Genomic DNA, 144,179 nt, shown 5'->3' with positions numbered 1-144,179 from the left:
ACCCTTCAGAAGAGGGAGATTCACACCACCCACTCGCCCCCAAATAGACTTGACCTCCGCCTCCTGTCTCACAGCCTATGAAATTTCCCGAGCTGTAGCAGAACATCCCACATCCTCCATATGCCTGCCTGCCTGAGACCTGTCCATGCTCCCATCCTTGCAGGCCTGACCCACAGCAGCAGCAATGTGGATGGATGCACCGAGATGCTGGGATATCCGACCGTAAAGAAGTCCCACTCGCACCCTGATTCACTTGCTGAGGTGATTGTTTTTCATATGGAAATGCCTTAAAGATTTACCACTGTATCATCTCTGGATCTGCTCCTGCTTAACAGATGTGGACAGCATCATGAATGGCCAGGACTTCGGGCCAGCGTCACCTTCAGCCACAGCGTGCCTGGACGCAAAGCCCGTTTCCCTTCCCTGGGAAAAGAGGCTGACCTCCAACACGCACAGAGTATCTACTTCCCTTCGCGAACCATTCCTGTTTCTAAAGGACTTGTGAAGCCAGGAACTGATAAATCTTCATTTCCCTTTTCAGAAAAGTCTTGACAAAGTGGGATGAGGAAACCGCTGGGGTTATTTTGCAGTCGGCTTCTTTCGGTGGTTCCTTCCTTCCAAGCAGTGTCCAAGGAGGTCTTCCAAGATGAGGTGCTCTGGGAAGCCCGTTCCTAAAAATAGCTGTGTTGAGGGGCAGGAGAAAAGAGGAAAGAGCTGCAACCATGCACTGCACAATAACAGAGAAGAGCACGTCAGTCAGTGTGCAGCAGCAGTGTGGTATAAGTAGCACTGAACACATTTTTCACAAACATTAAGGAGTAAAGAATGTGTAGCCCCACCTGTATCTCAGCATCCTGTGAATGAATGCCAATTTCACCAAATGTTCTGCTTAATTTAATAAAAAGTTGAATAATTCAAAATTGCCATTTTTTTCCTTTTTTTTTCCAAAGGGAATATTTTGTTTTGTTTTAGTTAGAAAAAATACATTGTTTAAAACTTTTGTGTGATTAAAATAATATAGAGAACTTCCAAGCTGAAACAGAGTACTCAGTAGACTCAGAAAACAAGCCTTTATTTCATTTTTTCTTAGTCTTTGGAAACTTTAGATGTTTCTTTTGTCACTCATCCAAAACAATTTTTCTCCCAAGCTTTCAAGACTGTGATACGACATAATTTCCTCTCCCCCTCTTCTCTTGACTCATGTGAACTGGGCATACCTCTCTGACCTGGGGCGTGCTGCGTCATCCGTGAAAAGTCAACCCCAAAATTTGCATCCAATAGTAGTCTATACAATAGCTATTAAACACCTCGGGCTTGTTTAGGGGCAAGTTTTCAGGCAGCCTTGCAATCGGTGGCCTTCAGTCAGGTCATCTCTGCTGCCTCTTGCAGTCACAAGCACTCACCCACCTCACCCACGTAGATCCCGTTTCCTGTATCCACTGACTGTATCTTTTGGCTGCTCCGCATACATCAAACATTAGGAGAAAGCTGAGCTCACAAGAGGAGATATTTTCCAAAATAGATCCTGAGGGCTTTTTTTTTATGGTGAAACTCTTGAGGTGGTAAAGCAATCACGAGCGTGCAGCTTCTCACAGGTTAATGGGTGCTGATTCGGGCACCTCATGACAAGTGTCCTGGTGTGGAAGATTTTTACCCGTCACTTACACCATGTCTCCACGCTGATTCAACTAAAGGCATGAAGCCAGTGCACATGACCCAGGGAGTGTTAGGTATTTCCCATGCAGATGCTCTCATTTAGCAGCAAAGCTGAATGAAAGGAGCTCAGTGTGTCCTCTTCCTGCGGGCAAGTCCCCTGCATTGCAGGCAAGTTTGTCATGGAACACCACCATACAAGGCTTCTTAGCATCACCTTAAGAAAAAAAAAATTACAGCTTCACTAACTTTACATCTGGACCCTTGGCTGCTGTCAGCAGAAACTGCATATTCCTCGTGACCACAGTACAAAGAAAAATGGGTATAGCTTTATTAACCATTTTGCTTAATGTCATATGAAATATCACCTTCATTGCCAATCCCCGAGCACCTGAGGTCTATCTCTGAGGACAGCTAAAACTAGCAAGGAAACCCTTTGGGAGCAGCCTCCCCGCAGGCAGAGATGACCCTGGCCCAGTGCGGATGCGAAGAATGATGCAGCACTGCTGGGATCCATCAGAAAAGGGACTTTCAAGGGTGAACTAAAAAGCAAGCACGCCCTAACGATAGGGCAGACTTTTCCATCACGTTTCCTCAGCACTCAGCCGAAGCGCAGTGCTGTGATGCATGCAGAGCACTTGCTGTTTGGTCCTGGTGGCTGCTTGCTCCATGGCGTGGCGGGCCATGACGTGGTGCTCCCCACTTCATGCCCGTGGTGGGAGCAGGAGGCCGCCCCGTTCCCGCAGCACGCCATGTGCCCCGAGCCCTGTCCCTTGAGTTGTGGGGGACATGCTTCAGGAAACCACGGAAGGAAATCAAAGATGAGATAGGTGAGATGGGTGAAGTGTGCAGAGCACGGTCCCGCTCAGCCCAATTGCTCCATCACCAGCATGTGCGAATCCAGAGCTCGGGGGCAGAACTCACCAAAAGCAGATATATAAACAGGCATGACAATCAGAAGAAAGAGAGCTTCAAAATGAGGGCAAGTACTGCACAAGGAGAGAGGCGCCATGCGCCCACAAGCCCCACTGAAGCGAGTGGGAGCTCAGCGCCTCTTGCACCGAGCCTTCGGGAGCTCTTCAGACAGGAAAGTGCGAGCTGGCTCCAAGTGAGGTTGCTGCTTTGCATGGGATTTCACTTTACCTCGTTTTACAAAGCAGTGGTAAGAAAAAGAGGCAGTGATGGTAAATGCAAATATCTGCAGCACATCAAGGCCTCAGCACGGAAAACATTTTGAAGCTGCTCAGCTCTGCAGTACCTGAGCGTACAGATAAAGGAGCTGCATGGCTGCGGCGTGATTGACATGGGCCTTGACTGCTCTTCTGGCTGGGGAGGGTGCTGAAAAGTCCCTTTATCCTGTCAACATTAATAGGGATTTTTTTGGCTCCTACTCAAACATGATCGAAATAGGTACCGAAGATCTGCTCTTAAAAGTGAGAGCTTGACACGCACAGCTGCCTTTGGCATTACAAGAAATGAAGAAGAAAGAGGAAATGATTTGAGCTGCATGCACACAGCATGAGCTGCATCAAACAGCAGATAGGAAGATTCTTCCAAGACGCAGTGCTGCAGCTACATTGGCACCTTCTCCCTCTTACTGCTGGCAGCTAATTATTTCTTGCATAGCTGTAGTCCTGCACCTAATGCACTTGCTCCTGCACAAATCCAGAGCATCTCCCCATTGCTAACTGGCAACCTGTTCAGCTCTGTGTGCCTGCACAGCACTGCAGAGATCTCAAGTGCAATACCAGATGTGCTGCTGGCACGGTGTTGAAGTCCCCAGGAGGGGCCCCCTGCTCCCACCGCCCTCCGCGAGCTGTGTGCTCCCAGCATCTGCCAACTGGGGCTGCAGATGTCCCGCGAGAAAACCCCTCTGCAAGCAGCCAGCACGGAGCAGACTGATTAATACCAAAGGAATGAGGGAGAGGGAAAGAAATGTTTTTGCTAGCAAACAGCCAGCAATTTAAATTAAGAATTGCAGTAATACCAGCGAGCCCGACTGAGTGTGGTATTAGCTTCTCAAAATACTTGCAGCGCGACCAATACTACAGGTCTGAAGCGGGGAAAACTGAGGCACGGGTAGTTGATGGTTTATCTTACCCCTTCTGCAGCACAAGAGGGCTCAGCCTGCTCCCTGATGGCACCTAGGGCAGGGGGAAAGTGAAACATCACTCCTTCAAAGCACCTTTCAGTAGTGGCACAGGCTGGCAAGTGCTCAGAGAGCAAAGCCCCTGCCACCTGCGTGGCTCTGCTGCTCCTCGCCTGGGCAGGCTGCGCGCCCCTCGGGGCAGCCAGCGCCAGCCGGGCACGAACTCCTGCTGCAGGGAATGAAGTCAGAGCCCGCAGCGGGCCCATGGCCTGCAGGATCACTGTCCCAGCTTCAGGCTGCAAGCTCCCCAGGGCACAGTCTGCTTTTAAATACATGTTTGTGGAGGTTCCTGGAGACTGTGTGCTACCAGTCCACTCCGGTGCAAAGCCACAAGGATACAAACTGGTAAAACCAGCACCAACAGAGTTAAATCCATTGGTGCTTTCAGCTGCACGCACTTCGATGTCTGCTGTGACAGCCAAGATTCAGGCTGTCTCCTCTGCACAGGGCCTCCCTCAGGTGCTTTAGGCACAACCAAATGAGCAGATTTCCATCGGAGATGTGCAATAAGGTGAAGTAAAAGGCTGTGGACTCCAGGGACAGGCGCAAGGTGGAAATTCAGCAGGATTTCTGGCTGGGCTGGGACCATGCGTTCCAGCAGGTTTCACCTTTGCTCAGCCTGCCTTGCAGAGGCAGTCTTTGCAAATGCAGTTCTTGAAGCTTTAACACGCATAACTTTCAAAAGTTTCACGCGATTCAGAAAAAAATGTATAGGATCAGATTTTCCTATGGCCCCTCAAGTCATTTTATTAATCACTGGGACCATTCTCAAACGTCTTTCAACATTGAGAAATTCCACTTAATCACAACCTGCCCTGCTACCACCCTTCTCAGCATCAGATGGAGAAAGAAATGATGCAGCGAGGACCTTAGTCACACTAACAGTGCTTCAAGGCTGAGCTGGGGAATGGGACGTGAATCATCTTTGCCTTTTGTTTCTTTTAAGGGAAATAGAGAAGACTGCTGCTGTGAGAATAAAGTGCATAAAGCAGTGACGGGGGCTTCCTGCTTCCTTCCCAGCTTGGGTCCCTGCTCCTTCCCTGCACTCAGCTGTGTGGACTGAAATACCCAGCACTACTTAAAGCTATTCCCTGGGGATTTGTTCCCCACATCTCAGCGAGAGCAGCGCCGTGCAGAGCTGTTTTCCAGGACTGGCTGGTGGAGTGAACCAAGGGATAGTATCCAAACAAGCCCATTCCTCTTACCTGCTTCAGTTTCACTCAGCCCGGAGACTTTTCTGTGCATACGGAGGTACAAGGCCAGTAGGATGTGGTGTAAGGAGAAAACAGACCAGCCTGTCAGAGAGGTGTGAGCATGGCAATGACAGGCACTAAAGCCGCTCACTTATAAAAGCTTGCTGAAATCCACTGGGCACTTTTGGAGCCCGGGATACAGAGCAAGGCGCTGCCTGAGCAAGCAAAGGGAAATGCCAAGGCCAGAGCTGCCCCTTCAGCCTCACACTGACCAACACGGAGGGGAGCAGAGGGCAATCATGATCGCCCTTGGTGCAGCCCTGCAGCAAAGAAAAATCCAGCAGTTGTTTTCTAGACGTGCTTTCAGCAAGGACTCTGCTAAAGAGCTGCGAGCTCAGCTCTGCTACTGCTCCCTCCTCCTCTTCGACCTGCTCCTGCCCTACTACTACACGTGAAGATCTTTCAGGGCACTGAGGCCACGGTGTCTGCAGTGGCTTCCTGCCAAAGCAACAGGAAGCTGCAGACATCGCATCTGCACCCAGCAGCTGGGCACACCACAGCGCCTGCCTCTGCGAGCTACCCGAAAGAGCGAGGGCCAGGCAGTAAGCCCGGGCTTCTCTGTGGCAGGGCAAAGCCATGCGACTTGCTGCAAGCAAGCTGGGACACTGCTTGCTGCAAGCAAACAGCTCGTTGCATCTCTTCCCTAGGGAGAAACCCCAGCGGGCTGCCTGGGCAGGCAGGGGTTGCCGTGTTTCTGTTTGGGATTTCCTGGCCCAAAATACACGTGCCCACGCTGCGGAGCCGTGCACGCAGTGAGCTTGACAGGTTGTGCGCGCGTCGGGTTTCCTGCACGCCGGGAGGCCGTCTGCGCAGCGCGGCCAGATTTCGGCAGCCCTTGCGCAACTGGGAGCCCAGGATTTCCAAACACTCGGCTGCCGACGAGTCACAGCTGCAGCTTTGTCGGGACTGCCTGGAGTCAGACAGCCCAAGTCCTTGGCTTCGGCACCAACAAAATTTCCAAGGGTGGAAATTGCTTGGCCAGGAAGGGCCCGGGCACGTGGTACCTGCCGTGTGCCCTCCTCCAGGGCCCAGGCCAGGGGATCCAGCCCCTGCTGGTCCCTTCCACATGCCGGCAAGCTGCTGGCCTTCCTGGCTGACCCGAGCACTGTTTTAGACAGAAAGGTGCCATTAGTTTAACAGCCAGGTCTGCACACAGAGTAGCTTGTTATTAATTTAGGTATGGCTCGCTTTTTTGTTGTCTCGAGTTTGCAGCCAGCCGGACTCAAATGACATGAGGCTGGGGATCTCCCCACGCCCCAACCTCTCTATCACTGAACAAAGCCACCTCCCTAAACTGCAGGCCTTCAACCTAATTACAGAGCCCGGCAGCACGCCTGTACGGACACACTCCTGCCATCACACACTCCAGGGATCACAGATCCAGGCTGCAGACCTGTCTGCAGGAGACAGCTTCAAGGGTTTTCTTATTTTGACCCCAATACTCAGTCTCTGTCTCCCAGCCACTCATCCCACCACCACTGCGGAGCTATCTGGCAGCCGTGCCCTGGTCACAGAGCAGGCTTAGGAGCTCACTTAGCTCTCTTAACTTAAATCTCTTGTTTTGAGATTTATCAGCCTAAAAGGGATAAACAAGTCAGTTCCTAGAAGCTTTGCTGCCGGAGCTGGCAACCTCCACTGGCCATCAGAGACAACTATGCAGGAAGGTGGTGCCAGAGGTTACACGAACAGGGAAGCCCCCAGCAGGCAATTTTGCAACAACATCCTGAGCATCCAGGACGGGGATGGCGGCTTCCAAGGTCGCTCCTCTCCATCAGCCTGAGCACGTCTCCCTGGCAGGCTCCTCAGAAGCTGCACGCTCTTGCCAAGTGTTTGTGCAATGCTGGAATCAAAGCTGTGCTTAAGGCAATCTGAGCTCATGTTTGCTGATACTTATACGGGGGCCTCGTCCTCGGAGTTGAGCAAACCCATAATTTATGCTGGAGATGATTGGCTTTGGGAGCACGCTGAGCCACGGGGGGAGCCGGTCACGTTGCTCACTGCTCTGCAATTTATTTGCTACCCAGACTATTTCAGGCTGTGTCAGGGTTACGTGAAGAAAACAGCTCGTTGAGCAACAGGCTGAGTTTAACACTTAATAAGGATACTGCAGTCACCGTCCCAGAGGTCCTTCCAACCTGGTGCTGTCTTCAGCCATGACCAATGCTGGAAACATCAGGGTATAACCTCACCGTCACTTGGGCTCCTGGCCAAGTAATAGCACAGACCTATGCAAGGAGATGTTTCTGCCCACACGGGAGACGATCTGAGCCACTCTGCAGCAGCAGGACTATTAACAGCCCTGTAACGAGATCCCGGCTGGAGCCGTGCTTCTGAAAGGCCACAGAAATACAGGAGCTATTCAGTCCCGGCCTCAGGAAAGACCGCTTGTTCTCCAGTAGCACAGCGGAAGTCAGCACTTGGGCACAGATCCCAGAAGAGATTTCAAATCCTAAATCAGGATGCTGGTAGGCTGTAAAAGCCTATATCCAAGCCTGGAAAGCTGGCACTCAGCAACTCCCTACATCCTGCAGCATGTCATATGCACTAGCTGGCTTCTCAGCTCAGCTGACAAGTGGCTCCTCTTGGCACAGGGCTGGTTGGCTGTTTTCTGGACCTTTTGGAGGAGGACAGGTCTTGCTGCACACCCAGCTTTGCTGGTGGAAGAGGCAAGGGCCCCAGTCTGACTGGCCAATGTGGTACCCACCTTTCAGCCCCCTGAGGGCTGGCAGAGAGCACTGCACAAGCTTTCCCCTGATTCAGCTCAGACAGAACCAGCCTGGGTTGCTTAGGTGAGTCGAACTGCGCAGCGTAACCTGTATAATTTTGCCTGAAACTCACACTGGGAACTGCACTCTAATCACTCCACCAGCCACCTGGGGGAAGCAGTCTCTGGTGGGAAGGATGGGTGAGAGTCGGGAAGCTGGAAACCTCCTCCAGCACCAGAGCTAGGACCAGAGGAAGGAAGGTCCCCATGGCCCAATGCACACAGGAAACCCCTCCCGAGGACCCACCAAACCACCAGGGTGGGCAGCAACATCCCTTCCCAGAAGGGACGGAGGGGTGAAGTTTCTGCAGGTTCTTTAGTAAAAGACGGAGAGGGCCCTAAAGGTTTATCAGGAGACTGAGCAGGAAAAGCCAGTAGGACTGTCTGTGAGTGTGTGGGAGCACAGAGCAGATCGCAGGTAGGAGGGGGCCCATCCATGGAGCAGCCAAGGCTGGGAGGGCATCCAGGGGAATGAAAAGCTGGGAGGCTGAAGAGAAACCAGCAGGCCCCACAGCTTGCCAGGCAAAATGTGTATGGCCGAGCATGTGCTGTATTGAAATAGAGGAGATTTGCAAAGGGAGAGGAGTCCCAGGGTTCTCAGTGTAGCACCACGCCAGCCAGCAGAGTCAGCCTCCGGCCCCCACAGCCTCCCAGGCCACCACGCTTCAGGGAGGGGAGGAGAAGAGCAGCACCCGTGTCCTGCACAAAGGCACTTGTTCCCTCTGCTCACGTAGGATGTCTCACCTTGAAGACCAGCCTGGCACCAGGTGAAGAGGCGGTGAGCCCAACCAACACCAGCCAGGCAGGCGGACGCCTTTCCCAGCCCGGCACGAGGCTGGCTAGGCCGAGGCGGGACCACGGAGAGGCAGCCAACTGCTCGATGGCAGCACAATCGGCTAAGCCATTGCTCTCACACTGGGAAATTCCAGGTTTCTTCCAGAAACAAAATGTTCCTTTTGCAGCCTAGTTTTGGTGGGGCTCCTGTCAACGCCCAGTCTGTATAAACAACACCAGGGCTGGAAGTAAAGGTATCAGCTCAGTGGTATGCACAGGGCTCCTGAGGGAATGTTTGCAGAGCTTCTCGTGTTAATTGTGGTGTGACAGACATCCTCCGTTGCCCCAGTGATGTTCTCAGGTAAACCTGATGCACATCTGTGATGTGAGCAGCACGTGCCATCGCATGTGCTGGTCCTCTGCGGGACGGCATTGCCCAAAGCACCTGTTGACAGATAGGTGTCCTGGTGACTCGGCTCTCATGACGTGCTGCCACTCATCGAGGAGGGCGTTGCTACTTCCAGCCTAACTAGCAAGGCCAGCAGTGCGTGTACTTGAGGTGACCTTCCTTCTCTGCTTCATCGATGCACTGTGTTGGCAATGCCCTCCCTTCTTCCCTTGCCTTAGGAGGCAGATAGCTACTGAGCGCGTCCACCTTGAAGCAAGACTTGCTGTAGTGGATGAAGTGCTGCACCGAGCACTTCCACCGCAGAAGGGAATCAGGAGAGGAAAGGTTCAAAGTCTGAAGTGGGAGAAGATGTGCCTATGGAGGAGCAAAAAGCAGATGCCAGCACAGAATGGGCTTGGGGCAGACAGACAAACCCCAGTTTGGTGAGTTTGGTGAGAACCCAGGGAAACTTCTTAGCGAGGGACAGGCTGGGGGCAGGACTGGAGAAGCTCACAGAAGCCTTTGGCAACATGCAATGGCAGCTGGAACAGATCTGGGCAGAGATATACAGATGAAAACATTGCCTTCAATTGCTATTCTCAAAACAAAATTACCCCTGGATCAAACCGATGTAATTTCTAGCTGGATGTGCTGGATTTCAGAGCAAATGGGCGTGTCATGCAGATGCTCTCCTTTTGGTGTTTTAGCTCAGAAACCAGAGGGTTTCCTGTGGTAACTTGCTGAGACAAACTCCTCAGCTTTGGAAAGAAGACATTTTTCCATGCCCCCCAGGGCAGCTTCCTGATGGGACACGCTGGGAAGAAGGAAGGGCTTCCTGGGGGGCTCTGGAGCGGTGGGGGTTGGCTTCCTGTCCTTATCCTTTTTTCTTTCACCGTCTGGCTGCTGCCGAGGTGGAGGAGAGGCTGCTGCAGCGGTTCCCATGGAAGGCTGTGGCTGGTGGAGCTGTGCCAGTGCCGGCGACTAGCCACCGATTTGGCCTTGACTGCGGTTTTCTGGGGAATCACCCCAATGAAAGCAAACAAAGCACACACCTGACGACTCCTATTAAATATATCTCACTTCCTGAAGGTAGCAGGCAGCCAGCGTCCTCCGCTGCTCTGGAGTTGGCTGCTCGGTGCAGCCAGATCTAGGAGCAAGTGCCCCAGCTGCAGCAGGGCTGCTTTGTGCCTGCAAAGGACTGCTGAGGCCGGAGAGCTTCGGGGGGGTTTTGCAGTGCTGGTTCATGCATATGCTGATCATGTAATGCTGCTTTCTGTCTCACCAGGCCAACCTCCTTTACTGTCACACTAATCAGCTGATTGCATTTCACTATTAATAGTTACTTTAAAAAAAAAAAAAGTTCCTTGTCCCATCTTCTGGTTAATACCCATCTCCCTAGGATTCTTCTCCTACTTTCATAGTGATTCAGGTGGAAAACACTGCTATGGCACGATTTCCACTGAATATGCAGATTCACAGGGTCACACGCTGATCAGAAGTTCGGTGGCAATCAGTTTGTACTTTCTGTCATTTTAACAGTGAGAAGAAAAGCTGGTCCCTCCAGCTGGAGCACTGCCAGGCCCAGCTGGTGGGCCAGGAAAAGACTGTTGCATGCAAGCAGCCTCAGCACCAAGTGTTGTAGATGCAACACACTGGCAAAAAGTGTTGGCACTACAGTGACTTGCTGTACTGACCGCTCACTTACATTCAGGGCAACAGAGCATTCTCTTTTCTCAGAAATGTATTCCCCATTGCAGCCCTGTTTATGCTCCCCTGAAGCCCCCTTGCAGCACTCTCTGCTGCCCCAAAGCACTGCAGAAGCAGGATTTTGGGTCCTCAAGTTGAGATGATGTCCCCCAAGCCACCTGTGTCACTTTGGGTCTCCCACACTCCTGCTGATCATTGGACCTGAGGAGGAAAATTCTTGAGGATGTTTCCAGCAAGCCTGCAGAACTGGGGTGGAAAACAAACTCATCTAAAAGTCAATTTTTTTAGATGGAAAAAATAAAAAGGATGGAAACCAAGCCTAGAGTAACTGCGGGATGGACATGCCATAATGCTTACATGAAAAACAAGGCACATCTCTCCCATTTTTCAGCCAGTTTTGCCCTGCAGCTAAACACAGCAAGAGACCTACACAGGGACAGAACGTCTTCCCAGGACTTCTTTTTCCTCTCTCTCTTTTTTTTTTTTTTTTTTCCTCCCATGCCTTTTTGTTTGTCCTCTTTTTAATCTTTTTTCCCCCTCCCCTCTGTTTGGTCTTACACGACAACATCTGCTTTTGCAAGGAACACATTGCTCCGGCCTCAGCACTGCCTGTTTCAGCTTACTCAGCTTCTCCTCTGGGGGATTTCTAGCGGAAGGCCACTGGCACCGCAGCTAACGCAGCTCCTTCAGCAGCCAGTAAATAATCCCTGCCCTCCAGAAGAGGAGCACATGCACCTCACCAGCGCGAGCTATTTCGCACCATCTGCATTCCAACCTTGTCCTCTCGTCCCACTGATGGCACTGGGAGGGGAACCGCGACTTGTGGTTGGACCTGTTCATAGCCCCTAATCCTCCAGGCCCTAGAGGTGACTAATCGGGCTTTTAGGATTTGAAGGGATTTTTGCAAGATTACTCTTTGTGAAAAACATATTGCTATCAAGATTAAAAAGTCCATTAGTGCCAGCTCTACAGTGCCTGCTCTTCTCCGTTTGCACACTTATGTGAGTCTGTTTCCCCTTGCTCCTTATCTGCTTAAAACCAGGAACATATTGGCCAAAAATAAATTTTTAAAAAAATAAAGAAAAAGAAAAGAAGTTTGTGGTTTATAAGAACTATCTACTCCTGGAGGTGCTGTCAATTCTCTTGACAGGATGGCTGAGGGAAAAAAGGAGGATCCCTCGCTCCTTGCCATACCAAAAATGTCTCCCATGCATGTGAGTCTGCAGAAATTGTCATGAATGGAGCAGCAGCCACCACGCGGTCTCACGGGGATCCTGGCATGGTCTCAGTTTTTTTGAGACAGACGCAGAGGACACTGGTTGTGTAATGACAAAACCGCTGCATTTTAGGAAGAAGAAAAGAAGAAGGAAACCGTGCAAGACAGGAATTTCCCAGACTGCTACGCTATCTTCATACAAGGTACTTTTGAATGGAGGAGAAGTCTGGGAACCGGGAAACCAGGAGGGGATTTTGGTACCTTCACTTCTTGTCGAGCCCATAACTCAGATTCCAGCTGAGGCCATGACAGAGTTTCCCCACCTCAGGCCGTGCACCGCAAGAACCTGGCAGGCTCATGCAAAAGGTGCCAGATACTGGAAGCTGAGAGAGGTGCACACAGTGCATGGATGCCTGCCTGCCTCATTTGCCTGGGGACCTGCTGGCACCAGAAAATGCTGCTGGCAGGCCCAGAGGTTTCCCCAGCAGCAAGCATCACCTTCAGCCGTCCTTTGCAGCACCTCCCTGCCCTCTGCTCTGCGGGGCAGCTGGGGCTGGATCCAGCCACTGCAGCAGGGGGAGCACCCCACTACCTCTTGTTTGTTTGTTTTAAACAAAGCTTTTTGAAGAGTCAGCAGTTGGACTTAACGACCTTAGGGGTCTTTTCCAACCTAAATGATTCTATGAATCCATGACCACCCCCCCAGTTTACGCACTCATCTTGGATGCAGCACGTAAGTCAGCAGGGGATTTTGCTGTGAAGCTGGTATCTGCCCTGCAGCGTTTGAAACACAATTTGGTGTGACCCGCAGCTTCCAGGTGGGAAGATGTCACTGCCCATCTGGCCAGGAGGGATAAAAGCAGAGACCAACCACCCCAGTCTTATCAGAGGAAAACCATTATTTGCTGCTTGCCAAAACCAGAAACAAAGCAAACACCACGCTCCCCTAGCTGCCACGGTCACGATAACCCTCTGCATCGAGCAGATACAGCTTGGCTTCCCTGGGGGAGCTTCAAAGGTGCTGGCGTAGAAAATCCTCTTGGGGGGGGGGGGTACTCAGGAAAGGCTGTGCACATTCACATATCTCCTTCCTTTACAGGATCTGCAGCCAAGTTCCCTGCTGTGCTGGTTTCATGTTGGCCGTGGTGTTTGCTGTGGTGCTGCCGCGCAGTCACCGCGCGTGGGAATTCCCTGCGGGGTGCGGCCCTGCCGGCGGGTGTGGTGCGGGCACCGCTGAGCCCAGGGGTTGCTGCTGCTGCTGTCGGGGTGGGCCTGTAGGGCCTTTCAGGGTGGGGAGCTGCCTCGGAAATTTTCTGCTGTTTATGGTTTAGCAGAGGAGCAATTAGCTGCTGAGCGTGTCGAATGTGGAGGGGACGGGACTGGGACAAGCACTGAGTTGACAAGTTTCTAACAGCCTCTATCCCAGTGTTTTGTAACTTACTTTCTGCAGAGCTTCTTGCCATTTTTGCATCAAAAAGAGCGAACACTGATCTGTTCTCCCAGACTGAAAAACCTGCCCATGACCTGAGCATAAGGTTCCAAAGACACCTGAAAACAAGACCAGCTTATAGAAGTCTGTCCATTTGCAAGGCAGCTCTCTGTTCTAAAAAATGGTTGGAATAATCCAAATTACAGCCAACAACAGGAGGGCAAGAGGAAGTGTGATGCTGTTCCTTGCAGCTCAGGGCTCCTGCAAGGCTGCTGGCGGCACGGTGCCACTGCGGGCCACGAGCCAGCCCCAGTGCCCGGCTGAGCCGCCTGCGGCAGGGCAGTGACAGCCCGCCATGCCTGCTGCCATCGCCACCGAAACCGCACTGGCAGGAACCACGCCAGGATATTTTTTGATCAACGTTTCTAAAGCACAGGCCCAGCTGAAACGAGCCAGGCAGGTTCTCCTGCAGCTATATTTAATCTGTTCCAAATCCTGCACAAGGCTCGCGAGAGCAGCGGCAGCGCTCAGCTGGCTTCCTTTCAGCCCAGTATCCCCACATGACCTCGGTTACTGCGGGCAGCACGCTCTTCTTTCCCACCTCTAAAATCAACGGATGTGCAAAACTGACTGCCAAGCCTTGTTCGTAGATACTGCGAATGCTCAGTTGTGGTAAACGCGTATCTTTTCACATAGATGCATTTAAAACAACAACAAACCAGACCTTCACTCAGCAAATCTGAGGCAGAACAGGATGGGGGAGCAGGCAAGAACACAGCAGCCAGCACGGCCAACCTGTCCCAGCAGCTCCTCAGTATTTGCTAAGAGCTCAGGGAGGGAGCTCGAGCCTTCCAGCAGCTGGAAAGAACCTGGGGAGTAACCGCAGATCCTAAATCCAGCCCTCACAACCGTCTGTTTCGGGGAAAACAGAAACAAGCACGTGCATCGGGAGTTTCACACGCTGTGCTGATTCAGCCCGCTTTGCAGGTACCTCACCTCAGTCACAGCAACGCGGGCTGGAGGGCTGTGCTTTTACTCCTGGAGTGTGCCACGAGCTAGTGACGTGGGTGAAGTTGGCAGAGAGCAATCGTTTATTATTCTCCTAGGGAACTAAAAAAAAAAATACCCACACAGCATAACCATGGCAACCCGCAGCATGCTGCGTGCCCGTCTAACAAGAGACACGTGGGCTTTTCACTCTGACAGGGTGACGGCACAGCAGCCTGTGCTACATGGGGTCCCACCTGCCCTGCTTCCACAAGACCTTGCACAAGACGAGGGATGGTGTGGGACCTGCAGCGACCAAATGCTGGCATTTCTGACTTGGATGTGGTAAAGATGCTGTAAACCCGCAACTTCGCCTGCTCGTGCTGAGAGCTGAACCTAGACAGATTCTTTTTTTTTTTATTGTGAGCCTAGAAGCTGAAACAAACCCTTTGCCCACCCTGCTCTTACAGCACTCTTCTCACTTAGGCACTGCTAGCCCTCCCCACTCACAGAATCACAGAATCGTCTAGGTTGGAAGAGACCTCCAAGATCACCTAGTCCAACCTCTGACCTAACACTAACAAGTCCTTCACTCCCCGCAGATCTGGGTTACAGCACGTATCAAAACCATACGCAGCAATTCTGGTCACAAAGCACAAGTGTTCATGCATTGTGACTTTGTGTTTTGAATTGCTACCAGAGCGGGACAGCAGCATATACTCATTATTACCTACATCTGCAATAAGGACTGTAGTTTGGTTCTGAAAATGTGCTTCATCAACAGTGGGAGTTTCTCAGTCCTTCTGCTAAGTGTATTGCACATGTTTTTATTTATCAATAGGCGTAGCATCAAAAAACATAAAAATTCACTTTACTCTCTTTTCCTCTACTGGTAACTAAATCCCCCTCTTACAGCTGAAGGGCAGAGACATCTTTGCTACTTCTTTCTTGTATAATAGACTGCTTGTACCACTACTTTTATTTTTTTGTTTAAATCTTTGTTTTCTGGACCACCTTACGCTCTTTATCATATCAGCAAACTGGATGCCACGACATTCACAGCATCTGTGGACTGTTTTTGTTGTTGTTGTTTTTCTTTTTTTTTTTTTTTCCTACAGCCAGGCTTATTTTGTAGTCCATCTCTACTCTTGCCTTTGAATTTATGGACCATTGCTCCACATCAAGCAGCTGTCCCCCACTCAACTACCTACACAGGTGCACAGGTCTGTTTCCTGTGCCAGAGAGAGAAAGGTGTAGGTGTCCATGGAAAGTGCTCAAGGAGAAAAAAGTTTAAGAAACTTAAGTATTTCCTGATAAGCGCTACTGTCGCCCAAAGGATACAACTATTATTGTACATACAGAGCTAATTTTATATTTTTTTATACTGTATTTACCTGGTTTGTTACTAGGTAAGAGAGATAGGTAATGGAAACTTCTGGAGATAAGAACAGGGACTATTGTCACAATAGTCTAACGAGTATTTAACAAACATTTTGCGTGGCAGACACCCAGGCAGGGCAGAGCAACCTGGAACCACAGACTGAAAAATCCACCAGAAGAGGTTCAGGCACACTGCCCGCTACCTCGCTGCAAACCTCCCTGGCTGTCACTGAAAATGCTTCTTTTCCTCCTGTACCTTCTGCTGACAGCCTTGAAACTGACCCTCCAGCTTTCTCACAGGCACATCCTGTCACCTTCAGATACCAGAGGCTACGCTGAAGGCAGCAGGCAACTAAGCTACCCTGGTAGCCTATTTTCAAGGTTCACCACATCCTTAGGGTGAGACATGTTTTTCTCTCAGCCAGGCATTTCCAAATACTGCTAGCTGAAACTAGGCTAGCATTAACCGTAACTAAATTCCTTCACAATGCCCAAAAGGTATGCACAGGCACAGGACACAGTTGGGAACGTGAACAACAGAAACGTCGTCTGTTAAACTTGTGCTAAAAAACACTCCAGGGCAGCTGTTCCCTTGGCATCCAACTTGCTGTAGGTTTTCTCAGCACCTCGTTGGAAGCCCTACCTGCCTCGAGGCCCTAAGGCTGCGCTGACCTGAGAGGCCCTCTTCTTGGCTGGCCATGCCAGGCTTCTCTTGGATCCCAGAAAGGAGGCCTCAACAGATCCAGAGAATCGATAGCCCTCCCCTTCCCAAGGAAAATATTTGCTGATGAGGATTTCGACTACCCCCCCTACCAGATGCACCACTAGTTTAACCGGGCCCTGCTCGTGGTTCCTGTCCTGCACTGCCCCCTACGCTGGTATTACTGCTGCGGGCCCAGGATCAAAGCTAAGCTGGGAGCCACACATCTCGGAATGGATTTTTTAATTAATTTATTTTTAAACATAAACCTGCCTCTGAATCACGTTCCCTGGTAGCCCTGGAAGTTGCTGGGCCACACTACAGGTGTAGGAGCAGAGGAACTGGGGAGAAGGTACTGAACAGCACCATCCCCAGAGAAGCCTCCTTCAGCCTGGTACCTGCCTACTGAGGGGGCAGTCCTGATGCTGCTCGAGGTAAGACTTGTGTCACCTGCTCACAGATGCACGTTCTACTCCAGTGGACCAAGTGCCATTATATAGGTTTAAGCCAAAGAGCAGTTGGGGGCACGATGGGCTACAGATTCTCCTGTTCCTTCCCTCTGGTGGTGTAGGTTGTCCTTTCCGCGGGGGCTTAAATCAGAGGCTGTGATCCCATTTCCCTCTCCCTTCCTTTACTCCAGCTTTCCTGCTACTTTGAAGCATACACTTCATTGTCGACTACTCAATTCTGCCAAATTTGGTTAGCTGGATTTTGACTTAGTGATATTGCTGAGTTTTTATTTACCGGGTTAACAGTCATACACTACAGTTCCCATATTTAGCATTGCAGCACAGAATTTTCATAGATTGTGGTGACACAGGAAAGAATAATACTAAAGAAAAAGTTCCTATGCTAAGTATGCTAAGAAAAACTTGAACAGCAGCTGTCAACAAAGATTTCAGTCAATTAAAAAATGCAAGTATACCTGTACAGATATTGAGCAGGAGAAAATGATTTATTTTTTAAAACGTGATAATCGTAAGAAACAAAATCCAGACACCAGTTTCTTTAGGCAGCGATGCATAAGCATGTGACTATCCTTGTTTTACTTTGGGCATGAGAGACTTAAGCTTACTGTTCCAACTGATCCTGAACTACAGGATGTCTCACATTGTTTCCAAATAGTTTGGGTTACAGCAAAACAAGAGGGCAGAACAACTCGTTACCAGCAAGAACTGGCTGGAACACGCTATGACAATTATGAACTTCCCATATGAAAAAAAAAACAACCTGATTACAAAATGAAAAACAGCATGCCTTACCATTATCACCCCCAGTAGTGTAAGGCTTTTCTTAAAAGAAAACAAGAGTATTCTCATGGATACACTTCAAAAACTTGATCACATGAGCCAACAAGTTTTGAAGAATTCAAAATAGCAGGCTTTGCTTTGTGTCAAGTCAAAAATTGAAGGCTTTTTTTTTTTCTTCAGCTCAGCAAGCTATAGATCTAGTTCTTTCATGTTACTTCCAACAACATACACTGAACCAAATTATTTCTTCTTTGGTACTTTTGGTCAAGTTTAATGAGGAACAGGACAGAAAAGGTAGAAGAGAATACAGTGTATTATTTCACATTGCCAAAATTACTGTTTATGTATCCACATGTATGCACACCACATGAATTCCCAAACTATCTCAAGCCCAGTATCTATTGCGATATGCTCTACTGAAGCCAGAATTGTTAGGATCATACCACGCATACCCAAGTTTCTCTCCAAGTGCCAGGCCTGGACCAGCAGGTGACACCAGGTACAGTTCAACACCGCTCATGGCTGATGCACTTTGGCTGCAGATGCTATCTGCTCCAGGGTGTGAGGAATGTGATACACTCGTATCTGTAACACACGGGGTTTTCCCCATTAGGTCAGGTATCTATCTACCTTTTGTGTAGCCTTCTTACCTTAAGCAATAAAAAGCTTTGACTGAAAAAGGAAAATCCCCATCATTATATAAGTGAGAATTGTGAATTTTCATTACAGGACAAGACACCAGGAAAAACAGTATTTCACTTGCTGTAATTTTAACTTTGCTTATAAAAAGAGGATGGAACATTCCCAGTGAATATACTGTAGACAGCCTACTTCGTCATCTCTGGAAACAAGGTGTGATGTTCTGCATGCAAAAGCATAAGGTATGAGCAAACACTGCTATCAGAAAAAACATGCAAGTTACACAATCACATATAAGCCCCCAAAAATTTAGAATTAAAGGCATTGTAGGGAGCTTTAATACTCTATGCAAATATGCTCTATCTAGTCATATGGTTCTCTGATTGTCATATTCCTTTTAATCAGCTTTGTTTGTGAAGTCATTAGTGAAGTTTTTATACATAAGCAAAGCCAATTAAGTACACAGTGTGAGTGGAATATATTTTATGGCACAGTAAATGATGATTTCAGTATACTCAACATTCCAGGTTGTTTTACAAGTGTATTATTAGGAGGAAAGATTCAGGGAAGTTTTGTTCAGGGAAGTTTCTGAAACTCATCCGTCACTCGGAAAGATACAAACCTTTCCAAATATGCCACTAGCCTACGTTTAGCCAACCATTACACATAATGCACAATTCTCAGATAACCAACACCCTCCCCCCCCCCCCCCCCCCCCCCCCAAAAAAAAAAAAAAAAGCAAGGATGGCTTCTGACATGATGGAAGCTGAAATTTAGAGATGCCCTTGGAAATTCTGGAAACATTGAAAAGTCAGCAATTCACACTACTTTGGAGGCATAAGAAAAACATGTGAGTATCAGAACTTCCTCAACTCAGTTATACAGTTAGCATTATCTTTTATTAAAACCAAACACTGAATTGTATCTCCTTTACTACATTGAACTTGAAAAATTCACATTTAAGGGGCTTAAAGTGTAAAGTAAAGCAAAAAATATTAAGCAATCCCAGTTCCTGATAACTTACTAGGCCTTCCCCAAAGGTCCTGGAAACTGAAGAGAATTTTGGAGTAATGAAAGCCAGCATACAAATAGCATGACAGAAGAATTGAAGAGCTAAGTCATATTAGCTTGGCATTCTTCCAGGAAGACTCTCACGTCTACCCAACAGCTAAAAGTATCTGGTAGTCTTCACTTTCTCCTCAGTATCTCCTTCCTTGCAACTTTATCACCTCCCTTTTTGCTGTGGAGACTGAAACCTCTTAAATTCCAGCAAAACAAAAAAGCAGTTTCCTTTACCTTGACTCAAGTTTTTGCAGTCTTATCTTTCCTCCTAACTTGGAACCTTTAAATGCACAAGTGGAATTGCTTCCCAGAGACATTCTTGCTGATGGACTTTGTCTGTTGGCTCCATCATTGATTGCTTTTGGCACTGCCCAAAGCCTCAGACCAGGTAGGTGACAACTCCCAACATAGACTGCATATAGAATCTGCTACCCTAAGTGTTAGCTTCAGAGCTGTTTGATTGTAGCTGACATCTGTTAAGCTTAACATTCCTCCCCATTCCCCAGATAAATCTGTTGAATGCACTGGGAATCACAGCTCAGTTTTTTTTTTTCTTCAGCTTTTGTCCTACTTCCTCATAGAAACCGGAGCAAATCCTGAGGTTTGAAATCAACTTCTTAATTTTCCCATGGGTAAAACAGTACTGTTATAAGCCTTTAAATATTTGGGCAAGAGAATACATGGAAATGTAAGATTTATCTCAAGAGACACACACCACAACCTGATATGAAACTTTACAATAGGAGTCATATAGCTCAGATGAAAAATACAGAACCAAGTATAAAATTGCTCATAAAATACAATATAATAATCACAGAAACATTCAAAGTCATCCAGCATTTTGATGAGAACTTCATTGAACTGAAAGTTAAGAAAAATACTTTAGAAGACAACAAGTATTTCAAAAACCTCTGTTTTATTTGTACAGAGTAAAATACATCATACAGTGAACATTGTTTTAATTCCATAATCTAAATCCGTTAATAAGTGTTTTCTTTTCACCAAATATCCTGGTGAGAAGCACAGACAACAGAACTGGGAAAGCTAATTAGTCTCTCTCTGCCAGAGCTACAAGGTGCACATCAATCTCTGCTTCTGTAAGGATCCTGAAAGAACAAAAAGAAATCCTAAATAGCTTCAATGATTCTTCCCCTTAAACTCCAACCTAGTATCTACACAAATCAGTATTACACATTGCATCTTTCAAACTTTAATGCCCTGCTACCTGGGCCACAAAACAACATTTAAAATATTCTTAGAAAATAAAGGAGGAATCAAAGGCACAGAGAGCAAAGAGGTAGCAAATGGCAGAAAAAGAACAGGTAATTCTTCGTGAGTAATATATTATTAGCAAGCTGGCACCTTGTTTAAAAGAATGGGTATGGTAATTAGTACCACTAATTACTCCGAGGAAGACACAGGCTTCTATAGCCTTCTAGTTCTGCATGTCACCTGTCCTTTTTGAAAAGGACATAAGACAGGTACATGAAGTTTGGCAGAAGGCTAGCACTAGATCCTTGAGCAGCAAAAGAAAAGGGTTAATGTAGCTCTTGTATGCTTTTTCAAAAACACTGTGCTATTCTGTTGTCCTGAACATCCACTACCAAATGCAAAATCACCCAACATCACCATGTCAACTTAATACACATTAGGAAGCATTCGAAAGTCTGCACTTGTAGGACCCAAAAGTTTGAAGTCTCTCTCCAACCCCCACCTACTAAGTAGTTAGACTAAAGCAGCAGAGGACTTCTTCCTTTGTTTATTTTAATAAAAAAGAAAACCAAAACACAATGAAAAACTAAGGCAGAATTAACTGAACTCCTCTGCAACAAGTCTGACTCAGCCAAATTTTACGTAACATATACCTAGAAGGTCCTGCTGCATTAACTAAAAGACCCCAAAAGTTTTTTTTCCCCATTCTTTCATGTCTAATTCCACAGCTGTACACTGTGTTGTGGGAAGGCTGTTCAGCACATTGTATCTGATGTGAGATATAGCCCGCAGCAGGAAGATTTCCAGGTATTGTCTGTGTAACCATGCTGCACACAACAGGCTGCACTCAGATTCAGACAATAGTAGAGGCAGAGGGGAGGGGAGGAAATGGCAGGTCTCGCTTTCGCAGTAGGCTGGAACACAGTGTACTTGGAAAGTAAAAGTTCAGCGAGTTCTGAATCAGCACAGTGGTTTTAAACCCAGAATCTTTTAATCTTGTCAAATTTAAATAGATTATTTCAGATCATGCAAATGCATAACCTATTAACTACATACTAGAGCTCCTAAACACTATGATGAGATGAGCAAGAGTCATTTCCCATTTAGAAAAGGATAAAAAAAATTCAAGGACTTTCAGAATGAACCCTAATATAAAATAGACTTTACTGAGTTAGCTGTCACGACTGCGATTTGAAAGTGAACTCCAGATACTAGTATAAACAAAACTGCTTCATCTTTTAAGCATGAAAGAAACATCTAGAACACACGAACACGTTTTAACCATGTTAAAAAACACACTTTTACAAACACAACACTTTTCTCCACTGGATCCCCTAAGCAGGTAAAAAATTTACAACCATGTTAAGATTAATTTCAATTTCTGACATTTCTCTTTCTGAATTTATTATTACACAGCAAGTTAAAACTAATCACACATAACCAGAGAAATGCACCATGTTTTATCAACACTGATCACTTACCTGAATTTAGGATTTTCCACTGTGACTACACCAACTTCTATCTCTGAAGGTTTGAAATCAATGGATAGTACAGTAGACAGGCATGTTATTGCCGTCTGAAAGATGACCCAAAAAAATGTCATTAAACAGAAAGCACTTAAGCGTTGTTTAGTAGACCTAGCATTAACAACTATCCTCTCTTCTAGTTTTATTTCCTTCCACCTCAAAACCTTAGCTGTAAAGCTTCAAATAGTTTTCCTTTGTTACAAAATATATTTCCTCTCACCTTCTCTCTCTAGTAAACTCAATCTACAAAAATCAAATTTTCTTAGCAGAAAAAAAAAGACAAAACCAAAACCTTTTATCAGGTGAAGACTAAAACCCCAGGTCCCAAGGACAGAACGTGTTTCCTAAGTGGCAAACAAGACAGACATCATCATTACAATCCAGGATTACTCAAAGCATGTCACTTAGGTAGCTTCCATTTCGGCTTTTCTTCTGCTAACTAAAATTACACTGGCTGTTTTTAGAAATTGCGTTTAATTACAACTTAACTTGCTTTTTTTTTTTGTCTTAATCATCACCTGTTTTAAAAGGTGTTCTTTGCATCCTCACTCATACTTTGTAGTCAAGTCATAATAATGCTGAAGATGTATTCCTAAAATGATGATTGAGCACAAAAACGAGTTCTGTAAAAGAGCTATTTAGCCAGATGCTTACCAAATCAATTATTCTGACATCCTGGCATTTAATTCTTATCAGTATTGCTTTAGGAAGCATAGAACACCAGACAAGACTTTCCTAAAGTTTATTTCCAGTATGCTGACAATACACCGATTCTGCAGTAATTGTACGAGACTATGTAGACATCTTATCGGAAGACTGCATGGAAGCCAAGTTGTTAAAAAAAACAAACAACAAAACAACACCACAACTTATCCATGGAGAATTACCTTTAAAGCGTTGCAAGCTTTTTAAGAAAAAGTTGTGTGAACTTTCTGATGATGAAGAACATCTCAACAGTATAATCAAGCAGTATCAGAAAAATACATTTAATTTGAAGATTATTTAACCAGGGTAAAATAGGGTCTCTGACAGAATTTCAAATACATTCAACTTCAGTCTGCTGCAAGTATGTATCCTCTCAGGATCTTTTATTTAAAAAAAAAACATATTAAGAAATCAGTATATTACACCTTTTGGACAGACATTTTAAACTGGTGCGTTTATACTGAAGAACTTTCCATTTAAATGGTCCTTTCACAGTAATGTAGACTTCAGAAGCTGGAGCTCTGAATTTGCATAGCATTCGCATATATGTTAATACAATAGTCTGTTTCATCTTACAGTGGGGTCAATTGCTTAGGTTATTATACTTCATTTCCACTGATCTTGTGATGCAAGAAACCTAACGTTATGGGAGATGAACAAGACCAGGCAGGAAAAACAGGTGCGCCATGGAAGAGGTCTGTTTAGACAGGTCTCTACAGTGTAAGTGAAAGAGTAAGGGTTATTATACGGTTCATTAATCTGTTGTATAAATAGGGTATGTTTTTATAATGGGCCTTGAACAACAGTTTTCACAACAGGCACAGCAATTGTTGTTGTATTTACTGAACTGACAGATAGGTACTAGCCCCCATCTTGTTTGAAATGCTGTTTAACATGACGATTGTTTTAACAGCCACTTAAAAAAAAAAATACACTGATATGCCCAGAATCCTACGGATTCCACTGCAGCTAATACAATGCAGAAAAGGCAGACTAGATGACTCTAAACACTTGCCAAATACCTTCAAAAGATTTTCTGGTTGGAATAGCTATAATTGCTCTGGCAGCAATACAGAGCTGTAACAAAACAGGAAACGTGTAACTGCACTCCCCTGTATCACAAACCTGCATAGACGATAATCATTAAAAATACTTTGATAAATCTTTATTACCCTCCACCAGCCTACCTCTACTGTTTGTTCGTATGTCCAATCAAATTTCTTCTTTACTTTCTTTTCAAGAAAACTGGTCGACTCTGTCTGCTTAACTCCTGCAGCCGTGGCCTTGAATCCACAATAGTAACCTGCTGGATCACACTTGTACACCTGAGGGCCATGTTCTTCATCAATACCAATCAAAATCATACCTTGAAGGGAAAATTTGTTAATAATTATTTTTTTCTGATTTTCTCAGTTCCATTGAACTGAAGACCACTAAAGATACTCTTCTCCTAAGAGACGTGCATGCTGCAGTTCATTTTTAGAAACCAGTCCAATACCTAGACCTGTGACTCTTTTATTGCTAATTCACCATTTCTTACCAGTGTCTCATACCAGGCACGCAGCTCATTTTAGAGCAGACTAGATTTCTGTCACCCCCAAGAAAGCTGCTTGTTAAACAAAGCAATGTTCTGGCCAGACTCGATAGTAAAGAACCACAAAGTCAGGAAATACAAGTTTAATCCTGACACAAGGCTCACCCAGCCACAATTCACATCCTGTGTATTATGTGACAGTGGCACTTCGAAAGCATAAACAGACATTCGGTTAAGATGTCTTTTTACCAGAAAGCATCTTTACAATATGCTGAAGTGAAATATTAAAATAGCAAATTTGAGTTCTTGACTATAATCTTGACAATCACTGCATTACATCTAGACATAAACTGGTCAAATCCCTGAAGTGCAGCTATATTCAGCTACACTTTTACATTTACAGTTCTATAGTCTCAGTATGCATATTAAAAATAACTGAAAAATAACAATTGCAAAAAAAAAGCATCTTATTACTTTTAGCTTTATACTTGTGCAACTTTTAAATAGCAGTTATAGCTATCAGCTTCTGAACAGCTACTGCTGCAACAAAAAAGTTTCATCTTTTTAAAAAACAAAGTTAGGAAAAACACATTTTTCTTCTTGCATTGAAAAAAGTTCACTTTCCAGCAGTATCAGGGCATGGAAAATGCCAAGCAACGAAAGAAATGGTCGTTCCCGAACATTACAAGCATACAAACCTACAAAAATTGCCCCATCATGGAAACTGTGGTGCAACCCTGAATGTTAATTCTTTTGTAAGAAGTGCTAGTGCCTAGTACGATTACCAGAAGTGATTCATCACTTCTGAAAATATTTTCATTAAAAAAGAAAACCAACGACACAAAAAGAAATCTAGGCAGAACGTCTAACGAACGAGCAATTGAGGAAACATTAAGTCTGTTACCCCAGTTCCCAGGCAGTCTAATGATACGGTTATACATTACTCATGGCCAAGTATAAGGAAAAAAAAAAGAAGTCAGAACCAAACTCAGAATACAAGGACAACCAAGTATATGCAGAAAAATTTACACACTTTTTTTTTTTTAATTATGCTGGGTTTGCTATTATATAGCCAGATTGGTGCAGAAATCTTTGCAAGTGAAATATTAAGTGCGTCTTCCCTACATTACACAGGTAATGGTAAAGTTAAAAGCACCAATTTAGCTTACTTTTAGACAATATACAAAAGTTAGATTAAAAAAAAAAGTCGAACATCTTCACAATCTGCATTCTTCATGTGTCTGTGATATTTACCCAGACGCAGACACTGGTAAAAAGAGCATCTTCCATTCACAGCCATCACCGTGAAAACAGATTAGGCTCATAAAACTAAGGTGAAAAAGCAACATGATTTAAAGCAGTTAAATCATTTAATTAAATCCAAATGCTAAGTCAATGGTAAAATCATGGCTCCAGTTCAAGACTTCCAACACTATTCTCTCACCTGCCTCTTCACCCCTCTTACTCCTTTGGTTACATTCATATCATTTTGCACAATTTAAAAATGGGTAATTGCTTATACTTGAAGTTGCAAGCTTAGACATGAAACAGAGAAGATTTCATACACTATACTTACAGCAACCGAGAGGTCTCATTTCAGCATTTTGCGTATAGACCTGAGAAATATCTGCAATCCGCTTACACAGCATGTCCACAGGGATGTCATAGCCATACTTGTACTTCCAGTTAGCAGCCTCATAGCGGGCTCTCTGCACCTGGGATCTGCTGTCAGCTAGAGGGAAAGAGCTAATTATTAATTTCACTGAATGCATACCACATTTAATCCTAGTGTTGGTTGAGAATGCAAATTCCATGTCCAAGTCTAAATTTTAAAAAATAACATCAGATCTAGACAAGTTCTCTAAGACCAGATTGAGTGTAACAAGTTTCCTAGAGCACAGGTTCAGTTTTATGCAATACACAGTTGGCCAACCAAATAAAAAAAAACACAGGCATTTCAGATACTTAAAAAGATACTGAATTAAATACCTGTCATTCCTGTCATCACACAGCCAATATTTTCAGTAATGCTGAATAAATGAGTCACTGTGTTGGAATCCAGTAACTTGTCCTAAAGAGGAAGAAGAAATAATCTGCTATCATAGATATGATATGCTATCACAGACTGGTTTGGGTTGGAAGGCACCTTAAAGACCATCCAGTTCCACCACCCACCTGCCATGGGCAGGGCACCTCCCACCAGGCCAGGCTGCTCAAAGCCCCATCCAGCCTGGCCTCGAACGCCTCCAGGGATGGGGCATCCACAGCTCCTCTGGGCAACCTGCTCCAGTGCCTCACCACCCTCATAGCTAAGAATTTCTTCCTTATATCTAATCTAAATCTAGTCCCTTTTAGTTTAAGGCTGTTACCCTTGTCCTGTTGCTACACACCCCGGTAAAGCGCCTCTCCCCATCTTTTTATAGGCCCCTTTTAAGTATTGGAAGGCTGCAGTAAGGCCTTCGAGTACAATAAAGATAGACTGGTAGCTACAGAAGAGCCCAGAAGAATCAACAGCTAAAACTTGTCTTTTGGGTTCTCCGCTACTTACTGCTGTACACACGCAAAGGAACAAATAGGATAATGAGGAAGATAAAAACTGCAGTATCTGGAAAATGCTGACAGCTAAAGCATGACCAACACAAAGGCCTCCTCCCTCTGAAGAAACTTTGAGGGCAAGATATATAAACACTGGAGTTCCTCTTGCATGCTGCCCTTCAAATGCAAGCGTTCCTCCCCTTCGTCAACAGTACATCACCACTGTGCTGAAACACTCATGTGAAAGCTGCTGTTGTGCTACTGGCATTATGTTTTCTTAGTGGGAATTAAGGAAGAGAAATCAGAAAACTGACTTTGGACAGCCCAACCCTTACGAGCCAGAACACTGCAGATATACCAAAGTACACCAGAGCCTAGCCTGTAGTTTAGCTTTATCCCTTCGACAGCTGCAGAGAAAATCACAGTACGTGGGGATGAAATGTACAACTGAGCACTGAACAGAGCTAAAACTCACAGTAAGCAGAGTGACAAGAAATTCAGTTCAAACATCTATTTGTGTCAATGCTAATACGTGTAACATTAATGTTATATTTAATGTTATATTTATATAAAGAGCAGACTTACAGGTACTTTCTTCTGTGTTACGATTACTGCAGAATCTTTCCCACGGACAGCTACGGATGTAAGTCCGCCCTGGTTTATGGCCTTAAAAGCATATTCTAGAAAAATATGTAAGAGTTATTTAAAAACACTATTAGATATATTAGTACAAGCAACTCCGAGACCCTCCCCCCACAGAAATCTCATCAAGTTCTGGCCTTTTTAATTCCAGGCACTTCTGCACCACTTTGTCTTTAAGCTCTTTAGCACAAAGCGCAAGACTTTCTGATGCAAGTTACGCCGGTCTTTCTTCACAGAACTGCTATTATTGCTTCCTTCAAATATTACTAATAATTGGCCTTTTTGTTCAATTAGAGCACTTAACAGAATTTGTTCTACACTTGGCCAACACAGGCCAACATTAACCTACAGTAACTGTAATCCTTACATAAAATTTTTACCATGGAAGAATCTAGTATTTCAAGTATTATTACCATTGTAAGGTCGTAATTTTCTTTTAGAGACTTTAATGAATACAGGTGAGAATTGAAATAACAGGCAAGGCAGAGAAGCTGAGTTTCCAGCTCATCGTCGCATTTTGTGTCTTGATGCTCAAATGCTTCAATGCTTTTATTTGCTTTTTAAAACAAAATCCATCCACGTGCTTACCAAAGCGCATTAATCAGACAACGATGAAGATTTACTGGATATGTTCCAAGAAATAAACTTCCCTTCATTAATGATTTCAAAAGCCTCAAGAGCCCTTAAAAACCCTTATCTGGCAATACGTGATAAACATTCAGAACTTTCTAATATCTGGTCAGGAAAAGCAAGTTTCAGGCACTAGTTAGATGCAGACCAATTTTTTTGTTAGCTACGTGAATGAGGCTGGAACCCAGAACACATTGCTACCGCTATTGTCAAAAAACTACAGTAGGGGCAGGAAATAAAGTTGTTTCAAAAGCTGTGTTCAAATTTGTGGGAGAAACTGCACGACAGGAGAGGAATCACCTGAAAATGAAAAAACGTATCTTGCAAAAAGCCGACGTTTGATACCCTGAGTCGGCATCGTGGAAGGGGTAACTGTCACGTACTGAGAGTGCTGTATTTACTGCTCTCAGACTTCCCAGCATCTACTGGTTACCTAAACATACCGTAAGGAACATTGCCCTTCTCCCTCCACCAGATGCACCATCTTGCTCACCCCTTCCACCTGCCTTCCCAAGGCATACCCGTGCTAGCCTGCAGCGAAGCACGGAGCCCTGAGACACAGCTTGCACCACCCTAGCACTGCCCGCAGAGTGCCCATGTTTGAAGCCCCAGGCCAGGGGCGTGCGGCGCTTGCTTATTTGTGTGTCTAAATACCTGAAGGGAGGGAGCAAAGAGGACAGAGCCAGGCTCTTTTCAGTGGTGCCCAGTGCCAGGACAAGAGGCAACGGACACAAACTGGAACACCAGAGGTCCCATCTAAACATGAGGCAGCACTTCTGGACGTGGTCCTGGGCACCCTGCCCTAGGTGGCCCTGCCTGAGCTGTCCCCCCTTGTCTGTTCCTATTGCTACCTGCGACGCTGTGCTCAAAGAGACAAGCCAAAACGTGAAGTGGCTGTTCCAGTGTAGCAAGTCCAAATAAATATTGCTGCTGGCAATGAAGCCTGTTTTCTGCTATTTGAGTATATCATCAGAAATTCCACCATTTCCTTCACCTCCCAGAAGTCCCCTAGGAAGAAACATCAGTTCTGATAACTGGAACTAACAGATGGCAAGACAACACTGACTCTCTGAAGGCTTTTAATCACAGCAACAAGAAATTCATATGAAGTAACTGCTATTTTTTATTTGAGAACACTTTGAAGGCACATAAGCTTTTTGTGCTTCAGAAGACAGATGTAAGGCAAAGTGCTGGCATTTCAGGCCAGTATCACTACACTGGAAATCTCTGTTCAGGTAAAAACTTCTGGGGAGGAAAAAACAAAACAAATTTTGAGACAGCCTTAAAGCACGAGATGTGTCCATACTCAATAGCACTTAAATAGTCTGTATCTAGCACACAGACAAGGATGTATAGAATTCATAAAGAAAGAAAGATTCACACATTTGACCGCAAGCAAACGTGTTTTCTGCCCATGCTGTGGCTAGGTGCTAGCCAACAGAGCCTCATGTGGCACCATGCCCAAGTTATCAGCCTGGCTGCAGGCAGAGCGAGCTCACGCTTACCTGAAGGCAAGTACGCACACCTAAGTACTTTCCTCCTTACATTCCCCTAACAGATGGGTACTCAAAACACCTTCAGACTGTGTGCAGATGGTCTCAAATAGGCATGTAGAAACTTGCTTCTCAGACATGGGCAAAAGATATGGAAGTGCTGCACTCTTCTCATATATTATCTTAATGGTGAATAACAGTCGATGCATATATCCAGGAGGCAGAAAATGTAGGCTCAATTCCCTCGTTGCTACAAGACGCTAGTAGCACTGCAACAGAGAAGGAGCCAGAACGGCGACGCAGGCCGACCAGCATGTTTTAATGGCAACAGAAGGCCGTACTCCATGCCTCTTCCATCATGCCCCCACTGACATCCTGTGCAAGGAAGCGTTCTTACTACCTGCATGTATAAGGCTTACCAGCATGCTGTATCCAAGCCTTACGGAAACTACGGGTACCAAGAAGGCACCTGTATGTAGGCAGCTAGTGACTTTCTGCTGATGCATAGCCACCCAAACATGGACATGCTTGTAGGCGTGCCTTGCTGTAAGGGCCGTCCAAGACTGCGCTGCCTGCCCAGAAGCCTGCTCCATGCTTCCTTCTTGCTGAGCAGACACAGAGCAGACACAGGGCAGTCTTAAGGGCAGACACAGAAGAAAGCGCTGGCTGCTGCTGACAATCCGTGCAGCCTGGTCCCAGCAGCCTCCTTTCCTGGGGAGCAGATGGCCGTCCCGACACCGCACACAGACGGTGAGGCCCCTGCAGCCGGGGCAGAGCCCCCAAGCCCCGGGGGATGATGGCAGCAGGATGATGCGGCCAAAACACTTCGTGGGGCCCAGCTGCGGGGCTCCCTGGGCCGCACTGCGGATGAACTCTGCCAGGCGGCCGCGTTGCTACCGAGGGCCCTGCAGAAGCGCACCACGAGGCCCCCCGCACCCCCCGGCGCCCCGCACCACCCCCGGCCGAACCCCTCCGCCCCGCGCCCCCCTCACGACCACCGCGGCCGCCCCCCCCCCAGGCGGTGGCGGCGGGGCCTGCCCCGGCCGGGCCCGTGACGGGGCAGTTCCGGGGACGGGCGGGCCGCGGGCACGCACCGACTTGGTAGAGGCGGCCCTCGGGCGAGAAGATGGTGATGTGCCGGTCGAAGCCGGCGCTGGAGCCGCGGGACATGGCGGCCGGGGGGCGCGGGGGCGCGCAGCGTGCAGGGCCCCGCCGCTACCGGACGGGCGGCCGACGGAGCGCTTCCGGGTTACGCGCTCGGCGCACGCGCGCCCCGCCGCAGCCCCGGCTCCACGCCCCGCCGCGCTCCACGCGTGCCCGTCCGCCGCCGCGCGTGCCCGCGCCGCTCGGCCGCGCGCCTCCGGCGAGCATGCGCAGCGCGGCGGGAGCCTCACGGGGCCGGCCCGGCGGGAAACCCCCGCCTGTGGGTGAGGCGCGCGGGCGCCGCGCCCTCAGCGCCTCGGAGTTCCCCGGCTCTGTGTGGGAAGGGCTGTTTTTATTTTATTATTTTCCCTCAGAGTTCAATAAAAAAGCTGGGAAAGCTGTGTTTTGATGTCCAAGCCTCCATTTGAAAGTATAATTGCACGAACTTTCCTGTTGAAATAGCAGCTTGCAGGTGCACGTCGTGTGTGCCACGCGCTGAAAGTCTGCTTTAATTATTTCCAGATGGTTTTCCTTGCTTGTTAATACAATGCGAGAGTAAAACGCCTCACCACATGTTACAAGAGACAGATTTTGTCTCCCTCATTAGGGAGAGGTTCCGTGGGTGGACACGAGATGTTTAAAGCTCTGATGCAAAAGTCCCCAGCCCGGTGCCCTGTCTCCAGCTGTGGCCAAAAGCAGCCCAAGGAGAAGCTATGAAGGCTGCAGAGAGCCTTTCATGATGCATTCCGTGAATGCTCTCCCGGTCTCCAGCCGTCTGGAGGGACTTCCCAGGGCAGAGATAGCGTCTAGTTATTTAATAACCCCTGCTGGATTTCTCTTTCATGAACTTGCTGGTCTCCTCTTGAACTCATGTGAACCTCTCGCATCCACAACATGCCATAGCAAAGGGTTGCTCAGCATAGTGACGCGCTGTGTGGTTTCATCTGAAACTTCACCTTTTGTATGAACCTTCTATTCGCCAGCACCATTTGATGCCACTTTTGTACTGGGAGAGACAGCAAGCACTCCATCCCCGTGCACTCCCTCCGCAACACTCACGATTCTTACAACCTGCTTCCCTTAAGACCTCTCCTTCCCCATGCTAAGGATGCCTAGCTTCCCATTCCTACCACACATGAAGCTATTCCATACTATAACACTAGAATTTAATGTCACGTTCTTTGTTTTTATTCTCAATGAGAAAAAAGGGATGGAGAAATGGAAAGAATTCAGCCCAATTGCCAGAAAAGTAACCAAGTGAGAAAATCCATTACTTTTAAGTGTTTGGAATCAGAGACTCAATATTTGAGTTAGACCCAAGACTAAGATTAAACAGTTACTCAACACCATGGACATGACAGGGTGGAAGTCATACTACTCTCAGGATACAGTTTCTAGAAGCTTTCTCCATCTATATAACAATTGCATCAGCTTCCAAATGATGGTTTTGTTTCAGAAGAGTAATCAAATATTTTTGGTGTAATATTCATCATTTCTTACCCACCATATTAAAGTCTGTGATGCAAGATTCTGAGAAAGACTTCTCACATCTTTTTAACATAATAAACAGTAAATGGGCAATCCTGGAGATGAAACTATTCACAAAACAACTACAGCAAAGGCTGAATCAGTCCACTCTTCCTCAAGTCTGTCTTCCCAGCGTGTCTCCGTCCCCATGGCACGTGGCAGGCCAAGTTAAGTGTTATTCTGTCTGACTCTTCTCACTCAGCGTGCTTGCAAAGGGCACCAGAGCCACTTGCCATGGTTACGGTGGCACTGACTCCTGTGACATTTGGAGGACTTACCTGAACTTGCCTTCCTGGCTTTCAATGTGGACCCATCAATCTGATAAACTAATGCAAGGAAGACATTAAAAATCCTTGGTTTTTCACTGTACAACAGTACTAATAAGTACTAGATGTCAAGTAAATCTGGTAGATGTCAGTAGATTTGCTGGCAGAGTACTTTGGTTTGTCTCTCAGGTTGCCAATAAAACACCTCAGAATTCTTTATATATATCCAGAAACTGGGGGCATGAAATTGAAAATGCCTGTAGTTAGGTCACTTGTCCTCATTCATCCCAGAGAGGAGGCTGTTCATCCCTTATAAGGAGCTACAACAAAGTGCATTAGCAGCAAACATAATTAAAAATGAAATCATAAGAATTCTCACACTAATCCTGCGACAGCTTCCTTTTGCAAATTTCCAGATTGTGTTCCCTCTGGCTGGTTTGTTCAGTATCTGCTCTGAGATAACTTACTGCTTTAATGGTTGCTGGCATCAGTACTGTATTATTGTACTATTTCAGCTAATTCTAATACTCACATATTGGGAAAAAAAATAAATAAAGGTTTGAGGTTTTCAACCAATTTCTTACATTCTCTCAAAATTTTTCATATGCAATAACTAAACCCAATTACTGATTATGGCACTTCATTTACATGGGATAACTGTAAGCCTCCCTGCCTTTTGACACGTTAGGCAGCATACTAAATTACACAACTAGTAGGATACTCTTCTGGTTGACTGGTTTTAAATAACTGGCACATTCCCCAAGGTGAACATGGTCCCAGTCAAAACGATCTGCCCAGCTCTACAACTGCAATGGCACCGTGGGCTTCAGGATAAATTCCCTGCATGGGGGAATTCATTTGTATGGGGAATAACCGCAGTGACACCCCACCTGATAATGTTTCACAGGCTCTCAAAAGCTGTCAAATGATTCAATCAACTCCTACACCAAAACAGGTTCTGAAGCATGCAACTCCATGCTCCCTTTCATCCTGCCAGTGATTAACAAACTCTTTCCATCCCCTGCAGTACAAATAAAAAGGAAGAAAAGAGCACTGAAAAAGTAACTGAAAAAGCTTCGTAGCTTGACCATGAATTAAAATTGTTGCAGAACCTCCACATGATAGACAGCAACACGAAAAGCACACATACTAGCATTCAGTATTAACTACTCACACTAAGACTGTGTATTCAGGAAGTGTTATTATTTAGAAAGTATTACACTATCTCTCTAAGAACAGTTTTTGAGATGAAACCTGGGCGATTAAGGACATGTCTGGTTTCAGTCAAAAGGAAGCGCAGGATGCAGTTATTCTGGTTAGATGTTGGTATTATGCGTGTCTGTTAATGACCAGGGTGAGATAAAATACAAACCCCAGTGAATGTGTCTCACAACATTTATAGCGTTTGCATTCAGCTGACTTAGCTCTGAATTGCTTAGGACTGCAAGACAACCAAAGCTAGCACCAAACTGGGACCGTAACAACACTCACTCAGATCAGCTTCTGCTGTCGTGGAACTACATCAGAGGGTAACCCTCACACAGAGCAATGGTAACTAATGAAGCAGTCCTGTGCAGGAGCAAACACTTGCTTTAACAATGCAGTATTTGCATTTTCAAGGAGATGTGGCAGTTGCTAGACTTGGAGAATTGTAAGGACAATCTTTTGACAAATTAGAAGTAAATCAGTTTGAGGAGCAAGAGAAGACCCAATCTCTCTGCATTCCCGGAGGACTCCAGAAAGCAGATGACCTACCAGAGCTGGCACATTCTGCCAGAACAGGGGGTTGTAGTGAATGCTACCAGCAACATGATGAATTTAAAACCAAGGTTCTAGGTTAGCTTGAGAGGTACCCATCTCCTCTACATTTTCTGCACATTACTTGAAGGACATGAGTACGTGCAAAACAAACCTGCTGCTTTACAAACGGACAGCAGGAGCAGAACAAGTGTCAGGACAGCTCCCTGTTGTGAAAAAAATAGCAGGGAACATGCTTGAATGCTAAGAGTCATGAGGGAGCTTGTCACTAAACATAGCAAAAACTCAGAACTGCAAGTAATGTGCAAAGAGATCTGCATGATTCAGCTCAGTTTCAAGCAGAGGACTTCTTAGTGTGCGAGATAAATGTGACAAAATGTGATCCTTTAGCTGAGATTAATGTGTTTCCATGTTTTTGGGGGAGAGAGGTGTGCATAAAAGTGGTAAATGGAATAAACACATTTACTACAGAAACACAAATAACAACTTAGAACACAATCACTGTAATAGATACTACTTTTCTTGCTTTGGGAGAGGTTTCATTAAAATCTCTGTACAAAATTTAATTGTTGTATTATTGAATGGCTAGTTTTTGCCAATTTTTGTTTAGAAAAAACAAGTATTTCCATAAGCAAATTATTCCAGTGATATAAAATCCTGTCAGAAGCAGCAAATTTAAGACTGAAAGAACCAGACAATATTCCACTGGTTATTTTTTCATTCTTACAGACAAAAACTTAATATATGTTGCTACAACAAATCTTTCACATTCTATATAATCAAATTAATTCTAATTAATGTGAGGAAGTATTAAAGAGCTATGAGTGCCTGATGAATAGTAAACATGCCATTTGGCCCATTTACCTCTATTTATTGGACAGTGTGCAATACTGTTGCGTGGTCAGCATGCCAATTTTGAAGGCGCTCTGGAAGTCTTGCTGATTTTTTTAAAGTTCATGAATTTCAGTGTAGATGAAAAGCTTGAGCAAAAACAGGTAAATAAAAAACCAAAAACACACAACCTGAAATTCCAGGAGGGAAAAACAAGTTTTAATTCAAAATCACATTGAGGCTACAGAAATTGCCAGTAAAGATGGAAATCGTGGACCTAATTTATCCCTGCTGGACCCCCACTGACATTAACAGATTTACTTCAAGAATGATTTTGACAAAATGCAGTTAATGTATTTTCTTTAGTTACATGCCTCACACATTAATCCCGTAATTGTACTGCTGGTCTAGGTGTATTCTGTTCTCTTAGTTGGCAGCAGGGATTTAAAAAAAAAAAAAAAAGAACTTTCAGCTTGTGCAATTACACTCTTCTGTACTTCCGATGAAGGCAGAGCCATTTTCTTGGCACTTGATATGAATATTTTTCCTCATAAGCGTCTTTATAGGGGATATGCCATGTATCCCCTGTAGTCTGTACCACACAGTCATAACTGAAAGCAGGCTGTAGGATAAAAAAGAATAAAAACTTTTTTTTAGACTTTACATGATATGCTACTAAAATACCGCTTATAGCTAGTTATAAGTTCCAACATTTTCCTTAGAAATCTCCATGGATTCATCTCTTTAACAACTCTCCTTTATTTCCCCACAACAAACAAATTATAAATTTTAGCATTGAAGGAAAAACTAAAACATCTTTTAGTATTTTGTGGTCCAGGGGTCATTATAAATGGTTCAAAAAATCTGTCTTTGATCTCCACCAGATAATAATGACTTGAACATAATGCACTGAATTTGCAGAAAAGGCAAAGTTTTTCTGTTCAGTTAAATGAAATCATATGGAAATTAGCTTAGGGTGTGGAGTTTACCAGCTTGAACTGATAAGAGTACATTAATGACATCCTGTGTTTGTTCTCCCACATTTCTTTGCAGAAATGATTTGCTCTGTGCCGAGGAGGATATAAGAAAAGGGGTTCTCGATAGCACTTTCGAGAGCAGCCAGTCAGACAAATATAAACTATTCTTCTGGTTTACCGTGTTACAGATATACTAACTCAGCACATGTAACCCAAATAGAGAAGATTACTGGTTTGCAATTATGGCTCTCAGAACACATTATAACTGTGTATGTATAGTCTTGGAAGTCTACAACTGCGAACGTGCGATACACAAAACCTGCATGTGAATTAAGATGTGAAAATTGTAGATGTGAAAGATGTGAAAATGTAGCCCTGCTACAACAAAAGAAAGAAACAAAATGCAGCTAAAGCTGTGTTACTCAGGTAACCCTGCATCCAGTTTTTTTGCTTCCACAGAAAGAAATGTATATGGCAGCACTGAATGAAAGGCTGTCAGTCTTACATGCTTATAAGCCCGTATCTCTGCAGTCTGATTGAAGTGATGAACATTAATTTACAGTTTTAACTTGAGCAGCAAGGAAATGAATCTGCGTATGTGCAGTATTCTTTTTAGCCAGCGATAACAACAAAGAGAGATCAGACAGCAAGAAACTGCAGGATATGGAATGGCACGTGATGAATTTTTCCCTAGAAAAATCTTAGAACAGCTGCACTCTTGTTAATATACTTTTCATGTCTCATGAGGACTTTTGTCTCCTAAACAAAAGCAGTACAGCATTCTGCTATATGATGATATTATGCTTGGTATGCTGTGATTTCAGTAGCTAAATATCAACTACAAACATGACTATTCTGGGCTCTCTTTCATGAAACTTTACAGATATGTTAGGATAATATTACAGTGAATACTGAAATGCCTGTATTTTCCAAGGGCTGCTTCTTTAACATTAACAAGTCTGTGCCATGCCTTATGAATATAGTGAATTTTCAGTAAAAATGGAAGTTTTGAGCCGAATTCACCTCTTATATTCCAACAAAAATCTTTTTGCCTACTGGGTTTGAAATTATATATATTTAACAAACATGCTTTGTGTGCTTTCTGAACGTAGAAGAAAACTTACCAAAAATTTCATAGAATTTCCTCCTACAGAAGGAAAAAGGACTATTTGGTGTCCACGCTGCCACTTACGGAACAGATGACGCGTCAGACTGTCGGAAAGACAGGCTTTGTGATCCCGGAGGAAGTCTCTCGTAACGAACTTGCAGTGTTTGCCGGATCGAAGAGTGGCATATAACAAGAAGGCATCATCTTCAGAACTTCACAAAACAAATGGAAAAGAGAGACATCATTCACAAGGCAGTAATTGTCTGCAGGAAATGAATCAAATGCTGATCTGAGATTTATTCATCAGCATCACTGAAAATTCCCACCACTACTCAAGGTCCATGATAAAATAAGTAACTTCTGCTTGCCACGAGGCATCAGAAGTCAGAGAATACAATAAAAATTGCATGCTACACAAAACACTCTTCCCTCTCATCACTGTCTGGTAATATAATGATATCATCTTTTGCTATAAAACTTAACAGTACAGTGATATTGTGGAACAGAACTACTAAAACTGGTAAGGGTAGCCCCAAAACTTTGTTGGAATACAAACAATGATCACCCATCAACAGCACAAATCTGTGAGTCTTTGTCACATGGGTGAATGAACTTCCAAAAAGGCCTGATGATTATTTGCAAAAATTTATTCAATATTAGCTGCTATTAAACTGAAATAGTTTTAGGGAAAAACCTCTAAAAATACATTTATAATGGGCAGGAGTTACCCCATGACTTAAGAAGGTTCTGAAGCAGAACTTTGCTTGAAACCAGTTTAGTGATGCTATCAGGTATGCTGTAAGTTCAGGCCACTGTGATCTTTGGCAGTGCTTTGAACAATTATAAATCATAGCAAACCATACTGATGTCAGCAGAGTTCTAAGTGATGAAATTTTACATAATGCATCTTTTAATATGTATAGTTTTTTTGAAGCGAGTACAGCAAGGGATATGCTTTTTTTTTTTACATATAAAACTGGAGATACTAGTAACAGTACTAAAACCTATAGCTATTAATACTGATTTAAAAGGCACATAAATCAGCTGTTGATCTCTGTTAAGTATAGCCTCTTTCTTCAACTTACATATTTTCAGCAAAAAAGAAGTCTGCCTTATTCTGCATCTCCTTCATAATCTCTCTTTTCCAGTTTGAAGAGTTGACCAGCATGTGTTTGCGGCCCAGCACAAGCAAGCGGGCATTGTTTTTTGCCAGGCAGTTGACAGCCTCAAATAGCTGCAGAAAACAAAAGCAAAACCAACAATTTCCTTAGCTGTAGAACAAGAATGGCAGGAAACACTTTCATATCCGCATGTCAGGTAGAGGGACTTCTCGCATACCCTCGTTTCCTACAGTTCTTACCTGCAACACAAGTTAGGTAGATAAGTAACTTGAGTCCATAATAACAAAGGAAAAAAAAAAAAAGATTGTAGGAAGCTGTTCTCAAAACACAGAAAATGCATTGCTATTTTCAGCCTTTCCAACTCTTGCAGTTTAGCAAGTCTTGCAGTTTGATATGCCTGAATTCAGTAAGAGATTTCAGAAACCCAGAGCTAGCTGAGGGACCTGAATCACTCTGGGATTCAAGTAATATTTTGCCCTGGGAATGATTCAGCAGAGAAGCCTTTGTTGGTATTGGAGAGGAGGACTGAGCCCTAACCATGCAGCCGTTCCAGCCCCACCTGTTGTCGAAATTGTAGAACTACATTTGATCTGGGCTGTCCTGTGGGGAAGCAGCGAGCTACAGTAAAAGGAAATTCATGACCTCAGGAATAAGAGCTTGTGAAAGCCACATCCAGGCCAGCCTCCCACTTACGAACCAACATCCTGAGGTGACAAATTCACTGCGATGCTGGCATCTCTTCAGAGGGACTTTTCGCCTGCCTCTGAGCTGTGCCAGTTCAGCAATACGTGCTGCTCTAGACGGGCATCGGGGCCACGACTGCTGCCTTGGCTTTCCCTCCCTGCTTCACCCAGAGGTGAAGGCACAGACTCTGATGTTCAGCCTGCAGATCGGTACCGCGGGTTGGTCACAAAGCAATGCCGTTTGAATACTGCCCAGAAAGAGGAAAACTCTTTCTTGAGACTGAAGCATCGTGTTTGAAGGCCAAGGACTGTATGCTCAGCCTCCAGGGAAAGGTGTTTCCTAAGTGCAACTCTGTTTGCTGCCACTATTTGTAGTGTAGTTTGTATTTGTACAATCTCCTGATTTTACTCTAATCCCTCTTCGTAGCTTTTCTAGTTACTTCCCTCTTCCCTGTTATCTCTTCTCCCTGCTATACCCCCAACTATCTTTCTCTTTCTCTTGTTCTTTCCTCTCCTTTTATGATCATTACAATTATTTGTTATCATCAGCCTTTGTTCCAGGATATAGAAAGATTTTTTTCTTGTAACCCTAGAGTACAACTTTACAATGCATTTGGTTTGACCTACCTGGAAGTAGCAGTGGAAGGGGTGCTCCCACTCATTTCTGTCTCAAGCTGCACATTCCCACCACTTCAGTGGCACGGGATCTAACAATGTCCCAGCTACCTGTGAGCTCACCGATGCAACAAGAGATTTTTTTATTTTTTGCAGGGCTGAGCTTGCAGCCACACAACTGAAAGACCTGATGCAAGGAGAAATGATGGGAAGACATCACTGGAGGTAGTGAGGCCAGCAAGTGTGTGAGTGCCCCTTTTGGCAGAGGACCTGCAGTCAGCTCAAACTAAGTGTGCCATGTATCTGGCAGTCAGATGGACTTTCGTCTCCTACATTTTATTAGGATATGTGGTTCTCTAGTATGAAGGGCTTCTGGGAAAAAAATGCGGTGTGGGTATAAATTAGCTACAGTTTTGCAATGGACAAACTCAAAACAGGCTTAAATCTTAATAAAGTTAACTGGACTTGCCTTAAAAAAATAGAATGTCCTGCCTGTATAACAGCATGTTGTCCCTCCTCTAGTTGCCACAAAGATTAAACTTTACTTACACAAATAAAACATAGAAGATAGAAATTGTTTTTGATTTCACAAGATACAAATAATTTTGTTCTGCACACCCCCTTGCCTGATACAACTTTACGAAGCAGCATTTTATCTCATTTTAGGCTTGGGCACTTAACAAGGGTGGTCTACAGAGAGTCACAGAACTTATGTGGGGGGTTTCCCTGAGTGTGTCTACTCCCACGCCTGGCTGCTTCTCAAGAAAGGAAAACATGAGACACACAATAATAACACTTGCTTTAGTCATAGAGGAAAATCAACATAGTACTGTTAACAAAGAAGCAGAAGTAGTGATATCTCCCTTAAAGAGTATTTTATTAATCTCGTATTTCCAAAAGTTAAAGTTATTGTTTTCTGCCACTACATAATGCATATTTGCTATAGGCAACAGCTGATATGTTGAGCTCTATGAGCAACAGCTCTGTGCTGAGGCACTCTTTGAAAGTTCCCACACTAGTTAGGCAGCAAACCTCAGATGTTCAGCTGGATAATCTGTTCAAAAGGCAGTGTGTGGAAAACATTTAAAAATGTGCAGCACACACATTCCCCACGTTATTCATTTTCTCAAGAATGAGGATTACAAAATTAGTGAAAGAATGACCTTTATAAATATCTATCTATAACAGATATTATAATAGCATATATAATAGTAATACCTATTATTATTACTATTTACAATTATCTTTCAAATTTGGTCAGCAGAGCATATAAAAAACTCATTTTTCTCTGAAAACTAGAATTGTAAACTGCCATTTTGCAGGGAAGAGAAAATAAGCATGGTTAGGCTGACTCCTTCAATTCACATGGCTAGATGCGGCTGAGCCAGAGAAGCACCAAGAAGCTGTGAACTGCTGCTGTGCTGCACACATCACTGCCACGCCAACAAGGTACTGGAAGTACTGCTGGATTATACAAATAGCTATCACTGCACTGAGTCTTACTTTCTTTTCCTCTGACAGGGCACATCAGGGTCCATGCTTCTTTCTGAACCAGATACATTTTAATCAACTGTTTGTGGAGATCACTAGATCCTTCCCCATGAAATTCATGCTCATTAGAACCTGCAGAATAGGATCTGTTTGCTATTCCTTTCAATTATCAGCTACATTTAAATAATCACTGTGCTGTCCCAGTCTTCATTTAATGAGATCTATCTCAAGCTTCTCCTAAACATCTCACCGACAACGTAAACAATTTTGTGTTCAGAGCAGGTTAGTAAACTGGACTCGGATGGACCCAGGGTGCAGCCACAAGGAAGTATGAAACTGCACACAGATCAGTGCAAGAGTGCAGACCACTGCTCACGCATGTATGTTATCTCCCAATGTGGATCTTTGAAGCATTTTGCTATTAATTAATTTTTAAAGGAGAAGCATAAAATGGATGCATGTGTACAGTGTGCATGCTCTGATTCTTATTTCTGCACCCTAAGCTGTGGATCAGTGGAAGAACAGCACGCTCGTACAGCACCCTGGCTGAGTGCATACATTTATCTTTCCTTGGGACAGTCCCAGAGATAAAGGCATGCAGCTATTTCCCCACAAGTAAATGAATATTTGTTTTGTATCTGCAGCAATGTAATTTCATGGAATTTCCCCTTCACCACCACACTCCTGCCCTCATAGCGCAATGCACCTTTTTTTTTTTTTAATTTTCAGTTGTGCTGATACCATCTATTCGTGGGGCCATGCTGTGCTCACACTCAAGGGCAGGAACTTCTGGATCAGAGGAACCAGAGAGCACAGACCCCACAGCAACCTGCTGGGGTTCAGCCACGTTATACGATCCCACATTACAAAAGCCTAAGCTTTGCCAACGTGAAATAGAGCAACTGAAAATGATGTAGCTGGTAATTTTATATTTTAAAAATCAGCAAGTTATACCTTGAAAGAATCACTTTTCAGGTGAAGATTAACTATTAACAGATTCTCATCGGAAGGGAATGCTTCAATACTAATTCCTGGGAATAGTTCTGCAGCAACCCACATGCACAATTCTGCACAACTGAACAAGGATAAAACAAGGGAGTTAAGTTGAGGGGGCAGACAGTCCTTGTCACATTGCAAAACATATCCTCATTCTTTCAGCTGTACAACAGCCTTATGAAGTAAATGTATACTTGAATCTCCCTTTTACACAAGTGCATAATGTAATTTAATAATAATAAAAACAAGGAAGACGGGCGAATTACTCCACCTCGTACAAGGAACTATGAGCAGAGCAGGTATGGATTTCCTACAGCCAGTCATCCACTCTGATCGCTAGATCACCCAGCGCCACGCATCCCTTTTCCAAAGGTTAGCTTTCTGTAAGACAACCTTTCTCCTTGGACACTGCCAGTGTTTTCCCATTTGTCGGATGGGAAATCCCTAAATGCTGTGCTCAGAGGCACACCCTTTGGCCCTCAGCAAAAGGTGGTGGCTCACCTGCATACAGCTATAGCAGGAAGAAGTACTCGACCAAAAAGTTTAAATCAGTTTAAATTTGTTGTTAATAAATCATGTTAGACATTTTCTGAACATTTGGTTTTACTAGTTGCCATTTAAAAGCAGAACACACCGACAGTCTGTATCTGCTAATAACAGCAACTAACTGCTGAGTGTTATTGCTATTTATTTTCACCTGCTGTCAGTGCTGCTTCCCACCCAGTCCTGGAGCTGTGCAAGTGCAGAGGAAACCTAAAACCACCCTGCTGACCACAGGTACAGAGCTGGCCTGAGCGCACCATCAAGCAGGGCTGAGCAGGAGCGCTCTCACCAGGGTTATGCAAGGGAACACTTCCCACCATCAATACATTTATTTGACTTCGTTTGATCATTTTTAGTTCCCTTTTTACGTATTGCAGACAAAGAAGCTCAAAAAACCTGTGCACTTAAGTGCCACATGGGAGAGCGAGCCGTGCCGGGACACGGGAGGTATTCCCCCAGCACGAGCAGTTAGGCAGGGAAGGCAGGGTGCTGCCTCCCAGAAATTTAACAACCAAACAAACCTAATCTGTCACTTTTCCAGTGAGCCCAGTCATTTCGCTGAAGCAGATTCAACACCATTATCAAAGCAACAAACATAATGGAAGCTGCTTCTTATATTCCCTACATTATTACTGATGGCATAGGGTAAATTAGTCTCAAAGTCCTCAGTGTAAATTAGTCTCAAAGTCCTCTTCACTCAAATGCAGAGGCTGCATACACGTTTATTGGTTTCCTGCAGACTCCCTTTCCCTGAATAGAATAGAAGGGGGCAGCTACTTAGAAGAGAAAGCGGTAATGGATTAATAAATAACGGCCAGAAGCTCGAGCAGCCTGGTTTACTGTACTGCTCAAGACAGCCAGTAGCTAACTCTTGGGAATTATCCTCTACAATACTGAGGGTTTCTGTAGTGCTGCAGTTACAATGTTGTTGGGAATATTTGTATGCCGCGTTACAGCACAACTGTGCAGATTGATGCAACACACACATTATCATGCAAAACTCTACCGATGACTCCACTTTACACATCATGACAGCAATCACGCAATGTTTAACATGTTTTTACCTGTCTATGTTGACTCCACGCCTAGAATTGCCACATCCTCTCTTGAGCACACACCACACATATGCCTTAACTTCCACGACTCATTAGAATTTGCAGTTCACTTTTAGGTGCCAGCTTTTGCTCTTGACTTCACAGCGAACTCTAGTAACCAAAGGCAGAGTATGGATTGAACAGGAAAACTAAAGCACGGAAGCAAATATATCCAAGTTGATTTCACATAGATCGAGGACAGTACAGCAGCCTCAGTCTGCCCACAGGAGACGATGCCAGAGGAGAGCCCAAATACAGCTCTGCTGTTTGCAGAGAAATTGGTATTCAGAGGCATCCAAGGGATGCTTCTGCAGCCAAGTGCAACCTGACAGCGTACCAAGACCCTTGGTGTTTCAGCACATGCTGGTGCTCCCGTTGACAGCAAGTGCATCCTGACTCATGCGCCTTCTTGATTCCCAAGTAGCCTGGAGAGTAAAGCAGAGTTATAAGGAGTGACCTTAAACAGGTTCAACTTAGGCACAGAAGCAATAGCATGTTTTATATTTTCCTGTATTCACAGTATCCTGGGTATTATCCCAGTAACAGAGATACCTTTAATTACTACTATACTTGACTTCAACTGAAGGTGGAACCTGCTCAAAATAATCTCTGAAACAGTCCTGAATGCAGAAGTAGTATGTTCTTAATTAAGACTCTGGTATTAAATTCTGCTGTATTATAGACTACAGGTAAATTTTCCAATTCCAAACAATCTTGAAGAGACACCTCTACAAAACAAACTTCTGTAAATTACCTTTACGTTTTGGAAAACTGTTGCAGATTTCTTCTATGCAACGTGAAGTCAGGGATAGGTCCCCATCCTTCCTAGCAGAGATGCAAGTAAAAAAAAAGGTTCTGAAATAGATATTTTCTAATATATAATCTAATTACAGCCATATCTTGCTATTATACCCAAAAGGCATGACAAGTAGTCATTGGATGAATAGCAAACCAGTATTTTCTACAAGAATTAACAGAATCAAGTGGGATGCATGCAGGGACCAAAGACATGCATATATACAAATTATACAAATCACTTTATTTGTGTGTGTGACATGAAGGATAGGGAGCCAGGTGCAGGACCATCAGCTGGAAGAAACACCAGATTTTTGGAGTCTGTTTTTTCAGAACGGATTACTGATTTGAAGATCTCCAGCCCTTCTTCTCAGACCTTACACCTCACAAATCTTTTAGTGTCACCATTCTTGAACACACTTATGTTACTCTTTTTGAATGGTGATATTTTCAAGATCATAGAATCTTAGAATCATCAGGGTTGGTAAAGACCTCCAAGATCACCCAGTCCAACCATCCCCCTACCACCAATGTCACCCACTAAACCATGTCCCTAAGCACCAGGCCCAACCTTTCCTTAAACACCCCCAGGGACGGTGACTCCACCACCTCCCTGGGCAACCCGTTCCAATGCCTGACTGCTCTTTCTGAGAAGAAATGTCTTCTCATTTCCAAGCTAAACCTTCCCTGGCACAACTTGAGGCCATTCCCTCTAGTCCTATCACTGGTTACCTGTGAGAAGAGGCCGACCCCCAGCTCCCCACACCTTCCTTTCAGGCAGTTGTAGAGAGCAATAAGGTCTCCCCGAGCATCCTCTTCTCCAGACTAAACAACCCCAGTTCCCTCATGATCTTCAGATGAGTAAAGGTCAACCATGCATGGATAAATAAAAGAGAAATGGGTAATGATAACGGTTAGCAAAGCATGTTATTAAATGAACAATGCCAAGAACTTTGAAATGATGGCTAAAGAACTGATGTGAAGCTGGAGAACTGCTGATTTTCACAGTATTAATTTGTAAGAGAAAAACAGCTTCGTTCTTTGACTCTTACAACAATTCAAGAAATATGTGGACACAAACATTCCTTAGTTGCATAACTGAATCTTTGAAAGTTGAGTTTTGAAAGTCACTGCAGTGCCAGTTAAGTTTCTCAATCTACAAAAAAATATGTTATGCAGCAACAGGTTTAGAATCGCATGGAGACAAAGAAACAGTAATTTTTTGTTAACCTTCTACAACAGCATTTTTTTCCCAATCACTTAAAAAATATACCATTGATGTAAACATGAAAACTGACCCATTGATGTTGGCTCAGTAATTATGAAGTAGGCATAAAGATCATGAGAAAGTGTGAGTCTGAAATCCAAAGTAGCATTTTGAAAACGCAACAGCTAAAACTGGGAAATGTTCATATTCGCAAGGAAAATTTAGTAACACATTCATTTTCCGCTTTTGTCACAAGTGTAGGAACGTAAAACTTCTTTAAGACTTCAGGAATTCAGAAACACACAACCCACATCAGCAGTCACAATCAATAATCTGAAATCCCCTCCTAGGCTGTTTGACCTAAGTGATCTCAGATGCTGCACCTCTCTACCACAGCCTGCATCTTGTACCACCCAAAGCATGTTGAAAAAAGGAGAGAGCATGGGTGAGAACTACAAAACTAGGCCATCTCACATGGCTCCTGTTGTTTTGGCTCCATGGTCTCTACTTGGCTGCACGACTTTGAGGGGCAAAAAGATTAGCCACGTGGCTCCCAATACTATCTTCCCGTCTACCTGATTTCCTGACATTGTGTTTGTGGTAAAGAACATGGAGACTTCTGCTGGGAGGGAAGCAGGGGGAAGCAGAATTGCTCTCTCTATAAGCAATCAAATTCAGCTATATACACATCAGAGGTTTATTCTTATGGACAGTTACATTTTTAATATAAAATGTTAATCTGAGACAAAACTGGGCAATAAAAAGATGTAGGTATGATACAAAACATGGCTTATAAGCTTGGTTCATCTATTCTAAATGTAAACTGTTTTAGACTTCGTTTGTTCTCCCTGAAAATTACACCCTGAGGTACTTCCACAGAAAGTAAGATCAAGCACCTGTGTCACTCAAGTCTTTTCAGGAATGAAAGCATGATTTGTTGGAATGCAATTCTTTAAATATTAAGGATAAAAAGTCTCTCTTGCATATGTTAAAGCTTTAAAATATACTCTTACCCAAGAGATTAATTCTCCAGAAATAATGACAAGTTTACAAGATTCTTCCTGTCCTAGATAACTTCTTCCTCAGATACCATAAATTAAATAGATATTTTTTTTCCTCAAACTGCAACTGAAAAAAAAGGAGATTCTAATGATAAAAGAATGACAGATTTTAATCACCTTGTTCTCTTCATAAGGTTTATTATGAAATCCAGAAAGTCAATTTTCACAAGTAGATCTGCTAAAACATGGCACAACACCCCTTCCAAATTTCAATAAATTCTGTTTGGCAGACTGTCTCTTAATCCTCTTCTCAAGCCATGTTACTTAGGTTATGGCTCAAGACATAAAAGAAAGAAATACATCTAGGTTACCAGTTGTTGAATGACTGAAACTAGTAATTGATGTTCTGGATCAAAACTTAAGTTCGTGCAAATCCGTAACCTCTCTCTTAAAAAACTAGTACCAAATGATTCCATTACCCTTATTGTAATCCTTTAACCTCACCTGTCTTCTCTATTTTTAATATGCATCTGATTTGTTGCATACTTCCATCTCTCCTCTTACTCATCTCCTTTCTTGCAACAAAGAAAAAATACCAAGATCTTCACAAAACTCATGGGGCATTTTACATGGATTTTTTTTAATACAGACTTCTCCTGAGAACTCACTATTTTGTATCAAAACCTGAGGATTTGCAAAATATGAAAGATTTATCAGTATCAACCCTTGAAACCCAGGAAATGAGCTAGGTGATTCTCTCCATCAGTGATTTTACAACAGTAGGAAAATAAGCATATAAAAGTTCAAAGGACACAAAGTCTTGTCTATGTGTTTCCACATCTCAGTACTATCCTTTGTTCTCATTCTTAAATTCTTCCTGCTTGTGCTGCTGTTTCCTCAACAGTACCTTCTTACTGTTCACTACACATAGTTTTATTGCACTAAGTACTGCATATACATCACCATTATTTTCATGAGCAAGTAAGTTATATAAAAATGAAAAGGTATAAGGTTTTACTTATTTCTGTATAGGCTACAGAAGTGAAACTTCATCTATCAGTGATACAGACTGTAAATGGAAAAATTGTCCCAGCTGAAGTCTCAACTTCAGGGGTCAGCCATCTTTCACTGGAAATCCAGTCTGACATTACACTGGTATTTTTGCATTTCTACTATTTCTATAGCAGTTATATACAACAAACTTATACAGTAAACTGTCATTTCTCATTTTAGAAAGAATGTAAAAAGCTAGCTATTAGAAAGGAATATTTGTGAACTATATGCAGCTGTGCCAGTCTTTGATCTTGACAGGTTGAGTCAGAAGCTATGTTTAAGCACTGAAAATCCAAAATGTGAGCAGGACTTCTGGGTGTTGGTGGCAATGGTGGTGGGTCGTTATGAAAATGAAAACACAAGATCAACTGATCTTTTCCACAGATAGGAAATAACTTAGTGCAGGACTGAAATCAGCTTTGTAAGATTGAAACTGACAGTTTAAAAGATACCAATGTTGTAGCTCTCACCACTGTCCCATGCAGATGTCTGAACAGCGTCACTGACCTAGTCTGATGCTGTGTTTTCCCCCTCTCCCATCTGTGGTTCAAAAAGTCCCAGACGGTACTTTTATTCTTTCAGGAAAGGTGCTGCACCAGCTGGGGAGATCAATGTTATGGCAGGCACAGGCTTGATGCTGTTCAAGACACAGTAAACCTGTGCTTCTGCAGTGACAACCTACCTTTTGATAAACTAGAGACTTACAGAAAAACTTTAAAATATAGACTATTTCTGTGCTCACAGGTAAACAGGCTTATGGTCCAGGTAGGATGGCACAATAACCAATGAAACTCATCCATAAATCAACTGCTTGCAATCAAAAAAAAAACCAGAATTAGTCTACAGTATGAAGCAAATATTAATGACACAATTTTCACACAATTTTTGTTCTGTTTCTTCTTCCTGCTATTTTGCAGTTGCCTGCTACAGATTACTGTTTAGAGCTAAAGAGGATACCTCCAAAAACAGTTGCTCCAATAAAAGCCATTTTCCAGTCCTTAACACAAATGAATACATTAACCAACACTACTCAAGTCTGGTGATTTCTCTTTGAAAGATGAAAAAATTGTTTAATATGTCAAAGAACATATGAAATGTTTTTCTTCAGCAGGACAAAAATGAGCAGAAATAAACTAAAGCACAAAGTTCTAAGGTGAAGGGGCAGCAATAAGGCCCGAGCCAGGCCTACCTACTACCCTGCACGCATACCTAGGGACAAGGGATTTCAGCAGAGAGGGACTAAGGCAGGAATCTGCTTAATACTGGTATAAGCATAATTGGTATTTACCAGAAAACTTAGGGGGCTTTAATATTTCAGCATTATTCTTCTTGACACAGTTATTAACTCAGATTGTACAACACTGGAGACTCATGCTATTTTACTGCTAGTATCGCTGCTGCCAACATCTGGGCCTGGAGATCCTTGGCAGTGAAGGTCTGAAAGCCCCTCACAATGGCTATGATCCACAAGATCTAATTTACTTTAATGCTTTTAATATAAGTTTATTGGTAACAGTCTGCAGTACTCAGTATCTAAACACTGGCCAGGTCAGTGTTTATCTTAAGTATTTTTCTTTAACTCAGGAGATAAGATAGAGTATCTGACAAACAGATAATATTGTCAGCTCTCACAAATTAATTATAGATGATATTTGGCATTTATCTGAAAGCGCCACCTCATGGGAACAAAAGGGTTATATGAAAATCTTTGTCAACTTTGTCATTTTTTGCCCTTGTAGTCAGAGAAATAAGCTTGTGAATATGCTCACCACAAAGGCTCAGATAATAGAAGCCAAATAAGAACATCCCACTCCCTGTTTCATAAAAGGATCTACCTTTTTAAGCGAATTTCATTTTGGGGACTAAGCATTATGGTTTCCAGCTGTCTGTATGTGACTACACCAGCCAGCCATTTGAGGAATTCTGCTGCATCTTTCCCTCCTTCGCCCATTTCCGTGGAAAGAACACACACACCCACAAACACCCCCTACAGCACCCAGGTCCAAACATCTGTGCTCAAGTGTAAGGGACAGCTGTAGTTTCAAAAGTGTTTTGTATACAGACAATAAGCCAAATGTATCAGGTAATTCAATGTTAAAACTGTTTCATATTAGTGGTTATGATGGCTAGGCTGGCAGAGTGATGGGGCTTGTGGAAATGAGAGTGAGTGGGGCAAGAAAAAAAATTTATATTCTTTAGCATTAGTATTTCTGAAAGCCCATTTGGGGATGCCCATTCAGTGGAAAGACAGAACTCTTTACTCTGCAAGACATGAAAATATGAAGTATGACATATGTATCACTGAGAAGTGAAGATGTCAAAACCTCCACGTCTTTTATTTTAAACCACTTCCTTTAACTGTTGAGTCTTAGGGCCAGCATGCATAAATGGATTTAGACAATCAATACAAACTATCACATGTAAACACAAATGGATTTAGATGCCAAAAGCAGTGTAGCAAAATTAACATTAGACAAGCCCAGGATGATGACTCTTAGTAAGGATCAGGGTAAATCAACATCATTAAGACTGTCTGGTTCTGCTCTGTGACTACCCTCTTGCATCTCTCTTACTGCCACTTTATTTATTTATTCAAATATGTACCAACTTAGGACTGCAGTGGAAGAAAATTCCTATCAATCGATCAATCAATCAATCAGGTAGTAGTATAGGTAATACTAGCACTTAATGAATACCCATCTTCCATTTATAGAAACATAAACTGTAATTGAATGTAGAAGCTCAAATTCCAATGAACCACAAATCTAATACGCACCATCATACTACTATTTTTTTTTCCATCACAAAGCGTAAGCAATATCTAGTTTACCCCAACATCACATAATTAGGAATAAACAAGGAGAGAAGGCATTAGCAAAGAGGATTCTTCCACACAAGTACACCACCTAAGTCAGGAATAACTCCACTGAACCAGTGGAACTGAACTGGCTTTTAACTTCTGTTAGAGAGCTTAAGCCACACAATGTGCACAACTTGCTCAAGGAGCCATGTCAACATGAATCCTGGAAAGTTCATGATTCAAAAAGATTAAAAATATCACAAACGGAAGAAATATTATTGCCAACTCACTGTTTCTTTTTATAATGACCATAAAAGTGAGCAGATAAATACACGAATGCAGGAAAATGATAAGGACAGATATAAGCATAACTAGTATTTCCTTATTTATGTTGAAGGTATATTGGTTTCATCACAAACTTGACAGACGCACGGGTCCACTTTTAACAGTCACTACAGGAAAAATTGTTCAAGGATAGGACAACATAGCAGTTGGAAATCATATAAATGATTTGGAAAAATTAAATAGAAACCAGTAAGTAGCAGTTAATACTGATAAAATTGGTTGGAAAATACAGTATATTATGTTTAATAACTTTGAAAACATCTTTAGCTTCTGACTCACCTGACTCATTATAACTTGAATGCATGTTTCCAGATAAAACTGTGTAAAGAACTGTTCAGTTTATTAAAGAATTATCTAGTGAATAACAGATCAGGAGAAAACAGCAACACAAGTTAGTACCTCTGTGCAGAAAGGAAAAACCAGTAGACTTGTAAATATTAGTAAGAAATATGTAAATGATTGGAAATAGAGAATTTCCTAAGAAGAGGTAGGTTTCCTAAAAATATGTGGCAGGTCAGTAAGTACGATGCCAAAGACTAAGTATTTAAAGTGATTTACATTGTAGTTTTGGGGATCATATTTAGGGAAAAATATTTATAGAATAGAAAATACAGATTTTTATTTGATGGATACACATAAAAAGGAGAAGTCTATGAAGCATCTAAATGATGCTTCATAGGGGTATTTCTTCATCGAATGGTTTTCAAAGTCTAATTTTTAAGACCTTGAGGTAGGTGTCTTTCTCGGAGGTCAGCTAGTGAAGAATTCTATTGATGTACAGTGGTTAGTACCACGGGGCCGTAGAACCATGGCTACTAATACGTAAATACACATACACAGTTTAAGCTTCTAGTTCATTCTCTATCATTTAGAAAAATGCACATGGGAAGATCTAAAACGTCGTAAAACCATGTAAACAGCATGAAATATCATGCTAAGAAGCAAATACGGAAAGCGTTTGGAGAGCTTCTGCAAGTACCAAAGAATATTCTGTTGCTTTACACAAAGAAATAGGGATGACCTTATACACAGGACTGACCTCCGCAGCAGTAAGCCATTGACTTGCTAACACTATCACTACATGCCCATGAGGAGACCCAGCAGATAGGAGGCTCATTTTCAGGAGATCCTGCAACTCAGGGACGATTTTGGAGTTTATTTCAGCTTGGGACTTTTCTCCTAGAAGCAGTCTCAAGAAATCGCCATTCTTCAGAGTTCATTCTATATGACAAAAGAAGAACCCATGCAGATTAACACTGCTTGTGTTAGAAATTAGCCTCTGGTAATTTTTTTAATGAAAATTTGAATAGCAGTAGCAAAGGTAGCCATAGCTTTCTTATTATGTTCCTGGTACTGGTATTCTTACCATATCACTACTGCTCCTCACATGACACCTAGCAACAAAATCATTTACAACTCCCAGCATGTGTGATAACACCTTAATTATGTTTTGTATGAATAAATCAGGTCTGATTAGAACCATTAATAGACACACTTGCAAGGCTTCCAGGTATTTCACGTTTTATACTATTCTAGACTACATTTTGATTGCATTGGTGTTGGGGAATTAGATGGAAGATGCCAAAACACTGTTCCCTTCTCCTGCTATCTATGTTTAACCACATATTTAACCACAGCTGAGGTGTACCACAAATGATCCACAGAAGATTGCAATGGTTTGCTGAAGTGTCACAGACTCCAACTGCCTTTCTGAGGCGCAATTAATTTTGAATTTTATTTAAAATTTTATATTAATCTCTTACAATTAAGTAAGAAAAGATATTAAGAATTTTCATTCTATGAGATACAAGAATTTACTTTAAAAATAGTGAAAAAATCACAAAAAGCTTTGGCTTGTTACACTACGTACAAGAAATCTTCAAGACCTGAATACTTCAAACAGAGTTGCTCACAGTCAAACAAGACAAGCAATTATATAGTGAAGTGCTGCTCTCCCCAGTCCCATTTGAGAAGCTCTCTTTAGCCCAAGAGTAGCCCTTATTTTCATCATATGCACTCAGGTACGGTAAATACCCTATCAAGAAAGGAACACAGTTAAAAAAAGAAAGATACAAAAATCCATGACACCTAACTTGTAGAACTGTATACAATTTTTTATTCCAGATGATTTATAAAGAGTATGTGCTACCTATTCTAGATGGCCTGAAAAATGACAAGTTAGCTGGAAAGTGCAAATGGGTAATACCCACCATTTCTCAGCACATAAAGTAGAGGCCATCATACAAAATTATCAGACAGAAGTTTTAAAATAAACAGAAGCACAGACTTTATCATATCTTTTGTAATTGTAGAACTCATTGCCACAGGATGCTTTGAAAACCAGAAGTATTTGGGGAAAGTAAATAAGTTTATCACAGAAAATTCTACCAGTGGCAATTAAATCCGTTATTCAGGAGGCAGTTTTTTCAAGCAGTAAAAAAATAAATAGATCTGGGAGACTATAACAACAGGAATCACCCCTCCAAACTTGGTAGAATTTGAAGAGTGAGAGCCTCTTGCCTGTCACCTCTGCATCTGATGCACAAAATCAGTACTAGAAAAAGGTATGTTTTTCACAGTAAATGTTTGATGCAGGAAGTCATCTGTAACGGGAATGGTATTTTGGATAAGGTTTAAGTGTTCTTACAATTTTTCAGTCTGAAATACAAATTCTTGTGAACTGTTTTTAAACAAGCATACTGCCAGTGCAATCATGTCTGCAGTATGGAATCTTATCTGATGAAATTGTTCTTCTAGATTCAAATAGGACTTCGTAAACTATTTTCTTGTACCAGACAACATGAAGCAATCAGTTTACAGAGAGATTTAGATTAAAATCCATAGAGAATTCTACTCAGTTTTTCTAGAATATTAAAAAAAAATAATAATTTACTTTAACTCTGGTTTTAAATTTCACTGCAGTTACAATCATTTTATAACTTCAATTTTATATATATTTAACTAGCTGTATAAACCTCTATCCCTATATACCTCTTTCACTCTAGCTCTACAAGTAGAATTCAACTAGAGAAAAAGCAATAAATGCAGCTTAATGGCTTGCTGAATCATTAATCAGCATGTCAATATACTGAGATCCCTAGAAATAACCCACTGTGCAAGAAAATCTAGGTTTTCATAACTTCATAAATAAATCCAAACAGAATTTAACCTTCTGCTTCGTTGCACCTTTTCTCCCTGAGATAACACAGCTTCTAAACATGTGTACTTTCCTACTTCTACTAAAAATAGAATATCATCTGTAAAAGCCAAGTGTGAATCAAAAATTTATTGCTTTTCAATGTACATAAATCCAGATGTACATAAATGAATCCAATCATTGTTCTAAGGATTTTATCTACATTACCTTTAAGGTGACATACAAAGAAACAGCATTTCTCAGGCTCAAAGCAAATATTTATTCTGGCATAGAATTGGCCTATAATAAACCAACCATCACGTTTTCTGGCCTGCATCCCCTATGTTAATATCACTATTCAATAGGAGTTTCCACACAAGGATCACTTCCAAAGAAGCAGTTCCGTTCCCTAAAGACCAGGTTTCAGATCTGGAAGCACAGCATACCTCTTATTGCCATATGATAACATTTCCATAATTAGATGAATCAGTTGGGCTGCCCAAAGAAAGTTCACCTTTTGGTTTCTAACGGAGAAGTGAAAACAGCATGACTGAAACTCACCCAGTTTGGAAGATACCCTCATTTGACTTCGTCACCCAGAGTTTAGAGGGACTTCTCCGCAACACAACAAACAACCTGTTGCTACAACTACAAAGTTCACCTGAACATGAATCATCAGGGCACGTTCATTCTGCTCTGTCGAATTTCAAGCTCATATACCTGGTGATGTGCAAGAATTATTATTATGAAAGATATTATGCAATTCCCCTTATAAAAAAAGGAGTGCTTGGGTGCTCCTGTACTTATCTTAACATTCGATTTGCTCCTATTGCCAAATACAAAGGCGGAAATGATAAATACCAGACAGGAACCACAACAGGTCACTATGTTAATCACAAGTTTTTTTATTATTATTATATTTTTTTTAAATCAGCCTTATAGCCAGAGGCCAACAATAGTAAGGGGAGGCACCACCAGAAAGTATTCGACTTGGGCAGAAAACGACAGGGAGAGGTTATCAAAATGCCTGATAGTCAGGTTTCTTAACCTGCTCAGTTTCTGCTGCTTTATTCTTCTCACCAGGAAATGCAAAATCAGATTGGGTAACTCTAAAATGAAAGTGGAAGCATACATGCCTACTACTTGAAGGAGCATTTCTACAATCTCTGACACTTGTGTCAAATACGCCTTCAACTATCCTATATGTGTGTGAAGCTGAATACGTTAAATGCTCCTTTATTTCTCTTTTAGCCACAAATGGAAATTATCCGACTGTTCTGAAGAACTTCAAGGAGAAAAGATAGACTCTTGAGGCCTTTCCTCTAAGTTTGAAGCAAACGTCCCTTCACCTCTTTTTCCCCTTCACCTCTCCTGAGGAGCTTAACAGCCTTGCTCTTCTTCTTGATCTAGTGGACAAAAATTTACGAACTGGATCTATCCTATTTAGCATGGCACAAATATGAGGGGGGATAAATTTCAGCTTATCAGTCTCTTACATGTGACTTCAGGGAAGAGATTCACTCAGTCCACCTGCTGAGATATTCGAGGACCCTCAGAAATTAACAGAGGAGAGATGAATGCAATGCTGAGTGTGACAGTCGCATACCTCTAACACTAAAAATAAGTGCAGTTGCAAGAGTACCTGTTAGTACTTGAGCTTCTTTCTATACTAAGACAGGGTCTGAATGTCAGGAGAGGTATCCTGTGGCTAAACCAAGTGATGATCACATTACACACACTGTAGGTGATTTTCAGTGCATCCATCAAAGATCTTCAGCCTTATGATTCAAGCAATACTCAAAGGAAATGAAAGCACAGTTCTAAAGACTGCAACAGATGTTGCAAAGACAGAAATTTCTCCAACATTGAGTAACAGGGCAATGTTTAGTTATCATGGAAATGTAAACTTGGACTATTAACAGAAGACAGAAAATAGAAAGATGGAAAAGGCTGGGAGCAAATAGACAAACACGTCTGACGGCTTTGCTGAGTGGTAGGACAAGAGTTGGTAGGAGGAAGAATTGATGAACTGTCACAGTATGACAAATAAGACCTCTGTTGGATGTATTGATTCTGAACAGAGAATGACTCATGGATCTACTCAATTTTCGCTTCATTTAAAGACAGTAAAGTACTTGAACAAATCACAGATGCTGCCAAATGAGTCAAAGAAGAAAGAACATTCTTTTCCATGCATGACTTGATTTGGGGCAAATTTATTAATAAATGCTTGTTTTGCAGGACATCTCATACAGCAGATCTCAAGTTTTGTATCAAGTATCAGTGTCTCACTAATTGTGCAGTTGATCTCATATACATGTAGCATGGCTAAGAACAGACTTGAAGACTGGGAAAAATCACCACATGAAAACCTGAGTAATTAGTTTTTTGTCAACTATATATATGTATGTATGTGCAGGTGTTACTTTCTTTCTGGGTTTTTTAGCCTCAAAGTATTTTTTACTAAGTCAAGACATCGGAGCGAAAGTATTCTTTATTGTTTCCCCCAAACACCATAAGCTCCAATACATTTTTTTTTCTTTTTTAATGACAGAGGATTTATTGGTGCAGGAGACCTCAAAAAAAAAACCCACAAAATTATACTTCAAAATTGATTGGGGTTACTAATCCAAGAGAATGATGGGTTATTGTGGCTGTTTTTTCCTTCCCCCTCATCCCCTCCTTTTTCAATTTCTTTATTTGAAGAGCTATTCCCTTTGTCTTGATATTTGGAGAAAGAATCTTGACACTCGGAATAAAGTTCATATCAAAAAATGGTTCCAAGCTGAATTTACAATGAATAATACTTCAAAGTTCTTCAATTCTGTGGTCGCTGTTAGGCTTTCTTTCAAAAACGTAATAAGACCAGTCATCATTTCCTTGTAGACTACTATCCTACATCATGTTCTTCTCCCCTGGCCTGATGAAAGTCTTCTCACTGTCAGCTTTCCCTTCAAAGCTGCAACTTCTCTCTATCCTCTTCAATACTACTAAAGCAGTCACGGAGTCCAGGAATATCTAGCACAGAACCACTAGAACAGGTAAAATTATAGTATAAGTTTTAAACTCTGAATTTCCTTGATAAAAATTTGAAAAATATTTAATATGAAAAAAAGCAGCAATAACCTGTGTTTGCTATGCTACTTGTGACCACACAGTTCATTCAAACAGCCCTTCGGAGGGTTGTTTACTCAGAGAGCAACCTCCATTCAACAAATTTGCTGTTTTTCACCTGGATGAAAGAGGAAATATCTACCAGGCATGCCCTATCCCCTCTGCCTGTCTCAGCACCCCAGCTACAGCAACCCCAGCCTGCCCTTTTGTGCAGGAAGGCAGCTCTGGTGGCTCAGCTGGCAGGGGCTGACGGCTGCTGCAGGCAGAAGGAGGTAAGGCAGGGGCGGCTGCCAACTGCTGCCACTGGGCTGGGATGGGAGGGGAACTGCAAGGCTCTGGCTTCGTCAGCTGTTGTACAGGCCCACTACAATTTGCATGGGAATTATATGAACTTGTGTAGTCCAGTTATAGAAATGCTGATTAAGTTTGGAAGTAACCACTTTGAACTCTCCGCCAAGAGCAAAAACTATTTCTTTGTGCAGTATCTGCCTTAACGAATTCAGTCTGGAAGCATTTTACCAATCTTTTAGATGTCTGAGTTTAATACAGAGATTAGGGAGTGAAAAGTTAGGGCTGAGCTGGCCCCAACTGCTGAACTGTTTGAAGAAGGGAATTGTGAGTTTGCTTTGATCTGTCCCAACACACATTTGAGATATATATACTCAGCTATCTCTAAGACCAGCTGGGTACAGCTATGAAAGGAGCCGGCTGCATACCTCATTTACAATAGAGCAATCTCAATGTATATTTAAAATAGTGAAGTTCTCTCTAAATCATGCTTGCTGACCATGCTCCCCTGCCCATCTCACTCTCACCCCTGCCCTGGCCCTTACAATCTAGGGGTAGCTGGGAAGAGCTCAGAGTTCCTTGACTCCTCTCCCACATCCCAAGAGGGATGCTTCAGAGCCTAGTTATCCTGCCTGCACTTAGATTCCCCTTGCTTCCAAGGAATACTTCTACTGAAAACAGTGATAAACAGGAAAAAATGCATTTGAGAGTTATGTAACAGTTTGTGTTTAAGAAGACAACTGGACGGCCAGAGTGTGGAAATTCCCTCTCTTGACCTTTACAAGGTGAAAGGCAGGAACACTACAGGGAGTTGGGGCAGCAGGGAACAGGGAGTTCCAAATGTCATTGTGCTAGCTGCAGATTGATGTAATTAGATACACCTGGAGGAAAGGATTAACTCTAAGTCACGACACAGCCAGAATGAACTTTGTTTAGTCGAACTGCAAGGATAGCTCAGTTTATAAACTACCAGCTTTGCAGTACAAACTGTGACTGACTCATCAAGGCAAATACACATCAGGTACAATCTTAAATAGAAACAGAATGTAATGCCCAAAAAAGACGTATGACAACTATTTTACACTTTATGGGAGTCTGTTTCTACTGTTCGGATTATATAGCAAAAATAACTTCCATTCCATGGTATCTTTTAATTAGGAATTAATTATAATGTCTAATTTAAAACGACACACTAAGTTGCAAAGTGTCAAAAAGAGGTACTTGCTAATAACCAGTGCTGCAGCTTTACAGCTACCGCCTTCAAAAGAGATGATCTCACCACTCCCTAGCCCTCAAAAACGCTTGTTCCCATCCTCATGCTACCTCCTCTTTTGTCAGTAATTGATGCAGCCACTTGGTGATTTGTACCAGGAAGCAGCCCTAGTTTAAAATCAACCTGGCAAAAAAGTGGATTGTAATTACAAAGTGACTGTGTCATATAATAGAGAAATTACCACAGAATATTCCTGTAAATCTGCCAAGTCAATAAGATTCATGATGATCTGCTAAGTAAGTGCTGGCTGTGCAGACTAAAGGTGCCTGGGGCTACTGGAAGTCACATATCTAGTTTTCCAGAATGTCAGAATACTTTGGGGATTACACAAGTAAAAGTCATTCCTTTAACTTCTGCTGTTTTTCCTTTTCTTCTCATCCCATAAGGTACTTGTGCCTTGCCCCTACACCCAGCCACTTTCCAAGATGCCTAGAGAATGCCTAAAGGGAATTAGGAATATTAAGCTGTTTGAAAAAGAAAGTAGTATTTTATCAATGTTTTATTATATTTTTGTTAAATGTAAATAAAAATGAGACTGCATTAAAATTGCCACAAATCTTATGCCATCTCCTATGTTTAACTATGACTTTTATTCTGCTATTTACTCTAAATTGTATAAGAGGTGGTCCAACAAGCTAACAATTTGCAGCTTTTGACACAGGTTCTTGGAAATATACTCTAATATTATTATTTCTCAAGAGGAGCAGACTAGGTCACTGAAGAATCACAACACGCCCCTCTTCTAAATTGGCCAGTCATACTATCCTAGCCAGCCACCCTGACCTCAGCAGCCTCCACTGTTAGCTTTCTCTATCCTTCAGACTCTGCCTCCAGCTTCTCTGGCATTTATTTCTCCTCTTCGTCCTCTCAGTTCTGCATTTTGTGCCCCAGACCTGCCACTTCCCATTCAGCTGCCTCTGCTGCAGGGACAGCGGCCTCCGGAGAGGAAGCGCTTTGTGGCAGAATTAGACCTCAAAGCTCAGACTACAGCTTGCAGAGGTCAGCAGTCACAGATGGGGGCTACTCCCCCAGCACCAACACTGATCAGGAAAGCTACACCAGCAGAGATTCCTGTGCCTTCCCTGCCATCATCTGGAGGAAACGTTTGGAGACAGAAGAAAGGGTTGCTCTGTTTTGCATTGCTGTTTCTGTTTCCTTTATTTTGTTTAGCTGTGTCTTGAAAAAAAAAATAAACCAGAATACATGCTTCTTGTCCAAAGCACCTAAAATAAGAATAAAGGCACAATCCTTTCCTGATATGCTACAGCGCAAGAATTCAGGCTCACAAAGAAAGAAAACACTCCTAATTAGCATCCTACATGCTCTCACATTTAAACTGTTCCACAGTTCAAGTGGGTCAGTGCAATGTTCCACATTTAAGTGGATAAAAGTACACTCATCAGTTAATAGAATAATCATGTATAAAGACATCTACCATTAAAAACAAAGTATCTCAATGAATACAGGGTCTCAATAGAAGAAAAAAGTATCTAGTAGTTCATATGTCTACAAGAGTATTTCTTCAGGATGGTTGGAGCAGCGAAGAAGCTATTTTGTTACTTAGAGCATGAATATACACTTCCTATAAAAAAATACATTCTATCCAGCCAGTAAATATCTACAGATGAAAGGCACAGAAAAACTAATGGGCATTTTCATCCTATCTCTTGTAACGACTTCACACTCTCAAAAACAGGACTGAGCTAACAGGAGCATCAAAAGACTACTTGGCAGAAACTCCAATGATTAACATTTCAGGTGCATGGCAAGATGCAGTAATAATTAACAGCACCATAGCTTGTAGAACAAGTAAATCTGAGAATCTTTCTCAGGAGGTAAGATGGGATGAGCCCAAGTTAGTGTTCTGTCATGCAGGAAGAAAAAGCAGACAATCTGTAAATACTATCTGTAAATACTCATGAAAGATCCAACCTGCATCTATATGGAATCATCTAAATGGAAGCTGATGCTGCCATACTGTCCTTCTGGAGCTGCTCAGCATCAAAGATCCTAAAATCCTTCCAGTAAACACAGCAGAATCTAAAAAGGAATTCAAAGGCAGCTTATGCTGCTCAACATGCTAATATCTCCTAGTAAGATTTCTGACCAGAAATCAGAAGTAATTATCCCGCAAAACCAGGCTTGCTCTTTGCTCCACTGCCTCCAACATTTAGTGAACATTCAAGACCCCGATCAGAGCTCCCACACTGGGACAGGCATGTACTGATGCAGGACATCAACAAAACAACACTTCGTTTCTCTTCTCCCTTTGGCAACATAAATCTGTCTATATAGGTCTTAAAACATTGTGCCACTGCACTGGGATTCTTCTCAGATAATCGACACTTCCTCCACGATCCCATGCAAACAACTTGTGAACTTCCTTTCTACTTTCATTCTAAGGAAAGTACCCTCTTCGTAAGCCAATATCTCATGAGCTTCATTGCAGCTCTTAAACATCTTTCAGCAGGTTTATCTCAGCTCCTTAGCTCAGCTGCTTTTATCTCCATATATAAACGGATATCCTGCCTCTTCAGAATAGTTTTAAAGTAGTTCTAAGAACAAAAATGTATTTCTTGTAATTACTAGAAGTAAATTACTTCCTTTTTTTTTTTAAATCAAACTCATTTATAACTTAGTTTTAATTTCAAGAGCTTGAAAGTTTAAAGACTTGCTTTGGAAGACATGTGAGGAGCTACTTTGTTATTCCTAATTTAAAATAAATATTTCATTGGAACTACAACAACAACAAAACATTAAGCCATTTCTTAGGGAAATGCCAAAAAGGAGTGCCAAGAATTCTCAAAGATTGAGAAAGGTATTCTCAAAGGTATTAGCAAAAAAAAAAAAAAGATTCTCAAAGGTATTGGCAAAGAAGCTGGATTATTCTTCTAAAAATCACCAAGTGGAAAGAACTGAAGGCAGTCTGAGTTGCCCTTGTAAGAACAGAACTCAGATGCTTAAGACAATAGGAAGTGAAATAAAGTTTAAACTTACAAAGGATGCAGTCTGAACAAGGGGGTTATTTCAAGAGAAAGATTTACCAGCATAACTGCATTAGACTGTATCTTCGGTACAGTAGGTTTATTCTGTTCCCCATTGTTAAGAAAACAGAGAAACACAGAACGTATATCCTAGTAAAGTTACTATCAATAACTTATCTCTAACTATGAGCATTGCGTACAAGGGAAATTTATGTATCATTTTATATGACTAATACAGTTAAGTGTGTAAGAACCACCATCTCTCCACTGATTATTTTCATTTGTGAAGTCTAGATAAGACTTTGGACTGACTGTAACATGCTACAAAAATGTTTGACCAATTTCTCAAGAGGGTAAGTAATAATGAGTCACTAATTGTTCCACCATCAGCCTAGGCATACACAAAATTCTTAATTAATATTTAACCAGCACTTACATTTTCACACTGCAACTTTCTGGGTTTTATGTGGGAAACATTGAGTCCATCAATAACAATATCAAACGGAAGTCGATTTTCCACAAATGTTTGAAAGGCTTCAAATTCCTGAAATAAAGAAAGAAAGAAATTGAAAGGGTAGGGGGAAGAATATGTTTAGTTTAACACAAAGTTTTCATTCAGTTTTTATTAAAAACAAACAAAACAAAACACTAAATCTCTCATTTTTTCCTTTGTTGGTTATAATTCACATCTTGTATATTTGCTAAAACAAACATGCACAAAATTGTACCTTCTCTAGCCATAAATGTTACAGTGGATGCTTTCAACATAATTTTAAGTTACATTAGTGCTGAAAACCAAAACTTTGCAGTCATCTTGATTTTAAAAAATTATAAACCAAACCAAACATTTTTGTAAAGATACATGTCTATACTCATTGTTATGGAACAGCCGAGGAATAAAGCAATACTGCTGGAGTATGACACTATTGCTAATATTTCCAATATGAAAGCATCATGCTTAGTTTCTCTGTAAGAATTCTGAAATCCTTGAATGCCAGTCTTTGGATAGTAGGATCTATGTTTAAATAAACATTCATTTACAAACACAGCCCTCTGTTTGTGAGAAATGCACAGCCTTAAGCCCAGCAAAACAATGAATTTCTTACTAGGTCAGAAACATAATGCAGTGATTGAGCAAACAAAGAGCATCCATCCATTTTTTTCCTAACAGAAGGAAAACCACAATTGCTTTAGCCCTGAGAGCCCGAAGGAGAACAGAATACAAAGTCTTAATCAAGCCTTCAGGAATTCCTATTTTGATTTTTGAGTAAAGATTTAGTGTTTTCAGCAGATGCTTGCATTAGATTTCTACTTCCTGCTGATATTGTGCCAAGTGGTGTGCAGTGACCTTGTTTCATAACAGACCCTTCTACTAACAGGTACAACTTATTTATCAGGTAGTGGAGGTTTCACAGCCCCAGGCTCTCAGTGACACAACAATCGCAAATTTCATCCCTTGGGCTCAAAATTCCAGAACCACTCTTCTAATCTTACTTTCTCACATTTATCCATATAGCAATATGTAAAACTAAAGAATTACAAGCCCCACGCCCCACACCAAACCAAAAACCTTTATAGCACATACAACTCTTCCTCGGAGAAAGAAATGAAATAATTTATTTGTTCAGAAGATATATTGCTGTCAGGCAGTACCAAATGATCACCGACTTTAACAAATTTAGTTAGGATGCTTATGACAAATTACACTAGAACAAGGGTTACTTGTATGCAGAGTATAAACAAACCAAGCAAGATAAGAGTGCATCATTCAGGTGTTAAAATTTCAGTCATTAGCAGAGGCAGTGGGGACGAGAGAAGCAACTGCAGAAAACAACGAGGATTCCTGGCTGCCAGGCTCATTGGACTCCCCTGTGGTTCATCATCAGGTGAGCCATCGCTGTAACACTGGACGGCTGGCTGAAAGGAGGGGAAGGCAAGAAAGAGGAAAACACATGCATGCAGAATGAAGGTAAAATAGGAAAGTTTTGAGGCAAAAATGAGTAAGAATGGAAAAGACAAAATAAAGTGAAAGATGAAAACACATGGTACACACTCCAACAGAGTGCTATTTTCCCAATGCCAACATTGTTTGGCGCAACACTGACTACAGTCAGGTACACATTTCTAGAAAACATGGCATACATATAACCTTGTCTTCAAGGGCTCAGTGCAATACAGAACAAACGTTTTGTGAAGAATCCTTAAAGAGGTATTTTATTTCAAGTGCCAGTAGTTACGGAGCAGTTCCTTGAGGGGGTGAGAGCTCCTTGAGTGCTCTGCCGAGGAAACACTGCAGCACCCAAGCAGGGTGGGCAGCAGAGGAGGCGGGCAGGGGGTGCTCCCCTCAGCACTTTGCTCTTTGCTCTGCTCCCTCTCCTCTCCCAGCAGGAGCTGCTAGCAGGGGCCTGCTAAGCGGGACAGGCTCAGTGCCTCTCAGCAGCCAGCTCCTGGCTCTCTCTGGTTTACTTTCGGAGCAGGGGAGAAGCTGCAGCCCTTACAGTGCTCCCTCACCCCCCCACCTTGCCCTGCCATCTCCTTCTGGCCACGTGTCTGGCCCCAGCCCCAGCCGAGGCCTGTCAGCATGTCCCGGTGGGCTCCCAGCTCTGCGCGGCTCTTCTGCCTCACTACCAGGAAACGCCACAATACAGCAGGGAGAGAAAGAGAAAACACTCCCAGTACCAGTAAACGATGAGATTCTGGAGGAAGAGAAGGCTTGCTGCCACAGGAGACTGTTTTCCACACGGGGAGATGAGGAGTTAATGGCCATTTGTCTTTTGCACTTACTCTGCTAGGTTTAATTTATGTCATCAAATTCAGAAGACTCCTCAGTGACAAGCCCTAGAGAGATTAAAAATCCCCAAGGATCTCTTCATTTTCTCCTCTCCACCCATGTTTCCCCAGCAACACACAAGATTGCTCCTTTCCTCTTCCAGAAAAACAAAACAAAGCAAGAAAAAAACAACACACCTGAAAGAACCATAGAAGATCCAGGTCTCCTTCCCTGAGAGAGAGCTTTTGAGTTGTCAAATTTACCATCCTCTCCAGACACAGGGAAGGAAAAGGGCAAACCCTGGGAGTAAGCAGCAGGCTATGCCATCCAGGTGCAGTACAAAGAGTTATCCACTCATACACACTGACTTACACTAGAGGAGAGAAAGTATACAGTTTGAAGGATGCTAATCTTTCAAAGATCAGGATTTGTCTGTATTTTATCCAAATCTTACAGCTACAGTAATAAAGAGATGATTCATCTACAGTTCTTTAAAGATACTCCCCTCACTAGCCATCTGGAAAAAGAAATTGAAAATCTTCCTTATAAAGAAGAATTAAGCAGAGCACAGCTGCAGCCAGGATACAACTGATCAGGAGAAGCCAGACCCCAAAATCACCCATGCGGTACAACAGTGATGTGAAGGTTGATTTAGGCAAAAGGAATCCAAACAGGATTCCCCTTCCAAACTGAGGACGCGTTGCCTGATCTAAATACACCAGTGTGTTTGCCAGACAGGGAGATAATGGGTACAGGAAGCCAAAAAGGAACATTTAGATGAAAACTTCCTGCTGAACACAACAGGGAGTACTTCTGATGAACCCTTACAAGATGCCAACAAGTAGCGAGACATCTCTCTTTACACACAAGAGCACTCAAACAAACACAGCAAACACTACAGCAATTTCTAACTTGTTCCAACTGGGTTTGCCTCAAAAAGATGCTGAGGAGAAGTTTCTCTTAATGCAAAGGAGCTACAGAAAAGTGCTGCAACAAACTGTACAGCAATTCTGCTGTGTTTGCTGCCAGGTGTTGCGCAGGAGCCTGTGTGCCTGATGAACGTGCCTCGCTACAGCAGGAACATGGGCAGCCTGCAGAAAGGAGGTTGCTGTGGTACCCTGTTGTACACTGCGTGCAAAACAAAAGGGAATTGGGAAAAAAAAAAAAGCCTGATTTCATTCATTGCCTCGCTGGGAAAATAGGGAAATGCCAGCTACGCAATCATTAGAAGTGATTCACAGCCACTTTTACTAAGAGATCTTATGTTTGCAAATGGACACCACACTGACTAAATCGATTTATTACTAAGAGCCAGCCATAACAAACCCATTATGGAATTTATCCTGACATAAAGAAGTAAAGACATTTAAAATATTTTTTTGTTTAACCACTAGCATGTGGGTAGCTGAAGTCTATTCATATCTCAGCCAAAGCACGAAACGATTGCACATTTTTTTGGTACTCAACACCAGCTGGATGTCTCACGCTGTATTTCACCATCCTTTTTTACTGGTTTGTACTGGTGCTGCCACAGAAAGAGATGTTTCTGCCTTCTTCCTTCTCTTAGCCATTCAATCCTAACCTAACCCCACCTCTACCTATGCAAACACATCTGTTGGCACAAGGAAGGCTGGAGCAGATTAAGAACAGATCCAACATGAGCTGAGCCTACGGAACAGACTTCAGCCTGCACCAGTTCCCCTGGTCAGGTCAGAGCACAGAAGTCTGTACTGGCACAACGTGCAGAAAGCACACAGTCTAGGAATGAGGCTGGGAGCAGGTGAGACTCCTGGGATCACCGGGTAGTGCTGACTGTGCTAACTCCCAGGATTGTGAAACTACAGAATTTTGTGAGAGTTTTGGTGATCTCTCAACCTGAGGTATTGGAGTGAAAGTTTAAGATCACTGAAAGGTTAGATCATAGCATTTTTTCTGCACAAATCTAAATAGGAAATGTGCTGGAAACTAGAAATAGAAATCATGGTCTTTCTCAAATTCTTCAACAACCCAAAATGTCCCCTAATCTAAATGCCAAAAAACAAAGTACAAAAGGCATACAAAGGAGATACATGAGCAAATCCATAGAGGACTTTAAATACAAGAAAGGCCATTATGCTCATGCAAACACATGGAATTTGGGAAGAAAAAAACAAACAAAAACTACCAAAAGCTATTAAAATCACTGGAGAAGCAGCTGCTTGTCACTCCTTCCAAACAATAGAATCTGTGCTCACTCATCAGAAAGGGTGGAGACACGACAAGTTGATTATGAAGTACAAAGCCATAGTTACCAACATACATATTTTACAGAAGCATTCACCATATTCTAAGGTTTGTACAACGGAAAAAGCAGTGCTTCCCCTCTCCACATTGAATGGCAATATACTCAAGTGCAAGGAAAGAGTAAACTCGAATTAACAGAATATGATATTGCACTTAAATATCACACAGCCCTACCCTAAGAATCAAACAGTGTGTTTTTCAACACTGAAAGCAGCTTTTAGGGAACTGAAAACATTCACTTTTTAGCAGCTTCATAAAACGTAAAGCGATGGGGGCTGCTTTGTTTTTGACAGTGTTTCCTGATATCAGAAGAAAAACACAGGAATGAGCATTAGTGTGTGAGAAATAAAATTCAGCTGTCAAACTGAAATCCAGCCAATTTCTTTTAAGGCGCCTTGTGTTGCAACTACTGGAGCCCTCTTAAGTCTGTTTGTTGCTGTGCCTGAAGGGTTTAAATATTTCCCCCAGAGTTTCAAAGCCTGGAAATCCCCTTCAAACCCGTATAAGCAGGAAGGCTTTTCTCAGTATTGTGTATGGTAACACTATGTACTCTGGATTGCATACGATTTGTTTGCCCTCTATTATTATGCCTGCAAAGTTAACAAACAATGCAAGAGTCTCCAATCGCTGTGTCCGTAACCTCCAGAGATACTGTCACAAACAAGAAGGACCTGGGATGGGAGGCAGAGAGCAGGCACGCTGGCAGCCCAGCAGCGCTGTTGCAGGACTTGGTGCTGGCTGATGTGGGTCCGTCACACCAACAGTGCAGAACTCAGGCCTCAGCAACCCAGGCAGTGCACTTCTGAGATGTCCTTCCTGAGCACACTTAACATGGAAGTTTGATGCTGCCCTCAGTGGAAAAATGCCCTCATCTTTGCACTGCTGCCTTTGGAGATGAACTTGAATGCCTAATAACACTGTAACTGGCATTAAAGACAGACAGTGGAACAAAAAAGCCATGCAGTGTGAACTGCACCAAAAAAAAAAAAAAGGAGCATCCAAGTAGACAAGGCAGACTAGCACTTACTTAGTGCTAGTCCATAATCTCCAAGTGGAAAGATGCCTCACGAAAATCAGAGAGCCAAATATACCTCCCTGCTGCCTTCTCCGTTATGCTGGTACAAATGCTTGAAGTGAATCTAAGCAAGGAACAGATTTAGCTGAAAAACCACCCAAGAGAAAATAAAACATGATTTTGTCATCTAGGCTTGTCCATAGGGCTATGCTCACTTTTTTTCTGACACACTTTAAGGGGGCAAAGGGGGCAGGAATGAGCAGCTGGTAGGGTGGTAAGGCTAGTTATGCTTGTTTGAAAATCCCTCTGCCACCAAATGCTTATGCTGACTAATATTTGCAATCTCAATAGAAACAGCAACTGTTCTGGAGAACTGAATGGCACCAAATGTTCTAACCCTATTTTAATATTTCTGGAAACAATCCAGAGAATTATAAACCAGAATCTGTGCATTGTAGCATGATTGGTCAGATTATGGAAAAGTGTATAAAACCACTGAAACACCATGATCTGGAGGAGTTTCATGTGCACATCTTTTGCAAAAGAATATCTCAAAAAATTATTTCCATGTGTCAATGTAGGTAAAAGAGAAACACATGACATTAATTACATTTTCAAAAAAAACTGACATGACTTCATAAAAAGCTACTAAACCACTGAACAAGCCATAGCATTTTCAAAAAGAGAACAAAGGGTCATGCTAAAAAATTAGCATCTTCTTTCAAAGTTCTATACTAATTCCCATATGTACATGAAATATTTTATAGACATTGATGAAAGAGAATGGCACAGAAGAAGCCAGACCAATGATGAATACAAAACCAAATTAAATTTAACATCAAAAAGATGAAACAATGCATACTATGGAAAAAAGTATACTTACATTTTACAGATTTCTGGAGGAACTGTATCTACTTATAGGATCATCATGTGTAATGAAAACATCCACTCGCGTTGCTGCTGTTCTAAAACAAACCTTATCAAATCTTAAGAGAGAAGGCATTTGATAGATAACATGAAATTATTATAACTTGTTAAGCCATTCTAGTTACCATAAATTACAATGAAGCCCTGTGTTAGAAATTCCACATAGGTCTCTGCAGCATCAGAAAAATCTGGGTTTGACCACAGCTAGAGACCAGCTCCTTGACTTAAAAGCAAGAATTTTTGGTGATGGACCAAAGGATGAAATGGTAAAGGACCGTTTGATTATGCCCAAGTTCAAAGAGGTAACATTTCAAAGTGTGTATAAGAACATGAGCTCATACTAATTTTACTTTAGAAGTATTATCAAAGAACTTAGCAATATTCAAAGGCAGAGAACACTGTCTGAAGGAGTCTTAAGATCCTAATTAGTGGAATGAACGAGCTGCAACTACCAGACTGTGTATCCAAGGGGTTTCCAATAAAATAATCTCCTTGAAAATAAACTACTCAGATTAAGTCAGATTAGTTTAACTCTGAGGTGAAAATTTGCTATTCTGACTTCACATTTATGGCGCCTGTCTGCCTCTGTGATCAGCTAATGAACAGGAAAAAAAAAAAAGGAATATTTTATCAAGGTATGACATTCTAAAACCTTAGTGAATCTTTTCATTTCTTGTATTTCTCTCTATTTCTTTTTATATGTTCTAGCTAATGCAAGGAAGATACAGATCTAGAAAATCATTGCATCAGCAAAGGAAGTGTATTTTAACCAAGGAAATGGCATTCAAAAAGATTAGAAGATTAGAAACAGATTTTTCTTACTTGATTGCCCTAACTGGAGTATTGAGTATGTTAGGAGAATTTCCAAATACAGAGGTGACAAAGGAGCAGTTTGAAAAGACTGGGTGGGACAACAGAACAGGTTTAGACAATGGATTGGAAGAAAGGAACATTATTTTCTTATGTGGTGGCCTAATTTTGGAGCACAATGAGCTGATGGCATAGTAGACAGTGACCTCAATAAAATCTCAATTCATTCCTTGTTAAATGAATCAAGAAAAGGAAGACTGGACCACCCCAGAAGATCTGACCCAGCCCCAACAAAGATTCTCTAACACTGAGGTAATCAAGGGAAAGAAATGCATGCTAAATTTATTTCTTGCTACTGAGGAAGCAGCTTAGTCTTTTTATTCTCTGCCAAAATAATCTCCATGCTTCTGTTTGCTTCCATTATCAGGAGCCTCTGGGGTAAGAGAAGATGCAAGAGAAGCCTTAGAAAAATTCCAGCAGCCTTTGTATCTCACCACCCATTTCCCTGCACAGTCTTCCCTCTTCCCCTCCTCTTCCTTCCTTCCAGAAGTTCTCTCCTCTCTAGTAGATCATATCACAAGAGTGTAACATTCTCTCTGAATTAAATGGAGGCAGTAAGAAAGTATGCAGGATAAGTTAGTGCTCTTAGCCTGTCTGGATGATCTAGTACTGACATTATCCCAACATCCACCATAAACCATTACCCACCTTTATTCTACGCTTACTAAGATTCAGTACAAGCTTCAGTAGCGGATCGAGCTCTGAAGCTAGCCTTCTTTCTAAGCCCCAAACTAACCTAACCAAAACACTGCAACCAAAAGAAACCCACAGCTAATCCTGAGCCCCTCAAATCTCCCTGTTCCTGTGGCATGTTACAAGACCTAGCAACAAACCTGGCTTGAGGCAATACAAGATTCTGCTGTACTGACTACTAACCTCATCCCAATTGAGTCCAGTGGCCCATATGTAGCAGAGAAAAAATAATAAAAATGTTCAGCCCTGTCTACAAATGTTGTGTCTTATCTTTGTAGGTTTTCCTAGACCTATGACAGGACTCTTCAAGATCCAGGAGTCAACAGGGCTAGTAGTGGTGTATTTAATTCTAATTGCAATGCTAACCCTATTCTTATCCACAGTCCAAGGACCATATTCAACCCATAACTAAAAATTAGCCACAAGGCAGTGATGGACTTGATCATCACTGTGTTATTCTGCAACACCTGTAAAATCATCTGTAGAATAAAAACTGTTCAGCACTGGTTGTCCTATAATGAAATGAGTTATAAGTCAGTTTTTTGATCCCTGTTGTTGCTGACTGTCATAACACATTTGTTCCTACCAATGTCACTTCTATTCTAATGCTGTGACCAAACCAGAGCCGTACTGAGTGAGCACTTCAAGTATTTTAACTCCCAAATATCAGCTCTTGCCTTAGTCTTGTCCATAGCCCAATACCAGCATGCACCCAAAAGGCTACCAGTAAGCTCTTCATCTCCACTGCTATTAGCTCTCATTTGATCCCAATGAACTTCTAAGATTCTACCAATAACTCAAGTTCTCCAGTGCCTGCTGTCCAAAACAGTAACCCCCAAACAACAGACTTCCAGGACTTTTGAGATTCAGCCATACCAAGTTCTTCCATCCTTTCTATCCTGAAACCCCATCCTACCTACAACCCAAAAGAACCACAAGAAGTGTCCCTGTCTAAAAAAGCCCCATCCCAGTACAAAGTGCAGCGTTCACCAACAGGCCACATTTTTGTACTCCTACTGTACATAAAAAACTTAACTGGGACTTTGAACCCTGTAATGCAGTATGGCACACACCTAGGAGGGAAGGGGGACACATGAAGCCACAGGAAAAATTCCACCCGGCCTTCTCCTTCCTTCTTCTCCTCACAAAGTCCTTTTGCTCGCTGTCACTGGCAGGAAGAAGGTAACGTATGGGAGCAGGGGTAGAGGAGGTAAATGGCCCACACAGCCTGGGTGTAGCACACACTGTGCACTGTGAAGAACTAGATGATCTTGCTAGAAGCTGAGACTGCGTCAGACAGTTTTGGAGTACATACATTTTTTGGAATTAGTAAACTACACCATTTAGAACAAAACTCACATACAGCACAAAGGGCTTTGAGGCAAATTGTGCAGTTGGGACATGTCCACGTGAAAGGAGAACCAAAGCACTGTAGGAAAGGCATCAATCTAAAAGCTGACAGAGAGCTTTATTTTCCATGCTCCTTGGAAACAGCAAAGCCTCATTCAACTGCAAAAATAACAGCAATATGAATGGGTCACTTCCTCTTCTCCCTCCAGTCTCTTATACTGTAGAAGGATTTGTAAAACCCCTTTACACAATTAGCCCAGACCTAGTGTGGGGACTTTACATGCCCACAAACCCATCTCTTCCTGCCAGCACACACACACATCTGGCAAGTGCTTCCTTCCTCCTGCACAGCAGCCCTTACCAGGGGCATGAAGTAGCTGTGAAGGGAATGAAATCGCTGCATTTGTGTATTTGAGAGAAACAGCTGAGAGCAGCTGAGCATGAAAGTCTTCACAGCAAAAGACGCTGCTTCCTCCCAGGATACTGATTTTATCATCTCAGGCTCAATAGCAGAGCTCCCAATTAAATGCAGCCAGAGTAAACAGGCATCCAGCTGAAAGCATCACACAGACACTGGTACAAATGTGACAGTCCTGTTACGATTGTGTTCTTCCTGGATCAGCTGCAAGGTTGCAGCTCGCTACATCTGACCAGCATCTGACATCCTTATTACACAACTTTTGGTAGTTGTGAACAAAAATCTGAATTGATGGCTATTTTTAATGTGTCATAGGTATTTTCTCAGCACAGATGACCATACATAGTCCAGGTAAGCCATCTTTTCAAAATATTTGAAAAGTATCGTATGCTGCCATTCTTATGTATAATCCTAAATTGTTTGATTTTCTTTTCTAAAAGTATCTAAAGCCAAAATCTCATTTTTTTTTTAAACACAGCACAACAGACTACTGTTGGAGGATCCTCAATAAACCCTACCTCTGCTCCTCACTTTCTACTCTGACTGCATGTATGCTTCATTGAGAGTGAATTAAAAAAAAGGCAATGACACTGCTGTAAGACAGCAGACTATTCCTTAGTGAAGAAAAAGGAAAATTCCAAATGCATTACAAATGCAATTTAAAGCATTATTGGAACAAAACTTTTTTAGAGCTCAAAACAACTCAAACTGTTTCCCTGATTAATCATTTTGTTGCAAGAAGCACTGATGCATTGAGGAAAATTAGTTAAATGAAAACAGGGAATAGAAAGTCAAAATACTTTCTATTGCAGCTACTAGAAAAACGTGACTGCCTGGAAAATGCAAAACCCCCTCTCTCATTTATTTGCCTACATCATGACTTCAGCCTCCTCACCTAGCTTCCTCTCTGGAAAACCCTGGCTGCAGGAGAAGTCGCAGAGTCTGGCATAGCAAAACTGGGCAGGATATTTTCTCCATCACGTCTGCTTTCACAGAACAAAGGCAACAAAAAGTCCCAAAGTTATTTCTGGAAACCTCCAACACATCACAATGCTGCTTGGCCTCTGCCACACCTCCACGCTCAGCTCTCAGAGCGGGAGCGGACTTGGAGCCATGCAGCCAGCAGCGAGCACACCGAGCTTACCCCCTCCCAGCCTCCTGCTGCCCACCTGGACCAAGGCTGACATGCAACTGCCCTAGAGAGGCAAATGACAGAAATTCAGCTACCGCACAAATTAGCGAAATCTATGGGCATCAAAACTTAACATGGATTCTTTGTTTCATTAGACTGCATTCACTAGATCGATCAGGTTCGTTTCCACTACTGCTCAACTGGGGCGTGAAAAATGCTGCTGCAAAATGACATCAATACTTACCGCGGTAAAGCAAAACCACCCCAAGATGTGGTGTGGGCTCCACCTAGTGGAGCTCAGCTTCATTCAGTATCACTATTGCTGGAACTCCACACAAAACGAGTAGGAAGTAGAACTGCAATATATAATAGTCTATGGGAATTACTCCCTCTTGTATGTATACAACATCCTTGGAAGAGCTTGACGCTCCTGATGTATACTGTAATTATAAATATGAAAGTGCATGTTTAAAATCAAGGGGTAATTGGTTGGTCGGTTGTAAAATCTGAGTAAACGAAAAGAAAAGTGGATCTTTATTGTTTCTGGCAAACAGCCACCGAACTGAAAAATCAAGTATTCGGCACATAAACACAAGCTTCATATATGATACTGAACTTATCAAGGACTTCTACTTTTTTTGCAGGCTCAAAATGCTACATCTTACTTTGTTCTAGTTACTAAACTTTATTCCATACTTAAAACGTAACTTTTGAAGGATTAAAAGATTTCCACAGCTTTTCATTTTTTATTAAAAAAAAATATTTTTTCCAAGTTTCCTTTATATTTTAATTATTTCAGTATCCATTAATGACTGGTTGAAAATGTAAGAACAAAAACAATACTAAAGAGATCAAGGTTTAGACACGTTTTATCAACAGAACTGAATACATATACATATATAGAGAGGACACTTCAAGTAAGTATCTAATGACTTATTAATGTTTAAAGCAAAGAAAAAATAAGATTTGTAGTGTTTTCAAAGAAATTTAATATTAATTATATATCACCCTCCTAGCCAACGAGCCTGACAGCATGCAAGACCTACCTGTGGACTTGTCTTTCTGAAAGTGTCAGTTCCATGTATCACATCTCTTATTATTCTTTCACTGAGATTATTATACTCCTCTTTGCTGAGCTCACTATCCTCCAACTGATGGCTGCAAACTGGGCACTGTCCACTGTATCAATAGTGAAACAAGAAGATAAAAATAAAAGACTTTTAAATAAGAAAAACTGCCTTAAATTTTATTAACTTGTCCGAGCATGAGCACATTTGGGGTCGGACCCGATGATCTCTTGAGGTCCCTTCCAACCCCTACAATTCTGTGATTCCTTCCAACAAATCCAACAGAGTAAAATTATGTGAAAATTAGTTGTACTCTTTCTGGGATGCATCCAAAACTCTGAAGTCACTAGAAATATTTTATGGGCTTCCATTGGATCAGGATCAAAGAGTGAACTCTAGAGACATTTGAGGATTTAAGACTAAAATTCTGCAGGAGCGTGTGAAAAAGCTGTGGCCGCTTCTGGATTTTTGTATAATCTTCCAGAACTATGCTGTTAGAAAGAGAATAATCTTTTTAAAAATCTAGCCTTTTTTCAGTTGTTGCATGTCCCACAGCCACAGCCTCTGCCCCAACACACAATCTGAAGAAAATCAAAGTGCCATTGCTTCCAAGTACTATTTGTTCACTCTTTTGACTCTTTCACAGTTGTCCCTCCCTTTAGCCCCTCCAAATTAAGCCTGTACAGCAAGACAATGCACAACTCCATACCCAGGTCAGAAATGTGTGAGTCATGCACCATTGCCACAAACCTCTGGGCCTACCACAAAGCCATCAGTAAGGTGTGGGTAGCAGTGGAGGACTGAGACAAAACAACATGCGTCTCAGCGCTTCAGTTGTGAACTGCATGAACTCTTTTTTTTCCCCTAAAAAGCTTGCTTTGAACTTTCACAGATAAGCTTTCTAAAGACAAACGAATGAGCTAAAAATATACACAGACTTCGTGGTATATATACTTCATGACGTTCATCAGTGAGTGTGGGTTAAAACTGGAAATGTTTCCAAGCTTAACTCTTTAATAACTATGTGAAAAAGGAAAAAAAAAAAGGGTCAGAAAGGACATTAAAGAGAGCTAAGACACAACTGACTGTGAATTTCTGTAGCGTATGTTAAAGTTCTTAAGCACTTCTTCAAAGAGTATCAGACATGAGATCCACCTTGCCTCTTCATCACCAGACTGGAGACTCCAGCCACGGTACCAATAAAATAAGCAGAATCCAATGGTTTGTTCAACAGGCAATAAATTAAATAACACTTAGTCTGAACAGGTCTTTGATAATTCCTGGCTGCCGAACAATGAATTTTCCCTGCTCGCTCCCACTTAGCCTGCTCTTATATGCAGGATATGTTGTTGATGCTTCATTTTCTCTTTTCTATCATGCCCTGTTTAGAAGCTTATATTCACACAGCTGGACATACTTTGAAGTGAAGAAATAAACATTCTTCTCTAAATCCAACACAATAACTTATTTTCACAAGCACAATCTCAGAACTGAACCAAAGGCTTTGAGCTTCAAGTGTTAATACGGAACAAGTTGTTCTCCTCTGACTTTCTCCACAAAGATATCCTGGAGATACCAAGGGTAAGCCATTGTAATTTTCTAAACCATAGCAATCAGAAATGTGAAATTCTGCCAAAAACTGATGTCTGGTACACATTAATGCCTAGATCAGTACCTAAAAACAAACCAAGAGTGCATTAATTGCATTGCTGACCTCACTGACCATTTTATGATCGCATGCCGAGAAATTCCCAGACAGAAAGCTTTCACCTCTGTAAGATATGTACCTGTCCTTACAACTCATTGACTGTTAAACCACTTTTTTTGAGGGACAGAGCTAGAGTATCACGGCACCTATGTATAACATGAAATCAGATGTGATAATTGGCTCAAAAAAAAAAAATCAAGCTGCAGCTTTCTATAGCTGATCTTGGAAAACCAACACTTTTGTAACTTTACAGAGGGTTCAAGCTTCTGACTATGACTATCACAGATCAAAGAAACTAGAAGCTCAGAGAAAGAAGAAAATATCCCGGCTATAAGCATGTTAGATATAACTGACAATATTTATAAAAAAAAACAGGACAACCTATAAACGAGCCTACTGAATTTTCAAGCTCAGCTTAGGAAATAATAGTTCCTTTGGACACCAGTTACACTGAGTGCAGAGACGAGTCTAGTAACAATCACCACATGCATTTCAAATATACCTTAAAAGGATTTTGTCCTTTATGCTAAGGACAAAAACAAAACAAAACAAAACAAAACAAACCTTATTACAACCTAAGGATTCTTTCTGGCAAAAGCCATTTAATTTAAACACAACAAAACTAACGTATCCTTTTTCTTTTCTTGAAACCATTTTAACTTTATTTGAATACTTATCCAGGCAGGTTACATGAAAGCTGTTTACTTCAAAATAAGAAGTATTCATACAGTTATCACGAAATAACTGCTACATAGCACCTTGCCACCGCTGCATTCACAGATTCGTAACCCATGAGAGCATGCGAGGTGATCTAAGTCCCTTTAAGTCTGTAACAGCTTATACAGTAAGAAAACAAGTTTCTGCAACTTTTGAATTTTAAAACTCCTTAGAGTTTTAAAGAGGCTGAAAAGGTTGTCTAGACTGTGTTGATTTATCATAATACAGTACAGCAACACATTTGTACATAATAATAACCCATTATGTTACAGTGAACAACCCCTACACTTAGGGCAGGAGTTTCACCATTCTTTCACGAGCTTCAGAAGCAGCAGTCTCTGTGTGCGCTTTTCCTTAGGAGTAGCAGTGCATTATTAGGAACCACCACTTAGTGTACTACTGTGAATCACCAAAATAGCCTAATCTATTGGAAACATTCTTATAATTCATACATTTGCAGTTTCCAAATTGCTACAAAACCACAGAATTAGGTTTCAAATAGAATGGTAACCCTTACAATAGGAATTTACAGACATTAAGAAAACTGTGCTGTAATATAAACATGCATCCAAGTTACCCCTATGGAAAACCAACATAAGAATCATTTATTGCATCTTCACTCAAATCAGGTGGGAAGGGAGAACCCTTCCATCTGTACAAATTACTGCAAGGTACGAATAGCAACAGAGAGCTTTCAAGGTGACATCAATTTACACCCCAAAGCCGCTCTACTAAATATCCTGTTAAACCACATTGTTGTAAAGCCAACCAAAAAGTTAGTCTTTAATTCCTAAACATTAAACAAATAAGCCATGCTGTAAAATGGCATTTTTTTAAATTATGTTTCTCTGTGTTTTTGTTTGTTTTTGAGTTTTGTTTTTTTTTTTTTTTTGTCTCTGCTATGCTCAGCATAGCTCCTTTTCAACTCTACCTCTTGGGTCTTGTTTCATGCACAAGAAAGAATGAGTTGGAAATTGGAGTCTGGGAAGTCATACATACACAATGAAAATTCATATTCTCAAGGATTAAAATATTTTCGTATACAAAGATATAGAAAAAAATTTATAGCTATGAGAGAAAAGCTCAAGATTTATCAAAGGACAACAGCTCACTTTTAAATAAAATGTTGCATTTACCTGTTGGTGATGTTGGTCAGGTGTCCTCTCCAGTTCTCTCCCGGTATACTAACATGTACATAGGGAAAGACAAATGACAGTATTAGATCCTTACTTAACAATACCTAAATTACATATAAAGAACAATTCTATTTTGGTCAACGTTTAGAAATAAAATAGACCAATCAGCCCTGCAAAGAAATTGTACAAAGATTCATATGTAATTTAGCAATGTCTAAAAATATTATGTAATGAATCAGCATTTAACAACATGCAGAGAACACCAAACTCTCCAGTTTACTTTGTCACCAAATATTAAGAACTGTATAAATAACCAGATTGCACAGACAATTTCAAGCTGCTGCCTTACACATTCACAAAGCACTTCCGAAATCAAGATGGGAAGGCAGGACTCAAGAATTCTGTGCATGTCATCCTGAGAGATTCAGAAAGATACTCCACGAGTAACATTGCTTATCCCATAATCCTGCATTGAGGCTTTCTCACCACATCATCATCACCCCCACCACTAGTGGTGCCACCACACTCATGTGAAGTCCTTTTTGCCCACAAGATCCAAAACAGAATAATACACGACAACATGAAATGGCAGACTTCTCTCCCTTTGCCACTGCGTTTATTATCTTAGGCTGCACAATTACACATGCCATGGGCTTTGGGATAGTCATCCCATTTCTCCCCTCCTTTCCTATTGCACACAATGATACACGGAGGTTCTTTAATGTTTTTTGTTGATGATGCTTGTTTGTTTTACAAAGACAATAGGCAACCAAAAATACTGTGATTCTTTGTTGTATACTCAGATCTCTGTATTGGATCTGGCTTTACTCACTAGTAAAAGCCAGTGTTAACCTGCTCTTCAGAAAAACAATAACAAAAACATTTAAAAGAACACCTATTCAGTTACACTCACAGACCTCACTTCTGTGCGTACTCTGCCAGTTTCCTCTGTCAGCAAAAGTTACTTCCCAATCTGCATTGTTTTTGTGAGGCTAAGGGTGCTAGAAGTTGGCAGATTCTATTTCTGTTTGGGAACTGTGTCAAGTGCTTATTCATTTTCAGCCATCAGCATAAACAATATGTTAAGGGATCTTATTAGACTTGATGTGTGGAATAATCAGAATCCCACCTTCGTGAGCTGGAGCTTGCTATTGGAACATTATTTACCTTTCAAACCACAGCTTTATACTCCGCATAAGTGTTTTGTGAGGATATATTTGGTTCTCTCTGAAATATAAGAGGATACCAAACAGCTCTTTTTGTAATTCAGGATCTTTCATACCCCTGCTGTAGTCAAAAAAGGCCTGCAGGACATCCAGTGTTGGCACCAAATCTTTAGCCAACATTTCACGGTACAGTTCGCGTGCGAGGGTCATTTCTTGGTGACGGCAGGCTGCTTTGATACAGGACTCATAGTTCGCTCGTGAAGGAATCATAGCCATTTTTATTTCTTCCAAAATAGTCAATGCCTTTCTCCACTGATCTGAATTACTCAGCCCCCTGACAATAAGATTGTAAGCCCCACTTTCTAAAATTTTAAATCTGATTTTCAATATATCATACACGTCACAGATTTCTGAAGTCTTCCCTTGTTGGGCACACAATGCCAGATACTTGACCAACAAGTTATACCCAATGTCACCGTTACTTTTTGCTATGTGAGTCAGCAAGGACTTAGCCACGTCAATGGGGCTGTTGTACCTGATCATACTGTTAAACATCACTTCTTCAAATATTTCTGGTGACGGAAAGCTTTCCCTCAGTCTATTCCATTCCTCAGCCTGTAAAGGTTTTTCTGGAGGCTGTACCTTGGCAAACTTATGCCTTAATGCAATGTGACTTATTCGTTTCTTGGGAGCTCCTGCAGAGGAAGAGAGGCGGAGTTTCTCTTCAGGTATTTGTTTAGTCTCCTCATCCCATCCTTTTTCTTCTTCGTAAACAACTTCAGACCTTTTCTTGGTAGGAAAGGCATCAGCTCCTTTGGGATCCACGGGTAAAGCAGTGCTGGAAGATGTCATGAAACTGAAATAGCTAACTTTTTCCCTACTGGGGATGCCAAAAGAGACAGCAAACAGTTGTTGACATCTCGAAACAGGCCAGAACATACGGCATTTCCACAGCAAAGCCTGCAAACCCTGCTGACTAGTTTGAGAAAAGAGTGCCATCACAAGAAGTTATCTCGCTATCAGCTCACGGTGTTGAGAGAAGCTGTAATATGGAAACCAGCTTGCATGGGAAAGTTTATCATAAAGGTCTGAGGGCCGTCACGCTGCATAAGCTTCAGTTTCAGAATGTGTGTTCTGTGAGTCTTTTGCAATTATTATTGAAACAAAAAAAGGTAAAATGTCTTTAAAAAAAAGAAAATTACTCAGACTACAAGAACATTCATCCAAACGAGCGCCCTTCTGTCTAGAGATGATGCTTTGCAGGTTCGTGGCGCACCATTTCTCTGACAGCTGCCGTACAGAGGAGGTACGTTGCATGCAGCTAGGCCAAGGGCGCAGCGTTTCTTCCTCCTGCCTTCATCCAGGCCAGTTCGAGAGGTTCCCTAAAAACAAGCACAGCAGCCCGCACCGTCACGCCCTACTCCGCACCACCCACACCGCCACCGTCACGGCTCGCTGTACCCGGACACCTCCAGGCCAGGAACCGCCCCGGGGGCCCTCGGGCAGCCCCGGCACGGCCCCCCCGCCCCCCGCCCGGTGCCAAGCCCCGCCTGCTCGCCCCCAGCCCCCCCCCCCCCCCCCGCCTCGCTGCCACAAACCGGGGGCCCGCAAGCGACGCGGGCTGAACTACAACTCCCAGCGTTCCACGAGGCACGGCGGCGGCGCGCTGCCTGCTGGGAAATGTAGTCTCTCCCCCCCCCCCCCCCCCGCTTTCCCCGCCTCACCGCGCCAGAGCGTTGAGGAGCGCGGCCGTTACGCGCGCTCCGCTCTCACCCTGCGGGGCTCGCTCACCTCGCTCGGTGCGCGGCGGCCGTGGGCGCCTCGGTGCCGCGGGGGGCTCGCTGCGGGCCCGCTGCCCGCCCGCGGCGTGGAGCAGAGGCGGCCGCGCGGCGGACAGGGCGCTCACCGCCCCTCTCCCCCGGAAGCGTTACTGGGCGCGCCCGCCGGGCTCACAGCCAATCACATCTCGCGGGGGGTGCGTTTTAAGCCCGCACGCCGCCAGCGGCCCCTTCCGCCATGTTAGTTGAGGGCGCGGCGCCCGGAGTGCCCGGCGCGCCCGGCGCGTCGGTGGGTGCAGGGCGCATGCGCGGCGCCGCTGGCCGGGGCCATGGACTGGGCGCGGAGCCTGCGGGGCCGCCTGGCCGCCCGCCGCCTCGGTGAGTGGGCGGGGGGGGGGGGGGCGCTGGCTCGTCTTCCTCCTCCTCCTCCTCCTCCTCCTCCTCCTCCTCCTTCTTCTGGAAGCGCTCAGCCGGGGCTGCCTCCCCACTGAGTCTGTTATTGATGTAATAGGTGTGTGCTCCGTTCCTTTCCGCGTAATGACTGCCCCACCGGTCCGTACGGCTTTGTAAGCGGCGGTGTTAGTTCCTCTTCTCGAGTCCTGCGGCGTGCTAGAGCTCTAGAGTCCAACGTGGAAACTGTTTTCTGTGTTAACCAGCCAAAAGGAGCGAGCAGGAGCTGAAAGATGAAGAGATGGAGCTGTTCACAAAGTACTACGTGGAATGGAAGGGCGGGAGGAAAGGTGGCAACCCGTCATACACCAACATCCCGCGCTTCTACTACAGGGTAGGTGGGGCAGCCAGGTAAACAAGAGGCTGTTTCGTCTCATAAAAGACGCTTGTGCTTATTCAAAGGGGCGTTTCAGCCTCAGAAGCTGAAGTATCTTGAGATCTGAAAGATGGGGATCTCTTATCTCTGTATGCTTACAAATTTCAGCAGTTTCAAATAATTACCAAGCATCTTGTGAAAGGCCATGAAATAGTTTGGTACTCAGGCAGTAGGCTTGGGGGTTTCCTAGAGGTAACAAGTCCTGCTTCTCTTTCAGAGGTACTTCCCTTTTTGGCATACAGGTGTTACAAATAAATACCTTCTTGTTTATATTCAGACACTGTAGGCTGCTACTTTGTGAAAAGGATGGGTCCTTAGTCTTGCAAACTACAGATAAAGCTCTTGCTTACATCTGCCAGAAATGCTTGGTCAGGCAACTTACCTGTGGCATGCATCAGATAGCTTTGGGGGACTATGAGAACAAAAGTTTGACACCTTGATAGTGCTGGCATTTATCAGCTTGACGGTTCACTGCTGTCTAGTCTTGTATCATCCCATATTCCTTAGGATCATGGGTTTCTGCCAACAAAGTTCTCGTGTACTTATGTTTCAGTTGATGACTATACATGCAAACATAAGTTCTGATGGTGATGGTATAGTTTTTTGTGTAAACGTTGGTAGAATTTTCATACAAAGCATTCTCCCGTATTTTGCTGACCAAAACATGTCTCATAGACACGTATGCTTTTGAGAGTCAGGCCTACCATGAAACAGAAAGTGCTGCTCTCTCCTGACTAAAAACACACTAGTAAATGACTCGTGTAGCCCTTCTATCTTGTAACAGTGGGAAAATGCTTCTAAGGTGGGTTACCAGGTATGTGATAGGTCTCCCTGTCTCTCATGTCAACGTCCTGCTTTAAATAAGTATTTCAGTAATGAAATAATTTGAGACAGCATGCAAATGTAAAGTACACCTGTAGAAGAAGCAGGTACCACACAGTGTTCTGGTCAGTAGTATGATATTTTCTGTTGAGTAAACAGCTTTATCTGAGGGTGTGAGTCAGGGTTACCTAAGAATACTTGCTAGCTTTGTAGTTTTTGAATGGTACTACTGTACAGAAAATTAAAACATCACAATGCTTTTAGCTGCCAGCTGAAGATGAAGTCTTGCTTCAGAAATTAAGAGAAGAATCTAGAGCTGTCTTTCTGCAAAGAAAAAGCAGAGAGCTGTTGGATAATGAAGAGCTGCAGGTAAGAAAATATCTTCTGTACATCTTGTAAAGACTTGACAAACTTCCTTTCTCCACACAGTTTGAGTATCTGTCGTCAGCCCGCAGAATCTTGTGTGGCTGGTAAGGTGCTTTGTATTTGGGCACGTTGGCTTATTGTGAAGTCCTAGATAAAACCAAAGTGCTGAATAGTCTTTGGCTGATAAGGTTAAGTGTAAGACTTCCTCTTGATGTACATGAGGATTAAATCAATGGCTTCTAGTTTTCCAGCACATTCCATCAATTTCCTAGGGGGCCCAGAAGTAGTAAGTATTTGGGTATCCCTGAGAGAAACTCCAGAGACAGCTGAGTGTACTGCAGTGCAAATACAAAGGGATGTGACCCTGGAAATCCTAGTGGTGTGTGTGTAATGCCAGTTTAGAGCAGTGGAAGTACTGCTTGCTTGCTTTCCTGTCTGAAGTGATGTGTACTAATTAACTGAGATAGCCTTGCAGTAAAAATGCATTTTTGCTGCATTTCTTAGATGCTTTGTCTTATGCACATCGATGTATACAGAGTGATATTTACTTAACCAAATATATAAATGCCTTTCAAGAACCTCTGGTTTCTACTGGACAAACATCAGACATCACCAATGATAGGGGAAGAAGCAATGATCAATTATGAGAACTTCTTGAAAGTTGGTGAAAAAGCTGGACCTAAATGCAAGTAAGGCTTTCTTCTCTTGTATATGCTTACTGTGGCCAAGTTTAAATGGTGCTGTAACTTTCAACTGCTCAAATAAACAGAGACAGTTTAGTGGTGACAGAAATCACGTTCATGAAGTTATTGCTGAACATGATGCTTTACATCCTTGCAAAGGTGTATTGCCTGCATCTCTGCAGCCTCTTGATAGAGGCGTTTGCCAAAGAGAATACTATGTTCTTTTGAAGAAATTCTCATCGTTGTAAGTATTTTTATGATGGTACTACTTGGAGAGGAAATCATGTCTAGCAATACTGCTTAGCATTCTGTAATATTTTTTGATGGAACCTTTCCTACCAAATATTCTGTGTATGTCATGAAATTAATACTGTTTCTTTATGCTCCTGTGGGAGACTGCTGTCATGCACAGCTATGTTGTGCGTGTAGCTTTGTGATTGAGTTTTAGGCAGAAGCAGGTTAGTTGTCAGTACTGGCAGTTCCTTTTATTATGCATGTGTTATTGCAGAAGGTTGGGAGCTACCAAATATATTGCACTAAAGAGAAATTAGGTTGGAGAAAAACTCTTTAAATGCTCACGTTGAAGAGTTTCACATGCATGAGCAGTAGATGCTGCTGCTTTTTGAGTTTACTATTGTTACTTGGGAGGTTCCCAACTATAAGTGTGTACTTGCTGTGAATACATTCTACACTTGTTGGGTGTAGCAGAGCAAATTAATGTATCTGAAGACACAGAACATGTTCTGTGTTGTTAAAACAGTCTTTAAAGTGTCTGAGTTTTGGGTATGGAATAGCATCTATCAGTACAGTGTAATTAGATGCACAGATGGAGCTTTGTGTTTGTGTTTTACAGGCAGTTCTTCACAGCCAAGATCTTTGCTAAATTACTCCATAACGATCCTTATGGGAGGATATCCATCATGCAGTTTTTCAATTATGTCATGCGAAAAGGTTAGTTGATGTTTCCACTCTTTTGATGAGCAGTTGTTTTGTTTTCAAGGCTATTTTAACCTTTGTTAATTACTTGCTGTTCTCCTCAAAAGCAGTGAGATCTATCCCTTGATTGCTAATGCTGTTGTCGTGGAGGTTTGAGGGGTTTTTGTTACCCTGAGGTGAGAGTTCACTATACCTCTGAAGTCCATCAGCCAGCGAGATCGCTGATCTGTTTATTGTATATGTTATCAATCTAATTTCCTTTATTCAGGCAGTATTGTGAAGAATAATACAATGAACTTCTGTGGCCAGTGTGATCTTAACCTCTGGGATGGGACTGTCCAGCAGATAGCTTTGTTTACCAGCTGTTTTCCCTTCTACAGAGCGTTATCAGTCTTCTGACTGTGCTTGTCCAATATGTAAATGTGTTCTTGTCCATGTCAATATAGCCTTACTATATTGTCGGCTATTTTTGATTATAAGTAGCCTTTGGAGCTGAAAAAATACTAAATCTATATATAAGTATTTAATCTGTATTGGATCTTGTTAACAAGATGAGACTGGGTAGCAGAAAGGAAAGGTTGCTTCATTGCCTTGTCCCGTGTGCTTTCTTGGATCTGGTAGAGCCTTCAGGAGGGGAGAATGGTGGTGTTCTCTAGACCAGCTCAGCTTGTTTAACTTAAATTCTTGAGGTGCAAAGGATGAGAAATGTGTTAAGCAGGAAATCTGGTAAGCAGAAGTGGAAAGTATGCAAGAAGGGAGTGGTGCATCTGTTGACAGCAAATGGCAGACACAAAAGCTACAGGATAGAAAGACTTTCTGTGAAGTCTGTGGAAATTGTGTGCTTTTCAAAAAAGCCTACTGGGAAAGACAGAACAGAGATACACAGCTCTCCATTTCAGTTGTTTCATGGAAGTTTTGCCATAAACACACAAGACTTAATACCTGCCTCCCACTGTGTAAAACAAAACAAAAAAAAAGAAACAAAACCACCACCAACAAAACACACACACTTAGACACAGGCAGCTTTCTGGCTTTCGGTGTGTCACACCTCAATATGATTGCGTTGTCAGTCCCTGTCCAACACAAGTCCCATTGCAGTGTTTGCCCCTCTTGGGACAGTTCCACAAAGATCCTTGGTTTTGCTTGCTTTCAGTACAGAACTTCTCCAACAAAATCAGCCCAGTAGCATATCTGTGCAGTAGCTGAGATCATTCCGCTGTCTGTTGGACAGCATTTCTTATGAGCTTTAAAGACCAGACTAGGTTTTGAATTTAAATCTTCTCTTCCTTTCTTTTAGGAGCTTTCAGTTAATACTGTAGACTAGGATTAGTTGTTTCTATCTGTGCTTACTGCTAAGGCTCCTCAGACATGGCAGTGAAAAGATGGGGTGGGGGACAGATGAGGGGAGTTACCCCACAGCTGCCTTGGAGCAGTGCAGTCCCACATCCCACCTGGTTTTGACAGAGGCCATGCAGCTGAGCTGCCCATCTCTAGAGGGGATGCTGCAGCAGGGAAGAGGCCAGAACATCCTAAAAATCAGCTTACACTGCTCCGACTAGGATGCCTCATGGTATTCTCTAAGCAACTGAGCTTTGGGTTTTTTTCTTTTATATGCTTGTAAAGGTTTTAGGAATAGCGGTGGGCATTCGTGTACTTATTCCAAACATGTAGCGTTCTGTTTTTATCCTTCCTGCCTCCACTTGGAGGATTTCCTACTGTCATGGATTACAGCCTCTCTTCCTATTTCATAATGATCTGTGCAACCCTTCTGGGAAGGTCTGAGAGACAAGCAAAGTTAGTAACTGAATAATAGAGAAGCATTTCCCAAAGCACTGTCTAACTCCAGAAACAGTCGTCCTTCAGGAAAAACAGTGGTTGAATTTGTTGGCTTTGCTGCACGAGTCAAGCACGGTAAAAGCGTCTTGAATCACTTCAGGGTGTATGATGCACTTACCTGTAAACTTCAGCCAGCCATAAAATGGCCTCACCAGCCGGCCTCTGGCATCTTTGAGTGATACTTGGTCCACCTTGACAAGCACTTAACCCTGAAGAGAAGAATGTTGGTATGAAGTACCAACGTTCTTCAATAACAACATGTTTCATAAGGGGAGCTTTTAAACTGTTTCTTCATAAAATGAAAGTTAGATTTAGCACAGAATATGTGAATAAGTTTTCTCTTGTCTGATCTGTACTCCATCTCTATTACCGTGTTTTAACAGTGGCAGGGCAACTGGAAAATGCAGTTCAAGTTGTGACCATAAAGGTTTCCTGACTTAACTCTTGCAGCTCTGGATATCCCTGCCATCAAGCACGTTGTCCTGTAATTTATCAGATTTAATTTATCTGATTAATGCACCTTCTCATTTCAAAAACAGATGCTTGTGCTATTTTAATTCTACTGTTGTATTGTAACTCAGAAGTGAGGTTGCTACAGTTGGGTGTAGCTGCAGTGCCTCACGCTGCCCAAGGGGCTGTAGCAATCTAACAAGCAATTTGTATACCACATTGTACAGCTGTTTTTAATGCTCTACAAGTAGTTCAGTGAGAGAACAAATCTCTGATTCAACATACCAGATAAAATGTGGTACCTGCTCAGCCATTACTCACAGCTGGTTATTACAGGGCAGTCTTGGTCACAGCATGCCACATATCACTAGTGACTCTTATCAGTTTGGAGACTGAACCAGGGTTTCTCAGCAGGGTTGGTACCTACCTGCTTAAATCTCTGAAAAACAGGAAATAGAGGTTGTTAATATCTAACAGTTCTGCCTGAACTGCCTGAAAGATGTAAGTTCTGCCTGAAACTTCAAATTTTGGTGAGGCCTCAAAAAAAAAACTCTCCAGGTTTTTACACTACAATTCTGTTTTCTGTTTTGCAGTGTGGCTTCATCAGACAAGAATTGGTCTCAGTTTATATGACGTGGCAGGACAGGGTTACCTCAGAGAATCGGTAAGTACATTCTTGGTTAACTTAATGTCTGTCTTCACTCACGTGATAGAGCATTGAAACAACATAATCTAGGTTTGGGGAGGGCACACTTGTTAAGATAAATATTGATCTGTATACTAGAAATTCGGTGGTGAGAGGGCTGCCAGCCTTTTTAACTTACAGGTAATTCTCTGAAAAAGAGACTAGCTCTTTACTAGCTCTGTTAGGATATAGTAGAAATCACAAAACTATGGCTAGAGTGGGCTTCAGTGAAATTAATCTCCTAACAGAAGTTAATATTATAAAATAAAAAGGTTCTAGTTACTGCCCTCCTTAAAAAGATATATTAAAGAATGTTCAGCAATAGGGTAATCTAGTTGGGAGTTACACATTGGTATTTGAAAAAGGTGCAGTTGGAATGCATTTATATTTACATGTGAAAATCATCTAATTTTTAACCTTCTGCTTTATTTGCAGACCATTTCAGTCATTGCACCACATGTACATGTTATGCATCTGACCTAGGATTTCTTGAACACTGATACTAGCTCTTTTGCCTGCATTTATGTTCTTTCCTGCATTGTTGCTGGGTTGTATTTTTAATTAAGTGTATGTGACAGGGTGGAGTGTAGCAAACAACTATGCTTTAAACAATAGTAGTGTTTAAAGCTTCTGTATGTATGCTCTTTTCTTAATACTGCAGGATTTAGAAAACTATATTTTGGAACTCATCCCTACTTTGCCACAGCTGGATGGCTTAGAAAAATCTTTTTACTCCTTTTATGTCTGCACAGCAGTTAGAAAGTTCTTCTTCTTTCTGGATCCTCTCAGAACAGGTAGGTCTGTGTTTCTCAAATTCTAAGTATGTGGGAATATTTTCACTTCTAAAATGTTTCTACCGAAGCTACTTGTGCCTTCAAAATAATATATAGTTATATTTGTAAGGTCCCATTCAGCAGTACTGTATTTGAATATTAATCTCCCCTGAAGACCATGAGGCTTTCCACGGGTTGGGTAGTCAACTCGCACTGCTAATGAGTTGCACTGAAGTATCCATCAGCTGAGGTAGTACGGAGTTACAGAAATTAACAGATAAGACATTGTTTCATCATAATATGTCATTAGCAGTAGCTAATTTTATAAGTGTTTAAAATGTGTAGAAAACACAGTAACTTATGAACTGTGGGGCAGAACATCCACAGGACTGAGGAAATGCTCAAGAATGCTTATTGTGATGCACTTCTCTTGTGTTCAAACTTGAGCACACCATATAAGCTCACTAGAAGAGGTTTGCAGTTATGGCTGCTAATTCTCTTGTTACAGCTGTAGCTTACTCGGACAAGAATTTGATTTTATTCCCCCTATCCTTGAATTAAGTCACAAACTATGCATTTTCGAGATTTTTGCTGTGCCACTTGAAGATGTCAGAGTTGTGTGGGCAGTACCCTCTAGCAGAGGTAATAACAAGCATGTAGAGAGGGTGTATGTGAAGCTACAACGTCGTTCTGCACAGCTGTTTGTGTAGCATCTGCCCACTGGTAAAAGCTTCATCAGCAGAAGTTTTTGTCAGGTCTGTAGTTTCTGAAAATGTAAAAATCACATTGCTTCAGGGACACTTTTTCTAGTAAACATTTTAAGCATATGCTTTCTTTTTATCTTTTTATTTTACCCTTTGAGTTGAACATTTATATTTTTATCTAGTTTTCTGGCTTTTAGAGTTGCAACCTAACTCCTCTTCTACCAATATCAGACTAGTTTTGTTCCATCATTTGAAAAGCTACTTTTATTTTATCATTTAAATGACTGCATTATCCTTGATGTAAGAATTTATTTTTTTGTACTTTAAAAAAAACAAAAAGGCATTTTTTTGTGCTGAGAACCAGGTAAATGAGAACTGCCAAATGGATGTGTTGGCTAGGTGACTGTTAAAATGCATTTTCTTCTTCTTGCTGCAGGGAAGATAAAGATACAGGATATCTTAGCTTGCAGCTTCCTGGATGACTTACTGGAGGTAAAGATCTATTAATATATACTATTGTATTTTAGTTTACTATTTCTGAATTCTAACTTTATATTTCACTTAGTTAAGGGATGAAGAACTCTCTAAAGAAAGTCAGGAAACAAATTGGTTTTCTGCTCCTTCTGCGTTAAGAGTTTATGGTAGGTTCCTTTTATATATGTGAACACTTCTTTTTCTCCACATTGTATGACTTAGGAAAAATAACACTAGGAATTTGATTGTTATTTTTTTCTCTTTAAATCCTTCTGATAACTTGTCTTTTCAACTCCTTTAGCCATCTTTTCAGTATATCCTCCTGACTTTACAGTTTCTGTTTTCTAATGTTGCTCTTTACCTCAGTTTTATCCTGCCATTTTCTGTTCCCTCTGGCATAAGGTACAAGATTCCTCTGTAACCTTCTCTTTTGACAGTTCTGCTCATACTTTTATCACCTTTAGATCTTTTTTGTTTACAGCAGATCTGTTTAAAATGTTCTTGTCAGTCTTTTACACCTTTGTATAAACAGCCTTTACTTTTGAGCTGTTAATTTATAGTGGAACTGTTTAGTGCCTTGTTATGGGAGTTCTGATGGCCCAGTCTGTGCCCCCCACATGTTGTGCTCATTTGTGTTGCTCTGTGAATATTATTGTGGATCTAGTGGATTCCCACTTAACTACGTTAATTTTATGATGAAAATTAAATTAGCATTAAACACACTAAATTTTCTTTCTCTATTGAAACAGTTTGGTGATATAGCAATAATATATTTTGTCCTGTCTCCTCCCTAGGGCAGTACTTAAACCTTGATAAAGATCACAATGGCATGCTCAGCAAAGAAGAACTGTCCCGATATGGAACAGGGACTCTGACCAACATATTTTTGGATCGTGTTTTTCAGGAATGCTTAACTTATGATGGAGAAATGGTAATTGAATATTTATACTCTGTTCACAAGATAAAAGCTTTTTCTTATTGATGAGGAAAATGTCTCAAAAGCAGTATCTTAAAAGAAGTTTGGGATGAAGCAACTTTTATTTGTCGTTGTTCACAGAAATGACAGTGCAGCAGATTAGAAAATTAATTTTCTAACATCAGGATGATTGCAGTGTGGTTGGAAAATGAGTTGTTTGCTTTGAAAAGTAGTGGTGTTAGGAAATCCAGATAACCTAGGATAGAACTTCTCTTCCACTTGCAGATTCAGTAATACAAAGTGCATGTTGCAAAAAATGTATACATATAGCCATGCTTCTCAATTATGTTTCATTATTTAAAGAGAGACACATTTCATACTATTGCAAGTTGCCTTCATGATGAAGTGTTCAGGTTTGCTAATAGTGTTGGTTCTTGTTGTTGTTGTTGTAGGCTTTATATAGCTGTGAAACATGTGAAGTCTAACTAAATTACAGTTAAAACAAAACCTGAGCCCTAGGTTTATTTTGAAAGCTTAAGTTAATGCATCGCTACTTACAATGTCTGCATTCAGATGACTTAGAATCCATAGAATCACAGAGGTTATGGAGAGAGATCCTCTTAGTTGCCTCCGGTTTGCTGGACTTGCTCCAGTAGGCCCGTATCTCACTTGTACTTGGGAGTCCAGAAGAGGTTAGCCAGCACTCAGGTGTGGGCATATATATATCTATATATATATAGAGAGAGAGAGAGAGAGAGAGAGAGAGAGCTGTTGTCAGCTGCCTTTGCTGCACTGTCTTGTGGTCAGCTTTGTGCCCATGAGGACTCCCAGCTCCTGTGCAAAGCTGCTTTCCTCTAGTTAGCCCACAGGCTGTACTGGGGCATGGGGTTTTCCCTCCCTAGATGCAGGATTTTGCATTCCCTCTGTTGAATTCAATGAGATGCTCGTTTCTCCAGTCTGAGGTCCTTCTGATTGGAAGCAGAACCTGCTGGTGTTTAAGGTAGACATGGTTATTGCATTCACAGGACTGTAGGATTTTGGCCATTGGTTGTCACAACTGTATGTTAATCAGGAAAGCAAGAATCAGTACTAGTGGAAAAAGTAAGAAAAGTGAAGAAATGTACAAATCTTTGCTTGCTAATGCTTTAACCACATGGTTTGCCAGACTACCTACTCTGGTCTAAGAATTGTGTACTTTTATTGGTCATATAGTTTACTCTTGGATAACAGTGGGATTACTACTACTGGATATTTCTGATTTGTTTATGACAACTTATTACAGCTTTAACTGGTTAGGTATGCTCAGCAGCCTAAAGATGTAATGAACATTGTTTAAAAGTGTGTATGGAGCTTGTTTAATTTGGATTTATGCTTGGAATCCTATTCTGCATCTAAAATGGCAGAATCTCCTATCCACAGCAGTCACTAGAAACTAACTTTTCTGTTCGCATTGCTGGTAGCAGCCATTTTCTATTTCATGTCGTCCTTTTCAGAAAATAGACTGATCCCCTACAATGAAATAGCTGCCAATTATAATGTTCCTGCTTGCAAAATCAATTTAGAAAGAAGACTGTAATAAACGTGATTGTGTCTACTTTTAGGACTATAAAACCTACCTGGACTTTGTACTCGCATTAGAAAACAGAAAGGAGCCTGCAGCTCTGCAATATATTTTCAAACTGCTTGATATAGAGAACAAAGGATACCTGAATGTCTTTTCCCTTAATTATTTCTTTAGGGTAAGTCTCTTTATACAGGTAGGCCATTTTCTGTGTTTATGGTGTTATAGCCTGTGTGCTTCTGCATGCAGATCTGCAGGGAATCACTTTGAATTACCAATACCCACTGGGAGGCTAGTAACTGCTTGTAAGAAGATTTAAAACATTTTTTAAAAAATTGCAAAACTTGGAAAGAATTCAAAAGGTATTTCAACATTTTATCTGCAGTTGAAATTAACTGTTTTGATTTCATTTAGGAAAAATATTTTTTATTGATTTCAAAAAAGGTCCTTAAAATTGCCTAATTATTACCTGTTAAAATCTCTTATGATGGTTCTAGTTGGTTATTGCTCATGCGTTTAATTTCCACTGTAATCCTAAAATACGATACAAGAAACGAAAATACTGAAATGCAGTGGTGGCCTGTACAGCTGTGGGATTTTTTCATCCAGGGTACCCCTTGCAAAAAGCCTTTCACATATTTAATACTCTATTTTTTATCTTTTTTCCCCAAATAGGTCTGAAATAATGTTTTGGAGTTGATGTTAGACTTAATCTAAGACTGTAAAGTATCCCTTTGAATTATGGCTTTGGGGGTGGGGTTCTTTTTCTGGTTTGTGGTGTTCTTTTCTAATTGATACCTTGGGTGTCTTGGGAAGGGGAATGTCAGAGTAAAGTAGTATTTTTGTTGTCTGTAGGTTCCCAGCTTGGGACTACATTTTTGCGGTTGGTTTCGGCTGAGTTGAGAGCATGATGCTTTTTGTTCATGTTCAAGGCCTTCTTTTGGTGATATTTATTCAGACACAGGAACAAATGCTTCAGTTTTCTGTATGTGGGTCATCATATTAAAACTTCAAAAATAAATGTCATACTTCTCCCTGTGCTCAAAGTATGAGGACCAAGGTACATCAGTCAACTCATTAAGTGTTCAGGCCTACTCAAAGGCATAGTCTTATACCCACCTTCTTTCTTTATGTTCAGATGGAGGCTTATTGCAATAAACTTTGGTAGGGACTATAACCATATCATTTCATAAACAAACAAACAAAAAAAAAGGGACTTCTTATCTTGAAGACCTTTCTTAAAAAGGAAAGGTGGTTTTAAAAAAAAAAAAAAAAAAACTTAAACCGCATTTTGGAATCAGAGTAATTTAGGGTGGAAAAGAACTTGTTGGATCGCCTGCTGAGGGCAGGGCTGGCTTCATAGTGAGGTTAAGCTGTTCCAGGCCTTGTTCAGGCAAATTTGGGGTATTTCCAAGGATGGAGACTCAGTAGCCCGTTTGGGCACTGTGTTCCAGTGCTTGATGACCTTGCTGAGAATATCTTATCCCCCAACCCTTTCCCCTGTCTTGGCCTAATCAGAATGTCCCTTGCTACAGTTAGTGTCCATTCCTTTTGTCCTTGCACTGTGCGTCTCCAAGAGGAGCATGGCTGTGTCATCTCTCTAACCGCCTGCTAGGTTGCTGAACTAGCATGTAGGTTTGTACCACCAACTTTGGCTTTCTGTTCTCCAGGCTAATAAATCGTCTTATCAAGCCTCTCTTCCCATCTGTGCTTGCTTTGGCTACCTGAGCATCCCGATGGCCCTCTAGTGGGCTCGCAGTGGTTTGTCAATGTCTGTCACAGACTGGGGAGCCCAAGGCTGCATCTGGACCATAGTGATACAGCTGTCCTAGCAGGGCTGTGCAGCTTGTGCTAGTGAAGCAAATGGTTTTATTCACAGTCGTCGTTTGCAGGCAGAGGTTTGGTGATGCAGCTCTAAATAGCCTTGCATTAACAGAGCTAATAGTAGCAAATACTGTCTTACTCCAGATCAGAAATGCCTACTTAAAGCATGAAGCAGGAGAATCCTTCCATGCACAGACAAATGCTCGAATAGAAAAATGCACCACCTCCTTCGCATTATTATTTGATCAGTCATAATACAAGTTCCATTTTCAAAGCAATTGCAAGTCAGTAGCCACACTGCTGTGTCTGTCTGCTGATCGGTCTTTCTCCTTTTCTATTTCCCTAGTCTGTATTTCACATTTTCTAGGACAACGGAACCTTCTGGTTTTATTGTATTCCTGTCTTGAGTGGTGAATGGTAATATTCAAGTGTCTGCATGTCCTGTTTGCAGAACGCTCAAATGCTGGTCATAATGATCCTGGGTTCTTGTTACGCTGACAAAGAGCTGTGGACCTAGAGATGTGTATCGATTGTCGTAACTCACTGCTGCCTTACTTGTGGAAGAGAATTGACTGCAAGCTGTGCTGTTAATGCTTTGTCACAAGGCAATACAGCTTAAGATGCAGAAGCATTTTAAAAAGTTTCTTACAGTGTCAGTATAACACTGGACTGCTTTTTTCTAACTTCTGTTTTTTAGGCTATTCAGGAACAAATGAAAATCCACGGACAAGAACCGGTTTCTTTTCAGGATGTGAAGGTTAGTTTTCCTGAATAGAGAACTACATAAAATATTTGAATAAAGATTTTATAACTTGCTTAATATTGTAGTTTCTGGGTTGATGCATATTTACTTGCAGAGTAGTACAGGTGAATCTGACTTGTTATAGGTTTGAAAATGTCTTTCTGTTCAGCGGTTGCTTTGTAAGAAAAATCTGGTATTCAGCTGTTCTAGTAGTTTCCATATTTAATAGATGCATTGGCTGTTAATATGTACTGCTCTGCCTTAAAGATATTTCCTATATCCATTTCATAATTCAGGATCATCCCTCTGTGGGGGGTGTGGAGTTGACTAAAACCAACTATCAGTAAAATTTGCCTCACTGCTGCCTACTAACATCTAGCAATTTTAGCACTAAAAGTACAAAAGCTTCTATAAAACTTAACTTACACAAATGAACTGAGTTTCATGTTGCTACTTTGAGCCCAAAGCCTCCCCAGAAAAGTAAGTTCTTATTTGAGCTCTGTGAGCTGAGCACACTGGTCCTATCTGTAGCTGCTATTATGTTTTGTATCTTAAAATGGTTAGAGACTCAAAGTCTTGTTTTGTGAACTGGTGAGGATGTCACTAGTTATCCAAAGATCGTTCTGTATATGGTATAAAGTGACTATTATTCTACTCATTAATGTGTGGGGGCTTTTTTCCCCCAATTTTGGCTTTTTTTTTTCTTTCACAGGATGAAATCTTTGATATGGTAAAGCCTAAGGATCCTTACAAAATCTCCCTTCAGGATTTAATCAATAGCAGTCAAGGAGACACTGTTACCAGCATTCTAATTGATCTGAATGGGTTCTGGACATACGAGAATAGAGAGGTCCTTGTGGCAAGTGATAATGACAGCACTGCTGACGTTGATGATACGTGACTTTGAACAGGAGTAGACTGTATCCATTGAGATATCTCTAACTGAAGCATTCATTAACTGTTGGAAGCTGGAAACATTCATTACTTGAATCGATGTCTCTTCCATTTTACTCCTTCCCACCTTATTCCCCCTCAAGCATATAATATAAAATGTGGTACAGAGGAATTGCAGAACTAATTCCTGAAAACAAACCAGCAAGTCTTGTTTAAGAGGTAGCTATGGTCTGGTGTGTGTGCGGTGTGGTTTTTTAAATAAATATTTGTGGACTTTTTCCTTAAACACAAAGCCTTTTTATTATTTGAACATTCCAATATGGAATGCGAATTTATCCTGAAAGCAAGAACGAGTTTCTTGGGTATCCTCAGCGCCACCCTGTATCCACACAGCCATCCGGGGCCTCCCACAGCATTCCTTGTGGCTTCGTGTAATGACAGCACTGTTACGCATCCTGCTGTAAAGGCAAAGGTCTTCAGCAAGACCTAAACAGCTTAGGCATTTTTCTTGATTTGTATGTCTAGCTTTGTCTGGCAGAAAGGGTAACTATTCAATCAGTTCAACATTTATTCGCTTGCTTGCTTCTGAAGAGTTTCCTGGACAGAAATGGAACCACCCTAGCTGCAGGTCTGGTTAAAACTAATCCAAATACCTGTATAAAGGCTTTCACTAACTTAAATTACATAAAATAGTTGCATAGGAGGTTAACTTAACTACAGCTGTAGCTCAGCTGTGTAATTAAAGAATAAGTGTTTTACTGATTTAATGAATTTATGTCAATGTTCCGACTTTCAGATAAAATTAGAAAGGCTGCAGGCCAGAAATAGTTGTAGTCCTACACTATTTATTAGGTTGGGTAGTGCTGAACACGTCAAGTACATTAACAAGTACTGCATAAGGTTGTAAGGAAGGGGTGGTGGGGGTGGTGTATCTTGAATTTCAGTGCCTGGATATTCCACTAGGATGTGTGTGACTCAAGAAGAATGCAAAGTGAACAAGCATGTATTCCTGTGTGTAGGCATAAGGTTTTAAAGACCCTGCAGTTTCAAAGGAAAACCCATAGCCAATTTTCAGTTCAAAAATCATATTAAATATAAAATAATGAATTAATACATTTACAGAAAAATTAAACCATTATGAAAGTAATCACTTTCATACAGTTTGCAAAAAAACTGACGGGAAGGATTAAGTTAAGGCACAGTGAGTAATACAGCATTTTTATACAAAGAAGTTTAACCCCAAGGCAGTGAGAGCATTTCTGATGCAACAGATAGTTGGGATAAAAGAAAATACAACTGACATTTTCTCTGCAGAAAAGCAAAGCATCCTTCAGCTCTACAGTTCCTACTCTTGAGCTAGGAGCTGCTTTTTTCTTTGCTATGGTACAAGAACTCCCAACACGATCTTTTTCTCTGTATTCCCCACACGATGAACCATACTCTCCCTTGCAGATGTTCAGGGCTATGGAATGATTTTACACAGCTGTCAGCACCCTCTGCATTACAATTCAAAAAGGCAAAGAACAGAGCATCAAAACAGATCAAATAGAGCAGACGACTGGATCTTCCTCAGAAGGTTTGCTGTAGTGCTGGAATGCTAGGGGCAAATGAGAAGCTAAAGCGTTTGAGTTGTATGGGACGCTATTTCAGGCTGAGAGCTGTTTGAAATACATAACTGAGTTCTGCAAACTAATAGCTGAGCTTCCTGGCCTGTGGTGTTCCAGCAGTCTCCTCAGTTAGCTGGTAGTGGGACCAAGGCCATGCAAGTGTGATGATGCCCAATATAAACTTTCTCTGAAGCCTCTTCAGGTTTATTTTTAGAAGTCTCAAGGACAAAAACAACAATCCCTACAGTAACTAGTACAGGTCTTCCAATCCTTTATCTACAAACTTTCTGCATAGACAGCGACTGGGACATGGTTGGTTGTCTGCCTGCCAGACTGATACCTGATTGTCCCAAAGCAAACCATTCACCTTCTACAAGGTAGAAGTAGGATCACAGTCACTGCACTGAAATTCTTTTAATTGAATGGTATTTGGGGCTGGTTAAAAACTGGAGCTACCTGCAAAAACGAGTATTGTTTCACTATCGAAACAAATGCTTTTCATGTTAAATAAAAAAGAAGTCATAAGCCTGGTTTTCTAATCTCCAGTTACATATATATTCTGCACTAGAGGGGAAAAGATACCTGCAGTGGCCCATTCCTTCTTCATAATTAAACGTTAACCTTAAACAGGCTATTTGTTTAATCAAGTACACTCACTCAGGTAACCTATGTTAAAAATAAAGTTTTTGTAGTTAGAGACTAGTACCATACACGATATCCAGTCATTGATTATAATTTAGCAAGACTTCAGTTTACATCCAAGGCCAATTCAGAGCAGGTAAAGAATCTATATTAATTCTTGGATTTGGAGTGACAGCATCTTACACTGATGCTTATTCTGTACTTTGCTACAGCACTATACAGCACAGCTGAGCACTTTTAGCCCCCAAGAGTGCTTGTACTAGTTCATAAATACTTAAGGGTGTTTACAGCCTCCTTTAGAGTTAAAAAAAGAAAAGGAAAATGTTCCATTAGGCCCTTAAATCTAATTAACGTTAAATCTAACCTCTCTTGTGTTAGTAACAGAAAAAGATACATGCACACAATAGTGACAATAAATAGGGGAATTCAGAAGTGATTATAATGACTTGTGAGTTACAGGACATTGATTCCTATTAATCTATTCATAGAGAGCCAAGTCGCAAACGTGCAGATCAGAAATAGGTGTTCACAAGGAGGAACAGCACTGCATCTGCAATCCACTGTGCCAGACAGCAATTTAAAGGAAAGACATTTTTACTTGCTTTACACAGAAATTCAATTTTAGACCAAATGTTTGTAGTGCAATTTTCATTTTAACTGAGGTGCCAATTTGGCAGAATGCCTCAGCCTTTATTAGGCAGACAGACTGAAGAGACATCACCTAGCTCTCTCCTGATCAATAAGAATGCTGTAAGTTGTATTACACTGAATAAGTATAATCCTATTTTTCCTCCTTATAGCCAGATCGTGACACCTGACACTTCCTATTTCCTACATTATACAGAGCTTTATACTTAGGTAGGGACAGGGACTACATCTTGTTTATTTTCCACAACAGAGTGGCAATCTCCCTCATTTTCAAAGTTTAAATTCACAAATGAAGTACATGTTGTTGATTCAGGCTGGTCTGTCTGGACAGGAGCTTCAGCTTGTGCCTTGTTCTGCTGCTCCTGATGCTGTCTTTCTGCTTCTTCTGATAACTTGTTTTCTTGTTCCTCCTCTTCCTCCTGAAAATACGTAACCAGATTCGTAAGTTACTGTTTACTTGAAATAAACACCACTTACCTTCTGTAACAACATACCAGTTGTATTACAAGAAAAGAAAGAATATTTACTCTGCTACAAAACAGTCACTAGTTTATCATAAGATTGGGTGTTTTGTTGTTTTTTTCTCCTCCATAATGGGAATTCTGGAAATAGCCCAAAGTGAAGGATTAAAGTGTGTGACATAAACACAGAAAAAATGACATATATCTAGGTAAGCAGTTTTTAGTCAAAAGTAGCAGTGATAGGTCCACCTTCTATAAAGCACTTTAAACCCTTAATAATTAAAAGCTATTAAAAAAGAAGTATCAAAACTTTAAATGTTTCACATTTCTTCCAAATGAAATTTATTAATTTTTGTATTTTTTTTTTTACTTTTGCATAAAATACTGGCTATCATTTTAAGTTACGGTTCAGAACAAATGGTAATATAATGTTCAATTTACCCTTGGCACTTTCTATCACACGAAATGGGACAAGTTTCAGAGTTTCAAAGTACACTCACTTTAAGTGAGTAATGTGAGGCAGCTGCCTCTTTAGGAACTGCTCCTTCCAGCTTCCTCACAGCCTTGACTTTAAAATGCATTGTAGAAGAGAAGCAAGTAGAGCAGTGCTCAGGACCCAACAGATAAGCTGGTGAGAAAATGCTAATGGATAAACAAGCATAAATCAAGCATCAAATGAAAACTGAAGGCGAACTAAAAGAGAGGTTCTAAAATTTAACTTCATTTTAGTAAGTATTGCACGAATACAAATTTTATTTTTAAAAATGCCAGGGAAGATAAGTAGGGAGAAAAAAATGTAATAATCCCATTTCACACACATACCTCTTTCTTCATTCTGTAATACTCATCAATAGCATATTGGTATTTTGGTGTGCTTATCCCCAAAACAGATGCAATCTTTTCCCCAAGGAAGTCACACACTGAAAATAAAGAGAGGTTTACAAATGATTAGTATCTAGAAGAAAGTTCTTGCACACAGTCCTGCTTTAAAAATTGTCATCTTTCCTGAATGGTTTTTCATAGTTCACTCAAAAGACAAAAGTAAAATCTGCTATGCTAATCTACTTATATATAGTTATTATTAGCTAAATATATTAATAATTGTTCCTTAAGACAGAGAATGAACAAAAAAGGAGCATGGAAATCAACAAAAAAAAAAACTTGATAATGGTAGTGTTTGCATTCTACCAGTTCTAGCTTTGTATCCAGGTTTGTTTTGCTAGGGCATCAGTTAAAGTACAAGCTTTTAATTGAACTTTAACTAAAAATTAAGGCTAGATAAAAATACACAGCTACCAACTGTACTGGCAATTCAGTCTAATGATACCAAGCGACTAAAGTTATTTATTGACAGATGTATACTTTAAGCCAGTATCAGTTATAACAATGATCTGTGTTGCATACTGATGGATTAATTAAATTTTTAGGTGTCAGCTGTCTCATTTTTCAAGCTAGAGGCTACATGCAGTTCTCCTTTGCTAAAATAGGTAGTGCAGTCAGAAGGATGGAATAGGTGGGCTTAGGTCAGTCAGTCTCTCTACCATGATGACAGCTAAAGCACTGATCCTTGAATAAAAACAAGCCAGAAATCAAATATATTGCACTTCAAATTAAAAATTTGCCCTGAGGATGTGAATGAGTTAGTCATCTTCAGTGAAAACAGAAGTCAGAAACTGATTGGCTCCGCGAGTATTCAGTCATTTTACAGGCAACCTTACAGACAGAGCTCTTGCAAAAGACCAGTTCAAATGACAAAGCTCAATGACACTGAAGTGAGATGGAAATATGTAGCAATCTTCAAATTCTTAAAAACTTCTGAAAAAAAGGAAAGCAATATCTACCATTGTGTATGAGGAAAAGACATGCAATGAATAGGATTACACTGTACATTAAGGTGCTTCTACAAACAATAAAAATCAATAGGATAGACTGTCAATAGTTTAAATCGAGGCTGTACAATCACGGAAATCCCACAAATAGTTGTCAATACACAATACACATCTTTACAATTTGGGAGGAACACAGATTATGACAAGCACTCTAAGCAAAATTTTATGAGGTCCCCAGGTCAATGAAAATTCTGTGTAGTGAGTTTAAGACTCTTGACAATAGCCCTATTTTTGTTTATTTTGCAACTTCAGCAGCCTGTTGTAAAGCACAAGACTAGGTGTGCTTTTGAGATACGTTCCAGTTTAAGTCTTCATAAAAAATCAATTTAGTTAGGTCAAACAGCATTCTTTTCAGATAAAATCACTCAAAATGGTTATATAAGAGAAGCTGAAATAAATCCCTTGCCAACATCACCATCACTCCATATGGAGAAAAAGAGAAAAATTGAAGTGTTCATCAAAAGGATTTTTCTGTTCATTCTTCATTCAACAGTTGTTGATTGAAAATAAATTAATAAATAAAATTAGTGCTAAAGACAAGAGATTATGTCTGCACAGAAAAAAATAAATAAATAAAACCACAATCTTATTCATTCTTTTGAAAAATTGACTGGTAGATCACAAAGATGATTTACAGCCCATCAAAGTGACTCAATATCCTTTCACGGCTTTACGTGAGAATTAAATAAAGCAATACCTGATAAGGTTGATGTGGCAACTCTTAGCATATGAAACCACAAGTAGGGTCCCCATGTGAGCGTTGTCTGTAACAACAAAACTAGTATCAGTACGTATAGCTGTAAGTTCATGGTACATAATAACACACGTGAAAGCTCAGACAGAGAAGAAAGATCTGTGACACTGCCTGTTTGCCAGCTACCACGGTATTTTTGCTTTGTAGTAAGTCTAGGCAAGACATACATGAAGCAAAGTATCACCATAAGATAGAAAGATGACCACTGTTATATCTGGGAACATTCATTTCACTGTTTTTTGTTTCCTACCCCTAGACTTGGAAAACAGCAAGCATCCAGCTCAATCCCAAGATAATTCTTATAACTATAAAGGCCTTTTCATAACCTTCTGAATTCTGTCAGACCAAACAGAGAAGTGGGTTAACCAAGTATTTCCTGGTTATAATAACGAGAGAACTATGAGAGACAGTTTAAAAAATAAACAAGCAAAACAACACTTCAAAATGGTCATAATGAAGAAGCTGCCTCCATGTATTTAAATACAGATATGAATTATCATTTGGAACTGTACCTGACGAACAAAACTAGGAACAGTGAGGGAGGGAGTCACCGGTGGCCCTGTGAGGGAGCAGCGGACAGGGCTGATTAGTAAAGGGCCTAGGATGATGTGAAGGGAAGGAAACACCAAATCAACAAACCAGGGCTTCAGCTGTCACCTCAAGCATTTGCATGTAGGCAAGGAAGTGCTTTCAAGGCACCATTCTGGAGGGAAAAAAAAAAAAAAAAGAAAGAAAAAAAAAGGAAAAAGGAAACACCCCTCCTGTGAAATCACCACGCTGGGGTGCCTGTCTGAAGTGCCTGGGCACGAAGGCACACAGCATGGGGAGTAACCACAAGGAGCTGGAGATCTGCCTGCAGCTGCAGGGCTAGGGCCTTGCTGGGATCATGGAGACACGGTGGGATGGTCTTGTGACAGGAGCGCGGCAATAGATGGAGACAGGCTCATCAAGAAGGACACGCTGGGAAGCAGATGATGGGGAGCTGCCATTTGTGTGAGCAGCTGCAGTGCATGGAGCTCTGCCGGGGGATGGATAAGGAGCCAGCTGAGAACTTATGGGTAAGGATTAAAGAACTAATTATGGGTGCCGTCCTCATGTATCTGCTATAGGGCACCTGACCAGGAAGAACACGTGGATGAGGCCTTCTACAGACAGCTAGAAGCAGCCTCACATTTGCAGGCCCTGCACCTCATGGGGACTTCAACCCCCCGATACCTGCTGGAGGAACACCATAGCAGGTACCTTGAGAGAACTGATGATAACTTCCTGACACAAGTGACAGAGGAGCCAACAAGGAAAGGTGCTCTACTGGACCTCATACACACAAAGGAGGAAGAACTCATTGGGGTTGTGAAGGCTCCAGGCAGTGTCAGCTGCAGTGACTGTGAGGTGGTGGAGCTCAGGATCCTGAGAGGAGGGAGCAGAGCAAACACCAAATCACAACTCTGGGCTTCAGGAGAGCAGACTTTGACCTCTTCAGGGATCTGCTTGGAAAAGTTCCCTGGGCAAAGGCCCTAGAGGGAAGAGGGGCCCAGGAACGCTGGGTGATATTCAGAGATCATCTCCTCCAAGCTCATGAGCAATCCATCCCAAAAAGTAGGAAGTCAGGCAAATATGCCAGCAGGCCTGTGTGGGTGAATGAGGAGCTCCTGTCCAAACTCAGTCACAGAAAGGGACTATACAGAGGTGGAAGCAGGGACAGATAATGTCGGAAGAATATAAAGCAGCCTGAGCATGAGGGGACATGATTAGGAAAGCCAAAGTGCATCTGGACTTAAAGGGCAAGAAGAAGGGCTTCTGTAAGTTCCTCAGTAGCAAAAGGAAGTTGTGGGGCCACTGCTGAATGGGACAAGGGCTCTGGTGACACAGGACACGGAAAAGGTTGCGGTAGTGAAAGCCATCTTCACCTCAGTGTTTACTAGTAAGACTGGTCTTCAGAAATCTAGAGGACTGAGGGAAGGTGTAGCATAAGGAAAAGCATGGAGGAGGATCAGCTTACAGAATACTCAAGCTAACTGGACATATGTGAATTCAGGAGCCCTGATGGGATGCACCACTGCTAAGATGATAAAGGGACTGGAGCATCTCTCACGTGAGGGAAGGATAAGAGAGCTGGGGCTGTTTAGCCTTGAGAAGAGAAAGCTCAGGGGAAATCTCATCAATGTGTACAATCTGTCAAGCCAGAAACTCAAGCTGGGCAGGCAGAAAAAAGACAGATGCTATATATTTTTGGCAGTGGGTATGGAAAATATCCTGCCAAGGTAAAAGTGTAAGCAAAACCAGCTGCTATCCTGCTTACACAAAAGCACCTCCAGCTTGTTGATTACGTACTCAGTTGGCAGACGGGCTAACGACAATCATTTCTCAGTTTGTTCAGTTGAAGAAGTCAACAAAAGTGCTGGAAAAGCTTGTTGCCACAGGTGCAAATAATGGCATTGACAAGCCTCTGTACAATCCTTCGTAACAAGGTGACAAGGTTAAAAAGCATTCACACAGTGCAAAGGACAAACAAAGGCCTGCTGTGCAGCAGTAAGCAAGAAGCTACAAGAGTCCCCTTAACATTTAAGGATAAAAAGAGAAGCTGAGCTCCAACGTGACAGAAGTAAATCAGACACAGAATATTCTAACGTACTATTGTAGTACCACAAACATAAAATTTGAGACTCTGCAGGCACAGAGATGCTTTCTATTTCCTCTATTTTCCCACTATAATTAAAGAACAGCTTGGTATGTTAGAAGTACTTCTAAGTTCAACTTTGTAGAAACCTCTGCTTTCTGACAACGTGTCTCTAGCCCAACCAGACACTTCTTCACTCATGTCTTTCTGTGATTCTGTGATGTCCAGTGTTGCTTTGCTGGTCCCGGTAATTTAAAAAAGGAGCATTCTTTCAAGCATCTCAAAAGGCAATATAAAACCAAGAGAAGCTACTTTATGAAAATTAAGCAGTAAAAATTAAATGTTTTGTAGAGTAAACCACTAAGAACAAGCAGGAACATGGGAACACATCTGGGAGAAATAACCCTCCTCTTTTTTTTTTTCCCCTCAAGGCAAGTTTGGGTAGCACCTCAGAGACCTAAGCAAGAATGGCAAATACGAGGCGAGAAGAGGTACTGGAGAGAACAAGAACCTTGTGGAACGTTATGGGTGATATGAAGTGAAGTGTTATGCAAAAGGTCAGTACAAACTAATCCTCTGTGATGTAGCTTTAATGCATTGAATGACACTGGAAAATGGCACCAAAGTCAGGTCTTATTAATGGTTGGTAAGAACCACATGCCCTGATGCTGTGCATCAATCTCCTTCAGCCAGAGGAATGGCTTCAATCAAAACAAAGACACAGTAGTACTGTACTTCTTGAATGGAATATAGGACACCAGTGTATTAGGAGGCAATAGTATTTCTCCTAGCATCATTCTACTCTTAAGTATATGTTTCTGCAATGCTTAACTATACTGTTCTGCTATCATGAGTTCATTTTGCTGTTTAAAATAGAAAACATAATACTTGCTACACTCAGCTTTTAAAGTACAAAACATCTTAATGTACAGTTCTAATCTGACACTCAGCCATAATATGACCTGGCCAAATCTACCTCCAGAAGGTGTTGGTGTACTGCAATTTAAGTAGGACTAACATAATGAATTCAACAACCAAGAGGGCTATGATTCAGTAACAACATGATACTGTTTCCTAGTATGGGGCTGCTGAAGGGAAAAGATGCACTCAGAAGCTCAGCAGAGTGTGTACCATATAAACAATCCACATCTATATTTATTTTTGCCAGATTTCAGTCCCTAGTAACATTTGAACTTTCCAAATAATTTATTTTTTTGTTTTGTTTTTGTTTGTTTGTTGGCAGAGAAAATGGCAAAAGGAGGTAAAGAATCATTTCCCATTTTAAGAAAAAATAAGTTATGTTTTTGAGAGTTGAATACCACCAAATAGACATTTTTTTTCATTGTTTCCTGTGTCAAGACTCATTTTAAATGAGTTAAATTAATGACTGGTCATTGCTATAATAGGTCCTTCAGTGTATACACACCAGGTAGAACTGTGGCAACTAACAGAAGCCAGTGAAAACAAGATTCAGGAACACATACTCCCTCCTTCATCAAAAAAGCTTCTATGATATTATGAACAGCTATTATTAAGTCATTAACTATTTTTCTCCCTCGTTACAGAATTTTTAAAATGAAATTAGAGTTTGAGAGTCCTCAACAGCATAAAAACAATGCTTTTTTGCTGCCTGAAGTTAAGCTCCTTTTAACTACAGGATATCACGATAATTTTCCTGTAAGAACGTGTTTCAGTCTTTCCAAGCACTGAAGGTTAACAAAATTACATCTGTTTTGGAGCTCTGTCACAGAAATGTTCTCAGGATGAATTCTAAGATTAAAATCAACAGTTATATGTTGCTTATAGATGCTCTGCAAAGGCTTAGACTCCACATTCTGCTTACTCATGCAACCAAGACTCCATAGCAAGCGGCACTCCAGGGATAAACAGAGAGATTACCTTCTAGAACAGGTTAGAGAAATTTAATTTCTTCTTCTAATTAAAACAAAACAAAAAAGAACTTATAAAGCAAGGTTTTGGTGGACAGAAGCAAAAGATTTTAAAGTGTAAGCATCTAAATTTTTTGATAGAAGATTCAGTTAAAGCATTTACAATCATCAAAGGGGCAAAGGAGAACACTAATAACACGGAATGCTATTATCTAAAAACAAAAACAACCACAGAAAAATTTAGTAAGCATGCCCTGTGTTCTGGATTCAACTCACTCTTAAAAAAACAAAACAAAACACCACAACAAAAGGACACTCCAGTCCAAAAATGTAAATAACCTGAACACTGACCTACGGAAGTGCTGGAATCCTTGTTTCAAAGCAAAGCCTAAGACTCAGTACTTTATGAGAATTTGTTTAGTTACGAGTGACACCAGTCCATCACAGTGAGTTCTTTAGTTGTCATATTACCAGAATATACACATGCTACTTTGCTTAGCAAGAAAGTCATTGTCATCATCTGCTTAGCTCTAAAGCGTAATTAAACCAAGGTAATTACTGCAGAAGTTTCTTTACAATATGTCAAAACATTTGTTTCTCTTAAACTCAATTCAGAACCTGCTTGTATGCCAATACCAGCTGAGCTTCGAATTTTCATGATGTAAAGTTTCTATTCAAAATATTAATGTGCTTTTTCTAAAAATAAATTGGACCAGAAACAGCTATTATTTGCAATGTACTTTTTTGTATCCCAACTGAGATAACAAGTTTTAGACATGCTGGTCCCAGCAAACTGACTATTTAATTGCTTTTATAGAAATCCTACAATAAAAACATTTTTAAGGCAGCTGTTGGCTAAAACATCAACGCTCAGCTTGGACTAACATTTCTTCAATTCACTGGCTCAGTTGGGATACACGAAGCATACAGCAGATAAGCTAAACTTCACTTAATGGCAACCCTTGGTCTAATCAAGTTTATTCTGTCAAGGTAAAAAGCAATGCACAATAAGGCATGCTGTGCTCCACAATAAAATGTTCAGCCTTGGAAGGTCCTTTTATTAAAAAATGTAATAAAAATTAAATATTTCATAAACTATGTAAGTGGAATAAAGCAATCTTAACTGTGCCATACAATATACTTTCAGGTATTCAGAATAAAATCCATATTAGGAAAGCAGGAGAATGATCGCACAGAATTCCTGGCTCTTGTGAATATTTGCAGGTTTTTTAGTTAAGTGTCCATTTGTACAGCAGTGTGTACTCCTCTGGCCTCACAACACATACAGTCCCCTGAGGCTTCCATCATGGTGAAACTGTTCTACTGAGGGGAAATGACAGAGAAATTATACTGATCTGGTCCTCTGCTAATTATAGTTGGAACAAAACAAATCTCTTTGTACACATCCATGGATATCTAACACAACCTGCACAGTGGGGAACAGTTCTGACTCCAAAGATACCTGAATGTTGAGCAAGTTTCATAGTTCTTGCACTTCTTTGAACAGAACCTCAAAGACAAAAAGAAAACAAACAAAAAACCCACCCAGCAAGACAGCTTAACATCTATTCATTGTTGATAAGTTTAGTACATTTATTTTCAATAATGATACTTTAAATCATGTATAAAGCTCATATGCATTTCTATACTGATACACCTGCTCTCAGGCTAACATTACTTTTCCTTGTACGCAGGAACAGCCTAATAAGAAAGAGATGGCAGTGCCACCAGGCCATCAAGATTAAATGCAACAACTTTACTCAGGAGCCCCAGTCCCAGCTTTCGACAGTCTCATTGCAGCTCAGTCCTCAAACTACTACTTTTTCTTCAAGGTAAATTAATTTTACAGAGGGGGAAAAAAACTGATTGACAGTCCTTCCCAAAGCAAGCTCCTCGTGGCCACACCACTTTCTCAGAAAATAACAGGCAGGAAGTCAAACTCCACTGCAATCCCCCCAAGAAATCCCAGCTCTCCTGGAAGGATGCACACATAAATACAGTAAATAGTGAGCTTCATACACGACATTTCTTAAGCACCAATTCCCAGACTCTGGTGCATGAGTCATTGCGACAGCAATGCTTACGTGAGGTAGGAAGCAGCACCAGTTTCTGTGCATGCCAAGGCTCTTATCAAAGTGTGGGAACAAGCACCTCTAAACAGGCATTTGCCTCCAATGTGCAATCAGGCAGGACTGGCTGCTGCACAAAGCAGTAACTCCCAACCACTTCACTGTACTCAGCACATAGGGAAGGATCCAGCCAATTTCAGGGGTTCCACCTCTAACTTCAGTACAGGCAAACAAGGCAAGGGAGGGCCAGAAAGGGAGTCCTGAAGGCAGACAGGGAACAGGACCGCAGACCCAGTTTATGGAGGACAAAATTGTAGGCGGGTAGAGAAAAGAGGTAGTTGGAACAGCAGTTCGTGGGGCTGTCATAAAAGAAACATGAGACTGGGGGTGTGGAAAGATGAAGAGATGGATGTGTATCTTCTCTGAGACTGACTGCCAGAAGGCACGGAGCTGCTTCCTCCAGTGCGCTGCTGCTGGGGTTGCAAATCTCTGGGCTACGAAACACATCGTCAGACACTCCAACAGAATAAAACAGGTGATATACTTCATTTTACCTCTAAGTGTAGATACCAAATCATTGACAAAAAGGGAAATGTTTTTGTTTTTAGTAGCCATAAAATGCACTATTAGAGACAGCTTTAATTGTCCTAACTTCACTGAGATTCGGACCAACACACGGAGATGTCATTCAGCTTGAACAAATCTTAACAGTTTAAAACACAGAAGGACTTCACATACATGGACTAGGCAGATCCCTTAAACCTGTTTTTGATATATCATGAAGTTTTCCTATACTTCTGCAAATCATCCGTTTCTTTCCTTTGTACACTCCTTTAATTGCTGGTATGCTAACACTAAATTACAAGCTCAACTCTCCACTGCCAACAAAGATAAGAAAAAATGCCCTCCCAACTGATTTTTTCAAATGACAGTGTGAATAAAAGAGACACCGAGCAAATATTATCAAAGGAGGAAATTCTGGAGAGGACAGATTAGAACTGTGAAGAAATTAAACCCATTCTAATTAGTAGGGCTATTTCAGTGAGGGAGAGCTGCAGGACAAAACTTCTCAGAATACTTCTCTGAGATTTCTCAGTGCCTAGAGGCAATCGAATTTACTGAATCTTTAATGCACCAAATCACATTTGTGACATAAAAATTAAAGGATAAAATGCAGGTAGTTATACAATAAACCAGAAGCAGCAATTTATCAACCAAAATACCTACAGGATCTACGGGAGGCAACAGGTCTTTCTTCTCTTGTTCATCTTCCTCTTCATCTGTGCTGTATTCTTCCATTGTTTCTCCACTTGCAAAATGAATAACCCTTCTGGGAACTTTCTTCTTCTTCCCTATGACACCCAGCTCCACATTCTCAAAGCCTCTATCTCCATTTGCAAGTTGCTATAATGAAGAAAAAAATCATTATCTCAAGTACACTTCCGTGCAATAAGCTGCAAAACTGTAAGAGTTCCCCCTTAAAAAACTTCATGAGGTATTTAAAGAATTTTAGGTTGTTTACCATATCCAATGGATATATCTAAGAGCTTGGCTGTAGATAAAAGATAGGACTGAAACATTATTCTTTGCAGATACATAAAAAATTATCTATTCACTAGAAACAACAAAAAGATAAGTGCCTTCATTGCAGCACAGACAGGTGGTTTTAAAAAATGGCTATTCTGACAGAACGCTGTTATGTAAGAGTTCCTTAGCAGAACACTTTAAATAACTTGATGAGCTCATAAGTGTTAATATTTAAGTGTACTGTTGGTTTCTGAATTAGTATCTACTGAAGTGAATTGAGTAACTCAGAGGCTATAGCCACCTCTTTGCAAGTTTAGACAGAAACCTCTATCTCTAAAGAAAACCGAGTGAAGGATAACTAAGCCGCCAGGCTCAAGCTTTAGAAAGATGCCTCAAGGAATCTGCCTCTCTGGGCTTTCATCAGCAGTCATCATCAGTACAAGGAACCATGCAAAAAGAAGAACACTTAATTTGGCGTGTAAGGGCAAAAATAAAAGCACAATGTCTAGTTTTGTTCTTCGAGCTGCTGAATACTACAATGCCATCTTCGAGCCACAAGCATTAGAAAAAATATACTCCTAGTTCAAAGGCCAATCAATAATTCTTTAGGCTAATAACTCCCACAGACAGAGAATTTTAGTAAGGTTTTGTATTGTATCTATCAAAATAGAGTCTGTATTTTGGTAGAGCTTTTACATACTACTGCAACAAATGCAAAAACTGTTTTGAAAACACGTCTGTCACACAGAGAAGGACACAGAAGACAGGAAACGTTAGCCACACATTTTTAATGTACCGTGAAGGTTTTTAAAAATGCATGAATTCATGTAATTTAAAAGCACGGCATAAGAAACTTGAAGAAGGAAATGTGTGTAGGCACACACAGAATTAAGGCTGCATAAAACGGACACGTTCCAATTTTTGACTTCTTGTCTATGCAACCCTAGCAGTCTTCACAGATCACAAATCAAAATTACTACTAAAATACGTATTTTTATCACACAGTTGTAAGATAACCCTTAATCATTATGGGCACAGTATCGCCCTTCCTGACACTTGTGCTGCATTACATAAATTAGCCTTGCAACACAGAAAGGCTCAGTTAGCTAGGATAATCAGGGGGCACGGTATAGCGGGGCAGGCGAAGGGAGAGGAGAGCAGAACTGCTGCCTTCATTCCAGGCAATAGATTTTTCTCATGCCCACAGAGCAGAGGGAGGGAATATAAAGATCATGTGCCAAGCCCGACGATGTGGAGAGGGAGTACACACATTCATCATCCTTCCTAGCCCTCGTACAGCCGCTTCAGAAAACTGCAAGTCATTTCAGCTTCCTGGAGTGTTTCTTAGCTACCGTGGCACATTGTGTGTGTTTTCCTAGAGGAGCAGAGCAGAATAAAGTGACAAGTTTTCCAAAGTATAATCCAGCTGAAACGGCCTCATGTTTTCATGCAGGAACACAAAACTGACTGTGCTGGGCCTAGTGCACTCTCTCTGCTGAGTTTCAGTCTTGGAAACACAGCAGTGGCAGAACAACAAAGCTACAAAAATATGAATGCTGAAAAAAGCAAAACAGCCTAAGTACAGGGAGCATCCCTTGCTGCCACTGGAAAAGCAGAGACCACTTACTGCAAGTCAGCTCTGTCTTTTTTGGAGCATAAAGCACCACAGAATCAGTCTCTTAGGAAAATTTCACACTCTTTTATTGGCATAGTATGGTGATTTCATTGTTCATGTTTAGTCACAGTACTGAGGAGCACTATTTCTTGTGACACAGCATCACAAATATTATTGTAATTAATAATCACAAGCAGCATAAACCCTTGCCTACAAGCTCCTCTAAAGGCACAGTCTTCTGCTGATTTTGATTCATTTAACTCAAATACTTCAAACATGTTTTAACTTAGAAGAATACTGTAGTTAATATTTAAAGTTTAAAAAGCGGGCTTTAATTCCCTGGTTGTGGAAACTGTATACTTTTCAACCCATCCCACACTCCACTTACACTACCTACAGTGAGAAGCTCAGCACAGCTGGCACCAGTACAAAGTTTCAGACAAATGCAGCAGTTCAAGACAATAAGGATTCATCAAGGAATGATGCATCCAGTTTCCCTTGGTAATCTGGTTCAGAGTCCTAAATTATTAAATAAAATAAAACACGTCAGCTCTTGCTTTGGTTATTACACGTCCAACAAACCCGGATGCTTGTTCTACTCATCACAGCAGCATTTGTTCTTTTTAATTTTTATACACACAGCACCAATAAAAGCCAACTCTCCAGCTGCAAGCAGAAAGTCCAGCATCAGTAAATTTTATTCATCTTTCCAACACAGTCTACCCAAAAATGTGGCAATGCAGATCTATTCCCTAAGTATCATCCAGGTTCACTTTACAGCCAAACAGTACATTATTTTCTGCTTGAGGCTTTCTTTTTGAGTGCGATCTTTCTTTTCCAGTACACGAGGTCATTACATAGACTGTCCTTCAACTACACAGCTCTGCTCAGGTTGCCATCTCATTTTTTTCCACAAGCCTATCCCCCTCCAACACATTATATAGGTCTTGAAAGGCTCAGCAGCTGACATAACCTCACACTATACAAGTATTTACCGTGGCTTCTATGCTGTCAGCTTTGTGTCAACACAAGGGCCAGTTACCTTTGTGCTTTTTGCCACACTAGCTAACGCTGTGAAGATACTCCGTGAACGCTTTAAAGCTACTTCCCTTTCCTTTCAAATGCCCTCTTGGAATTTTTCTTCGTTTTATGGCTTCCCCATAAACCTCGCCTGTCAGAAAGTCACATCCAGAGCTGCTGTTCCTCATTAACCATCTTTTCACCTCCTCGCCTACCTCACCCTTTGGCCAGAAACACACCTAGAGCAGGGAACATTGTGGCCCTGTTGGTACAATATCCAGCACAATGGAATTTAAGTCCACAATCAAAATGCCAAAACAAATAAGTTACAATTAAGGATGAGGTGTGCCAGGACACCTGCAGCTAGTGGGGCTCGATACAACTAACATAAGGCAATGCAATAACCTCAAGTCTTGTCGAAGAAAAGCAACCAGCAATAAGGAGAAGAAACTACTCACTTTGTCACCTTCTAATCTGTCAGAACCGGGTGCCGTATACAAGAGCTTTTGTTCCAAAATGCCAAAGCCTGTGACATCCGCTCTCCCTCAGAAAGACGAGTAATTCGGTTTGCACAGATCTACCGATCCGACAGCGCCAGTTACTCGAAGGCTGCTAATACCTATTGAGAAATATTTCTATCCCTGCTATCTTGCCTGCCTTACCGGTTTCGTTTTGTATTACTTTTTTTGGGGGGGGGCTAGGTATTTTTTTGGTTGGTGTTTTTTGTTTTGGATTGTTTTTTGGCGTACTGCTTGACTTTCTAACACCGTGTTTTAAATGAAATTAAAAAGCAAGGGTATTTTGGAAGCAGATGACAAAATAGGAGAGTCGGAAGAGAACTATAAGAAACCCCGGGCGCCGCAAGCACCAGCACAAGGAGCTCGGGCGCAGCACACGCAGGCATTGGGGATAAAGCCCGCAGCAGGGGACGCACGGAGCCGGCCAGGGGGAAGTGTCTCGGAGCTTGCCAGGCCCTCTCCGGCACGCCTGCCAACTTGACCGCGCCGCCCGGGAGCGGAGACCCGTCTTAATGCAATATTTATCAGGCCCGTTTGTAAGAGGCGTTGTTTGACAGGTGAAACACAAGACACCGAGCCGCGTGCCCGCCCTGCAGGCTGTAAGCACAGCTCACTGGAAGGACACGCTTCCTTCCTCCTTTTCCTCCTCCTCCTCCTCCCCCCGCACCCCGGATCCCCGTCTCCTGCCCACCCAGCCCCGGCCCTGCCCGCCGGGCTCCGGGCACGCAACGCCCCGCAAATGGCCGCCCTCCCCGCCGAGCTCCGGCCTCCCCGGACCCGCTCCTCACCGGCTCGGGCTCCATGACGCAGGCGGCAGCCGCGGGGCCGGCGGCGGGGGCGCAGTACAGGGTGATGGCGGACAGCCCCTGCTCCATCTCCCTCCCGCCCGCCGAGGCGCCGGGGGAGGGCGGCAGCGGGCCCGCCGCGGCCCAGGGAGGCGAGCAGCCGGGCGGCACCGCCCGTCACACCGCCCGCCGGGGCGGGGCAGGGACCGAGGGCAGGCCGCCGGGGCCTGCCGGGCCGCCCTGCTCCGCGATGCCCCTCGGGGGTGCGAGGGGAGCCCCATGGCCCCGCCGAGAGGGGAAGGGAGCCCGCTGTAACGCGCCTCTCATCGTCCCGGAGAAAGAAATGCAGAGCGAGGGTGTCCCGGCCCCTGGGGTTTGAGTCAGTGAAAATAACATGTATTCCCAGCAGGCAGGGAGAAGTGTTTCGTGTCAGGTAACTGGTTTGCTCTGAGCCGGGAGCTGACCGTCCTCAGCCTCCCAGCGCTGTGCTGAGCGCCCACTGGCAGCCGCCTGCCCGGCCCTCATGCCTGGCCAGAGCTGACCGAGGCAAAAGGCACAGACACTGCCAACGAGCAGAGAAGCCAGCTGGAGGAGGAGGTATTTGAAGCATCCTTTTTGCAGAACCGAGGAGTGAATCATGTTTTAAAGGCAGGAGTCAGTGGCTGTAACACACAATTATTTACGTGATGGTAAGAGCCATCCTTCAACCCTGTCACTCAGTATGGCTTCCAAAGAATTACGGGCTCTGGCACAGATAGGCTCTTACACCATTTTTTAGTCATATCAAAGCATTATCCAGCTTGTGAGGCAAATGAAGGTCCCACAGAGCACAAATGTAGCAGATTTACAATTATATTCGCACAAGGCAGAAAAGTTCCCCTTACGGAAGTGACTTACAAATGGGATGTGTGATCAAAATGTTTGATGATAAACACCTGAATGAATAGAGTACTATTTCGTACAATACAGGACCAAGCATCTACTTTGTATATAGAAATAATGAGGTATTACTTAAAATTGCAAAGAAACAAATTAGCATAAGAGCAAGTAAATACCTCTTAACTGCTTGAAGTATGTTAGCAGCTCTTAGAATGGCATTAAATCAACCAACTTGCTATCCTTTGCCTCTATGGTTATAATAGCAGCTGTGCAGTAATACTTTCACCTCCCAGAACAATTTGCATTTGCAAATTAGACTTTAATAGTTGTCAATAGTAGAAGTCCTAATGAAAGGTAAAGACTAGTATCAGTAAATAACAGAGTTCTGACAAAACCGTACCTGTGCCTTTTCATGGCTATTTTTGTGTGCTAATAGAGTTAATTGTCCGGATATTATCACACAGCTATATATTGACCATCAAAACTGTTTCCTCTCTTAGTAGGTTGCTCAGGCAGAGACGCTTAAGAATTGCTGCTATGAACTACATGCATCCTTTTCAATAGCTGTGATGAAAGGTCATTGATGTTTGAACTACCAGGGTAGTTCTTTCTCTTCCTTGTCTGGAGTGAAGGAGTGAAAAATTCCATCAGACCTGTTGTTCTAGCCCACTCAGTAGGACTTTCCATCAAGAGGCAGCAAACCAAGGAAGCATGCGCCAACAATACATGAATGATTGTTACACAGCTGGTAAAGGTCTTCCACTTTTACAGAACAGCAAAAATCATCCAGACATAAAGTTTTATATCCATCATCTTTCAAAAACAATAAACACACATCAGGTACCTATTTCTACATCAGGTTGCACTAATGAACACATACATATCAGAATTTATTAACATAGTGTAACCTTAATGTATTGTAACCTTAAATACTGTAAGAGGGCGACTGCAGGATATCACTGATTTTAAAACAAGGATGTACTTCTAGAACAGAAGCTCGAGGAGACGAGTTTATTTTGTACGCTGCTCTTTTGTCCCTTGGCTCCTCCTCGTGGCCTTCCCCGGGCACTACAGTTACCTGATTTCCTAAACCCTTCATCATCTCCTCTCAGATTCTCAACCTAGATTTAGCCATGTGCCCAGACAACAAAACAGCAAACTAGTCCAAGCAGCACCAACTGGTTTCGTGAAGACAGACACAGAAAGACAAACCTCAGTCTTCTATTTATTCCCAATGAAACTTGCTTCAACTTTTCAGGCTTCGTGTATACCAGACAGAACTTTTCTATGATGGACAAGCACAAGAAGTCTAAATAATGCAAGAAGATAGTCCAGGGAGTTGTTACTTTCTAGCCTTGTTTTACATAACCTCTCTTGGCTTGATGTAATCAAGTCTTCAGTTTAGAGCCCCAGATTGAAAGAATGTACCAAACATGATAGCTTCTATTCTCTAGCAACAGCTCAGATTTTCTTCTACACATTGTACTCTGGAGGGTCTACAAAGTTATTTCCCCACACTCCTTAAAAATGTTGTTCTCCTATAAAGCTCTAAGAGGGTTTTATAGACCCTTCTGTACATTTGAACTTTCCACTTAAGCACCTCTAGCATGAGCCTATACCCACTTTTTTTTTCTTTAATCTTCTTTAAAGACACCAATTCAAATCTGTAGGCAATTGTCCCTAATTGTTCTCTTCCTGTACAGCAGCAGTAGTAGTAGTTTGGATATTTTAAAGACTAAAATTAAACACATGCAATGGATTGAAAATAGGACATGTTAATTGTTGATAACTTGACAGTCCAACTAAGCCTGTACAGGAACAGTGCTTCACTGTTCCTCCTCAATATGCCTATTCTTCTCACATTTGATCTCCATCAACAGCATTCAACTTAACTTCACTATCCCCTACCGTGTTGCAAACCAAGATTTATATTCTGCTTTCTAATGCAGCTGCATGGTTTTGTATATTGTATTCACTTCAATTGCTCAAGAACTGAAAATACTTTAAAAGTAGTTTTCATAAACATGTGCCGCTTGTATAGCTGAGGACAGCTCCTGCACAAGCTCATGATATGCAAGTATTCATTCTTTTGTTTGATTTTCACTGAAATCTCACTAAGATTTTTCAGTATCCTCTCTATTTAGAATACGTGTACCATTACTAGTGCAGAAAATAGACATTATAAACTAAGTTACAGCATGCCTTATGTTTTATGTAGGTAATTATGCTCTTGTGCTAATAAGTTGTTCACTATCAGCTGTTAGCAGTCACCTTTTCAAACAAATGGCTGCCACTAACAGATGGACATACTTTGATTACCATAACTAATTTTTATGTCATCTAGGCAACAGAAATGGGTGTCTATTTACAATCCAAGCACTCAGCATACTTAAATCCATAACATACTCCCTTTCCTTAAAATAACAGTGAAAGATCTCACCATATTTGCTAAACTGTGTATCAGATTTTAAGGTTTATCTGGCTTACACTTCTCAAGTGTACCTGTAGATTCCACCCCTTTCAGACCTACACTGTGGACTGAGGTAGTACAAGAGATGACATAGGAAATTAAGATCAGGTAATAGTTGAGTTGGGGCAATATGGTCTGTCAGATACAACTATCTATGGCTATTTGAATTTCAATACCAGCAGTTTTATTTACTATATATTACAAACTATTTTGATAGCAGAAGAGCTGCTTAATTGGCAGTCCAGTATGCAGATTTTCAAGCTGTCACATATACTGAAGATTTCTACATACATGTTTTCATTTCCTTCATTGTTTATGTAAAGGAAAAGACTGATAAGACTTCTGGAGAACAATTTTTGTACAAAACTGACACCTTCAAAAATCTGAGCAGCAGCACCTCTACATTTTAGATGTTGCATTACAGTTATGTTACTGCTATAACTGTTTGGCATAGATAATTAGAAATTATTCAAATTCAGGAAATCTCATTACATACTGATAAAGGATCATTATGAAGAATTGGAAGAAATAGTCCATTCCTGTGTTGATAATAGCTTAATTTTATTTTACAGTATATTTGTGACATTTTATGTTACTATAACCAAAGATCAGGGTTGTTTACAAATATAATGGCTGCCATTTAATGTAAACAATTAAAAAGTGTCTCTACATATTAAAATTTTACATCATGATTTTATTAAATTGAACTACTCTTTGTGCCATCAGGTATTAGTGGAGAGGAACTACTTTAAGCAAAAATAGTTTTCAGAAGTTAGATGTAAAAACTGAGAAGCCTGAATAAGATTTTAAAAGACCACTCCCCCATCACTGTAAGAAGGAAGAAAGTAATCCTTTCACTGAAGTCGCAACTAATAGTCAACCAAGTCCATTTTTATTAAGGCTTCTTTACATATTATTGAATCCCATCATGCCTTTCATATTCCCAGCAGCACCTTGTTGAAATTGTCTCATCATTGACTGCAATCCTGCCATGCCACCTGAAGAAAATAAGTGAGAAGATGCACGCGTTAATTAGTTTTGAAGGACAGCTATCTTGCTTCTGAAGTACATTTGGTGTAAGGAGGCCATCTCTGTAATATACAAAGCCCAATACTCAGCCAAGCTTAAATGGCTATCAAAATATGGACAACTAAGGAAGTAATTACATAAAGCTTAAAGTAGGTTTTAAGATGACCTTTGCATCAAGATCTAGACAAAGGAAAAAAAATGAAGAAATCATCATTATCAGCTAAAAAGATTCCAGTATGGGAATCTTTAGTAAAAGCTGTTCTTGTCAAAATTACTTATTTAAGGCAAATCTTGGAAGGGGATGGAAGTTCAGGAATAGATTTGCTTCACAACAGACATGCTTGAAGTCACTGTACTATTTCCTCAGATGCTACTCCAATTGCTCATTTTGAGAGCTGAATCTAAATGAGCCCCCTTCCTAAATTCTATAATATTTCAAATAGATTACTGTAACAGGTAATCACCTAGTGAAGCTGTCAAACGCCGATACATACCCATATGATGAAGGACTCTTGGATCCATCATCTTTGCCATCTGTTGGTTCAGCTTGGCCAGCTGAGATGGGTTTACATTCTTTGACATATCACCGCCTTCAAGAAAATGGAAGAAAAAGTGGATTAAAATACAAGGCTAAAAAAAAAAAAACAGAATTTTACGTAATTTTATATTCAAATCCATTCAAGTCAATGATCAAAAATTACCACATCAACTACTTTGAGTAATTAAGGATCAACAGTCCCTGTCCCGCCCACATAACAGACTACAGTGTCAGTATTGTGGTAGTGATGAACTCTACCTTGATAAAGCCAAAAATACATCAGTTTTCACTCCTAATTTACACATTAACATCACAAAGAACAGTATGGCTCTCACCAGTTAAATCAAAGAGCTTGCAAACATCATGAAAGTGAGTGAACTACAACTCAGTCCTCCTCTCCCACCACACCTCTCTCACCTTTCCCTTCTCCCAGCACCTAATCTACATTATGAGCTTCCTCTGTGGTCACATATCAAGTGACCTTCCCACTGAGTTAATAAGTGTTTTACTTTCTTTTACCTTTGAAGAGCCCTTTGATACCTCCCATCTTTTTCACCATCTGTGCAAATTTAGTGTATTGGGTCAAAAGCTCCTGGACATCTCTGGTAGAAACACCTGAACCTCTTGCTACTCTTTGGATTCTTCCTGGCTGCTTACTGAATACTTTGGCACCATCTGTACTGTCAAGTTCTGCAATTACAGCAGAGGAAGGAAAAAAACATTGTTAAAAGTAACGAAAACAAGTGCGTACTCTGGATTAAAACTAAATTCTCAGCACAAAAAATAGTTATAGAAGTGTCAACGCAGAATTGTACAGAAATAATTGAGACAGAATATTCAAAGGAATAGCACTGGCCTTTCCAGTGTCAATCACAGTGATAGAAAAAGTTGTCAGAATAAATTATGCTCTCAGCATACCTGCTGTAAGCCAGGCTAATAGGTTTAGCTCAAGGGTGAGAGCACACCTCTCCTGTAAGAGTTCTGGGTGGTTTAGAAACAGCACACCCTGAATTCCAGAGACTAGGCTATATCACTAAGTAAAATTGAGGGTGGAAGAAAGGTATGAAGAAAGATGATAATGACAGATTAAACACAAATCCAACTTTTTCATTTGCACATGTAGCATTAATAAATTTCAGAAGCACAACTACACTACAAAAAACAAAAACACATCAATTATCAATGGAATGCTTTGAAATTCCATCTGGTCTACACAAGAGAGCAGCAACAAGAAGTTGTCATTATATCTCTAAGTATTGGGACTTATTCAGAAAGTTTAAAGGCACGGGGATAAGTAACTGTAAGACTGATAAATGCTCTCTTCCCTTTTATGTCATTTTAATTTTAGATGCTACCTTAGGTCCAACTTGTTTCCAAAAGAGATCTCTGTAAATAGGCTTGTTCAACAACTGAGAAGTGAAATACTGGTTGAAGTTTGTTTTACCTTGGTCATTCATACTGTCCATTATAGTCATCAATTTCTTTAGCCTTGCCATTGATTCTTGTTCATTGCCTTTACTCATGAAGTCAGTTCCAAAACCAGGGATCATACCCTAGTTTTAAAATGCAAAACAAAAGCTGTGTCAGAACAAGCAAATCTAACTTTAATTAAGTAGCCAGAAATAAAGATAGCAAGTTTGAATTCAGCAGGTATGTATCACAGTGGACCTTTTTGAAAAATATAAAGCACAGACTCTAGCACCAGTTTCACTGAAGAGTTTAAGTTCACAGCAGAAATTTGTCAGATATAAATGAAAATCTGATGAAGAAAAATGATTTTGGGGATAACTAACCAAGATCTGACTGAATGGTCCCATTTTCATGATGTTTTGGAATTGTTCATACATATCTCTTAATGTAAACTGACCTGAAATACAACAAAAAGAGAAGATTAGCAAAGGTCACGCTAACATTTAGGTGTTACTTTCTCAACTATTTACCCTGTGAAAATAAAGAGCAATACTATACTGCATAAAAACAGATAAGTAAACATCGTCTCTACTGTTAATACAGCTAGGCACACAAGATGGCACACACTCAAGAGTTTTAAGCTGCTTAATCTGCAGTTACAGCACTACCTGTCACTTGATGAAAAACATGACTATTTACTTGCTTGATGCATTTATTAGAGTAGGAACAACCATTCTGCAATGTACACTTGAAACAAATTACTTGTCTCTACACAGAACACAAATTAACGCAGCGGTCTGCGTCTTGGAGAGAACCTGCCATGATTAGTTCATGGTAATACATCTGCTATTCAGGGAACAACTTACCATGTTTGAGCTTTTCTATGAGTGCTTCGTTATCATCCAGCTTTAACTCATTTACTTTATCTATCAATCCTTCAATATCACCCATACCTGGAAAACAAAACCAGCTCTGAAGTTAGCATTAAAAAATTACACTTTAGCTTTCTATTATCAGGTTCAAAGTGTCTTATATGTACAGTTGCATGTCATACATACCAAGAAGTTTGCTGATGAAAGGCTGCGTTTTGAACGGTTCAAAGTCGTCTATATGTTCACCAGTTCCAATAAAAATAATAGGACTCTTTGTAGCAGCAACTCTGCAGTAAAATATATATATATATATATATTATGGAATGGTTATGGAATATGGAATATATTATGTCTCAGACATCATCAGCACAACACAACGAACACATCAACTCAATCTCCTAAGTATCTTTTTTACTCCCAAAAATTATTAATGCAGAAACATCCAACATCGATTTAGGAGGGGTAGCTGGGAATAGCTGACTATTTCTTTAATTAGTACTTTGTAAAATACAAACTGTTTCTTCCACACTCTGCTTTGACAAATCACCAATAGATACGTAAGTTGCATTTTCTTTGCAAATTTTCAGAAACTGGCGAGGATAGAAAGAAAAATAAATTATGCCCATTCTACCCTAATGTTGGGAGGTCAGATGACACAGGTGTTGATTAATTTTTCTTCAGGGTTCCTCCTACAGACAATCTCATTTTCAACACAGGAAAAAAGCTTAGACATGAGAAAAATCAAAACCTTTTCAGGAATCAGTCACTGACACTAGCTTTAATCGAACTCTGCTTCCAGTCTACAGAAAGTACAGAATGGCACAGCAGACAATGTATACGAGTACATGACAGCTGGAACTTGCTTTTGGTATTTTCATTTTACTCTTAAATTTAGTGTTCCATTACTGTGCTATAAATAACAGCAAAATACATATGGCAGTTTAGGAATTCTAACACTTAAGATCCAAGTCGGACACATCTCAGCTCCATACAAAGCTGTATCATTCAAAAACAGTTGGAGATTAATCTAACTTAGAAGATAATACGGCATGTTCTAGTCAACAAAGGATGTCAAGATACAGCACAGCACATAAGCCCAAGAAGATGGAGTTCAGAAAAGCATAACTGCAGACTCATCTTTTTACCAAGTTGCTGGACACTGAAAATTCAGAAACTTGATTTGCATCACAGCTTTAAGGCCATTAGATAGGACTAGCTAATTTTTTTTTTCCCCTTTCAGAAAAATTATGGGCATTAAATGACAAGGAAAAATTTTCAGGTAAGCCTGATCTATTAAGCTCAAATTTGTATTTTGCATCTGATACGCAAGCTGCAACAATTGTTTTTTGCTGTTCTCAGAAGACAGAATTCTGACGTGTGACAATACACACTACTGCACTGGAAGTACATCATAATACCCAATTCTGATTCCCACTGAATGTCAAAAGGTCCACTGAAATTAGGATAAAAATTTAACTGTTACTACTGAAATTTCTAGATTCCTTGTAATGTGACAGTGACACTTTCACAAGACAGGTTTCTGTGAGACACTAACACATTTCATGGTTGTACACCCACAGCCATACCTTGGACACCCTGTTATATCACAATACTTACGCACTAAGAGCGCCGCCTCCTTTCGCATGTCCATCAAGCTTAGTAACAATAACAGAAGCTACATCTACTTTGTCTTTGAAAGCTTTAGCTTGAGCTTCACAAGCTTGGCCAATGGAAGCATCCATCACATAAACAATGTTATCCGGTTGCTAGGAGGAAAAGAAGAGAAATTTGTTTCCTGCTTTCTTGGACTGTGTTGCTGCATTATGTTCAGTAGCAGAACTCACTGTAACACTGTTCTATGAACAGTATGGTCTAAGGACCATTTGAAACCCTTATGCTGTGCTACTATTTGTGAAAAACTTATCTACAACACAGAATATTAAACTTTAATAGCTTTACAGTTTTTATTTATGTTTTGAATGATTTTAGCTAGTACCTGAGCCAGTAAGCTAAATAGCATCTACAAGCAATGAACATCTTCCATTTGGTTTTACATTAAGAGCTTTATGATGTCCATTTCTCTGAAAACAGGTTACCGTTAACAGGAGTTGCGTGGGAACTGTCACATTGTTATGCGAGATCACAGAATCAAAAACTAGCCAAACTTTTTAAAACTCACATGAGAAACACCAGCTTCATCTACATACCCAAGCTGATGAACGTTCTCCAATCACCTTTTTTGTTTCAGGGCAAACATTCATAACAACCACAGAAATGTAGTACACAGCTACAGAAAAGAACCAGTGTGGTCTGATTTTATCTAGTTTCTTAATGCAAAGACCCCAAAAGGGAAAGTTAAAGCAGTAAAACTGCAATCTAGTTATACGCAAGCACCCTTGAATTACAGATCCAAGAATTAAAACTGACACAAAGCGATCAAGCACTGATCATCCAGTCCTAGTTTATTCATATCAGTTTGTAATTTCTAACACATTCTAGGTGTTAGAAGTGCTGACACGTTCCAGAAGACAGAAAACCACACAGAACATTGGGAGATGAGCAATGATTTGTACTCAAATTATTCTAACAAATGTTAATGTGTTTCTTGAAACTACTCACAATGGCATTAGCAACTTGTAACATCTCTTCAAACAAGGAGTCTTCCTGTTTGTGACGTCCACTGGTATCAACGATGATTATTTCAAAGTTTTCATTCTTAAATTTCTCAACTCCTTCTGAGGCAATAATTACAGGATCCATTTCTGTGTAACTGATCACAAAGATAAACATCAACATGTATGCAATTCCTTATCCTTAACCTAATTAAGGATTTTATTACTTGACTGTGAACTTATTAAATCTACCTAGATTTCAAGATGGACTTCCTTTATATCAAGCCAAAACTGATTCAGATTATGCTTCCCTAAGCCATTTACCCTTGAAGTCCGGTGAACAGAAGCACAAAGGACTGTCTCACCTGCTGAAGATCATGCTAGATTCTGCCAGCCTTTCTCGGAAGGAAGTTGTAACTAGGCACCTAGACAGTGCACCTCCAGCAAAGCTGGAGCTCATACAAAAGTTTAATAAAAACTGTATTAGTTCTACTGCTGCTACTACCTGACAAAAATTAAGGGCCAAAAAATCACATCTTTTGATCTGTAAAGATGCTAAGTGGATTATTTCCTGAAAACCTCAATCTGTCTGGTAAAGCCCTGTAAACTTGCAAGCTGAGAGAACATTTAGGGGATTATCTCCAGATGCCTGATCTCTTCTAACACTCACTCTACCTGCTACTACTGACAGACGGAATATACTGAGCTAGACAGGTATTTCATCTCATGAGAGCAAATATTTTAATAGCCTATTAGTCAGGCAACACTGAATGGGACTTTGTGGGAGATGTTCAATAAGGAACAATATCTCGTTATAATTGAGCTGTTCTTCAAACAGATTCTGAAAGATACTTACCTCCCATAAAAGGGAATTCTTGCTTTTGTGGCATTCTGCTTTAACTGGTCAAAAGCGCCTGTAAGACAGGTATGGTCAGGGGGCTATTTAAAAAAAAAACAAAACTAAGAGAAAGAACCATATCGTTAGAAGCTGTTTATATTACCTGCTCTGTATGTGTCTGCACATATTAAACACGTCTTCCAACCTTTCCTCTGGTAGAAGTATGCTAACTGTTAAAAGAAATTCAAACAAGTAGTTACACCAAAATCCCACTAGAAAGCATGGCACTATGTAACAGCTTGAAGTACATACTGAGGACACAAAATCAAGCCAGCTTTCCTATAACCGAGACCACCTAGTAGCACTGTGCAAGTATCAACTTGTTAGCACATTAGAAAAGTATGTTATATAAATGATTAACATGGTTAGATGAAAATAGTTGCTCAACTCTGCTTCTGATTTCAGTTTCCTGAGCTAGGAATGGCTACAAATAGCCTCTGTTCCTGTTTTGTTAACTCCTAGATTCTGCAGATGGGATTAGCTTTCAGAAACTACCCAAAGCTGTACTGCAACGTGAGCATTTCTTTGTTTCTTCACTTCCAGAGGAACAAAGATATTTCATTGCAAGGACGTGTTTTAAAGCAATGGATGGAAGCCTTACTGCCTTGTAACGCTTGTAAGCTTTGCTAGTACAACATACATTCACAGAACATTTGATTCACCTAAAGACAGACTTCCAAAATACAGTTTGTCTATGTAAGCACTAGGAAAGTCTTATGAAATCAAAGCAGCGATATATTCTGAATATAGTCTGAATATATTCAGAATATATCACTATATAATATAATATATCAGAATTCATATATATTCAATTCAGAATATCAGAATTCAGATATAGTCTGAATCTCCCAGAGAGCAGATGACCAAAAAAAAGAAAAGAAAATACACAAACGTACATCAGTAGTCTTCTTCCATAGTATGATTTTTTCCTTCCCCAAAACCATTGTAAATAGGTTAAGTTACAACTGCTCTGAATTGTGCCTTTTTTTCCTTGAGGATATAAATCTAAATTTCCTCAATAAACTCAGGGCTGGAACAGATTTCACACCACCCATTCATGCTCAGCTGAGACACCTAATACAGAGGCCAATTTCTACTTGTTCCCCTAAGTAGGTAATAGAATGAGATAGGTTCTACTCAGAGTACATCTTAAATCCAGGAAGTACGGAATGGAAAGAATCTGTGATCCACATACAAAATTCCTTCATTACGAGTTTAGTTTTTGAAAAAAATCTTGAAGGAAGTCCTGAAACCATAAATAGTCTCAAAAGAATATTACTTTGAACATTCATCTCATCATAGAATCCCCTCAACAGAAGTATTTCTACAATGTAATCAGTCAGTACTTTCCTAGCGATAAAAGCAGCACGGGTCACAAGCAAGTCCTACGTAACGTGTCCAACCACACCCTCCTTCCCAAGCAAAGCAAAACAACACAACACAAGCAGGTTCCGCGCAAGTTACCTTTGAACAGGTTGTTGTTTTACCGCTTCCTTGCAAGCCAACAAACATGATAATGTTCTGTTTTCCTTTGGTAGGTGTCCATGCTTTGACTCCAGGATCTACAAGCTATAGAACAAAGTATACTGCGTGTTGCAGATCTGAATTTCAGAAGCACAGAACAGTCAGTGTCACATTCCATGGAGGAAGACAATTTTTTTGTATATCTGGGTCTTAATTTGGTTTAGATGCTTACTGGTTTACAAGAACAGCCACAGCCCACGCAAGAAATCTGTAGTATATGGTGTTACACCTAACCATTCTGTAACAGTAACAGTGCTTCTTTCTAAGGCCAAGCACTAAAGTCAGGGTGGCCTGCATATATGGCACAAATACTACAATCAGCACAGAAACATGACCTCCACCCCACCATCACTGCACTAGATGGACCTCTTCTGATGAGAGCCCAACACTACAGAAGACTTTTCTGGGTTAGTGCCTCACTTCTCAGTGAGTAGAAGGTGCATACATTCCAGGGAGATATCACGTGGGTGAGCACAGACTAGAGAACAAAATGCAACACCGTTAACTGGCAAGAGGACAGAATACTGGTATCCGGGCAATGACTTGACCAAGCAGGCAGGTTAGAATTTGCGGTAGAGAAACTGCCTGGTTGTTACTTATACTTTTTAAAGTAGCTTTAACAAATCTTCATTAAGGTAGAGCAAAGGCTTGTTTCTGGGACAACCAAATACAGTAGTCCACAAGTTTGTAGGCCATTACCCTTACTTCGTCTTCACATTTCAATTGAAGAGTAAGCATAGCTGAACTTGAAGGTTACATTGAGGTTAGTCTGAGAGAGATGCCCTGAAAGTAAAGTTCTGATCAGAAAAAATACTGTTTGCATAGTAAATAGCATTAGAGCAGAAAACAAGACAACCCAGATAGGCAGAACCTCTGTTGGAACCACATGGTAACCTTAAAGCTTAGCTTGCTACTGTAGCGCTCGCACAACCCAGGCTGTACAAGAAAAGTGATGTAATAAGGAATTTTGAAGTCCTACTTTAACAAGTTCCTTAAAGACAGCGTGCTGAATCATTTTCCTTTTGTTAAGGCCAGATGCCATCTCTTCAAGATCAATTGCAGACCTGAGTTGAAGAAAACAGTTTTAGTAAAATCAAAGCCATGAAATACTAGTATAACTTAAAGCATCCTAATATAACTTAAAGCAACCTAATAATAGTGAAGTCTCTGCAACTGCAGCGGCACTCTGATATTTGCTTTGAGTTTTCGGTTAGTGCACATTCAAGAAGTGACATACATTAGAGACATTGCTTCTGTATGCAGGATGAAAACATGTTTCTGGAATACTTGTCTTTCAGACTTGCATATACTTGAGTTACACATCTGAAAATAGCCAAGGTAACAGTCCTGGTCATATGCACGGATCTATTTATATCCGGCACAAAACATGAAGATGAGGTGTCTAGGCAGCAGCAAAGAGCTTGTTTACTCTTCCACTGAACTGACATCAGTTTTTCAAAACAAGTGTACAACAGCAAAGACTGGCTAAACTTGAGGAAGATTTCTTTTGATGGAGCTGGCAAGACATTTATTTTAAACTAAATATTTCTGTAAAGTGAAAATAGGGGCTTACAGGTGAACTGGGTATGTCTAAGAAAACCATAAGCAAGTTGGTAGTTGCTCTTCTGTAACCTCAAGTTACAAACATTAGAAGTTAAATTTGTTTTGATTATTTGACTTACTTGACATTTTCTCTTAGTTGCTTCACAAGTTTAATATTAACATCAGCTTCCAGTAGTGCTGTACATACTTCTTTTAACATAGCATTTAAAACCTTTGGAGTATAAAAGAGAAATGGTTTTACAATCCACAGCATTGACTAGCCCAGTATTAGTTTCAAATAAGAATGTGAAAGTGTATTTATGATCTAGTAAAGGCTTTTATGAATTAAATGCATGTGGTACCATTATTATATCAAGTGCCACATAAGGTCTGCACATTTGTTCGTTTGCAAACCAAATTTAAATCTGAAAGAGAATGGAGGCTCCTAAACTTGTAATATTCAACCTACAAAGTAATGCAGAATGCTTCCTATTGCATTAAGGAGGATGGCAGCTTGTATGGTAGCAGTACTTCCTAAGCTTCCCTACAGCTACTCCTCAAAAACAACTGCAACAGAAAGCCACAAAAGAATTTAACGCAATCTTGACAAACAGAAGTATTCCCCCAATGCAAGGTGGTCACACTATCAACGTTTTCAGCAGAAACTGGTATGTTGCTCTGTGGCATGGCTTTGAGGCAAACAGGTGCCTCTGAAACCCAGATTAGCTGTTTTAAGACTTGTCACTTTGAAAAGTCTGTAACAGAAAGATTTTTTTTTTTTTTCAAAGTAAAACCTGAGTAGGTGGCCTCATTTGCACAGCTTGAGCTCTTGCAGCGGAAAAATCTGCATTGCTGAATAAATGAATTGGGCTATATTTGACTCAGTTAAAGGTCTGTTGTCTCCTAGCTTAAGACTTATTAAAACTTTTCCCCTGTGCACAAGTTCTAGAGCTATGCCAACTCTACAACCCTTGATAAGCTTTCTTTGTAGTTTAAGCCACAAACAATATCTTCCCACCTGAAAAGTTTCTAGCAATTTATTTACTCATTGGCAGTTCTAAACCATCACATCTGTTAGTTTTCAATCTTGCTTTTCAGTCCTTGTAACAGAACACACTTATTTATCATTTCATGTTTTGATTTTTTTTTTTTAAATACAAACTCTACCAAGTCAAGCAGCTTCCAGAACCACACACGCCGGCTAGAATAGAAAGGCAGTAACCACAACAATCCTCACATTTTGGAGAGCAGAATTTACATTGAAAGCTATTTCTCCTTCCACGCTCCAACTTCTAGCGACCTAATACACATCCACAGTATAGCTGAACACAAAAGTTGGAACACTGTACAGTCTCACCCCGCACATCCCAACCAAACGTAGGTGCAAATTGCCTCCTTCAGCGTTCTCCTCCTCAGGACACCACTGTCCAGGAGTACAGCCACCAGGCTCCGTGACCCTGGGACCATGGGACCCACAATCTCTGAGGCCTAAACGTAGCTCTGCGTTTTAGCCGTACTATCAGGAGTTATAAACCTCTAGCTAGAAATGTTACTTGAAAGAAAAAAAGAGCCCAGGGATTACATTGACCCACTTCGAGCCTCCCATCAGCCTTATCTATTAGAACTTTGCTTTCTAGATGTTACAGAGGCATCACATAGGTGTATTACAAACCTCTTCATTGATGATCGTAGCATTGCTCAGTGAGCGCAATGCTGAGGTTATTTTTCTTCCGAGATCTGCTAGAACCATTTTGGCGGCTTCAGGTAGAACTTCAAAGAGAAGAATCTGGAGAGGAAAAAAAAAACAAACACACAATTAAAAAATAATGTAAAAAACGAACTGAAGCTATGTCTTCACAAATGAATTATTCCAGTAAATACTGGGTTAAGAAGCCAGCTTCGCACTCCAAAAAGCAGGCAAGTTTCACTTTGTCAAGTTATTTTTAGCAAATAGTGGCCTGAAGTTAATTTCAGGCTATCCTGACGGCCTACTTAAAAACAGAAGCACCCTCCTGCAGTTAGGAGGCATTTCGCTCTCTGCTGTGCCTGCGCATCAGATTCCCCAGGAAAAGCACTGCCCAGGCACACTTCCAGACACCTTCCCGTTCCACAGCCGCCCAGGCCCAGGCCCAGGCCCGCTGGCGGGCCGGCAGCAGGCCCAGCGCCCCTGACCCGCCGGGCCGAAGGGCGGCCTCCCTCCCGGCGCCGCCCCTTTCCGTAAGCAGCTGGCGGCGCTCAGGCTTCACCCGGCAGCCGGCCCCAGCCCCGGCGCAGCTAACCAACCGCTCGCTGTGAGGCACGCCCGTCCCCGCAGCCCCCCGGACCCCTTCCAGCGGCCCCGCACAGGAGCGGGGCACGCAGCGAGGCCGGCCCGGGGCGGTGCCCGCGGGCACTCACCGGGCCGGGCCGGGCCGGGCCGGGCCTGACGGCGCTGCGCAGGCTCCGCGCTCCGGCAGCGGCGGGCGCTCCCCGCCGACCGGCGAAACGTCACCACTCGCCCTCACCCCCGGCGCGCTTCCGCCGCCGGGGCACCCGCCAGGCGCCGCGTTAAGGTCGTGCCACACAACGGCGCGCCCGCGCCCCCGAGAAATCCCGCGGGACTGCGCCGCTCCACCTTAAGAGCAGAGGGACACGCAGCGCGGCCGGCAGGGGAGGGGCCGGGGAAGGGCGGCCCCGGACGCGCGTAGCAGGGCTTCATGGCCGGCCTCTGCGCATGCGCGGCAGCGGGGAGGGGTGGGGGGTGCGCGAGGCGCAGCGCCCCCCGGCGGCGGCGCTGTGGTACTGCGGCTGGCGAGGCTGAGGGTGGGGGGGTGAGGTGGTGGTGGCTGTAGTGAGTGTGTGTGAGCGTATACGTGTGCGTAATTGTGCGTGTGTGTGTGTGTGCGCATGTATATGTGCACATATGTGTGCCGGGGGTGTGTGTGTGTCCCCGCACCTGTCTGCCTCTGGTACTGGTGCGTCCCCTCGTCTGCAGACCTGGGTGCAGCGCCTGCTTACTGTAAATAAACGTGTAAATACACATAAATACAGTGGTTTTCTGCCACCCTGCGCGTTCCGATTTAAAAGTGTGGCTGAATTTCACATGCAGTCACATTGCTTCATGAACTGCACGTGCGAGCCCATTTCAGTGAGGAAACGTGCACGTGCTGTTATACCCGCTCTGAGGCCGTCACCCTGCTTCACCTCTGCCAGGAGCAGTCCTTAGCCAGCAGTACAGTTTATGTACACAGTAAAAATGACGTATTTTTGTCAGTTAATAACTTCTTGATTTTTGTTTTTATGCTGACTTCCAAAAATCCTCACAGACGGGTAGTTTCTGTGAAGGACAAATATGATATACTCCTACTTTTCCTCAGATGATGATCTTTCAAATGCTTTTATTTATTTATTTATTTTAATGATCTAGGTCTGTGCCTAGTCTTTCAATGAAAGGAGATTTATATTTTTGCTTCACATCTACTCTTTGTAATGAAGATACAAACGAAGGTGTAGGTCGGGTTCTAAATTTTGAACTGTGTCATACTCGATACATCTGAGTAATCTTCATCCTTCAGTTTTTGTATGTGCTGATTTCTGTTGCCTCACTATGTACATCATCTTGAAACTAACATAATGTATTTTCTGGTCGCCATTCAATGGCTTTTTAGCTCCAATGCTGCAGATCAGAGCACAGCGTAGACAGGATGTGTATGATCTGATAATATTAATAATAACTATAATTTATGTTACCTTTCTCTTTTTCAGAAAACAAAATCATTCAAATTTAACGTACTGTCTGAATGCCATTAATTTATTTTCTGAGAAATGAAATTACACTTTGGGCATCTGTGTTTCCAGCATTTCCTTACAGCTTGTGATTGTATTTTGCCAAGATTGAAACTATGGACAACCTATGTGTGTCATTTGGGACATGTTGGACTTAGACTAATTTTATTTCCCAGATTGCCAGGTTTGTGGAGAAATTTAGAGCCTATAAAATTTGGTCTCATGCTACTGCCTGTAGAAACTACCAGTTTCTGCATCTATTGATTATGGTGTTTAAGCAAAATGATTAACATTTGCGCAAGGTAGCGCTGTAGTCATTAGAACTGGTCGGACAGAGGACTGTGAGGCACTGAGGTTTCTGAGTTACGGCACTAAGTTACCATATCCCTGTACCACACGGAAATAAAAGCCCAGTCTTTGGCAACAGAGGTGGAGGAAGGAAACAAGTCTATAAGGAAAAAAGAAAAGGGGGTGGGGGAGAGAGGAATAGCATTCTGAATGAAGAGAACAGTGAAAGTAAACAAGAATGGGATTTATGGAAACAAAAATGGCACCCTCACAAAGTTGTTTTTCTGTGGTGTGTGGGTTTTTCCCCCCCTCCTAGTGCCATCCTATTCCCATCTCTGTCAAGATGTTGTTGAGCTTATAGTTTTACTTCCAGCTGAGGAAGACTGGGCAAGATTCCAGTGTTAGTTATAGGCAGGATTTTTCCCTCTCAAACAGTGTACATGCAGCATTACAGTAAAGCCGTAAAAGTGGTTGCCCTTTAGGATTTGTGTTGTCACAAAATCAGCCGTATTTATTCATTTTAACTTAACTGATGTTTTCTGATTGATTCACGTGCTACGTGCATGGATTGAAATCAAAACTTTTCCATGGAAGAGCCAAATTACTTTTTAATAAAAGAAGTTGTCCACAGTAAAGACACATATGTACATGGGGCTAAGAGAACATTGTACAGGCTCTCACTCTAATGCTTTCTGACTAATCTTTCTCAGTAATTATGGGAATGTAAGCGTGTGTAAGATCCTATTCATTTTCCCAGCAGAGAACAAAATAACTAGTCATACTTTTTTTTTTGGTCTCGCAAATTTTAGAAATTCCAAATCTTTACGTATGATGGAAGAAGACGTTACTGTTCGAAGGCAGCTGCTTAGCAACGCTGCTTCACTGTTTCGCAATCAGCCAGCTCTTCCCACACACTGCAGTGAAATGTACGTCATTTCACGGTGACTTGCATTCCAGTTTTTCTTTTGAGTTTCTCTTAGATCTCAAAGAAAATGAAACAATAAGAGTTGGAAAGAATAACAGGAACCTTTGGTCTCTTAAATGAACTTTTTTTTTTATAATAGGATGATTAATGCTTTAATATCCTTCTGCAATAACCATGTTCCAGAAGTTCTGGCTAAGAAAACTTGGGTGAAGCCCAAGAGCTAATTCAAACCACTTGGGGAAACCCCCCTGAAGATCCCACTTGGTTGGGTCCCAGCATTTGATGTATAGCTTCCATATAAATATGTGCATGCACATTTTTCCTAATGCTCTTCCACTGCCCAAACTCTTAAGAGTTTTCAATAGCAGGAGAGGTTGCATTTGGGTAAGAATGGGTGCTGGAGAAGACGGGCGACGCAAGCAGAGTTGGTCAGGCTCTGATCAGGCTCCCGTATCTCTACATTAACGGAAGTACGGGAATCAGAGGAAGTAGCTCCACGAATACTACTTTCAAGATTGAAGTGACCAAACCACTCTGCCTACTGGCAACTACTGAGCATCCTTGCTGTACTTGGAGCCTTAATGCAGATTACAAAAGCCTGTCTCTTGATTCATGTCAGTGAGTGCAGATAAGGTGATAAAAAGACCCTTTATGATTTTTCATGTACTGTCATGGGATCTAAGACAAATTTTTTAAAAGTATTTTTTCAGCAGGGCTAGTACAGACTAATACTAGCTTCTTTTTTTTTTTTCCTCCTCAGTTGTATAACAGTAAAATAAAACAATCTTATAAGCTTTTCCATTTTATACATTTCATTAGAAACATTTAAATTTGAAGCTAAGATTTCAAAGTGATTTTCTAGGTTGAAACGCCAATTGCTCATAGAGTGATGTGTTATTCAAAACAGTCATTGAATAATAAACCCTCACAAATCCTCTAAGTTAAAGATAAGCAACATATAATTAAGTATTTTTTTTCTCTTGTGGATTCACTTGTAAACCAGCTTGTTAAGAGACTGATGTAGAATTTAGTCCTGTGACTCGGAAGTTGAGGTCAGTCAGTGCCATAAGCTCAGGCTTTTAGCAGGCGGTGAAGGAGGGGTGTCTGACAAAATTAACTTCACCAGACCATGGTAGACATGCTCCTTTAGTACAGTGGTCTGCATATGGAGAAGAAACTTCTCATCACGCTCTCAGGAACAGACCGAGTTTGTCCAGCTTACATTATGTACTTTATGACTTGGGCTTTGCTGTGTTCCCAGACAGGCCAGGTAAAACTAGCAGATGGTGGTTTTCACAAGACAAGAATAGGACGTAGTATAAAATAAGAAAATAACCTGAATTTCTTACAGGGAATGGTCTTTAATGTTTCTTTTCAGTACTGTTGTCGCTGCAGGTGGAATGAGGCTCTTTAGAAGGATAAAAGCATGGGTTTCTGCAATGTAACAAGTATAGGCGTAGGCGTTTTTTGTGTGTGAAAAAGCAATTTAGTACAAGGCTTATTACCCAAATGGGTAGAATCTATCCAAGTAGAATATCATTGCAAAAGAGATCAAAATAGTGTTGCAAAGCCACATTAACAGGAATGTAGTTTATTAAAATGATGCCATACCAAAAATCTTTTTCACTACTCTGTTGCTTGGTAAACCTGTCATGTGATGAATCACCAGTTTTAGGAAGTGGCGTTAATTTTCTTTGTTACTCTCAGTTGAGACAACTGATACTGCTGCGGGAAAGAAATCTCAAGAATACCAAGTACTTCTAAGTTGTTAGTCACTGAAACTTAATAATGGTGGTGAAAACCAATGATTGTAAAATAGGCGTGTGAGTTAACTAGCTTAAAATTTAACTTTGAAGTTTCTCTCAATTTATGAATGAAGGGAACTAATAAAATAGTCTCTGGTTATATTTATGTTGGGAAAAAAAAAAGTTGTTTTCTTTCTACCAATGGCTAGTTATGCTTAGGGGTAGAAAAGGTATTTGGAGTTCCTGAAGAACCTGGTATACTGAGGTCACAGATTGGTTCTGAAATTGTTGGTCAAAATTGGAGCTAGTAATGTTTTAGGGATGTGGGACTTCTTCTTTGACCTGCTTGTCCAGTATCCTTAAAGCACACTGAATGGTTAAATTAACTCTGTATCAAGTAACATAGGTGTTAGTGTTTGCTTTTTGCTCCTGTGAGCCTGAATATACATCTCGAAAACCATACGGTGCTGGCTGATACTGCAAAATCCTCACCTTTCCACATGACGTGTTATCTTCTGTTGTCATTCGGAAATCATAGATTGTTTGTCTTCTGCCACGCATTTCACAGTGCCAGGATGTTTAGATGTTGGATAGCAGTTCTTTCTATCCCGTGTCAGGCTTTGTGATGTTTTCCTAGCTTGTGTTATATTTGCTGTAGAAAGACTGAGCAGCACCAGGGTGTTAATTAGGTTTTTGCAATGTGTTGATCAAATGTTAGAAATGCACGTTGAGTAGATCCAGTGGAACCGGTTTTTGAAGTAAAATACAAACACTAATGCTCTCAGACTTCCTCCATAAACAAATGATTGTGATTCATCTCGCAGCATTTCATGAACTGTGCAGTTCTTTCCTGGTTAGTTGTCTGCTCTCTGAATGCAGGGTTTGTCTTGCACACTCTGCATTTCAGATATATATAACAGGCACTAAAACGATAGCAAAAAATAGTTTTCTATTTTTGTTTCTTCTTTGAAGATCCTTGTAAGGTGATACTGAGATTCTCAGGAGCGAACAATTTGTTAAACACCAGGGTGGAGTTGGTAAAACTGCAGCAGTCTGAGGCAGAAATACAGATTTTCATATTTGGCACCTGCGTTCTGTACTTGATGGCAATCTATAAATATTTACATACTGCAAAAGTAAATGAGTTATTGCGGGAGCTGCTGCTGTTTCTTGCTTTGACAGGAATGAGGTGACTCTCGGGGTGTGAGTTTAGTCAGGGGCTAACCACGCAAGTGCAGAGCGCTCCTCGTGCGGCTTCTGCCGCAGCTGCCATTTTGTCATCTCGGGAGGAGTGTGCTCAGACCTCCTCTTTTTTTTTGTTGCTGAATGCCTGTGCTTACAAAACTAATTGATAGTTGGAAAGGAGCGCTTCTTTGGCCATTCGTTTTTCGGAAGTTTTTCATTTGAGCTGCTTAGGTGTTTTAAGGAGATTTGGGTTAGGACCCATTTCATACAGAGCGTCCACAGGAGCTTTTGTACGGCATCATTTGTTTCCTACGAGGAGCTCAGAGGGCCCCGTACGAGACGTTCAGTGTTGTGACAAGCATTGTACGGACGGGAGTCACGGCAGGGGAGGGATATTCCAGGGTCTGAGGAAGGTGGGGTGCTGCCTGTCTTCCACCGTGGTGGAGCTGCGATATTGCACCCAGCCTGCAGGGCTGCTCACCGCTGCCCATGGCCAGAAAATGTGGCTGGAGCCCCGAGGGAGCAGGTCCTACCCACCAAGCGAGCTGCAGTTCTGCCTTTGCAGTGGGATGTGGCGGGCCCGGTGGTCTACGAACACTTCCTGAGTTTCGTTAAACTCTCTGTATGAATTTGATACTCTTAACAGGCAGTATAACAGCTGGATGAGCTCTCTTGCATAGTAATAGTATTGTTTTAAGGCATGTGCCAGATGTAGGGGCTCATTGCCCACAGCCACCAGCCTGTACAGCTGCTAATATCAGCTTTCTATCCTCTTGTTCTGTCTATATCATGATTTTTCCTCTTCTTTCTTCCTCAGATGTTTTCCACCTCCACAGACTCTGGTTCCTTTGCACTCTAAAGGTCTGTCCCAGTGCTGCTGATGGTCCCATTCCCACATTAATTATTGAGGTTTCCCCAGGCCTGATATTGTCAGACTTAGGCAGCAGTTTGTCCTCCTTCCCATAACCTCTGGGTTTACTTCTGTGCTACATCACATCCACAGAAGCCTTCCCTGAGCTGATCAGAAAAGTCACTGTCTTCACTGCTTCTGGGCTGTTCCTAAGGAATCTGCAGGTTGTGGGGTGGACTGTGAGGGTAATGGGAACGGGTGCTTAGTAGAGGTTTTGAGTTAGCATACTGACAAGCTGGAGCTGCTGCTTTGCACCTGTTGTGCTGTTCATGCTGCTGCGTTTGCAGCTGCCTCCTCTATCCCGCCCTGTTCCTCGATGCAAAGTTTGCATCTTTTGGGGAGCTGGGGTCCTGGAGAACCTGTCTATGAACTGTTTCAAACAGCAAATTGTCATCCAGTCGTATAACAGCTAATAGGGGGTGTACCGTGCCCATCAGGGCTTTGGGGTGTTACCACTGGACATTTTAAACTGATAAACTAAACACATTTTAAGGGAATACAGCTCATTTACAATTTCTGGTGCTTACTACAGGGGATTTAGGGTTCTCTCTTTTTGTCAGTCTGGGATTGTGTTGAAATCACCATTTACGCTTGTAGCCTGTAAGAAGAGTGTTTTGCACTGATGAATGATGGTTTCTTCAATCACATTGTTCTGACTGAAGTGCTTAAGCAAACAGCATTTCCGAAGCATTTCATAGTTAAAAGTGTAGCTGGTCTCTGATTCCTACTGCCTTAAATTTTCTCCCTGTTTCTAGCATTGCTTGTGCTTCACAACAAAGATTGAGTATACTAGCATAGGCAGAACTGTGGCATGTTTGATAGATTTATTTTGAATCTGCTTGCTATCAAGCATGCTCATCCTAATGCTCCCGCCCGGGACAGCAACACTGACAAACACACACTTTTTTATTAACTCTTATAAAAGCTGTCAGATCTCCTTTTGGTGAGCAATACACGTGTATGTAAAAACCACACTCTCTGCCCAACGTAGTGGCATTCTGAATGGAGCCAGAAGCAAACCAGGAGGGGTGGGGAACAGAGGACAAACATGTTAAAGACTCAAGATGGGGCGAATGTGATTTTCAGGATTAGTTTTGTGGTCGCTTTTTGTTTCATGTTTTTTGTTTCTTTTACACGTATGTAGTTGTGACCTGAGATGTACCTTTGTTCAGAACCAACTCGGTGCCCTCAGAGCGATGAGATGTCCAGGCAAAAGGAATTTCATCTAGTTCATCTAGTCCTTCTTTTAAGGGAAATTTAGCTGGAGAGGAATAGAGCACAGGCGTACAGACGATCTCAAGCCGAATGTCAGTTAGGAACATCATGCTCTGGGAAGAGGGCTAGCGTGAAACTGGAGTATGTAAGCAGGATGTTGTCTGCAAGGTGTGAAAAGTCTGGTTGGTGCAAATAAACCTTCAGCTGGAGTAATGGGCCTAGTTCTGAATACCGCAGGATGGGAGAGTGCAGAGGATCTGGGAAGTGATGAGAATGATCAGACTCCTAGGAAGAATGCAAGAAAGAGCTGAATAAGTGGATCTTGTTTCTTTTAGAAAAGGGAAGGCTTAAAGGGACATGATGAGACTTCAAAGAAATAAAAAAACTTTTATATACAGGAGAGGAACAAATTTCTCTACTTCCAGTTGCGAGCAGGACAGAGAGTACTAGGTTTAAATTGTCACAGAGAAATTTAGATCAGTTACTAAGAAAAGTATTTCTTTCTAATGGTAGGTGTAGTCAAGCACTGAAACAGATTGATAAAGGAGGTTGTAGAATTTCCAGCATTAACAATCTCTTTTTTTAAAATAATAGTCTGGAAGAAGTAGTGGCACTCAGAATTGATTCTGCCTTGGAAAAAGCAGCGTTGGTAACTCCCCAAGGTTCCTTCCAGGTCTTTTTTCTAGATGTCTAAATCAAAAAATCAAAATAAAAAAAAATGTTGAAGTAATGCGGGGATATCATGGAAAATATAGAAATAATTTAGTATGGCTTTGCAAAAATTTACTGCTTTACATCCATTCTTATTTTCTTTCACATTTGAAATATTTTGCTAGTTTCAGTCACATAAAATGTATTGTAAGTTGAACTGTTGAACTATGCATTATCCCTGATTTTTTTTGTAACCACTTTATTAGAAAGATGGTATGTATAAAAAGAAAGTTTTATTTATAAAAACAAACAAAAACACAAAAAAACATGCACATTCAGGCAACTGTAAGTTTTGTAATTTCTCCAATAGTTCAAAAACATCTTTGATGTTTTTATATCTTAAGCTGAAACAGTATCACTTTGGTGGCAGCCCAGACCATCATATGTGAGTTATAAGTTTATAAATATGAAAATAATTTGAGTTTTCAAAAAAGCGCTACATTTATTTTAAGTGGTAAAGTTATTACAATCTAAATCTGTCATTGGCTGGGAAAACCAACAAAGGCTGAAAAATGCATTTCAAATAAAAACCCTATCCATCTGGTATTGTTTATCTCTTGCAACTATATTGTACTGGTCATCACTTAGTCCACGTGATCTACATATGATTGTTCAGAGTTTTGTGTTTGTTTTGATTTATTGGTGACTTTGATGAGCTTGTGGTAATGAATAATGAAGTTGTGCTCAAAAATATCACTGAAGATTTGCAGAGTTTACCTCATTTACCCACTGAGGCAATGTTTAATTTGGAACATCTAGCTATGCAGAAAGTAAGTTAATTGTTACGGTCTCCTTTTGCTGAACCACATCTTTTTTTGGGGGGCTGTGCTGATTTCAGTTTTACCAGTAGCTCATGGTAGAGATTGAGCGCTGGACTGAGGTATGGGAAATCTCAATTTGGTTCTTGGGTCTGTTGCTGCATGACTGTGTGACCCCAGGAAAGCTGCTTCATACTGCTTCGTAAGTTAATTGGCACAGCTTTCATTCCGTGTGGTGTGGTACCTGTCATGGTGATTCCTTAATGCTAGCTCCATAATAGACTCTAACAGCCCCCTGAAAGAACACAGAATTACAGGACCAGTGCTTTGCTGTTGCTATAATGTGGGCAGCCCAGAAATGATTTTCAGTTCTTTTCAGATTCTGATGGCTCAGAAAGAGGTGGGCTGTGAGTCCTGTGGGAGGGGAGAGCACCTCTTCTACTTGAGCTGGCAGTATAGCTGGGAAGTTAACACATTTCCCCAAAAAAATGGTGTGTGGCTCTTAAGAGGAAAAAGTGGATTGGCCACATGCAGCAAGCCTAGGAGAGGGAGGAAGGAGGAGTAGGAGGATAAAGAATTATACCCCTTGAAAGGATGAGAAGGAGAGCATCCCAACTGGTGTCCTTTTGACTGAAAATTATACTTGTGTTAATCAGGGGTATTTCTAGATGGAGGCATAAAGCATGAAGATGAAATACTCAGACAGTTGAAGTTAAGAAGCAAAATCGCCCTTTCTTAATATACGTTCTCCTCATTAAAATGGAAGAGAAAAAGTTTCCATTACCCTGTACCTTCCCTGTAGCCAAACAATTCTAAGGAGACAAAAATCACACTAGCTCTCCTACTCAGCTATCAAAACCTGCAGCTTTCTTTCCTTTGTCATCTTCCACCTACTGGTTATTTCAGTGGAATCTGATGATCCAGGTCACATGCGGGATTTCTGTGGTTTAATTTTGTCTTGTAACTTCTGAATAGGGAAGCACTTGGGTCTCAGGGATTTGGGGAAAGGTAGAATGGTGGGGTGATTGCTGTGTAACACCGTAAAAGACTTTGGTTTAGATGTCTTTTTTAGATTTTGTTCTTTTTCTCAGATACATCAGCATCCACTGCCCGTGGTTCATGTTGATGCATTCCTTTATGATGATGATTTTCGTTGATTCATTGTGTGAGGAGGAGAGAATGAATAGAAATTACTGTGCAGAGTGTGGCTCATACAAGACTGCATCTTTAGGTAAGTGCTCTTTTGGGAACATGAGAAACAAATTCTGTTCAGCTAAACTGGTTTGCGCAATGACTCAGCTGGACAGCACAGCATCCAGCTGATGGAGGACTTCATGCACACTTGTGCAATACACAGCCAGAATTATTGCCATTAACCAATGGAAGGAGATTCCTGCACAAGCAAGTCGAAATAATTTGCAGTGTATGAATGACCCTAGTTGCCCACAAAAACTGGGCAGGGAAGAGGTACATCTATGTACAACTGAAAAGGAAGATGCAAGAAGAAAACTGTTCCTACTGTGCAGTAACCTCAGTCTCCTCTTGCAGGTTGAAAGGCAGTAGAAAGCACCATCTGTCTTAAAGCTCATGTGTGGTGTGGTACAGATCACTGCTGTCACCAGCACAGCACAGGCATTGAAGAAGGAATAGTTTGTAAGGAGAACATTCTGTTCCTTAAAACCTTGGAGTTAAATTTTAAGCTATTAATATGTCTGCCCATAAAAAGGTTTGTATGAATTGTGTTGAGCTTTAGGTACCATGTTTTCTTTTTTACTTAAATGACTCCAAGTTAGTGTCTTTGATTTTCTTTAAAGTGTATCACTGTGCAGAAAAAGGGAATTTAATTTCATGAAGGATTTCAAAATTCTCCATGTAAGGGAATGAGTCCCTAGGTTCAGGACAGTCTCCTTGGCAGGCTACATCAGATCTGCAACCCTGGTTTTCCAGGGTCCCCACACTAGTTCAGGCAGGAAAGCAGACAGGTTTTCAGTGATGGCAACTCTTCAGATTAATGTTTAATTGGTTAATAACAAACTAGTTAGCACTGCCCATCCAACACCTTTGTTCTCTTATTTCCCAGAGTTTATTTTGCATTCCTTTTCTCTCATGAAACTGAAGTTTCTTTATCAACATGTACTGCCTGACCTGACAGGAAAGGTAGTGGTTGACATTGGCTCCAGGCTTGGTGCAGAGCTATTTGTGGTAACTTCCAGCACAGGAATTTGTATTTTATTACTGTGACAATCATTTTCCCTCTTCTCTGACTGCCTACTCTCGCTACTCGATCTTGGACAGGTCATTCCTAATGACATCTCTGGTTTGACTGTCTGAATAGAGTGTGGTGCTGCCTAGTAGTGATTTTAGTTCTTGCTCTTTCCTCACAAAAGGGAATACAAATGATCTTGCTTACGGAGAGGAGAAGTCTGTTGTCCAACACGGCAGCATATTGCTCTCACACATGTTGCTCTTTTGCTAATTCCTGCTCTGTCTCTCCTTCATAAGTAAGTTTGTCCCGTATGTCTTGACCATGTCTATATATAGATTAGTTATGTCAAATTCCTTTATGAAGCTGACAAACTGTTAAATTACACAAAGGAAGACTTTGATATGAATTTGTCTCCAAAAACATATTGTCCTGCTCTGCGTTTTAAAATGCACATAAAATACTTCATCGAGAAACTTGAGTGCAATTTTGATTGCTTTTGGCATGGCTGGTGCAACATATGGCCAACAGCAATGCAAAACACACATTACAACTTTGTTACAAAAGTCAATGGCTGTTTAGGGCTCAGTCTTGGAAACACTGGAGCATGTAATTTTACTCATCTGAATAATCTAATTTTGGGACTACTCAGATGAGGAAAGTTACTCCAATTTGTAAATATTTGCAGCATTGGGTCCTTAAATGGTAACACTTTTGTTAGCTATTGAATTTGTTTTGAAGCTCTTAAATGCTTGTATTGTTAGAGTAGAAGATAGTCTCAAGATAAAGCAGGAAAAACGTTTTGTAAAGATTCTACTTTTTGTCATGTTCTTGACTTGTGTTGGAGAAATGGTGACTTTACCTTCACAGGCTGCATTTCTGCTGAACTGAGTGGGTTCAGAAAATGTTGATTAGATTGCAGTCCATAGGTAGCTCAAACAGTCTGTATCTTTAGCTTTGTTTGTCTGCCTCTCCCATTGTTAGCAATAATGCTAATGTGTAATAATGGTGTTCAGTGGAGACAATGGCAGATAAAAGTTAAAGCAATATCTCTAGTAGGGCCCTATATGTTCAAGCATTTGGTGGTTGTTTGGTTGTTGCTGTTGTTTGATTGTTTGTTTTTTTGTGGGAAGGTTGCTTGTTTCTTAAAAAAACAAACAAACAAAAAAAAAAAACATCTCCAACAGCTTTCCAAAATCTTAGTCCAAAACTGATCCACTGAAGTATTTTGGGCTTATTATTGAGGGATAATATCTCTTTTTTGTTTCATATGCAACGCTATGAAGCACCTGAAAATGGTAGTAATACAGTTCTTAGAGGTGCTGACAAAGACTGTCCAAAAATATCCCATTATATTATGGGCACATTGTCCTCCATTTTCACTCACATTGACTGTGTGTATGTCTTAGGGTTTTTTGTTTGTTTGCTTGTTTTGTTTTGTTTTCCCTTGCTATTTTTTTCTTCAATTTTCACTAGAAACAAAAATGTACAGTCTTTTCCTTTCACACTACTTTTATAATTTGTTTTCTACTGCTTTTTTCCTTCCAAGGCCTTTTTCCATCTGTTTTGCAATTGAAGTAAAGTTGGAGCTTTACTTTTCTTTTTATTTTGACCTGTTATGTTGGATTTCTTTAAAAATTCACAAGATATAAGGGGAAATTGACAAAATAGGGGCTTAGCTTTGAAAAATACATCGCATCCATATTAAGACATATCTCAGCATCCTTTTCTAAAATACTTTCTTAATCTTAACCTTTGTTTTATATTTTCCATTTTGACTGAAATATTTGAAGTTGTTCTAAAGGCATCAGTTACTAAATTTCCATTTCCTAACACAGGGTTATCTTTATAGCTCAGCATCCCAACTCTATGGAGTAGAAATGAAGACTTTTGCCAGTTGCAAGAAATGACAGTTATAAAATACCAGCTCATTAACAGAATAAAGGTAACTAAATAATATGGTTCAGTGCATTTTTAACCACTGTGCAGTAGGTATCCTGTTTATGAGAGAGACTGGTAAATCAGCATTCTGAGAAGTTGTTTCTGCCTCTGCTTGTTTTGGTCTTAAACAAAGGCTTTGTATTGGAAAACAAATTCTCAAAGCAGTAAGGAGAAAGGAAATTACCGAAATACGATAATGTGTATCAAATTGCTTAGCCTTTTTCTGGAATCTACTTACCTGCTGGCTCATGCAAAACAGATACATCTTAGCTGTTTCTCCAGTGAACTAATGACAGGATTGCCACTAACTTCATTGGAACTGAGCATGTAAAGAGTTTCTGTCTTGAGTAACAAAACTAAATATCTCTGTGTTTCATTAACACTAGCAGAAAAATGTTTGTAGGATTTGCAAATTTGCATCTAAGAACACATAAAGGACTTTTGGCTATTGGTATTTGTTTTCTTGGAATGCCAGTGCATGTGTACCTTCCACAAACAATATGGGTTTCAAATAATAGGATATCATATGGGAACTGTTTCCATACTCCTGTTGTGGAAATAACTACTACCACTTTAATGAGAAAAATGTTTTGTATTTGGGCATACCAGTTGTTTTGTTACCGGCAAAAACTGGTGAAAAGGGAATGCTGAGTGAAATATTGGTTTTAATCCTGTGCCATATGCATATGTTCTTGAGTGGAGTCACACAAACTGCTGGGTGCAGTAATGAATTTGAAATTAAAGTAACCAATTTTAAACTGTAAAGAAATAATAAACATACATAAATATAACACAAGGTAAGCAGTATCATCGGGTTACCCAGTTCAATCCCAGGCTGCCAGTTTATCCATAACCTTAACTTTTTGCATATTCTTTGTGTTCGTTTGTGTAGCACCATATTGTGATGAGACTGAAGGTGCAGTTAAGAACTTTGTCAAGTTACTTCAGTGGAACTGGAGATGTATATACATGCTTTTCAGCCTTGTATATTCTTTATTATATGACTTTGTTTTTCCTTCACAGCTTGTAATTCTGCTGAAGTATTCATTTCAGAGCATAAAGATAAGAAGATATTACATTTTCAAAGCAATGCCTGAGGACTTTGCTGCTTGCATCTCATTAGATGCTAATTTAGTCATGTGACTTCTGTTATCACACTGCTTTTAATATCTCATTAGATTCTTTTTTACCCCCAAAATGAATCCTCTCTAGAGATACCTACTAGCTTAAAAAATAGAATCCAGATGCTGATAATAATTTATGACACAAATATGGAAAAAACTTTGAAAAGTCCTTTTGTTAAGTAACCATTGAATTTTTGTTAGAATATGTTCCCAAAGGACAGCAAGGTGTAATCTTAGTCAAGATTTGTTTTGTTAAAGTACATCGAAAGTTGCTCAGCATCTTTTGCCGTTGTA

General features: G+C 41.4%; 4 protein-coding genes and 1 long non-coding RNA gene across 14 annotated transcripts in view; 2 read left to right on the top strand and 3 right to left on the bottom strand.

The window, feature by feature from the left end:
* Positions 1–20,248: 20,248 nt before the first annotated feature.
* Positions 20,249–30,927, bottom strand: PSMA6 (proteasome 20S subunit alpha 6). Its single transcript, XM_035539664.1, has 7 exons — positions 30,723–30,927; positions 27,449–27,543; positions 26,318–26,399; positions 25,905–26,060; positions 23,982–24,160; positions 22,045–22,139; positions 20,249–20,457 (listed from the first exon to the last, which is right to left on the bottom strand). The coding sequence occupies exons 1-7, from the start codon at positions 30,796–30,798 to the stop codon at positions 20,400–20,402; spliced, it is 741 nt and encodes a 246-aa protein (XP_035395557.1). The 5' UTR covers positions 30,799–30,927; the 3' UTR covers positions 20,249–20,399.
* Positions 30,928–35,350: 4,423 nt separating this feature from the next.
* PRORP (protein only RNase P catalytic subunit) lies at positions 35,351–81,064 on the bottom strand. The gene is made up of 8 exons (XM_035540048.2): positions 80,821–81,064; positions 79,031–80,411; positions 77,864–77,911; positions 74,282–74,414; positions 62,214–62,321; positions 38,324–38,472; positions 37,255–37,450; positions 35,351–35,775 (listed from the first exon to the last, which is right to left on the bottom strand). The coding sequence occupies exons 2-8, from the start codon at positions 80,026–80,028 to the stop codon at positions 35,635–35,637; spliced, it is 1,773 nt and encodes a 590-aa protein (XP_035395941.1). The 5' UTR covers positions 80,029–80,411; positions 80,821–81,064; the 3' UTR covers positions 35,351–35,634.
* A 16-nt stretch (positions 81,065–81,080) lies between these two features.
* Positions 81,081–96,062, top strand: PPP2R3C (protein phosphatase 2 regulatory subunit B''gamma). Of its 3 annotated transcripts, none has more exons than XM_035540043.2 (13): positions 81,081–81,185; positions 81,464–81,591; positions 82,720–82,824; positions 83,398–83,510; positions 84,358–84,455; positions 87,321–87,391; positions 88,074–88,206; positions 89,326–89,381; positions 89,455–89,530; positions 90,158–90,294; positions 91,881–92,018; positions 94,362–94,421; positions 95,119–95,592. In XM_035540043.2, the coding sequence occupies exons 1-13, from the start codon at positions 81,137–81,139 to the stop codon at positions 95,305–95,307; spliced, it is 1,353 nt and encodes a 450-aa protein (XP_035395936.1). In that variant the 5' UTR covers positions 81,081–81,136; the 3' UTR covers positions 95,308–95,592. The 3 variants fall into 3 exon arrangements, with proteins under 3 accessions (XP_035395936.1, XP_035395937.1, XP_035395938.1); XM_035540044.2 differs by having other exon boundaries at positions 81,096–81,185; positions 81,319–81,591; positions 95,119–96,062; XM_035540045.2 differs by having other exon boundaries at positions 81,137–81,318; positions 95,119–96,062.
* Positions 96,063–96,368: 306 nt separating this feature from the next.
* On the bottom strand, positions 96,369–129,784 carry LOC118244805 (signal recognition particle 54 kDa protein). 7 transcript variants are annotated; one of them, XM_050711106.1, is made up of 17 exons: positions 129,513–129,663; positions 128,788–128,901; positions 127,256–127,347; positions 126,553–126,637; positions 125,514–125,618; positions 124,153–124,219; positions 124,008–124,065; positions 123,159–123,309; positions 122,157–122,305; positions 120,726–120,826; positions 120,534–120,620; positions 120,051–120,124; positions 119,702–119,810; positions 118,777–118,947; positions 118,214–118,309; positions 99,481–99,578; positions 96,369–98,616 (listed from the first exon to the last, which is right to left on the bottom strand). In XM_050711106.1, exons 2-17 carry the CDS (start codon positions 128,863–128,865, stop codon positions 98,404–98,406), a joined length of 1,734 nt encoding a protein of 577 aa, XP_050567063.1. In that variant the 5' UTR covers positions 128,866–128,901; positions 129,513–129,663; the 3' UTR covers positions 96,369–98,403. The 7 variants fall into 7 exon arrangements, with proteins under 7 accessions (XP_050567063.1, XP_035395939.1, XP_035395929.1 ...); XM_035540036.1 differs by lacking the exons at positions 96,369–98,616; positions 99,481–99,578 and adding an exon at positions 117,231–117,688 and having other exon boundaries at positions 129,513–129,784; XM_035540039.1 differs by lacking the exons at positions 96,369–98,616; positions 99,481–99,578; positions 129,513–129,663 and adding exons at positions 117,231–117,688; positions 129,399–129,505.
* A 9,924-nt stretch (positions 129,785–139,708) lies between these two features.
* LOC118244584 (uncharacterized) overlaps positions 139,709–144,179 on the top strand; it is a 14,708-nt gene continuing 10,237 nt past the window's right edge. For both annotated transcript variants that reach the window (XR_004777587.2, XR_004777586.2), the window contains exons 1-2: positions 139,709–139,848; positions 142,659–142,765. This is a non-coding gene — a long non-coding RNA (uncharacterized LOC118244584). The remainder of the gene's footprint in view (positions 139,849–142,658; positions 142,766–144,179) is intronic.

Source organism: Cygnus atratus, chromosome 5, assembly GCF_013377495.2.
Source record: "Cygnus atratus isolate AKBS03 ecotype Queensland, Australia chromosome 5, CAtr_DNAZoo_HiC_assembly, whole genome shotgun sequence".
Taxonomy (NCBI): Eukaryota; Metazoa; Chordata; class Aves; order Anseriformes; family Anatidae; genus Cygnus; species Cygnus atratus.
This window is presented reverse-complemented; position numbering and strand designations above follow the sequence as displayed.

Bases quoted from the DNA above. Each gene is read 5' to 3' on its own strand.
- PSMA6 (XM_035539664.1), bottom strand. From the start codon at position 30,798: ATGTCCCGCGGCTCCAGCGCCGGCTTCGACCGGCACATCACCATCTTC. The intron at 27,544-30,722 runs GTGCGTGCCCGC...ATATTTTTCTAG, and splicing joins GGGCCGCCTCTACCAAGTCG to AATATGCTTTTAAGGCCATA. The intron at 24,161-25,904 runs GTAAGTATAGTG...TTTCCCTTCAAG, and splicing joins AATGAGACCTCTCGGTTGCT to GTATGATTTTGATTGGTATT.
- LOC118244805 (XM_050711106.1), bottom strand. From the start codon at position 128,865: ATGGTTCTAGCAGATCTCGGAAGAAAAATAACCTCAGCATTGCGCTCA. The intron at 118,310-118,776 runs GTAAAAGAAAGT...ATTTTCTTGAAG, and splicing joins TATCAAAGGGCTCTTCAAAG to GCGGTGATATGTCAAAGAAT. The intron at 98,617-99,480 runs GTATGTGTGTGA...ACGTATTTTCAG, and splicing joins ATTACAGAATGAAGAAAGAG to GAGGAAGAGGAGGAACAAGA.
- PRORP (XM_035540048.2), bottom strand. From the start codon at position 80,028: ATGGCACTCTTTTCTCAAACTAGTCAGCAGGGTTTGCAGGCTTTGCTG. The intron at 77,912-79,030 runs GTAAATAATGTT...TGTACATGTTAG, and splicing joins ATAAAGCTGTGGTTTGAAAG to TATACCGGGAGAGAACTGGA. The intron at 74,415-77,863 runs GTAAATGCAACA...CTATTGATACAG, and splicing joins CTGACCAACATCACCAACAG to TGGACAGTGCCCAGTTTGCA.
- PPP2R3C (XM_035540043.2), top strand. From the start codon at position 81,137: ATGGACTGGGCGCGGAGCCTGCGGGGCCGCCTGGCCGCCCGCCGCCTC. The intron at 83,511-84,357 runs GTAAGGCTTTCT...TGTGTTTTACAG, and splicing joins AAAGCTGGACCTAAATGCAA to GCAGTTCTTCACAGCCAAGA. The intron at 89,382-89,454 runs GTAAAGATCTAT...TATTTCACTTAG, and splicing joins TCCTGGATGACTTACTGGAG to TTAAGGGATGAAGAACTCTC.